At 48.3% G+C, this 137,483-nt stretch overlaps 15 protein-coding genes and 2 long non-coding RNA genes across 21 annotated transcripts; 7 read left to right on the top strand and 10 right to left on the bottom strand.

Annotated features, from left to right (window-relative positions):
• The first annotated feature begins 26,630 nt into the window (after window positions 1-26,630).
• On the top strand, window positions 26,631-30,153 carry LOC120661874 (cytochrome c oxidase subunit 6b-1-like). Its single transcript, XM_039940865.1, has 5 exons — window positions 26,631-26,834; window positions 28,301-28,582; window positions 28,651-28,733; window positions 28,814-28,895; window positions 29,753-30,153. The coding sequence occupies exons 1-5, from the start codon at window positions 26,799-26,801 to the stop codon at window positions 29,804-29,806; spliced, it is 537 nt and encodes a 178-aa protein (XP_039796799.1). The 5' UTR covers window positions 26,631-26,798; the 3' UTR covers window positions 29,807-30,153.
• A 2,414-nt stretch (window positions 30,154-32,567) lies between these two features.
• Window positions 32,568-34,276, top strand: LOC120661873. 4 transcript variants are annotated; one of them, XM_039940864.1, is made up of 3 exons: window positions 32,568-33,080; window positions 33,368-33,500; window positions 33,664-34,276. In XM_039940864.1, exons 1-2 carry the CDS (start codon window positions 32,694-32,696, stop codon window positions 33,479-33,481), a joined length of 501 nt encoding a protein of 166 aa, XP_039796798.1. In that variant the 5' UTR covers window positions 32,568-32,693; the 3' UTR covers window positions 33,482-33,500; window positions 33,664-34,276. The 4 variants fall into 4 exon arrangements, with proteins under 4 accessions (XP_039796798.1, XP_039796796.1, XP_039796795.1 ...); XM_039940862.1 differs by having other exon boundaries at window positions 33,368-33,521; XM_039940861.1 differs by having other exon boundaries at window positions 32,568-33,212.
• Window positions 34,277-37,914: 3,638 nt separating this feature from the next.
• On the bottom strand, window positions 37,915-39,978 carry LOC120661870 (GEM-like protein 1). The gene is made up of 4 exons (XM_039940859.1): window positions 39,735-39,978; window positions 39,519-39,620; window positions 38,892-39,166; window positions 37,915-38,331 (listed from the first exon to the last, which is right to left on the bottom strand). The coding sequence occupies exons 1-4, from the start codon at window positions 39,904-39,906 to the stop codon at window positions 38,149-38,151; spliced, it is 732 nt and encodes a 243-aa protein (XP_039796793.1). The 5' UTR covers window positions 39,907-39,978; the 3' UTR covers window positions 37,915-38,148.
• A 281-nt stretch (window positions 39,979-40,259) lies between these two features.
• On the top strand, window positions 40,260-46,122 carry LOC120661869. Its single transcript, XM_039940858.1, has 3 exons — window positions 40,260-41,213; window positions 45,241-45,411; window positions 45,548-46,122. The coding sequence occupies exons 1-3, from the start codon at window positions 40,302-40,304 to the stop codon at window positions 45,905-45,907; spliced, it is 1,443 nt and encodes a 480-aa protein (XP_039796792.1). The 5' UTR covers window positions 40,260-40,301; the 3' UTR covers window positions 45,908-46,122.
• LOC120661872 lies at window positions 41,117-45,253 on the bottom strand. The gene is made up of 3 exons (XR_005670110.1): window positions 45,120-45,253; window positions 42,659-42,661; window positions 41,117-41,228 (listed from the first exon to the last, which is right to left on the bottom strand). It is a non-coding gene; the product is annotated as an uncharacterized LOC120661872 (long non-coding RNA).
• Window positions 46,123-48,590: 2,468 nt separating the features above from the next.
• Window positions 48,591-51,126, bottom strand: LOC120661868 (pentatricopeptide repeat-containing protein At4g28010-like). Its single transcript, XM_039940857.1, has one exon. It carries the CDS (start codon window positions 50,904-50,906, stop codon window positions 49,053-49,055), a length of 1,854 nt encoding a protein of 617 aa, XP_039796791.1. The 5' UTR covers window positions 50,907-51,126; the 3' UTR covers window positions 48,591-49,052.
• A 7,727-nt stretch (window positions 51,127-58,853) lies between these two features.
• LOC120661867 (cyclin-D2-2-like) lies at window positions 58,854-62,468 on the bottom strand. Its single transcript, XM_039940856.1, has 6 exons — window positions 61,952-62,468; window positions 61,554-61,640; window positions 60,171-60,269; window positions 59,885-60,086; window positions 59,642-59,766; window positions 58,854-59,543 (listed from the first exon to the last, which is right to left on the bottom strand). Exons 1-6 carry the CDS (start codon window positions 62,243-62,245, stop codon window positions 59,298-59,300), a joined length of 1,053 nt encoding a protein of 350 aa, XP_039796790.1. The 5' UTR covers window positions 62,246-62,468; the 3' UTR covers window positions 58,854-59,297.
• A 5,667-nt stretch (window positions 62,469-68,135) lies between these two features.
• Window positions 68,136-70,177, bottom strand: LOC120661866 (dolichyl-diphosphooligosaccharide--protein glycosyltransferase subunit 4A). The gene is made up of 2 exons (XM_039940855.1): window positions 70,012-70,177; window positions 68,136-68,478 (listed from the first exon to the last, which is right to left on the bottom strand). Exon 2 carries the CDS (start codon window positions 68,476-68,478, stop codon window positions 68,365-68,367), a length of 114 nt encoding a protein of 37 aa, XP_039796789.1. The 5' UTR covers window positions 70,012-70,177; the 3' UTR covers window positions 68,136-68,364.
• Window positions 70,178-72,678: 2,501 nt separating this feature from the next.
• LOC120661865 (ADP-ribosylation factor-related protein 1-like) lies at window positions 72,679-76,714 on the top strand. Its single transcript, XM_039940854.1, has 7 exons — window positions 72,679-72,839; window positions 73,168-73,300; window positions 73,439-73,579; window positions 75,166-75,274; window positions 75,418-75,479; window positions 75,914-76,017; window positions 76,159-76,714. Exons 2-7 carry the CDS (start codon window positions 73,208-73,210, stop codon window positions 76,259-76,261), a joined length of 612 nt encoding a protein of 203 aa, XP_039796788.1. The 5' UTR covers window positions 72,679-72,839; window positions 73,168-73,207; the 3' UTR covers window positions 76,262-76,714.
• Window positions 76,715-76,929: 215 nt separating this feature from the next.
• Window positions 76,930-81,629, bottom strand: LOC120661864 (AP-4 complex subunit mu-like). Its single transcript, XM_039940853.1, has 13 exons — window positions 81,405-81,629; window positions 81,201-81,295; window positions 80,295-80,498; window positions 80,000-80,116; window positions 79,744-79,872; window positions 79,037-79,163; window positions 78,546-78,646; window positions 78,326-78,430; window positions 78,146-78,240; window positions 77,954-78,041; window positions 77,749-77,809; window positions 77,569-77,642; window positions 76,930-77,271 (listed from the first exon to the last, which is right to left on the bottom strand). Exons 1-13 carry the CDS (start codon window positions 81,460-81,462, stop codon window positions 77,173-77,175), a joined length of 1,353 nt encoding a protein of 450 aa, XP_039796787.1. The 5' UTR covers window positions 81,463-81,629; the 3' UTR covers window positions 76,930-77,172.
• A 791-nt stretch (window positions 81,630-82,420) lies between these two features.
• Window positions 82,421-85,830, bottom strand: LOC120661863. Its single transcript, XM_039940852.1, has 2 exons — window positions 84,009-85,830; window positions 82,421-82,848 (listed from the first exon to the last, which is right to left on the bottom strand). The coding sequence occupies exon 1, from the start codon at window positions 85,774-85,776 to the stop codon at window positions 84,400-84,402; it is 1,377 nt and encodes a 458-aa protein (XP_039796786.1). The 5' UTR covers window positions 85,777-85,830; the 3' UTR covers window positions 82,421-82,848; window positions 84,009-84,399.
• A 1,222-nt stretch (window positions 85,831-87,052) lies between these two features.
• On the bottom strand, window positions 87,053-87,928 carry LOC120662932 (plasminogen-binding group A streptococcal M-like protein PAM). Its single transcript, XM_039941980.1, has 2 exons — window positions 87,459-87,928; window positions 87,053-87,332 (listed from the first exon to the last, which is right to left on the bottom strand). Exons 1-2 carry the CDS (start codon window positions 87,926-87,928, stop codon window positions 87,053-87,055), a joined length of 750 nt encoding a protein of 249 aa, XP_039797914.1.
• A 7,573-nt stretch (window positions 87,929-95,501) lies between these two features.
• LOC120661862 lies at window positions 95,502-96,387 on the top strand. Its single transcript, XR_005670109.1, has 2 exons — window positions 95,502-95,767; window positions 96,055-96,387. It is a non-coding gene; the product is annotated as an uncharacterized LOC120661862 (long non-coding RNA).
• A 948-nt stretch (window positions 96,388-97,335) lies between these two features.
• Window positions 97,336-102,798, top strand: LOC120661861 (CDPK-related kinase 5-like). The gene is made up of 11 exons (XM_039940851.1): window positions 97,336-98,065; window positions 98,641-98,771; window positions 99,480-99,521; window positions 99,612-99,720; window positions 100,101-100,179; window positions 100,312-100,608; window positions 100,680-100,792; window positions 101,501-101,608; window positions 101,694-101,756; window positions 101,843-102,010; window positions 102,109-102,798. The coding sequence occupies exons 1-11, from the start codon at window positions 97,502-97,504 to the stop codon at window positions 102,247-102,249; spliced, it is 1,815 nt and encodes a 604-aa protein (XP_039796785.1). The 5' UTR covers window positions 97,336-97,501; the 3' UTR covers window positions 102,250-102,798.
• A 1,989-nt stretch (window positions 102,799-104,787) lies between these two features.
• On the top strand, window positions 104,788-110,782 carry LOC120661859 (zinc finger CCCH domain-containing protein 62-like). Of its 2 annotated transcripts, XM_039940849.1 has the most exons (9): window positions 104,788-105,192; window positions 105,984-106,101; window positions 106,379-106,440; window positions 106,522-106,576; window positions 106,667-106,763; window positions 107,117-107,215; window positions 109,330-109,438; window positions 109,689-110,460; window positions 110,734-110,782. In XM_039940849.1, exons 1-8 carry the CDS (start codon window positions 104,880-104,882, stop codon window positions 110,414-110,416), a joined length of 1,581 nt encoding a protein of 526 aa, XP_039796783.1. In that variant the 5' UTR covers window positions 104,788-104,879; the 3' UTR covers window positions 110,417-110,460; window positions 110,734-110,782. The 2 variants fall into 2 exon arrangements, with proteins under 2 accessions (XP_039796783.1, XP_039796784.1); XM_039940850.1 differs by lacking the exon at window positions 110,734-110,782 and having other exon boundaries at window positions 109,689-110,513.
• Window positions 110,783-115,971: 5,189 nt separating this feature from the next.
• Window positions 115,972-117,518, bottom strand: LOC120661858. The gene has a single exon (XM_039940848.1). It carries the CDS (start codon window positions 117,318-117,320, stop codon window positions 116,370-116,372), a length of 951 nt encoding a protein of 316 aa, XP_039796782.1. The 5' UTR covers window positions 117,321-117,518; the 3' UTR covers window positions 115,972-116,369.
• A 5,737-nt stretch (window positions 117,519-123,255) lies between these two features.
• Window positions 123,256-124,109, bottom strand: LOC120661857. Its single transcript, XM_039940847.1, has one exon. The coding sequence runs from the start codon at window positions 123,904-123,906 to the stop codon at window positions 123,478-123,480; it is 429 nt and encodes a 142-aa protein (XP_039796781.1). The 5' UTR covers window positions 123,907-124,109; the 3' UTR covers window positions 123,256-123,477.
• Between the last annotated feature and the right edge of the window lie 13,374 nt (window positions 124,110-137,483).

Below are 137,483 nucleotides of genomic sequence, written 5' to 3'. Positions count from 1 at the left end.
ACCTTTTGCTTGATTTCTTGTGTGAGATGGGATCGGGTCCTTTCGCTCCCTTGTGAATGGATCCCGTCTTTGGGGTCGACCTCTATGGTGGAGCTGTCGGTGGCCGTTCTTCGTGTTCTTCTGCTGCGCTTCGGTTCTTCATGGTCTGTGGAGGTGGAAGGCGGACGGAGGGCCAAATCGGTGGGATTGACGGCTGATGTTCTCTTCTCGCGGACCTCACGCAGTTTACTTTTTGTCTATCCCTCGATTTGCTTTGGTTGTGATGGTTGGCGTGGAGATCCGGAGCACGGGATGGAGGCCATGGATGCTGCTTCGAGGCTTGGTCTGGAGGTTGAAGACGATGCATCTTGTTTTCGCAAAAAAAAACCACTGCAACAAATTAACTGCTGAGCCCACTATTTTTTTGTTTTGGCAAGCCAAAAATAAGGAACTCTTGGAGATGGCAAGATTTTTCACTTGGCATATCTTTTGCCAAGTTGCTAAAACCCAACTTTTGCCAAGCTAATTTTAGCAAACACTTGGAGATGCTCGACGATTTCATGAATCGTATATATGAATCAATAGGGAGGAACGAAGATTTAGCTGCATGAACTCACGCCACGGGAGCTGGCTTGTGAAGCCCCAAGCAGATAAAAGAGGAGAAGCCAAAAAAAAAGGACTAGCAAGTGGCAAAGTCCCATATGCATGTACGTGCAAGGCACTAAGGCAGGCAGATATGAATCACGTATACAAGGGTTGTAATCCTCGGCAAGAACAAATACACTCAATTGATAAAGGTTACGGTTTAGACGACTTTTTTGTCATAGTTTACACGACTTTTTACGAAAATTGCGGTTTCCACCAGATATACTCCCTTAAATAAAACACTCAACGATGATGCATGCGGCGGCCAGAGTACACGGGGCCCATGCATGCGTACGATACGAGCGTACACATTCTTAAGCTTGCCTCTGTGGTACACGTCTACCTATGCCCGCGTGACAGCCGGCGTGTGGCCTAGAAGATTATAGAAGGATCAAGACCTCTCGAACTCTCTCGCCGTGACAACGGCGCCTTCGTGTATTGGCCGGCCCGTAACAAAATGAGAGAAGCTTACAGACTCCTCGGCGGGGACTTTAACACGCATGCACGCGTTAGCCTTAGCCTTTGTTGGCTTCTCACGCACGTGTACCAGAGGGTCTTCTGGGTCAGGCCCACGATGCAGTGAGTCTGGCCTGGGTAGCCTCGATGTTAATCTTGCTCGATCGGTTGGAATCACAGATGTGCATCGCCCCGATCCGTTTTGCACGCCGGGGAGGGGGGGGGGGGGGGGCCTTCTCAACAAACAAGGAGCCGCCGGCGCGGGTAGAAAACCTAGCGAGCCCGTCACCCTGCCCCTGCCTATATAAAGACCTGTGCCGTGCAGTGCCAGGGGGCTTCCTTTTTTCCAATCCGGTGCGGACAGGCGAAGGAGCAGGGAGCGAGGTGTGCCCCCAGCCGAGATCTCCATCGGAGATGCCGAGGCCGTGCAGCTCCTGCTCGCCTTGACGAGCGGAGGAGAGGAGCCGGAGCCGGCGCATGGAGGAATCATGAGAGACACGTGCATCCATCTTCGTTCAAGCCGTCCGGCGCCCGGCCATGAGGATTCCATCGGCGGCGACGACGTAGAGCAAGAAAGCAGCACCTCTCCTTGTCGTCGACGACTCGACCGCCAGACAGGAAGGACTAATCATGGGTGAGTACGGGTGTTAATCTTGTTTTGTTTTCCTCTCACGCAGTTGCATACATGCGTACTGGGCAGCACACGGATCTGCTGCCTGGCCATCTTAGATATATTCGCAGTGCTGCCGCTGCCGGAGCTCATGCAGACGGCATGCCCTGGACGAAGGGGGATGCTCCCACGGAGGAACCACCAAGAACCACCAGTCCGGCCACTAGGACTCCATAGATGTCTCGGCCGCCGGCAGGGCGCCGCCGTCGATGTCTCGGCCGCTGGGCAGGTCACCGCAGACCAAAGGAGATCCGACCAGGGAGAGTTACTCTCGTCTTCCTATCTACACTGGTCAAGCCTACACCACGCCAGCGGCGACCGGCGACCGGCGTCCTCATCGTCTTCATGCTCCTCGTTGACCATCGCCCAAGCCGCATGGCGTCCTTCACCTCCACCCATCATCACAGCCAGAAGCCGTGACCACATGTCGGAGTCGAGGGATCGTCGGATCGCCGGCGACATGCCTGCACACTTACAGGACTGCCGGCGCCCTCCTCGGACATCCTCGACAAGCTCGCCGTTCCGTTCATCGTTGCTTCCGAGCGCCGAAGCTGTATTGGAGCCGAGGAGATCACGTCGAGTCTCTCATCTGCATCGCGAGTCTCTGCACCATGCCGGCGTCACTCGTCGTCCTCAAGCTCGCCAACCACCGTCAAGGGAGCCGGGAGCTACATCGCGGAGTCTGCACCTCACCGGTGGCACCCGTCGTCCTCAAGATCGCCGTCGACCCTCGGGGAAAGCCGGCAACCGCATTGACGCCTGGCCGAGATCAAGATTGCACACACGCATCAATCGATGGTGCTCGCCGAACCGCCGCCCGTCTGCATCCGTGGTGCTGTACTAGCATCTCGATGAAGAAGAGGCTAAGCTGGTGAAGGAGGTGCGGCCGGCGACGAGACCCACACCCCACGACCGAGTTCGGCACACGCCGACGGCAGCGGCGACACCGAGGTGAAGGTGTTGAAGCGCGGGACGATGAGGTCGGCGCTGCACATTCAAGCGCGGCACGACGAGGTCGGCACTACACATTCAAGCCCGGCATTAACTTGACGACCACGCTACCGCGAAGACGCCGAGGTGCGGCGTGGCGAGGCCGGCGCTTCACGATCAAGCCCGGCACCAACCCGATGCCCTCGCGCCAACAACTCGAGAAGCCGTGCGAAGCAGCCGGCCGATCGATCTGCACGACTGCACCTCGGCGCCTAGACATGCGCTCACATTAAGTCCATGCACGCGTTGCCACATGCACAAAGTGCACAGGTACGAGAAGCTAGCAAGCTACAGTGCATGCATGTACGTGCGCCACACAGGAGTAAGCCACACAAAAAAGCAAATTAGTGCATCTACGTGGAGATGTCTTGCCATGGCTTGGCCCATTTACGGATCAGCTGCTACGATGTCGACGCCTCTCAATCGACTCGCCGCCATGCATCGCCGACACACCTCACCGCCCACTACGAGCGGCCGCCATCACTTACAGCCCAGTTGCGAGGCTGTTGGAGAGGCGCCAACGACCACAACGCGCTGTTGCAAGCTGCCGCAGAGGTGAGGCGACGACGCCACTTACATGAGGTCCATCCACATCAAACCTCCATCCACGTCAACATGCAAGCGTGTGCTGGGCGTCACTATGTGTTACAAGCTGCCACAAGTAATCTAGCTATCAACAAGTAATCTAGCTATCAAGATGTGAAGCCATACACACACGGGCGTGCACTGCTGTTACAAGTCCGAGCAAGCTAGCTAGCCAGGTAACCTAGTTGAAGGCTTCCACGGAGTCTTCCTCGCGGCTACGTCTCTGCAACTCGACGGCCTTCCCCGATCTACTATGTGTTCACGACTACCTCGACCACGATCAAGATGCGGCGGCATCGATCTGGTCCAGCTTCAAGTCTTCTCCAAGCATCTTCAACCTACTATCACGACAACCACGCCGTTCGTGATCGACGAGGCCGAACGACACGGGCGGGCGCTGCTGATGCTCCAGCTGTGCTACACAGGCTCATGGACACCGACGAGGCCATGGACGACGACGACACCGACGCCCCATCTACACCACCACCACCATCATGCATAGAGAATGCGAAGCGAAGACTGAAGACGACAACCACGGCAGCTTAATCGGAGGTACTCAAGCTAGACCACTGCCCACATATAAGATATGGCTGCAACAACAAGCTCATGATGGCGCATGCACGATCCAAGTTCCATGCCCGGTTCAGGTTTCGGCTCCATCGTCTACACCCTCGACAGTGGCGCCTTCGACGGCCATCAACACGCCGGCAGCTCCGACTAACATCTCCGAGGCTTCTGCTCCTCCTACCGTCGTGGCTAGCCCACTTGGCGCAGATGGCCAAGTGCTTGTTTCCAACAATGAGCCCTCAGGGAAGGGAGATGGGTTGCCTGCACGTCTGAACCACGAGATAGAAAATAGCAAAGGTTAGGAAATAATATCCAACGCCCGTTCATTGGTGCTCTGCAAATCTTTTAGCTTGCTCATGTTTTCCATCAGCCCTGCTCTAATAAGAGCACGGGTGGCTGGCCGGTTCCTCTCTCCGAGCTCGAGAGAACAAGGGAGCATGATGCGCTGAAGTTCCTGGAACGAGCTAAAGAATTCAGGATCAAAGCCGACGCACGTATCTTGGAGCTTGTCCTCAAGTGTCCACAGTGCCTCGCCGACCTTGTTCGACCTCAAGTCGAGATTGAGGAGCACCTTCCCCTTGATCTTCCCACCGGATCAGAGCGTGAACGCCGCGATGCGTGCGGCATCCACATCGAGCTGAAGGATATTCAGCGTCTCTTAAAAGAAGATCCCATCGACAAGGAGATTCACTGCACGCCGCATCCGAACGTACGTGTCCTACTGGGTACGTTCCTACAAGGGAGCGCGCCCGGAGAGCTTGAGCTGACTCATCTCGCATCTAGAGGCGTTGGCGATACACCTGGATGGTGTCTCTACTGTTGAGGCATCCGCCGTTCCGGCTGAGGAGGAGGCCTGCTCTCACTTGAAGAAGCTGGAGGCAGCTTTTGCTGAAGCCAATGATGACTTAGAGCGCGGGTTGACGGGACGCGAGGCTGTGGACTCCGCACGCTTGAAGGCTGCCACCGAGTCTCAGAAGGTTTTGGCAAAAGATGTACTACCTCTGACCCAAAATATAACAACTTTTTGACTTTTTAAAGTCAAACATCTTCATCTTTGACCAATAATATCTCAAAAAATAATAACTTTTAAATAGAAAAGATTACATGTTATGATAGTTGGTTTCATTGCGAATAACCTAATATCACTTTTATGTTGTCAATCTTTATATTTTTTTACCATATACAGTCAAAGATGAAAATATTTGATTTTGAAAAGTCAAAAAGTTGTTATATTTTGGGACGGAGGTAGTAGAACATGAACGACTGGCTAAGTCCGCACGGCTGCGCACGGCGGAACTCCTGGAGCGAGAGGAGATCTACTCTCGACACCTGACTACTTGTAATGATGCCGTCCACCAGCGTGTCAGTGCCGACAAGTTGGAGGAGCACATAGCAGAGGTGAAGGATCTGGGGGAACAAGCCGCAGAGAAGAGGAGGGATCGGGAGGGTGCAGTCGTGTCAGACATTGCCCCCATCCTGGCGTACCCTGTCAAAGATATGCCGTCCCAGGATTCGTCGTCGTTGGAGTAGGCTGGGCCATGTTGCATTGGCTCCAAATAGTTTTTATTTTTTTATGCTCTCGGTCATGTGAACATCTTGGTTAGAGTCTCACTGGTGTCTTAATAATTTAGGAGCTTAGCTAGGAAAGGGGCATTATCTGCACCCCTTTTGATTAGTATGATGTTTCATTGGGAAGTCATGGCATATTTGATACTCCCTCCATCCAAATATTCAAGGCTTATTAAGAAATCTAAAAAAAATCCAAGAATGCAAGGCCTATTCCCATTTTCCCTCGGAGTCAGACGACGCTAGACGCTTCGTTTCTCGTCACGGCAGTAAGAGCATATCCAAGAGTTTGTCATATTTTATTTGACATATCTTGTGTTTTGACAACTTCTGAAAAAATATGTCAAGTAAAAAAAGAGCTTTATCTCCAACAGTTTGGCATAATTCACTTGCCAAATCCAGATCTAACTTACATCAGGAACCCTGAGAGAGAAATAAAATTATATTTATGTCCTTCCACCTCTTGAAAACTTAAATCAAGAACCCTTCTCTGTTATTTATTTATTTTTTCACCCTCCCACCTGACTAGAAACCACGATGCCAACCGCGCGTATTTACGTGCTGGAGGCTGGTTTTTCCCAAATTGCAAAAAATTGCCAAGTCTTTTGTCAAATTATTGGAGGTGTATTTTTAACATTTTTGACAAAAATCAAAAATGGCAACTCAATTTGCCAAACGGCTGGAGATGCTCTAACTCCACCACCCGCGCGTGCACCAAGGCTTGGGAACGGATCAGATATGCCACCCGCGCGTGCACCCAAGACTTGGCAATGGATCAGATGTGCCCAAGAATGCAGAGCCGATCCCAGCTACCTGACTCATTTAAAGTGGCATTAAGCCCCGTCGTCTCAAACGAGGAGGAAATAAATACTCCTCTCTCCTTGCTAATTCATCCCCGTCCTTGCCATCAACAAATGAGTCTTAGGGCCTCTTTGGGAGGGCTCTTTCCGGCTCCGGCTTCATCACTGTAGATCACTGTTCATCACTGTAGCGCGAAGCCGGAGGAGCTAGTGAAATCTGACTTCAGCAGCTTCACCGGTTCCTCAGGCAAAACCGGTGCGTTTCGGCTCCGTGCTACAGTGCCGCACAGTGCAGCATAGTGCCGCGGCACTGTAGCACGGAGCCGGAGCCGCCCGTCTAGAGCCCTCCCAAAGGGGCCCTTAGATAGTTGGATGGAGGGAGTACTTATTATCGTCGAATACAATTTCACTAGTTATTCAACTGTATCTCTTTTTTTTCAAGATTGCACACGTATTCTTTACTGGCCATTCATCATATATTTTTTAACTGTACAACGAGGCGGCTGGTCGCCGTCTCGCGTGCGCCGCAGCTGCCATACTGCCGAGCCCAACAAGTTGTAGATGCACACGATAAGTTAGCCGACCCTTTACAGCTGCCGCCGCAAACTTGCTAGCGCAGGCTGTGATAGTGACTTGGTTTTGCGTCGTCCGTCTCCGCGCCGCTAAGGTCGTGGCCGCGAGTTTAGTTTATCACGCCGCTGTCGGTTACTTGCCTTGCGCCACCACATGGTTGTAGCTGCGAGCTCAGAGTTCGTCATATCGGTGCCGGCAATTTGTTTCACGCCGCCATGATCATGGCCGCAACCTTCGAGCTTGTCGTGCCACTGCGGCCGCCAGTTTAACGAACATGAGGAAACATGTTCATGTGTTTCTTTTTTTTTTTCTTTTACTTGAGTTGCCCATGTATCGGTGAACCCACCGAGCACCCGGCCAGATGCTTCCTTGCTACGTACGCTCAGCAGGAGGGAGCCGGCTGCTAGGTGATGATGCACTAAAACTCAAAACTGTAGCCAAGTAATTATATTTAGAAACATGCATGATCGTTCTTAATTCAGACCGCACCCCCAGACTTGACTATGCATCGAGCGTCGAGGTTGCCGTGAAGTCGCCGCGTTCTCATGATATGATGAGCAATCGCTGCCGAGGCATCGGCCGACGAGCGCCTCCGACGACAGAACTACACACGCTCGTCCATCTTATTCCTTGCTTCTCATATTGGCCACTAATGCATAGTAATATTTTAGATTATTTGTACAAAATCTCATCAAACAAATGCCCCTCACCAATTTGAGGTTGGATGCGTAGCTAATCTGATCTCGAATTGGTGAAAAGATCTCGTATCTTAACCGACGCGCCGGTGAGACACGCGCAGCCGGGGATTGGAACCAATCTTCATCGTGAGACCTGTGGGTCATATATACAGAGCCCGCGGTACTCATTGATTCTGTCGTGGAATCTTCCCCGCTTGACTTTGGTTGTGTTGAGATCCAGGTTTCCGTCGACAAGGAAACTAGGTCAAGCCTCCACCGGCATCCCATCAACAGGCAAGCTAAGACAACTCGACACTCCTCGCAACAAGCTACGGGATTTTGTTTCATCTAACCTTTGGCAATCGACTGGTTTCATTCTTGTTTGCTCTCGCAAGGTTTGCATCAAGTGATGGCTCGTGGCAATGATGACTGTGAGATGGACTGGCGTGCTAGGAGGGCTTGTTCGGGAAGATCCCGCGGAGACCGTGAAGACCAAGGCTCTTCAAGGCGGCACCATCGTGATGCTGCGATGCACCCCGAGGAGCCCGCCAGAGTTGATGTTGAACCTCTCCATCGGCAGCGTGCTCGAGAAGTTTCGGCGAGGAGGACGCGCATGCGCCTCGCCGCGAGCAGTGACGAGGATGAGCCTACTCAAGTCTTCCATGCAAGCCAGAGGAGGGCGCGCGACAGCGGAAGCGCTCCTGGTGGCCGGCGCAATGGCGATCTACCAGGCGTCATGACAATAGAAGATGAGGACATAGTCAACTATGAGTCCTCTAAAACATCATCTCCCATGGAAGCTTCTGCGAAGAAGAAGGGGAAGAACGCGAGCAGTGGTGGAGGCGCTCGCGACAATGAATCTACCGGCTTGTCGCCGGAAGGTTCGTCCAAACTGGCGCACCCAGCTAAAGCTCAGAAGGATGAGTCGGTTGTACTGCCTCGACCTCTACCAGGCATATCTATCAAGCCGAACTCTTCAGCAACTTCCGAGGGAGGTACGTCTACCCAAGCGCAGGTGGTTGTGCAGAAGGTAATTTACTTCCGAGTTAATACGATCTAAACAGAGGAGCACATCACTGTCATGCATCCGCAGGTGGTTGTGCAGAAGGTAATTTACTTCCGAGTTAATACGATCTAAACAGAGGAGCACATCACTGTCATGCATCCTTCACAATTGCTTTCTTCCATTTTTTTAGGATAAGAATACTCAGCCGACGCAGATGAACGGGTTGCCTAGCTTGGCCCATCTTCCGCTCTGCACGGACGTAAGTATTTTTCCTCATAATTTCTCTTCTTTGCTTGGTTTTGAGAGTAACTTCCTTTTATGTACTCTCGAAGTGGCCTGAGGGCACGACCGTGGATAGCCTCGTGTCCCTCCTTGAGCTACCTGAGTATTTATTTATAGATGATGGTTCATTGGATGACTTACTGTTGTACCAGGACGTTGCCCAGGAGTCACAAGCTCATGATGGCGCACGCACGATCCAAGTCCCTTGCCCGTGTTCATGCTCGTCTACATCATGCGGCAAGTTGTTGCAGCCATATCTATTGGCGGCAACGTCCTTGGTTGAAAAGTGAGCGCCACGAGGAGCAGCCGGCCAGAGATGGCCACGTGAAGATAGGAGGATGCTCAGATGATCGGATCCACGGAGACAGGCAGCCGTGCGGCGCCCTTAACTAAGCCACTCACAGCGGCAACGCCCTAATGCCGAATGAGCGCCGCCGAGCCGGAGGAGACATACAACCTATCCTCTGTGATCAGGTGCTCTCCGGTCTCCAGCAACAACGCTTCGACAAGCCAGATGTTGCCAGTCTTCCACCTTCATCCACGCTACCTCAAGCTGCCCGACACCACCCACCCCAAGGGATGCACTCCATGGCCGCTCTGGCGTCCCAAGCAGGTTGCTAGGTCCAGCCTTCACCAAGCTGTCGATGTCACCAGAGACGGCGTTGAGGTCCATATCAAGCCAACGGCTTGGTCAGCATGCTCATCACTAGGAGAAGGACCCCACTGCCCCAGTCCCAAGATGTTGCCAGTCTTCTAGCATTGTCTTCTACATCGACAATGACAACATCGGGAGCAAGACGACACTTTCCCCCAGTCTCCGACAGAAGCCATTGGTCTTTCGGCACCGCATTTTGCATCAGCACCCGGGGCTGCACCATTGTGCCATGGTCGCCTATGATGCTGGCGTTCTTCCGGCGCCGCCTTCAACATCAATCACAACTAGGGTGACACCATAGTTCCCCGGTGTCCTATGGCGCCGGCGTTCTTCCGGCATCGTCTTCTGCATCGAAAACAAAGGGAGCTGCACCTCACCTCCCCAACCGTCTACATAGCTGATGGCATCCCGACACCTTCACCGACATCTACACCACAAGGGGCAGCATCTCGCCTCCTTGGTCATCTACACTGCCGACGGCTTCTGGTGTCTTCCTATGCATCAACAACACAAGAGAAAGAGCACCATGCCTCTTCGATCATCTACACTGACGACGGCTTCCCGGCAGCATCTTGTACACTAACAGTACAAGAAGGAGCCCCACGTCTTCTTGATCGTCTATAGCACTGATGGCTTCCCGGCATCGTCATCGACATCAACACCACCTAGAGCTGCACCACCTCCTCAACTATATCGCCGATAGCATCTCAGCGTCTTCCACTACATCAACACTAGGAGCGGAGTTGCACCTCCTTGGTCATCTACGCCGCCGATGGCATCTTGGTGTCTTCATCAACATCAACACGTCAAGGGCGGAGTCTCACCTCCTCGATCATCATCACCGCCGATGGCATTCCGGTGTGATATTCTACATCAACAATGGGGGCAGCAATGTACCCCTTTTGTTCATCACTGCCGATGGCGTTCCGGGGTGATCTTCTTTGTCATCATCACCGGGGGCCGAAGTGAACCCCCTTTGTTCGTCTCCATCGCTGACGGCATTCCAGCATGATCCTCTTCATCAACAAACACCATGGGCAGTAGTGAACCCCATCGCTCATCTCCATCGCCGATGGTGTTCCGGCGTGGTGTTCTACATCAACAGCACTGGGGGCAGCAGTGTACCCCTTTGTTCATCACCGCCGATGGCATTCTGGCGTGATCTTCTTCGTCATCAACGCCAGGGGCTGCAGTGAACCTCCTTTGCTCATTACCGCGATGGCGTTCCGGCACAGTCCTCTTCATCAACATCACTAGGGACAGCAGTGAACACCCCTCGGTCGTCTCTGTAACGTCCTGCCTCCCCGAGGCCGGGCCCGCTTATATTTGGTTGCTTTCTAGGACATAGACTGTCCTCACAGACCAACACCAGTCTTTTCTGCACACTTTGTCCTCACTCGTGCGCACCTGGGAAGAACTTCCCAGTCGGTCACCCATCCCCAAATTTCTCCGGGCCAAGCACGCTTAACCTCGGAGTTCTTTGGAGACCGGCTTCCGGAAAAGAAGTTGCAACTTGTTGGTATGAGTATCCTATTAATCCTATTAAGCCCTGAGCCGGGGTGTCACATGCTCACCCCCTTAAGAGACTGACGTCCTCGTCGGTCAATCCCAAGCCAGGTTCGTCCTCTCTTGGCCACATCCCGTACGTCCAGTGCCAGCAGCCCATGTGCCACGTCCGTGTGTCCAGTGCCAACGGTCCCTGTGCCACGTCCGTGCGTCCAGTGCCAACGGCGCATCCCAGATGCCCGATCATTGACCCGCCACATGCCCGTGCACATGCCGGTGGCATCTGCGCCCCCACGCGCCCGTGCTCATGCCTCCGCACTTACGCCCGTACGTGCCCGTGAAACCACGAGAGTCGGCTCTGATACCATTCTGTAACGTCCCGCCTCCCCGAGGCCGGGCCCGCTTACATCTGGCTGCTTTCTAGGACATAGACTGTCCTCACAGATCAACACCAGTCTTTTCTGCACACTTTGTCCTCACTCGTGCGCACTCGGGAAGAACTTCCCGATCGGTCACCCATCCCCAAATTTCTCCGGGCCAAGCACGCTTAACCTCGGAGTTCTTTGGAGACCGGCTTTCGGAAAAGAAGTTGCAACTTGTTGGTATGAGTATCCTATTAATCCTATTAAACCCTAAGCCGGGGTGTCACAGTCTCCACCGCCGGCGGCGTTCCAGCGTGGTCTTCTACATCAACACAACAGCAATGGGGGCAATAGTGAACCCCCTCGCTCATCTCCACCGTCGACGGTGTTCAGGCGTGGTCTTTTACATCAACAGCACTGGGGCAGCAGTGAACTGCGTCACTTGTCTCCATCGCCGATGGTGTTTTGGCGTGGTCTTTTACATCAACAGCACTAGGGGTAGCAGCGAACTGCATACCTTGTCTCCATCGCTGATGGCGTTCCGGCGTGGTCCTCTTCATTGACAACATTGGGTTCAGTAGCGAACCCACTCGCTCATCTCCACCGCCGACGGTATTCTGGCGTGGTCTTCTACATCAACAACATTGGGGGCAGCAACGAACCCTCTCGCTCGTCACCACCGCGGACAGCGTTCCGGCGTGATCTTGTTCATTGATAGCTCTAGGAAAATGGTACGCCCCCACAACCATATGCAACGCTGATGGCATTCTGGCATAGCTTTCGATACTGGGGGGAAACAGTGTGCCTTCTTGGTCATATACACCGCCAGCGACGTTCTGGCATGACCTTCCGCGGTAGCTAAAGATGGCAACGGGTAAAATCCGCGCGGATATCAACTTCATAAACTCGTACCCGCATGCTAAAATATGTGCCCGCGCCTGCAACCCACAACGAGTAGGAAACGATACCCTTACCCGCTATCCGCGAATACCCGCATACCCGTGGGCATGCTCGTATACCCGCAAGCTTTAGAAAATCAAGCGCACAAGCTCTTGTGGACCAATTCTTCGATCACAAGTTCCAGCGGCGTAACAAGAAGAAGGCAGCCTCTACTAGTGGCTAGGATATTTATGTTTCATTTGTTGTAATTTAGATTATTAAGGTGTGTTAGTTGGTTTGTTAGGGACGGCTCTATATAAAGGAGGAGCCGGCACATTGGACAATTAAGCAGATAATAAACCTCAAAGAGTTCAGAGCCTCCCAGGGAGGACGAACTAGGGTTTGTTACCCTGCTACTGCACTATCTATCCCTAAGAGCTATCATTTGGTATAAGTTGCCTTTGATATTGCACTTCCCCTCAACCCACCACCAAAACCCTAATCACCTCCTTCCCTGCGCCAACTCCACAACCAGCCGTCGGGCAAAGCCTCCCTCACCAGCGCCACCCCTTTCACCGCTGCCATGGCTGAAGACGACGAGCAGCCAATCACCAAGGCAGTCTTCAAAGAGGCCATCGACAAGATGATCAAGATGATGGGCGATCTCGGCAAGTAGGTCGACACAGAGGTCACCGCACTTCGCCAAGATTGCACCCACCTGTGACCTCGATAAAGAACGTCCAGACTCAATTGCTGGACAAGCAAGGACGCTTAGACCAGGATGCATCTGGACCATCTGGCGGCGGCTTTGATTGCGGTCCGGCACCACCCGTCCACAAACTCCGTTTTCCCAAGTACGATGGATTGGAAGACCCCCTCACTTGGATCCACAAGGGAGAACAATTCTTCCGAGCTCATGGAACACCGGATGAACAGAAGGTTTGGACGGCCTCGTTCTACCTACAAGGCACGACCAACCAGTGGTACTACCGCTGGGAGAAGAATCATGGCGTTCTGGCGTGGAAAGTTTTCATTGACTATTGGTGTCTCTTATGCTCAATCTGAATAGGTATTATGCAAGCGCACAGAATTCACCGGTGTAGCACTTCACCTTGGAGTATTCCAGGGTATCATGAAATCCTCAGGGAAGCACTATGGTAAAGTGTATCGTAAACTGTAGTAACACCCTTTACTGAAGTTATCGACCGACTAATTCAGCGGGGGTAAGCCAGATAACTGATGAGATAAAGGGTCAAACTATGACCGCGTGACACACAGAAGATTCTATACCTTAGAGAGGTAGCAGTTGTGAGGACAACGAGCGAGAAAGGACTCCTGAAACACTTCTAAACTACTGAGCTAGCCTCACTAGTACTAATCTAAGTTTCTAACTTGATGTCAGAACCAGGAGCTTACTTCGGCGGCCTAAGCGAAGGGCGCAGACAGGGGTGAGAAGGGGCCCAACATACTTTTGGCAATCCTACTGCTATAAAAACACCCGAACGTGGTGGACTACGAGGGACGGACAAGGCTGTCACCACTTGCCGCCTACCACTGCGGTACCGTGGGGTGGAACACACTTTCTAGCTAGCACTGAGTCAGACACCACGTCTGCTCTCGGTACTAGGATTTCTCTTGAGGCCTTCAAGAGAAATACCCCTCAACCTAGTGAACTAACTTGAGTTACACTAGTACGGGCGAGAAAACCCGTAAGACTATCTCCGACAAGCAAGAAAGAGAACTTAAACTGAACTAGAGGTAAAACTTACTCTCGCAGACAAGTACCAGTACTTGGGAAGATAAATACTTGTGGAAAGTAAAGTTGACTCAAGTAAATAAAGAAGATAACTTATATTAAAAATAGTCAAAGGAAAAGAGACAAGAGATTTACCGAGCTCCGATGACGACTCCGGATCCCCGAGACAAGCTCGACTCGACTCTAACTCCCAACTACTAACCTACTCTAGACTTGAGAAGAGAGAATTGCTCCTTTGAGTGTGTGTTTAAAAGTGAGGGGGGAGTGCTATTTATAGGCTTCCAAGGTCGGTAGAAGGTCGGTAATTCTGGTAGCGTCGGGTGCACGCAACTGTAGAGGCGGTGCTTAACTTCCACGCAAAGCCGGAAGCCGAGTCTCTACAACATGGGGCCGGGCGGCCCTCCCTAGGCCGGTCGGCCTAGGGGTGTGCCATCTGGCCACCGACCTCCCGTGGATGGCTCCTGATCTCTTCTGGATGTCGGTTCTCTGGGTGGTTTCCTCGGATGCTTCCATCTTGGGCCGATCAGCCTGTGGTAGGCCGGGTGGCGTACCTCCGGAGCCCCTCGGCCCACCGCTTCGCCGACGTTGCACAACAGCACTCCACATTGCTTCTGGAATGGGTGGTTCCCCCATTTGACGATCTTGGCACTGGTATGTGGGCTTTTGAGTTGAACCTTGTGCCTTCCGGGTCCACCGACAGGATATGAAATATTCGCCTTGTTTTGGAACCTCATGAACATGTCACATTGCTCCAGTGAAAGTATTGTACCCATGTATGTGGAGGTGTCAGGCCGGTCGGCACGGAATGTGCCGGGCGGCCAGAATTTTCTCATATTTCGATCATCTTTGGATAGTGAATTCCTGCAAGTATAACTCATCCAAAACTTATGGAACTTATTAGAATTAAATAAAATATGCATGAAACATGATGCAAAACTCAATTTATTTCTGAGAAGTTGACGGTCAAAACGTGAGATAATGGCCGTCAACATCGACGGCGTCCACAAGCGCTTCGGACCTCCTCTGCGCAGCAATCCGCTCAGCAAGCTCTCCCATTGTCGTCGCACCGGATCTGTCGATGAGTACATCGACCAATTCCTCAAGCTCCTGGCCCGCCGCGAAGACGTCAGCAAGAAACAGTAGATCGATCTGTTCACGGTCGGCCTGCTGCAACCCATGAGCACCGACGTCGAGATGCATGCGCCGGCCACGCTGGAGGATGCCATGGAATTGGCGCGTTCGTACGAACATCGCCTCCAGATCACGGCTGACGCCTCTCGTACGCCGGCGCGCCCGGCCAAGTCGGCGTCCACTTCGTCGACACCTGAGGCTCGAGCAAGCAATCCGCCCAAGCCAGCCGCGAACACAACTCACCCTCGCCGCCTCTCACCAGATGAGATGGCCCAACGTGGCCTCGAGGGTTTGTGCTTCAATTGCCCGGCAAAGTTCAGTAAGGAACATCTCAAGCAATGTCCCATGCGGGGCATCTACATCATGGACATGGAAGAAGATGACGCAGGTTCCAATTTGGACGCCGACGGCTCACCAGAGGTGTCCATCCACGCCATGACCAGCATCCCCACAGGCGACACAATGCTGCTGCACACCACGGTGTCGCGGGATATGCTTGTTGCCCTCGTCGACTTGGGCTCGGCGCACTGCTTCATGTCCACCAACACCACTGAGCGCCTAGGGCTCCATCCGATGCCATGCCCTGATCTCACGGTCGGCGTCGCCAATGGCGAATGCGTGGCCTCCGTCGGAGTCTGCCCCAACACCGCGCTCTCCATCGCCGGCGAGGACTTCTGCGTTGACATTTACATCATCCCCCTAGCGGGATACGAGCTGGTCTTGGGGTGCCAACGGCTGTGAACCCTGGGACCCGTGCTGTGGGACTTCAAGCTGAAGACAATGATGTTCTGGCAAGATGCACACCGAGTTCGCTGGCACGGCATCGGCTCCACCCCATCGCCAATGTTGTCCGCGTTGGCCACGGTGGACCTTCTGGAATGCCTTCTCCAAGAATTCAGTGACCTATTCGCCGAACCGACGGGCCTACCTCCACAGCACCATCTGGACCACCGCATCCACCTCGCCCCCGACACAGTGCCGGTGGCGGTCCGCCCATACCGCTACCCACAGCTCCTGAAAGATGAGATCGAGTGGCAATGCCAAGAGATGCTACAGCAAGGCATTATCCGGCCAAGTACTTCGGCGTTCTCTTCCCCCATCCTCTAGGTGCGCAAGAAGGACGGCAGCTGGCGATTCTGCGTCGACTACAGGGCGTTGAACGCCAAGACCATCCGGGACATGTTCCCGATCCCGGTCATTGAGGAGCTTCTGGACGAGCTCCACGGCACGACATACTTCACCAAGCTGGACCTGCATAGCGGCTACTTCCAAGTCCGTATGTTCGATAATGACATCGCCATGACGGTGTTCCGCACCCACCATGGCCATTACGAGTTCCTCGAGATGCCATTCGGCATCACCAACGTGCCATCTACATTTCAAGCACTCATGAATGAGGTCCTCCGCCCCTTCATGTGCCGATGTGTTCTTGTTTTCTTTGACGACATCTTGATCTATAGCAAGACCTGGGCCGAGCATCTCCAGCACATGCGTGCGTTTTTCTCTGTCCTGCATGAACACATCCCAGTGCTCAAGCACTCCAAGTGCCTCTTCGCATAGCGCTCCGTGGCCTATCTCGGGCATGTGATCACCGGCGCCGGCGTGGCTATGGATGAGTCGACGATTGAAGCTGTCAAGGTGTGGCCGATCCCTAAGACCATCAGGGCGCTGCGAGGCTTTCTCGGCCTCACGGGCTACTACCGGTGTTTCATCCACAACTACAGGATCATTGCGGCGCCATTGACCGCCCTCCTCAAGGAGGCATTCCGCTGGTCGGATGACGCCCCGGCGGCCTTCAATGCCCTAAAGGCCACCCTGACATCCGCACCAGTGCTGCAGCTCCCGGACTTTAGCAGCGAGTTCATCGTCGACTGCAACGCCTCCGGATCCGGGTTCAGAGTGGTCCTCCACCAGGGCCCAGGGCCCATTGCCTTCTTCAGCCGCACCGTGGCGTCACAGCACGCCAAGCTGGCCGCTTACGAGCGGGAGCTCATCGGCCTCGTCCAGGCCGTCCGTCACTACAGGCCGTACCTCTGGACGCGGTCGTTCACCATCAGAACCGACCACTGCAGCTTGAAGCATCTCCTTGACCAGCTCCTCTCGACTATTCCGCAGCACACGTGGGTCAGTAAGCTTTTTGGATACACCTTCTCTGTGATCTACAGGCCTAGTCGCCAGAACGCGGCTGCAGATGCCTTGTCTCGCCGCGACGAGGACTCCGACAGTGCCTAGGCGCTAGCACTATCCGCCCCGGAGTTCGCCATCTTCGACGACATCCGCAAGGAGGCGAACACGCTCCAGGACATCATCAACAAGTGGCGCGAGATAGCAGACGATACGGCCGGTGCCGCTTTGTAACACCCGATTTATAAAAGGACATAAACCGAGCAATCATATACATGCCAGGATCAAGTCACACGTATATACAACAGAATGAACAGTATATCATAGCACATATCACGAAAAAGACATAATAAAGCGAATACGAATATATTTATTACATTAATGACAAAAATGTCTGATACAGCGGAAGCGAAGTACAAATACGATAAAAAACTCTCCGAAGCTGAGCAGGGCGCCACAGGGACGTCGACTGGGAGACGAACGCCTAGAAGTCCTCGTAGTCCTGGTAGCGCTGAGCGAACTCCCTCGCGTCGGCAGGAACTGAGCAGCAGTAGAGTGTCCAAGAGGAAAAAGTAGAGAAGAGGCAAGAGTGAGTACACAACTTGTACTCAACAAGTATAACACAAACTATGACGCTCTAAGGTTGGCTGACTCAACTGCATTAGCTTTTAAGTCTTGGCAAAATTTTATTAAAACTAATTACTACAAGTTGGTGAATTACCATAAACCCAGTTACATAATAATTAATCAAAATTAATTAAGAACTACTGAGAACCAAACCAAACCAAGCCACCCGGGGAAACCTGCCTCATCAAAGGAAGATAACCCCACTAATCAAAAGGAGGATCTGGGCCGCTCATGACCGTGAGCACGGCTAGTATACCAGTTTTACACTCTGCAGAGGTTGCACATCTTTACCCACAAGTCGTGAGCTACGCTAGTTGTTCATCACACTTCCTTAGGTGAGATGACTAGCAAACTCACTACGAGGCCGTTACAAAGGACATATTGGTAAGGTGTAACCGCTAAGGATTAAGGCTCCGCAACGATGGTAACCACCTCGAGGGGTACGCAGACCAAGCCTCGTAGCCTGGGCACCATTGAAGCTCACCACCCCTCCTGCCCCGTCAGTAAGTTACTCCCGAACCAAAATGACCTAATTAGTAAGCCAAGACCGTCCCATTTCAGTCTTGTGGTAGCGCTGTTGTCCCAGGTTGTCGCTCTATGAACCGGTCCTTATGGAGAGTGGCCAACCAGGCAGTAAGCACCGTGCAGGCCCCCTAAACCATGTTTCTAACAAAACCATTTTATAACGAGATGTGAGCCCCTCAAACGGACCACTCTCAGAATTAAGTTGCATATACCATTAATCAAATTAATTAGAAAGGACCAAGTGTGTTATATCGCGGCACCTAACATAACTAACCAAAATGCAACTCAAAGGATATATATAAAGGATATAAAGTTGCTAGGAAAGTCCTTATAGGCATACAGTATTAAAATGCAGTATGAAATTGTATTTAAAAGTCATAGGTTGTTCATGTTATACTTGCCTTCCTCGTACTGCTGCTGCTGCTGCTCAAACTGGTCGGAAGACGGCTGCTCCGGGTACTGGTACTGGGGCTCCTCAGGTGGATCAACGTCTACTCACGAACACATGGCCAAAAACAATGCACAACAATAAGCATACAAGCAAACACTAACAAAAGCTAAGAAACAGTACATCAATACATAAAAACAGCACACTAAACTAGTCTAAAACTATTCTACGCGTTACAACGATCCCGTGGATATAAAGAACGCCTAAAACGGAGCTAAAACGCAAAATCTAGGCCTAAAACAAGTTCTAGGGGCTTATCTGCGAGAAAAACTAGGTTTCATGGGGTTTTCTGCAAAAACTGAGGGTCCAAACGTAATTAAACATTAAATCTGGGGTCTAACGCGCAAAAGAACAGGGGCTGGACGGCGGGTTCTAATTTAAAGGAACTCAGGGTGCTAAGTGCTAAAAACAGGTCCTAAATCGAATTTCTTTTGAACTGGCCAGAAGCTCGGGTTGAATCAGAAAAAATCCAGGGGCTCTTTAACAAAATTGCCAGTCCGAACCGGTATCTAGCGATGAGGACCGCTGGATCTAGATCTAGTGGCTCAAAGCGGCTCGGGTGTGGATCTAATCTTGCCCGTTAGAATTGAATCGGGCGGCTCAGGAGCGATGCGGGCGCGGACGGCGACGCGGCTCGCCGGAGACATGCTCCCGCGGCGGCGCTGCGCCGGAGACATGCTCCCGCGGCGGCGCTGCGCCGGAGAAGACCGAACTCGGTCTTCCGCGGGGGCGGATTCGAACGGGTTCTGGGTCGGGAGGCATCTACGCGGCATGCGTAAAGCACTGGTGGCGATGGGGAGGTGGTTCGGGGCTCCGAGCATGACGCTCGTCGGAGATGGCGACTCGGCGGCGCAGGGCTCGCTGGTGCTGGCGTGTTCCGGCTCCTACGGTGCGCCTTGGCTACGGGAACTAGCGCAGAAGCAAGAGGGGGTCGGACGCAGCTCACCGAGGGGTCGAGGCTGCCGGGGATGTAGCGCAGGCGGTCGGCGACGAACTCCGGCGGCGGCGATGGCGTGGTGGTCGCGGACAGAGCGCTGCGGAGATCCTCCGGGCCTTCTGATCCACCACGAGGATGCTCAAAGGTTCTGCGAGCAAGGACCGGGGGTCAGTGTGGTTTGGAATCCACCGGCGGTGAGCAATTGCCACGGTGGAGCGGCTCACCTGAGACGACGTCCGGGCGCAAAACTGGCGAAACGCAGGCCGAACTTGAGGGCAAAGGGGGCACTGCGCTTCTGGACGTCGAGGCAGAGCTGTGGCGGGTGCTTTCAGGGGTGGAGGTGTAGCGGGGCGGCGGTTGCACGGCGACGCAGAGGTGCCGTGCGGCGGAGCAAGGCGGGGGGAAGGGTTTCGGGATCTGGGGCTGCGGAAAAGGGGAAAGTGCGATGCACGGGAAGCCGGGGTGGCATTTTAAGAAGGAAACTGAGGATCTCGGCGTGCGGGTCTGGCGCGGGGGCTCGCCGGGGATCTCGGCTAGAGATCGCGGCGGGGCATTACGCGCGCGCGGAGGGTGCGGGAGGAGGGAGAAGGGGCCGACAGGTGGGGTCCCGGCGTCAGCGAGGGAAGGCGCTAACGGTGAGCGTGCGGTGCGGGGGATGGCGCTGCCGCGTGGGCCCGACGTGGCAGTGAGAGAAAAGGCGCGCGCGGGGACTGAACGGCGCCGACAGGTGGGCCGGGGTGTCACTGGCGTGTGGAGCCGCTGGGTCAGTTGGGGACACTGGCGCGAGCATGTCCGCTCGGGCGCTGACGTGCTCGCTGAGAGGCTGGCAAGCAGGGCCCGGTGTCAGCGGGAGGGAAAATGTGCGCACGGGCCTGTGCGGCTGCGGGCGAGCAGGTAGAGCCGCTGACTGTGGGCCGTGCTGGGCGTGGTGGAGGGCGCGCGGAGAGGGGGAAGCCGCGGCGCTTGGGCCAAGCTGGGCCGGTGCGGCTGGGAAAAGGAGAAAGGTGAGCGGGATGGGCTGCTGGGCCGCGGGGAAAAAGAAAAAGGGAAGCTGGGCTGGGCCGATGCGGAAACAAAAGAGGTAAGGGCTGGGCTGGTTTCTGGGTTGGGCTGGATTGCTAAAGGGTTTGGGTTTCCTTTCTCTATTTCTTGTTTTCTCTCTTCTTTTCTTTTCCAAACACACTCAAAACTATTTGAATTCAAACCCTATGCACTCAACCAATTAAAAATATGCACCAGCATGAATGCACAAACATGTTGAACCTAAAATAAATTTTAGTTACTTATGGAACAAAAATTAGATTAAATGCAAGACTAAGCAAATTAAATCCTAGAAAATTAAATAAAGGCAATTAAATTTATTATTAAATACTGAAATTTAAATTAGGGTGTTACACGCTTGGTCCATGGTGGACAGTTTCATCATGCACCGCGGCAGCGTCTTCGTCCCCTCTGCGTCGTCGTTGTGGCCACAGCTGCTCGCCACAGCGCACGGCGTGGGCTATGAGGGCGCCCAGAAGATGCTCCATCGACTCCGCGCCTCCTTCTATAACCCGCACGCGAGCCGCCTCGTCCGCGACTACATCAAGGGCTGCAACGTCTGCCAACGCAACAAGACCGAACACCTACATCCAGCGGGTCTTCTACAACCCCTCGACATCCCGAGCTCGGTCTGGTCGGACGTTGCCATGGACTTCGTCGAGGGCTTCCCGCGCGTTGGCGGGAAATCGGTTGTCCTCACCGTCGTCGACCGCTTTTCCAAATACGCTCATTTCATCGCGGTCGACCACCCCTACACTGCTACGTCCATCGCCCGGGTCTTCTTCGACCAGATCGTATGGCTACACGGTCTCCCTTGCTCTATTGTGAGCGATAGAGACCCGGTCTTCACCAGCAAGCTCTGGACGGAGCTTTTCGCACTCGCCTCAAGCTCCGCCACAGCTCGGCATTCCGGCCTCAGACAGACGGCCAATCGTAGGTTACTAACCGCATTTTGGGCGTCTACCTCCGCTGTCTCACAGGTGATCGTCCTCGCAGTTCGCTGCGTTGGCTCCCATGGGCGGAATACTACTATAATTCATCGTACCAGTCCACTCTCCAGACGACACCGTTCCAGGTGGTCTACGGCCGGCCACCGCCGACCCTGCTGTCATACGAGCCTGGCGTGGCTCGGGTGGTCGCTCTGGACCGCCAGCTCCTAGAACGCGACGCGTTCTTGGCCAACATTCGGGAGTGCCTTCTCCAAGCTCAGGACTACATGACGGAGCATCACGACAAGACCCATCGCCTCGTGGAGTTTGAGGTGGGCGACTGGGTCTGGCTTCGCCTCCACCATCGTGCGGCAGCATCAGTCAAGGGCGGGTCCTCCAAGCTATCTCCACGCTACTATGGGCCGTTCCAAGTCCTGACGCGCATCGATTCGGTGGCCTATCGCCTGCAGCTACCGCCCAAATCCCACCTGCATGACATGTTCCATGTGGTGTTCCTCAAGAAGTACACTGGAGACTCGCCAACTACGATAGTGCCTCTTCCTCCTATTTTGCATGGCCGGGCTGTTCCTACACTAGATGCTGTTCTTCGCGCGAGGCCCTCCTGCACCTTGTGGGGCCTCCTCTTGAAGGGCAGTCCGATGCTGACGTCACATGGGAGCCGCTGGAACAATTCAAGGAGTCGTTCCCTGATTTCCAGCTTGAGGACAAGTTGTTTTCTTACGGGGAGGGAAGTGTTGTGGACCGATTCTTCGGTCACAAGTTCCAACATCGTAACTAGAAGAAGGCGGCCTCTACTAGTGGCTAGGATATTTATGTTTTATTTGCTGTAATTCAGATTATTAAGGTGTGTTAGTTGGTTTGTTAGGACCGGCTCTATATAAAGGAGGAGCCGGCACATTGGACAATTAAGCAGATAATAAACCTCAAAGAGTTCAGAGCGTCCAAGGGAGGGCGAACTAGGGTTTGTTACCTGCTACCGCACTATCTATCCCTAAGCGTTATCACAAGCACATTTTAATAGCATGTAAATATTATATCAATGAATGCATCTCTATATCTCAGCACTAATAAATTATAACCTAATAAGCAACATGTCAACACCATGTATTTGAGGAAACAAATAAATCTTAGCAAATAAATGAATTAGTCTCCTACATAATACATCACAAGAGTCACTGTTTGCGGGTTTGCGAGTTTGCAGATTCGGGTATCTATTTTTCAAACCCGTTTGAAGATATCCATTGAGTTTAGAGTTGTACTCGCGCCTGTGCCCGCGAGCACAAACTCTGACCCGTATTCGCGCCCGTCGGGTTTGGTCCCGCAGATGTTTCGTACCCGTTGCCATCCCTAGCGGCAGCATCACTGGGGGCAACATCTTGCATCCCCATCCATATGTGGCGCCGATGATGTTCCGGCGTAAGTTCCGACACTGGGGGTACCGGTACATCTCCTCAGTCATCTATATTGTTGACGGTATTTCCGACTACACCTACATTCATCCAAGCTTAATGAGGTTCATATTTTCTTTTTGCATAAATCATTTTGCCTCTTAGATGATCAGTGTGCATTCATTGTTGCACTACTTGGTCACCTTTTTTTCTGCCAAAAAAACAGACCTCACGCGTCCAAAATAAAGGCAAATGGCTCTCCCCATGAAATGTTCAGTTGCAATGTAGGTTTGGAACTGCCCCAGGACTTTGTCTACAAGTATTCAAGGTGGAGTTGCAGCCGACGCCCCTCCACACATTATGCGCGGCTCATGCAAAGTGTGCTCTACCGGAGGTAGTGGAAAGATGACTCGGGTTACTCCTAAGCAGCTAGGCGACCATGGCACTTGCGCTTATTGACATGGAGCAACATGTACACTCCGGGGAAGACTATAGGAGAAGAGCAAGAAAAGGACTACCTGGTGCAACACAAGTTCCATTCAGTGTGCAGCCACTTGCCATCCCTGGAATGTGTCAACAAGGGACCAAAAGAAAATAATGCCTGTGAGGATTCACTTAGATACACATAGGTGAATGGTAGTCCTCCAAATACCTTGAGATCGTGGCAAGCTTCAAGATTCAAGATCCAAGTTTCAAGAGGTCTCCAAAGAAGATGACCAAATCAAGTTAAAAAAAGAAGAAGAAATCAACAAAGATGACTCTCAAGTCCAAATGTTGAGAAGCCTCCAAAGAAGACGGCCCTGACTCAACCATCAAGCGTGTCCGATCTCGTGGAAGGCAGAAGGTTGCTGCTCACCATCCTCGGCAAAAGTAATGGCAATACCCCTCGGCCTTTACCCTATAGCCTCCTACACCAATGCAGTCGTACTTATGTCTCCATACCAAGGGGCACGAATGAGTTGTGGTATTACTCAATGTGAAGGAGACTCAAGTAATGATTCCCATCACCTCCGGCAGAGTCGTGGAAGCATGTGTCTACGCTCGCAAGTACTTAGGCGGCAAAGCTGATCCACCTCGTCATGGTCATACGACGTCAGACAGCTCAATCCTTTGGCAGTCTGGTCCTAAGTTTGTCTTATAGCTAACGCTCGAGGGAGAGCCAACATTTTTTAAAAAACCACAACAAAAAATGTGTTTCTTTAATCCAACCTTTTTACTTTGGATGCTTTATTTTCCCTGACTAACGAGCATGCACTAGCAACATGTATGCTACTTTCTTAAGCATTGCAGAATCCTTTCGCTCTGCTGTGATGGGAGCAGTGCGGCGCACTAGTGCGGGATGGCGCCAAGCTGTGAAACCCTTCAGTCCGGTCGGTTGGCACTGTAGCAGCAAAGTGGTCGCGACTGGATTGATAAAGATCTCTCCACTAAGCGGTACGACGTCTTCATCGCAAGTTGGAGGCAATGCGTTTTTGTTGGCCAATGCCGTAGCAGCTACACGGCCCCGACACAAACCCCCAACCATACCTGGGAAGCTAGCAAGAACATTCGCTAAGTATCCTTCCCAATGTACATCTTTAATTATTTTTATTTCTATCCTCTCTCTGGTTCCCCTTGCGTCCCTCTTGCGTGCTAACATTTTACAGGAAGCTTGGCAAGATGGCACGAAGGAAGATACAGATCTTGACGAGGTCAGATCGCTGTTTGTGTACATGGCTGCGCCGATCGTGCGCGCGCCCGCAGTGGAACCATCAAGAAACTGAAGAAGCATACAAGTGGAGGCTCAACTTCGACCCGGCCATGCCAATCCTGCCCCAACATGCACACGCTTTGGTCGCAGCCGAGCAGCTCCGACATGTGCAGCGTCAACGGCAACTGCGACGACAGACCAGCGATGCTCGCAGAACAAGCACGGAGGCGATGATGTGTATCGGCGCTGCTTCTACACCCGTCCGGACGCCAATCTAGAACGGCTGTGGCGGAAGGCCACGCTGTAGTGTGTGCACCACAGAAACAAATGTACAAAATTAAGTATTCAGTAAAATACATACGGAGCAGATATTATTTGCCCATAAAATTCCATTATAGATAAGAAGGTGCAGTCATGATGCCCCTTTCTCTTCTGTCGATCATGAATTAATCTCAAACTTACTAGGAACTTCACCCAGAAGAGTTCCTGGCCGGCTTGGAAACAATCAAGTTGCAAGCTCACAATGTTAACGGGAAGTAAAAGGGAAGAAAAACATGCTAAGGAAAAACATCAAAACAAAAGTACGTAACACTTGCATACCCCTGTAGCTTTCATGGTGGTTGTTGCATGTATAAAGCAGCAATAAATACTTGCGCATCATCAGTACGTGTTGTGGCAATGTTTTGGACACTTGAGCCGCAGCACTACGGCAGCCCACGCGACACCGAGTACTCTGGCAAGCTACTTACTGAGATAATTAACCAGGAGTTTTTCGAGACTCCAGAAACCAGTAGACCACATCGCCCAAGTCGGATTTATCCAACGGCAGGCTATGGAGCACAACTTGTACATGGAAACATGTATTTGTATTTTATAAAATATGAATAAAGCTTGTGTTCCCTATCTTTTGTGTATTTTCTATATACACTGGCACGCCCGCACTCTTTATTTTCCAGCAAAGAAAATCTTATATGCGATTTTTCTCTCAAAACACTTTCAAACCGCATATTTAATTTAAAATCCGATTGAATAGTAATATTTCATGGAAATAATGCTACAAAATGAGATCCGATATGATATTTTATTATTTTAGTTTACCACTTTAACAATTTAATGTACTAGTTCAACTTTCTTAACGTGTCATTCCAACATATATAATATACTATTTCAAAAAAATTTGAGCTAGCTTGTCCAAAGTGTTGAATTGTTTTCTTTCAAAATATTGAATCAGTTGATAAAATGTTGAGTAAGATATTACAATGATTAGTGTAGAAACAAATAAAATGAGATATAATAATAAAAAGGTAGATGGGGTTCGCCTTATACCTAATCATAACCCGTCCAACCTGATAAATCCGACCCAACTCATTTGAAAAAAACTGACCAACCTGTCCAAAAAAAAACTGATCCGACCCGACACGATTAATATGTAGGCCAGACTCGGGATGAAAATTTCGACTCGATGCAAAACTCGAGCCAAGTATGACTGGATTTTTTAACTTGAAACTCTGCCCAATCTCACCCATAATTTGTACAAAAATATCATGTTTGACCTAACCTAATCCGAACTTGATCCGATCCAACCACATGTCGAGTCGGGCTCGAGCTAAAAAAATCCGATCCAATGGTCGGATCTGGCTGGGTTTTAGGAGAAAAAGAACAGTTTTTTTATCCGAATCGAACCGACCTGACGCAATAAATGATCAGTGGCCTTCCTTCACGGCAACAGAGCTGCGCTTGAGCATGCTACTTGGTTTTGGGCTTTCGTTGGGCTGTGTGCTACTTGGTTTTGGGCTTTCGTTGGGCTGTGCGATTCTATAGCCCCTCGTTCCACCGGCCGCCGGGTGTCGTCTCGTTTACCTTCTCGACGCGACGCCCACCCACCCCAGTCCGCTCCGCCACTCGTGTCGTTTCTTCCACCCACGGGCTCGCATCGCAGCAGCCGCCGGGCTTCCAGAAGCTCTCTCAGCGCAGGGCGCCGCCATGGCTGCGGAAGGCAAGGCTCCGTCGCTCGCGGAGGTAGGAAATCCGTACCCCCCCCCTCCATTCTCCAGCTTGCTCTATCGTTAGATACGGCTTGTCGCTGTCGTTTCGATTCCCGGGTCTCCCCGCCGGCCGGCGGCGCACCCGAATGGCCGAATCCATAGGCGGCTCGTGGACACGGTACTAGTCGGATGAATCGGAGATAGGTTTGTGCCGGAAGGTTTAGGTTTTGATTTGTAGTTAGCTGATTAGGCTCCGGAGTTGGTCAGATTCGGGGGCTGGTGGCGGCCGGGATTCGTCAGATCCGGCGGCTCCCTTGCCGGATCTGGAGGCCCCCGCCTGATATCCAGGTGGCTCCCCACGACGTTGGTGGCTGGTGGTTGGTGACGGCGCGCGGCGGGACTTGCATACACGATTTATTCAGGCGGCCGCTCCGGCCTGGCGGCTGCATCACGCAGGCCCAGGCCCCGAGAGGTACCCTCGTCGTTCGCTCGCTGCCATGGCGAGGCCCCTCCGCCCCAATCGCTGCCGCGAAGGCTGTGCCCCCTTCTCCTGAGGCGGCCTCTCCGCTCCAACTGAGCGCCGCTATGCAGGCCATGATGTGGCTCGCAGGGCTAAGCTAATGTGCAAGCTGTGACTGGTGGCATACGGCCCCTTCGTTCAGGCCGACCTCGACAATGGCATCACCATCGCTTCATGGTGGGGCGGTGGTGCTGTCCGGCAGGAACTCCAGGCGAACCGATCTTGTGTTGGTATCGACAGCGGCGACATTTTTTTTGTGTCGTTTCCCCTCTGAGGCATTGTTGTGGTATCTCTTGCGACTGTTGGTGGATCTCTGGGTGAAAACCTAATTCTAACTCGCCGGATGAGGCTGCGATGGCATCTTTGATGTTATTTTCTTTTTGGAGCGTCACTGTGGAGGTCCTTTGGTCTAGCTTTGTTACCTCAGCGGCATCAAACGATTCGGATGTTTCTAAGAAGACGATAGATGTGATGGTTTGGTGCTGCATTAAGACTTTGCAAGAATGAATCGTGAACGAAGAAGATTGAAGCTTAGTCTTCTAGTTTTTTTCTTCTTTGTTTTAGAGTTTTCTTTCATATGTTTTTGAAATCCTCATTTGAGGTATATAGTCTAAGAGCTCTTGTAACTCTGGCTATATATATCCACATGTGTATCCTTTGTCTAAAAAAAAGGCTCCGGAGTTGGTGTGATGATATCTTTTACTTCAAGCAGTGTTTCAGCTTAAAATCAAGTAAAATGAACTGGGAGTCATTTATACTAGCTCTGCAGCTTCCTTGACATAGTTTCTAGTCAGAAGCATTCGGCACGTAAAACAGTTCTGTTTACTCCTAATTATGTGTCACTTGCAAAAGAAAAACTGAACTTGAGAGGATGCATATTACACATGTATGAACCCAATTAAATTCTTTGTTGCGTGTTGTTTCTTCTGAAATTCATCTTCCTTGATCACAACCATTGTTAAACTCCACGTTATGTGCAGGAGTATTCACTCCCACCCCAGGAGGTCCAGTTGCAAAATCCATCTGAAGAGAAATCTGCTGCTAGCACTGTGGCTGAAGTTGTTCCCGAGAAAAGTGCTGAAACCCCACCAGCTAATGAGGCTACTGTTGCTGTTGAAGAAACAAGTGAAACTTCAGAGGTGAAGGAAGCCTCTGAGGAGCCAGAAGCTGAGGCAAGCCCTGCTGCTGAAGAAAGTGGTGAGGTTGCTGAAGAAAGCAGTGATGCTGCTGAGGAAACAGCTGATGAAAAACCAGAAATTAAGGTTAGATATACCAACTAGCTGTGAATAGTTACATTCTACAAATTGCTACTGAATATTTATAAATGCAGATCGAGACAGCTCCAGCAGATTTTCGTTTCCCAACAACAAATCAAACAAGACATTGCTTCACGCGCTATGTTGAATATCATAGGTATGACTGGCACTGCACTATTCATAAATCATTTGGGGTTCTTTCAGCATTGATTGTAACTGACTATAATTTCGTAACAGGTGTGTAGCTGCAAAAGGGGAGGGTGCTCCTGAGTGTGAAAAGTTTGCTAAGTACTACAGATCACTCTGCCCAAGTGAATGGGTATGTATTCTTTCTCTAGTCACTATTTTCTATTGGTGTTGTTTCTTCAGTTTTACTCTGTGATAGTGAGTTGGTGATTTCAACGCATATGGAGTTATGGACTAAGTTTGACTGATCTGCCTACTACCCATAAATAATCTCAAGAGTTCAAAACATCCATAAGATAATGAACTCTTCCTGCGTTGCAATATATAATTGTTACCACTTGAATGCCTGAATTTTTTTAAGGGCTTTTGAACGACTGAATTCAGGTGTTCTGAAATTACTGTCTTATATGCTATTTTGGCCATGGACATTGGAGTAGGCGAGTAGCCAAAACATTCCTGTGGTTAGAGTGAAATCCATGGCATTGGGTCACTTCAAGCAATTCGTCACTTGAGTTGGATGGGCTTGACTTCAGAGTTCATTCAGGGAGGACTGGGCCTTTCTGGAAAGAGTTCTGTTGAATGCACTGGATATTCATATTGCAGTGTTTTATGTTGACTCACAGTTTTGTTTTTTGCTTTGGTATATGTTTTTTTGCCTGGGCTTTTATAAGCCCAATAATTTGATATTCAAGAACAAAATTTCTCCTATTCCATTAATTTGACTTGTATTGCTACCATAAGAATTTATGGCCTGGTCAAGATATGTGGCATGTTTTATATAATGCTTGTTTAGACTTCGAGCTTGGGTATTTTTGCTGCTGCCTTTGTGGTTAACTTTTGGGGGTTGGTGGCCTTTATCAAACATATTTGATCCTTTTTCTTCAGCTTCTGTCGTACTAATGTTTTTTTCTTCTTGCAACAAAACTGGCTATTCTCAATTGTGCTACTGTTTCTTGCTCAATTTGATGACACGGCTGTGATGTTTTGCAGGTTGAGCGTTGGAATGAGCAACGTGAAAATGGCACATTCCCCGGACCCTTATAATGCCGCTCAGTGGCGAGAAAGCCATGCTTGTTCTGGCACCCTACCTTCGTCGATAACTACAGGAGGCTTCCTTTCCTTTTGGGAGACTAATAAAGTGTTGGATTGATGTGCAAGGATTCACTTTTGAATTCTTTCCTGAACTTGGATCGTTCGAGGATTCAGGTCCCCAATTTTGATGTACGTGTTACCACCAAGAGCTCTTTCCGGATTATAATATCTTGTCACTCGCTTGTTGCGGAGGGACAGCATATGGAATAAACGACAGCTTGTTCCTGCAGTGTAATCTTTCAAAGTGCTGTTAGTAGCATCACACTTTTTTACCCATAAGGTAATCTGCACGTTTCCAATTAAAAGAGCAGAGAAGAGCTTACAAGCCCTTGCATGGAGGGAAAAGTTTAGAGAGATATTGCACGTTTTTCTCACATAGTAGAGGAGGAAAATTGCTGCTAGCACTGACTCATTGGCTCATCGCACGCTGCTGTACTGGCATCGTGTAAATTTGATGAAACGGTCTGCGCAGTCCAGGCAGCTTCCACAGGCCAGCAGCGGTGCAGCCTGTAGGGGCGCGTAGCAGTTGACGCCACCAATAATCGTTCAGAAGCCTGCATGTGGCTCGCAGCGCCACAATTGAAAATCTGGAATGGATGGACGTTGCGCGCAGGAGTGAGAGGATCGGCCTGCTGATGATGCTGTTGGAATTCAGAGATTGATGGATCGGCGTGCCAGAAAGCTCAGATTAGCAGCAACGGTGAGCGACATCGTGGGCAGATGCTTCAGACATTCTTCTCTGAGGATACACCGGACGAAAATTATTAGAAGAAATATTTATCGCTACAAAATTTGGCACATGTTTTTAACTGAAGCTCAGTCTCCCCAGAAAAGAACAGAAGCCAGGGAGGTCACACACACACAGAAGTCGGGGAGGTCTCTCACACACAGTGGCGGATCCAAGAATTGAATGTTGGGGGGTTTATTTCTTCTTCCTCCTCCCTCCCCTCTTTTTCTTCTTCTTCCTCATCCTTTTCTTCTTCCCCTACTTCATCCATAGCTAAAAAATACTGGGAGGCTTAGGGGGGGTTTCATGGGATGCATGCGGGTAGGGGGGCTCCAGCCGCTCTGCCCCCACGTTGGATCCACCCCTGCACACACACACTTGCAAAACAAGCAGACGGGCGGGCGGCATCCTCTACAAACTAGCATCCTATCTGTGATGTGGTCACCTTTTTATACCAGTCTCTAATTGGTGGCACTACATCAGATCAAATACAAATTTATGGCGGCTCTCCTGACGAACTGCTTTACTAGAACAAGGATACAACATGGTTCTGCTCTCACATAGTAGCATGGTCTCTTCATCAGCATTTGTCTTGATGCCCTGTTTCCATCTACATATAGAGGCGCTGGTGCAGCAATCTAGCATTCTAGCTCCATTGCATGAAATGGACAAACTAGTAACAATCGTGGGCGACTTTGTTTATCACTGAAATGGATATGCAAAACAAGCAGATGGAGATGGGTGCCAGTGCCATCCTCTGTAAACTTACGCACAGTCTGTTGTCGCTTCTCGATTAGGCTCTAATTGTTGGCATCAAATCCTATCAGCACTAATCTATGGCAGCTTTCAATACATTGAAAAAACCGTTTCACTCTATGATCTTCCTGTCACCCTGTCGTCAGAACGAACGTAGAGAACTGCCATTGGCGTAATATCAAATTCGTGGCTTGCAAGGACTGTGTTGAGATTGATGGCATCGATCTCAAATTCAATTAGCATCACACCAGCGTCCGAAGCAAAAGAAAAGGGCTTGCAAGCACGCATCAGCTTCCGCATGTATGACTTGTGAAATGTGGTGTCCCTGATGCAACCAACCACCTATGATAATCCCGAATCCCCATGCCCCAGAACATGTATGCGCTCAAAAGAACTATAAGCGTGGATCTTCAGAATCGCCACATTATTTGGTCTAGCCTAATTGACTAAATGTCTAAGGTCAATTTCAATGGGAGGGTCATGTGAGTGTCATGAGCATAAAATTTACCGATGTGACAAAAGAGAGAAGGCACTCCTCCAGTTCGGTTACCTAGTTCACAGTCTAGGTAACTGTGGGATGACACTTCCCATTGAGACTGGCCTAATATTCAGGTTCGTATTTGTATCCTAGTTATGCAACTTTTACCCGAATAGTATGCTAGATTAGCTTAGCTCCATGTTTCTTTGGTTGAATACTCCCCCCAAAGAATGCGAAATGTATTATACCAGTACATTAATCCATTGCCTAATGATGTATTCAACACGAGATCCTGAACCTGAACCTGATTCTGAATGCAGAGCATTTACTCCACCACCCAACCGTCCACCAAGTTCCAACAGGCAGAGCATACGGAGTACTACTCCACAGCAGCCAATCCCCTCTTCACCTCCCCTCGTCGACGTCTTCCACTCCTACTCCCTCAAGTTCGGGTTCCGATCATTTGAGCCATGGAGTCGCGATTAGGCGGCCGCTGCCGCCCCGGCGCGCAGCCGCCGCGTGGGCCTCACCGCCGCTGCGGGGGCGGCGGTGATGGAGACGGAGTGGATCGCATTAGCGGGCTCAACGACGACCTGCTAATCCAGGTCCTCGTCCGCCTCCGCTCCGCCGCCGCCGCCGCCCGCACCAGCGTCCTCTCCCGCCGGTGGCGCGGCCTCTGGAGGCACCTCCCCGAGCTCTCCTTCCGCAGAGTCGCGCCCGACGCTCTCCAGGTCGCCCTCGCCCAGGTCGCCATCCCAAAGCTAAACCTCCTCCACATCGATTACCCCTTCCATAGGAGCAGGTTATCCGCCGAAGCAGTCGCCTCGCTGCTCCGCCCCGCCGCGCGTCTTGACCCGGTCGATCTCAGCATCGTAGCTATGGCGGACGGGACGGATGAACCCATCGCCGTCGAGGTGCCTTCCTTTGCCCGCGCAACATCGATCAGGCTGCATGTTCTCAACCTCCACCTGACACCACCGGCGCAAGGCGGTGATTTCCCGGTGCTAGAGATGCTTTCAATTGTTGCTAGCGGCTTCGATATCGGCCCCCTGATCTCACGATGCTCATGCCTGCGGGTGCTAGAGGTGGTGGCTTATGATCGGGTTGTCCACACCATCACGGTCCACTCGGTGACCATCGAGGAGCTTCTTGTGACCGGTGATGGGTGGCTCCGTGGTCTTGACATCGTGGCACCAATGCTGAAGAAATTCACCTTGCGTGAGTCCGTGGACAAGGATTTCGTCATGTCATTGTTCGCACCTAAGGTGGAGAATCTTTCGTGGAGTTGTTCGGTTTGCTTTTATCCTGAAACTGTAGTGATTGATGCGTCTGGGATGTGGAGGCTGGATATACTGAAGTTAGAGACTCAGGAGAGCGGCTTTGTGCTAAGTTTGCATGTAGGAAGACCGGTGCATTTCCATTCTTTCGATATACTTTTACTCTTTTATGTTCAAACTTCAAAGTCCTGGAAATTCCGACGAATTGTTTAACTGTTACTACGAGTTATCCTTTGGAGTGCTTCATTTGACATGTGATTTTCATGCACTTACAGAATTCTGCAACACATACGCGAAACTTGCAAGAAATGTTCCAGCTTCCTAACATTTCTGTTTTGGAGCTAAAAGTCAAAACAAGCAATGGTGTTGAATCTACTGAGGATTTGTAATGCTACACGAAAGCTTAAGGTGGCCATTGATCATCGTGCGGTAATTCTTCACTTAATATTCCTAATACATAGATTTTCTAGAAATATGCTTAACTACATTATGTGATCTTGGAATATATAGTTGCTTAGTATGATGTGTGTTTTGGTTATGGAAGATTAAACATGCTTAACTTCTCTTTCAGATTTTGAAGAGGAATGGTGATGAAACATGCCCTCCAGACTGCCTTTGCAATGAACCACAAAATTGGAGAAGTCAGAATGTCTCCTTGAGCCTTCAAGAAGTAGAAATAGTAAATTTCAAAGGAAGCAGCTATGAAGTTGATTTCTTGAAGATTTTGTTCAGATGTGCTCCCCTGATGAATGTGACCTTGAGACTGGCCTCCAAGGTTTCACCAAGCAGCCAAGGATGCGAGGAAACCTACAAGATTTTCAAGGCGAATCCAACTGCAGAATGTCATGTTTATTGCATAGGTGGCAAGGAGGTTATCTACGCATGACTGCCATATGCTTCTAGACGATGCAGCTGGGGATGATTTCCTTGCTTTTGTCTTACCATCAGAACTAAGTGTGTTATCCGTTGTCATTGATAACGTAGCCGTCATGTTTTGCTGAGGATTCGTGTCAACTCCGAAGACTTGTTTCCTGTCGTGGCCACCGGAATGAATCGCCAGATTGTTGGTCTAGCCTAAATGCCTAATCGTTTACCTGAATATGCTAGATTAACTCTATCTGAACCTGTATGCTTCTTTGGTTGAATATTACCTAGATGCTACCGATGGCACATATTATGGATTATAGAATGTTGCAGATATATGCTGGTGGCATCTTTCCGGCACTGTCAAACTATCAGGTGTGGTAATCACTTCCTGTTCTACTCTTAGCGCGTCAGGGCCCTATCGCGGCAAGAGGTAGTTCGTAACGCGTAGGTCAAGCCGTTTCTGCTGCTCGTGCAATGCTGATGGTCTGATGGACTCAGACGAGAGTACAAGATCGGCAAAGCCTTGGCCAATTTCAGGTTGATATATGTGAGTAAATAGACATTTGGGTGTGTTTAGTTTCTCCGTTTTGAAATTATTTGGAGTATTAAACATAGACTAATTATAAAACTAATTACAGATCTCGTCTGTAAACTACGAGACGAATCTAATAAGCCTAATTAATCTGTCATTAGCATATATTTATTGTAGCTTTACTGTAGCAATTTTGTGTGTGGTCACAGTCAAATTAAGTTCGTTAGATTCGTCTCGCGATTTACAGTCCATTTGTGTAATGCGATTTTTTTCGACTATATTTATTACACCATGCAGGCGATTTACAAATCTATGGTTGTTTCACATGTAACACTTCTATACAGTAGCGAGCAAAGAGAGTAACAAAGAAAATATTGGCTTCAGACAGCTTCATGGGAAGCTTACAATGTGTAAACTTGTCCAGAAAACTCTGAGACCAAAATTTCATATTGGAGATTGAAGAACAAAAAGACAGAGCGCTTAAATGTATTCACTATCTAAGAGATGCTACATAAAGGACGTTCTCCCTACATACTGAGTTAGCTTTTCTAGGATTACCTCTCCAATGATTTGACAACCAAGTTTGCCCAGACTTCATAATTACAACAGTTTCTTTCACATACCACTGGCGGCAGCTTGACTAAATGATATAGCCAGCATCTGTACACTAAAAAATTAATGTGCAATAAGCAATTTTTTTGGGACCCAACATTACCATTAACAACAAATCTAGGGTCATTGCTACCTCAACTTCACACAGATAAATCTCTTCTCTACTTCTACTAATACATATATCTCTATCTCTCCTCTACTATGTAACTGCCCCCACCAATACGACACGCCTCTCCTTATCATCAAAAGTTGAGAGCCAATTCCCCACATATTTGCATTTTAGAAGCAAATGTCCACCATCATCATCATATTTCCACACAGTGGGCATCTAGTATCAATCTCCTTTTTTTTTTGAAGAACTAATCTCCATTCCTCTAGCCTGAATTTTCCTTTGCATTGGCAAGCCACGATGCCCAAAAGCCAATTGGTTCAAATTTGTCGATCAAACCATGTACTAGTTTCCCCTGGCCCAAGATGCAAGAGGGGTTTTTTTTTTCTGACTGAAGCCCATTAGAAGGGGGAAAAAATAAACCGAAGCTCTCACCCTTCCCAGAAAAGAAACGAAACGACATAAACCTGCATCATCAGTTTCAGGCTTCCCAGAAAAACTGTCTTTACTCTAAGATCGTGTGTCGAGAAAACGATACAAAGTCGTTCTGCTCTCCAGAAACTGTTTGTTTTCGAGTTCCAAATTGGTGAACCATATCGGCGCCGGTGCAACTGTCTGGGTCACAACTTGGCTTTAACAGGTTGCACACACAGACTAAATTGCATATAGGAAACGTTCCTGAGCATCAGGCTGCTGTTGATGGAATAAAGAGCTCAGACGCTAATGAAGTAAAATGGCGTTGATGTAAAAAGAACTCTGAATGGTATTGGAGCAGCAAGACGCCTCAGCCAGGGATAGACAATTAGGCATACAAGTTGATCCTACTGAATGAAACACTGACTGGTCAGATGAATGTCAGTCCTGTTGAAAGGTTGCTGCTGGATCTTCAGAGCATCTACTCTGTTTCGGCGGCCCGCGAGTTGTCTTCAACGTGTGGCGTCCTCCTTGTCGATGCGCATGTGCGAGCCGGCGACGAGCTGACGACTCCGCCCAGATGAAAACGGATGCGCTGTTCAGACGGCTGACGGCTGGGATCGGTCCGCCTCTCTCAGGCGGGGTACGGGATGCCGGGATTGAGTGAAGCAAAGAAGCGAACGTCTGGACTGAGCTCGGTGCGCACGCCATGGTTTCCATGCCGTCCCGCCGCGCCGAGCACCCGCCTTGGCGCCCCCAGTCCTCTACAGGCCAGCTTTCACACCGGCCGTAGAAGCGAGGAGCTGGCTAGATGCCACAGGCGTTGCTCCGAGGTGCCCGCGTCCGCGTGTTAGGGGAAGGAAGCGAGGGGCGGCCAGAGCGCGGCGGCGCTCCGGCGAGCCGCGGAATGAAGCCGCGCCTGCAGTTTTCGCAGCCCACATGCACAGGGTGGACGGTATTTGAAATACCGTCCACCCCTTGGGTACTTGGCAGCCGTCCGATCGGTCCTGTACGGCCCAAATTAGCCGCATCGCAGGAGCGTCTTCCTCGTCAGGCTCGGATTCTAGAGCCCCCCTGCTCCCGCCGCGCCCATCCCAGCCTCCGACGAGGCTTGTACTGGCGCCTCACACGCCGGATGCGCCGTTCGTGATCCGTCTGGACCGGAGGCAATCAGAAGCTGCTCGGACGTGGAATCGACGCGCGAGAGGCAAAGGCAAGACCACAATTCCGCAAAAACCCAACATGGCGCATTGCGGCACCGTCGACGAACAGGTTTGGCGGTGCGGCGGCGGCGCTCCTGCGAGCCAGGACGTTCTGGGAGAACCAATCGCCGGCACACTTTTAAGTCCCTGCCTTACTGGGTGAACTGGTCGCTGGTGCACTGGCGTTTGTTCGTCATGGATTCTTCGTCTGGGTTCGGAGCTCTGAAGACGGATGACATGATGATCCCGCAAGACCTTGCCGGTGCTCCGTCCCTAGCAGAAACCTGCGGCACCTGACACGAAAGAAGGCCGCTGTTCAGATTCAACCTGGCACCCGGGACACTGTAATTCTTCTTCACCTGGCAAATCGTCGAGCTCACTAAACTGGTTTCAATTTCTAGTTTGTCAAAGCCTGAAAGCTCTAACAGCAGATCTTTCAACTAATAATCAAGAGTAAAATGGTGCACCGCCGCTGACTGCAGCCACGATGCTAGTATGCCCTCTACTAGGCAATGCAAGTTCTGATTTGCGAAAGATAGCTGAAACTATTGGACAGGTTGTATATATGGTACCATATTTTTGGAGAAGCAGCTGGTGTCATCATGAACAGACATCAAGAAAAGTGCTGGATTCTGTTAAGAATGTAGTTTGTCTGAGTTAAAGGCCGCTAAAAATGGTGGAAACATCATTGTAGAAGTACCTCTGGTAAGGTCTACAAGGTACTCGATATGTTTGGGATTAAATTTATCTACAAATTTTCTTGTAGATAAAATTAGAATACCAAGCATATCTAACGAAAACATTATTTTGAAGCCTTGAAGTGTATTCGCCGATTAGGCATGCTGCACGTAGTTTCCCTTGAAAAATAAAGTGAGCGCCACCGGTCAGGAGGGTACAAAACTAGCAGGTGTTGGCATCAGGAGATGATACGGCAAGAGGTAGTCAGCCTTCGGAACACTGTCGATGCGTTCTGCTGCGCGTGCAGTGGCAAAGCCTTGGTCGATTTCCAATTCCAGGTGATGTATCATGTATGCCAGGACATAGGGTGGGTGTTTCACTCGTAGCACAAGCTAGCGAAGAGAGTAGTAATTAACAACACTGGCTTCAAATTTCAATCAACTTCATTCCGTATTTGCATACACTTCTCCAGCAGTATCAACATGCTACAGATACATGGATGCACTGCATAATGATGTCCAATGGCACACATCTCAACACGAGATTCACAACTATACAAGCACCATGCATAAACACATTTACAGCCTTACAGGGGGCATACGGCATACCACATAGACAAGTGTTTAAATACCCGGGCGATCTTCAGGCGCCATGAACACCACGAACAGCCTCCTGGAGATTCTTCACAGCACTATCGTAGTTCACGAAACCCATGAACCAGAACTCATGGTTATCAACAGAGACAACCTGAATATACCTCTCTGCAGGGTTTTGTGGACTTGCCGTGGGGTTAACTGATCTCAAGTGGGGAATGGGTAAAACAACCTGTTCATGCGCATATAAATGATAAGGCATAGTTGGAACTAGGAATTAACCACAAGAATGGACCGAAATTCAAAGGAACTCAACAAAGCGATATGTACATGCTTATATACAAATTCATGTTGTCCATTTGGTAAATATACTAAGTAGCAAATTAGTAGGACACACAATCTGTATACATAAAACTGAAGATAACTAATGTGAAATCAAGTACTCACTAATCAGGAAACCAATTACAGGTTGTGTACTCCAAAAGTTAGCAGTTTCATATATTTGTCTATACAGGTGACTTTCATCATAGATGAATTTCAACTTTGTAATTTCAATATCTGCAGATTTTAATATGAATTCATGTAATTGCTAATCAAGAACCAGTTACAGGCCATAGACTATAAATGTCACACCTAGTCTTATGCCTGTGGTAGGAGTATTCCTTTAGCATCAAAACAGACTAACAGAGTACCCAAAAAACTAGAGAATGTAAACTGATAATCTATACACCATGAAGAGGGAACTCTATCGCACATACTGAAGAAAAGGAACTAAAAATGCGGGCACCATACCTTGTAAAAGGATGACTCGGCTTTGTTGTCCTCAGTTACATATTTCACAGGGCTGTCACTACCAAATGCAATCTTGACAGTCGAGAGATACAGGACGCCCATGATCGGCCCATGAGATGTCGATAGGTAGCACACATACACCTTCTTGAGCTTCTCATCAGGCAAGCACTCGAAAGTCTGACGAAATATCTTGTCGTAACCACCCTCAGATATGACCTTTGATATCTGAGCAATCCTCCCCATTGCAGTATCCGTCATGCTAGATCCAGTTTTGACTGCAAAGATGCACACCACAAACAGTATAGACAGCTATTTGCATTGCTAATCGCATTGTGAAACAGGCATAAGCATGGAGTTTTGAACCATTCCTGAACATGGCAAAGTCGATGCGTCATCATGTGATGTGTGTGCCGCTGCATACTGTGCCACAAAACTGCTTCTGATTGAAGATCCACTGCATCCAATCAGAAGCACGCCACTAGCAGTTTTGTGGCACAGTATGCAGCTGGCCATCGGCACACTCAAATTTGTCTCTACTTTCTTAACACATGAACGGCTGTCTGTTCTCTTTCAAAAATAAAATGTACTCAAATTTGTAGTCGTGCCAAGGAATCTCGGGACACTCACGGTGCTGCCAGACGTCGCCGGCGATGCCCTCGGTCTTGCGCGCGGCCTCGTTGAACTTCTTCCCCACCATACCGAACATCTCCCTCAGATTGTTCGTAGCGCCTGCGGCGATCCACCCCCAAATTCAGAGCGATCAGACCACCCGCAAAGCAGCCAAAACCGATGACCAGAAGGACCTGAGCAGCGAAGAGCATGAGACAACGGGCAGGAGCTCACTCTTGGCGGGCGGGTTGGGCGACGGGGCGGAGAGCACGTAGGGGTTGGCGCCGGCCGGCGGCACGACGGGCGGCGGCGGCGGCGCCATCTCCTCCGGGGACAGGCGCGGGTACGCCGCGTGCTCCGCCGGCGCCGAGGCCGCGGGCGCGTTGGCGTCGGGCTTGGGATCCATGGGTGATTGGGGATCGGCGTCGGATGGGGGAGCTGGAGGAGGAGGAGACTGCCAGACTGGGGCGAGCTGGCTGGGGTCGGGGAGGTCGGCGTCGCTGGGGGAAGGTGTTGACTGCTCCCGGGGACGACGGGCGCGACACGTCAGTGCGAAGAACGCGTGAGCACGGAGAGCATCTGTACCGTCCAGGTGGCGGAACAGACGGTTCAGATTTCGCACCGACCTCCCGTTGACCGTGGGGCTTGTGGTAGGTTTTTCTTTTTCTCCCGTGGGCCGAAATAATTCCGAAATAATCCCGCGCAATTTACCCTCAGCGACGCGCGTTTTTTTTTCCCCGCCTGAGCAGGATAAATTCGCGCCATCTGCCGTGGGCTCCAGCCTCCAGCCATCTGCCTGCCATGGAAACTCGATCCGCCCGCCGCCGCCGCCTCAGCGCCCAGGGGGGCGCTGGCGGTGGACTGGACCGCATCGGCGGGCTCCACGACGACCTGCTCATCCAGATCCTCGGCCGACTCCGCTGCGCCGCCGCCGCCGCCCGCACCAGCGCCCTCTGCCGCCGGTGGCGGGGGAGCGGCCTGTGGAAGCACCTCCCCGAGCTCTCCTTCCGCGACATCGCGCACGGCGCAATCGAAGCCGCCCTCGCCCAGGTAGCCCTCTCGAAGCTGTCCCTCCTCGACATCGAGATCACCGACAGGGTCCCCGCCGAAGCCGTCGCCTCGCTGCTTCGCGCCGCCGCGCGTCTGGACCCGGCGGACCTGAGCTTCGTGGTATCCTGGGTGGTCCAAACTGATGAAATGGTCCCCATCGAGGTGCCTTCCTTTCCCCGCGCAACATCGATCACGCTGCGCCTTCACAAGCTCCACCTAGCGCTACCGGCGCAAGGCGGTGAGTTCCCGGCGCTGGAGAGGCTCTCCATCACAAGCGGCCGCTTCGATACCGGTGTTCTGGTCTCACGATGCCCACACCTGCGCGTTCTAGAGTTGATTCACTGTTGGGGTATCGAGACCATGACTGTCCACTCGGCGACCATAGAGGAGCTCCTTGTGATCAGCGGTAAGCTTCGAGGTGTTGACATCATGACACCCATGCTGAAGAAATTCACCTTGCATAGCGACGTGTCTGTGGATTTCGGCATGTCACTGTTAGCGCCTGAGGTGGAGAATCTCTCGTGGAAGTGCTGGTCCCATGGCGAGTTTCTCCTTCCAGGTGAGGCATTAGCAGTAGGGATCGACGGGATTTGGCGCCTTGTTCGTCTGGAGTTGGGGACAGGACGAAGCGGCTTCACCCTCAGCTTGGACATAGGAAGATCGGTGCGTCTCTTTTTTCTTTAACATCTGTCGGTACCCCAGTACTGGGGTACTCTCTCTTGCTGTGTCTAGGCAAGGGCTTTGTAATTATCCTTGGCTACGACCAAGTAGGCGGATCCCTGTGGTCCGGAGTCCTGATTCTCTTGACAACGGCCCCGGACCTGTCTCACGACTGGGAAAGATCCGGGAACGCCGCGTGTCCCGGGAGAGGCGGGCGCTCAGCCCAAATAGCCGGGGCTCCGGACCTCTCGTGGAGCCCGGACCCCCGCGGAAGTCCCGGACCCCTGATGGGGTCCCGGACCACCTGTATAGTAACCGGACCCCTCGCTAAGGGAAGAAGTCGACGCCCTGCATCAGGGTGGTCCGGAGCCGACACGTGTCTACAAGCACGGACACGTATACAAGGCCGCTTGGTCTCCATACAAGGCCCCACCCACCACTGCATTCATTGTGGTAGGTGGACGTCCGCATTGATGTAGCAGAAGCCAAGGCGATTCTTTGACCAGGGGGCACTATTGATCGCGTATTACCAAGATAGTGGAGCTGCTGGCGCCGCGCCTGACAGTCTGCCGTAACAAATGGATACGACGGCTCGGCTTCGCCCATTATGACGCCTACATAATAGCCTCAACAGGTCACGCCGCAAGCTACGTTCCCCCAACGGACACCTTGCTGACGGGACAAGAGAAGACCTCGTCAGAGAGTCAGCAGGGCATGGAAGCATATCGGAAGAAAGATTCGCAGCCACTGTAGCTATTTGAGTACTCTGCGCAGTATGCTGCACAGTACGTTGGGCCCACTTGTCGGGGCCCCAACGTCCTATGTATCCGCACCCCTTGGTCTATAAAAGGGGGGCGACCGCTAGAAGAAAACTCAGGCGGGGTGAGAGCCAAGACCCGGCAGAGGATAGGTTCATACACAACCAAGAACAATACTTCTCCCAGTGGATGTAGGGTATTACGCTCCGGCGGCCTGAACCACTCTAAATCGTGTGTTCTTGTGTGCTTGTCTCAAAGCTAGATCAGCCCAATCGCCAAGGTACTTCCCCGAGTCCTCCCTCACTGGGAATTGGCGGGTGCGTTCCGCCACCCGGCGGTGGGTAGCCTAAAAATCCCGCGACATTTTGGCACCGTCCGTGGGGAGGTCAGGCGCTGGTTGGATCTTCAGGCTTCTGGGGCCGTGTTCATCCTCTGCAACGACGGACGAGAAGATGGAGGAAGGCAGGGCGTCACCCACGCCACAAGCCGTGGCACCAGGGCACCAACGCCCACGGTGCGGCGGCGCACGGCAGCGGCGTCTGTTGTGCGTCGCCACTGCGACGCCTCAGAGCCGGCGCAGCAACTCGCAGCAGAGGCGCCGCTGGGCGATGCTGCCTCTACGTCGACTCAAGGTTTTCTCTCAAGCAGCGGTCATGCTTCCTCTGCGGCGGTATGGCGTCGGCTCAAGACTTTCTCTCAACATGGAGCCTAGAGCCGACGGCCATCCCGGAGGAAGTTGACCGTGTCGTCGAGTCGTCTCCGGCACCGCCCCAGGCTCTTGGTGCTGCTGCAGACAAGACCCCGCCACCAGGCGCGAGCACCAAGGACAAGCCGGCGAACGACCGCCCTTCTCCACACTCCGTGCTCGCCCACACGAGCACACATTTTCCCGCTGCGTCAGGGCGGAAAGCCAGCTCCTGCCGCAGTGGGGGGCGGGCGGATGGCTCCCGGTGGCGGACGGCGGCGGCAGGGGGCCTCTTCCATTCAAAGCCAAAGAATTTGTCTCATGCTACCTAAGCATATGACAGCTCTTAGGCAAGGAGTGGCCCCCCGAGCTCCCAAGGTGGTGCTAGATGATGCAGTTCAGGCGCATCTAGGGCGCCTTCGCCTCCGACGACTATGAAGAATTCATGAGTGGTCATGCCACTTCCAACCGGAGAAGGACACGCTGTATAGCATGCAGCCGTAGGTTACTCCTAAGAAAAGATTAAGAGAGTTCCTCCTTTGTAATAACGTGGCGCCTACGTGTGTGTCCAGAGCGGTCAAGGCCTGACCTTGTAAACCCGACCTCTGGCCCTATCACACAAACAGGCAAAAAGCGGTCCGGAGCGGTGGAGGTCCGACCTCGTAATCCCGACCTCTGATGTATACCGTGATAACCACAATAATAAATAAGAGTTATTTTCTTAGCCTTGTCTCGACTCCACTCTGATTACATTCATTCGTTCTGGTTGGCTAATTCTTGGTTAATCGTCTCTTCCCCCCAATCAGAGTCTTTTCCTTTGTTGTTAGCGATCCAAGTTGCCGGCTTGAAGTCAGGTGAGGACGCCCCTTCTAGCTAGAAGGCAGTCCGAACCCCTAAAGACCTGCTCTGGAAAAGTGGTACTCATATCCTGGGGTGGAGGAGCTCCGCGTAGCTTAGCCTGGTAATGTACCCTAAGTTCACGTACTTCACTACCCTGTTACGAGTACTCTAGTATCCGAGATTGCTGTCTTTAGAGGTTCTGGGCTCTCTTCTAGTATAAGGCTTGGTTTCTTACACCTTACAGTAAGGTCTGGTTACATTTTTCTTTGGTTCGCCAGCAATAATCCAAGTCCACTCCGGTGGCCCGCTCCGGCGGAGACCGCTCGCCACGGTCGACTCAAGTCCACTCCGGTGGCCCGCTCCGGCGGAGACCGCTCGCCACGGTCGACTCAAGTCCACTCCGGTGGCCCGCTCCGGCGGAGACCGCTCGCCACGGTCGACTCAAGTCCACTCCGGTGGCCCGCTCCGGCGGAGACCGCTCGCCACGGTCGACTCAAGTCCACTCCGGTGGCCCGCTCCGGCGGAGACCGCTCGGTACCCCAGGACTGGGGTACCCTCTCTTGCTGTGTCTAGGCAAGGGCTTTGTAATTATCCTTGGCTACGACCAAGTAGCCGGATCCCTGTGGTCCGGAGTCCTGATTCTCTTGACAACGGCCCCGGACCTGTCTCACGACTGGGAAAGATCCGGGAACGCCGCGTGTCCCGGGAGAGGCGGGCGCTCAGCCCAAATAGCCGGGGCTCCGGACCTCTCGTGGAGCCCGGACCCCCGCGGAAGTCCCGGACCCCTGATGGGGTCCCGGACCACCTGTATAGTAACCGGACCCCTCGCTAAGGGAAGAAGTCGACGCCCTGCCTCAGGGTGGTCCGGAGCCGACACGTGTCTACAAGCACGGACACGTATACAAGGCCGCTTGGTCTCCATACAAGGCCCCACCCACCACTGCATTCATTGTGGTAGGTGGACGTCCGCATTGATGTAGCAGAAGCCAAGGCGATTCTTTGACCAGGGGGCACTATTGATCGCGTATTACCAAGATAGTGGAGCTGCTGGCGTCGCGCCTGACAGTCTGCCGTAACAAATGGATACGACGGCTCGGCTTCGCCCATTATGACGCCTACATAATAGCCTCAACAGGTCACGCCGCAAGCTACGTTCCCCCAACGGACACCTTGCTGACGGGACAAGAGAAGACCTCCTTTCGTCAGAGAGTCAGCAGGGCATGAAAGCATATCGGAGGAAAGATTCGCAGCCACTGTAGCTATTTGAGTACTCTGCGCAGTATGCTGCACAGTACGTTGGGCCCACTTGTCGGGGCCCCAACATCTTATGTATCCGCACCCCTTGGTCTATAAAAGGGGGGCGACCGCTAGAAAAAAACTCAGGCGGGGTGAGAGCCAAGAGCCGGCAGAGGATAGGTTCATACACAACCAAGAACAATACTTCTCCCAGTGGATGTAGGGTATTACGCTCCGGCGGCCTGAACCACTCTAAATCGTGTGTTCTTGTGTGCTTGTCCCAAAGCTAGATCAGCCCAATCGCCAAGGTACTTCCCCGAGTCCTCCCTCACTGGGAATTGGCGGGTGCGTTCCGCCACCCGGCGGTGGGTAGCCTAAAAATCCCGCGACAACATCCTTTTACTCTTTGACAAACATAGTTTCGGTAATTTGAGCAAATTGTTTTACTGCTTTTATTATAAGTTATCTTGTGGAATGCTTCATTTGACGAATGATTTTCATGCATTTACAGTATTGTGTATTACAAGAGCGAAACTTGCAAGAAATGTTCCCGTTTCCTAAAATTTCTATTTTGGAGCTAAATCTCGATACACGTGGTCATGTGTATGGAGGAGTGGTGTTGAATCTACTGAGTATTTGGAATGGTATACAAAGGCTTAAGCTGGTCATCGATCGTGATATGGTAATTCTCGAGTATATCTGCCTAATATATAGAATTCGAGAAATATATTTAATTACATTCTTAGATGCCAGAATAGTTGTTTCGTATGATGTTCTTGTGGCTATGGAGAATTAACCATGCTTTGCTTCTCTTTCAGTTAAAGGATGAAGCTTGCCCGCCAAACTGTCCTTGTGATCAACCACAAAACTGGAGAAGTCAGAATATCTCCTTGATGGGTCTTGAAGTATTAGAAATAAAAAACTTCAAAGGAAGTGGCCATGAAGTTGATTTCTTGAAGCTTCTGTTCAGATGCGCACCGCTGACGAAAGTCACTGTGAAACTGGCCCCCAATGTTGTAACATATAGCAGAGGATGCAAGGATGTCCTCAAAGTTTTCAGGGCGAATCCATCTGCAGACTGCCATGTTTACAATAGACGTGGCACTGAGGTTATCTTACTTTCCTCAAACAAAAATGTTATCTACGGATGTGCTTCTACTAGATGCAGCCGGACATAATATCCTCAATCTTTTGTCTTACCATCAGGATTAGTGAATTCTTTCTCTGCTGTTGTTAACCTTGGCGTAATGTTTAGCTGAGGATTTGTGGTAATTCTGGGAATGAATTGCCACTTTGTTGGTCTAGTCTACTAAATGCCTAATGAATTCAGGTTCATATTTGTATCCTAGTTCTGCAACTTTTGCCTGAATATACTAGATTAACTCCACCTGAACCTGCATGTTTCTTCGGTTGAATATTATCTACTCCCTCCATTCCAAATTATAAGTCATTCCAAGAATCTTGGAGAGTCAAAGTTTTTCAAGTTTGACTAAATTTATATAACAAGTTAATAACATTTATGATACCAATTAAGTATCATTAGATTCTTTGTTAGTTATATTTTTATAGTATAGCTATTTAATGTAATAAATTTTTATGTTTCTCTCTATAATTTTGGTCAAACTTTGAGATGGTTTGACTCTCCAAGATTCTTGGAATGACTTATAATTTGGAACGGAGGGAGTAGATGTTACTGGTTTGTACCAGAAAAAAAAAGAATGTTGCAGATACTTGCTGTTGACATCTTTCCAGCACTGTCAAACGAACTATCAGGTGTAGCATCAGCTCCTGTTCTGTTCTAACGCTTCAGTGCCGGGTCGGCAAGAGGTGGTCAGCCTTGAGAACGCGTATGCCAAGCCGTTCTGGACAGGTGTGCGGTGTGCCATCACTTCCTGTTCTACTCTAACGCGTGCAGGGCTCGATAGCGGGAAGAGGTAGTTTGTAACGCGTTGTTCAAGCTGTTTCTGCTGCTTGTGCTGTGCTGAACTGCTGATGGACACAGACGATACCGGCAAAGTCTTGGCCAATTTCAGGTTGATGTACCGATGCACGCCAGTACATAGAATGGTTGTACAGGCAGAGATAACTCGGTGTGTGCTCGTGGCCGCCGCAAGGAAAAAATTTGGTTATCTACTCATGGTTACCTAGGTTTTCCTCTTGTCGTGGGCTTTAGGGGTACCAACAGCCGGGTGGCGGAACACACCCGCCTATTCCCCGAGGGGGAGTACTCGGGAAAGTGCTAAGCTATTAGGCCGATCTAGCTTGGGGGCAAGAACGCAAGAACACATGGATTTAGAGTGGTTCGGGCCGCCGGAGCGTAATACCCTACATCCACTGTGTGGTGTATTGCACTTAGAATGAATCTATCCTCTGCCCAGCGGTGCTCCCTCTGGACCTGAGTCCTTCTCTAACGGGCGTCTCCCTTTTATAGAACAAAGGATGACGCGTACACAGGCGTTGGACCCCGACAGGTGGGCCCAACAAGGAGGTATACTATACTGGAAAGATGCTAATGGTGCTACAGTGGTTGGTGATCTCTTCTCGGACACGCTTCCTCGTCCTGTAGACTCTCTGACCGAGGGGAGTCTTTATTTGTCCCATCGGCGAGGCGCCCGTTGGAGCAATGTAGCTTGCGGCGTAGTCTGTCGAGGCTACCGTGTAGGTGCTTTAATGGGTGAAGCCGAGCTGTCGTATCCAACTAGCATAATAGGCTGACATACGCGGAGTAGGCGACGCCAGCGACTGCTCTGTGCTCCTTGGTAACATGCAACCAACAGTGCAACCTGGCCAAAGCCGCCTCGGGCTTTGCTATGGCAGTGCGCACTTCCGCCTACCGCATTGAATGCGGTAGGTAGGCGACTCTTCCAGTGGAAGCCTCGTGGCCCCGCGCGCGTGCCCGCACCTGCGTGCGGCCACGTGACACATGGCGGTTCCGGACCAGCCCCAGGAGGGGTGTAAGTTCTACTCCGCTGAGGGATCCGGATAGTGTATGAGGGTCCGGGTCCGGGACCCGGCAGGGGTCCGGTACTCCTGGGAGGTTCGGGACTCTGCGGGAGGTCCGGGGCCCCCAGCTGTTTTGGCTGAGGGCTACCCCCGAGATACGTGGCGCCACCGGACCCTTTCCAAGCGGGGAGCGGGTCCGGGGCCGTTTGCCGGGAGAGTATGGCTCTGGACCACAGGAGTCCGGCTGCTCGGTTGTTAGGGCATAGTTAACAATAACTAGGAGGCTCTTGGCTAGACTCAGCAAGGGGTACCCCGGTCCTGGGTACCAACACCTGTCTTGTTTTTATCGGTAGTTAACGTTGAGCAAACAGGAGTAATTTTCTAAAGTTCGGATCTTTTGATAGTAGAGATCCAACGCTCCCCTTTTCTTTTGGGATTTTCTTTTTTATGCTGTTTTACCTATGGATGAAGAGGAGTTCAGGGTCAGACTTCCTGTCGATCTTGCAAGCCTGACGCCGGTTCTTGCACTTGCACAAGCTCTGCTGGAAAAAACACTCCGCGCGGCCACCCGCCATCCTGCTCTCCGGACAAGGCACAAGGCCGTCGCCCTCGGCTGCCAGTGCCGCAATGCCAACCACTGCCTCAAATCACAGATAATTAGCGTTGCTCTCGTGTCGAGTTTGTGCAAGCAATGAAACTAAGAAGATGAGCTACAGAATTAGTCAGAAATTACAGACATAATGGGACCGAAACACCCACAGAGTTTCTTAATCTTGTAGGCTGTGCCGTGCTCCAGATCTATATTGACAAATCAGTCCCCAAGCAATGTTATCCACATTAATATGCAAGTACCTGCACAATGGCATGCTAGAGCGACATGAGAAGCTTGCAATGTGTAAACTTATCCAGAAAACTCTGTGAGATCAAAATTTCATATTGGAGATTGAAGAACAAAAAGACAGAGCTTAAAATGTATCCGCCATCAAAGAGATGCTACAGAAATGAGTTCTCCCAACTGAACTAGCTTTTATAGGATTACCTCTCTAATGGTTTGACAACCAAGTTAGCCCAGACTTCAAAATTACAACAGTTTCTCTCACATACCACTGGCGGCAGCCTGACTAAATGATACAGCCAGCATCTGTACACTAAAAAACGAATGTGCGATAAGCAATTTTTTGAGACCCACCAGTACCACTAACAACAAATCTAGGGTCATTGCCACCTCAACTTCACACAGATAAATCATGTAAAGTGAACTGAACAGAACATCAAACATAGGCACACATACATTAGCCTTCAAATATGCAGGCTATCTGTACACAAGAACATGGATTCGGGTTCATCCAGAGACACCAGGTTCAAAGTGCAGGGCATCATTTACATAGTGAGTTCATGAACTCCTGGGGCGGTGTTGCCTTGCAACAGTTCTTTAGAGAAATCGGGTAGCACCTCCAGTAGCATTTTTTTATGTTCATCTGTCAGAGAAGTGGCAATAGTAGATATAATTTTAGAATCAAGAGCTACATTCTTGGCTCTCATTTCACTAATTAATTCCAGAACCTTGTTTATCTGGCCTTCAGCACTGTAACCTTTGATCAGTGAATCAAAAACAGCAACGTCAGGTCCAAAGCCACTCGCAGTCATCTGTCTAAGAACCTTCTCGGCTTCTTCTAGGTCACTAAATTTTGCAAACATGTTGATTATAATAGAATATGTCACGGCATCAGGAGTCAGACCCTCACCAAGCATATCTTTAATCAATTGTTTAACCATTTTTTTATCCCCAGATTTGCAAGCACCATGGATCATTGTGCTATATGCGACAACATCAAGCCTGCAGTTCTTATCCATTTCATTGAACAAAATGGTAGCCCGCTCCATCATTCCCTGTTGACACATAGCTGCAAGCAAAGGAATATAGTGAGCTAGCTCAGGTTCTAAGCCATTTTCTCTCATTGTACACAAGAACTTTTCCGCACGGTCAACTTCCCACATCTTGCTGAAGCCATTTATCAGAATGCTATAGGTGAATGAATCAGGATTCAATCCAGAACTAGCCAGCTCATTCATTAGCATCATAGCCATCTTAACTTTGTGGACCCTAAGGAATCCACCAATCAGACAATTGTAGGTCGCCAAGTCACACAGACACCCCCTCTCAGCCATCATCTCACGAACTTTGACTGCTTGGAACATCCGACCAATCTTACATAGTCCATGTATAACCGAGTTGTACGTGAACACATCAGGCTCAACCACAATATCACCTTGGATCATCTCCTCAAGCAATCCCATTGCCTCATCCATCTCGAGCACGCCAGAAAGACCAGCAATCAGGGTGTTGTATGTCACAGCATCCGGCGCCACCCCTTTTTGTACCATCTCCTTCTTTAGTGTCATTGCCTCCCTCACCGATCCTTCCTTGCACAGGGAATTGATTAGCACATTGTATGTCACTGCATTTGGCTCCAAGCCCCGCTCCACCATCATGTCCTTCACCTTTGCGGCCTTTCCTGTCTTCCCCTCTTTACACAGGCTGTCGATTAAACCAGTGAACATGATAACATCCGGCTGAATCCCCCGCCGGGACATTTCCTCAAACACCTTGCCTACGTCCTGCCACCGGCCGGACTTGCAGTACCCCCGCAGCAAGCAGCTGTACACAACCACGTTCGGCTCGATACCACTGCCGCACATCTCATTCAGCAGCTCCACGGCCCCGTCGACCTCCGCGGCGTCGCACAGCCCCTGGATGAGCGTGCCGTACGTGACGACGTCGGGACGGACGCCGCGGGCCTGCATGGTCCGGAGCAAGCCGACGGCCTCGTCCGCGCGCCGCGCCGCGCAGAGCCCGCGCATGACCGCGGTGTAGGAGACGGCGGTGGGGCGGGCGCCCGGCTGGGGCTCCCGCGACATGTCGCCGAGGAGGGAGAGCGCCGCGGGGAGGTCGCCCCCGCGGCGGCAGAGCGCGGCAAGGACGGTGTTGTAGGACACGGCGTCGCGGACGGACGGGAGCGCGGAGAGCAGGGCGCGGGCCTCCGGGGCGGGCGCCGCGCGGAGGCGGCGGTTGAGGAGCGACGCGGCGACCGCGCGGCCCCGGCGCAGGAGCACGGCGAGGAACGGCGCGGCGGGGCGGGGCGGCTTCGAGGCCGGGGGCGGGGTTGGCGCGGCGGGTGAGGTGGAGGCAGTGGCGAGGGACCGGACGAGACGGGGATCTGGGCGCCTCCTCATCGCGGCGGCTTTGGTTGCGGCAGGGGTTGCACGAGTTTTGCTTGGCTCTTTGCCTCCGTATTTCCCCACGAGGTCGGGCGAACACGGCGCCGCGCGCGCTAGCCCGGCCGGCCGGCCGGCGTTGGCCACTCGGCGGTGCGGGATGCGGAGTCGCGCCGCCGCCAAATCGACGCGCGAGCGCGAAACGGGCGACGGCGAGGGGTTCTGCCGGTGCGGATGGCTCTTCTGGCCGCCATCCCTGCAAAAACTACCAGTACCAGCACGCGGGCCGTGTACGTGGGCCGGCCGGTCCGCTTCCGCGTGGGCAAATGTCGGGCTGGACGGTGGGCTTTGATCATGGGCCGATCGAATTGTGCTCACTTTCGGCCTGCTGTATGATCGCGCCGCGGCATGGCCCAACCCAACAACGATGTTTGGCTGTCTTATTGTCGGCAAAATGATTTTTGGGCGGCACTATGAACGAAGTGGCATATTCTCTGTTAAATCTTCTTATAGAATGCTTGCTTGTACTAGGAGTCGACGACAAGATTGGCTTGATTCTAGAGCCGAGAACTCAGATGTTGAAGGAACTATGAGGAGATGGAAAATATTCTGGAAGGTCAAGGTACCATAAAAAATTTGGATCTTTGCTTGGAGACTAGCCCATAATTCCTTACCGACTGGGGAAGTTCTAAAAAAAAGGGCTATAAGTGAGCAAAGTGGAGGCAAATTTTGTGGTGTCGAAATCGACTCATGGCAACATGCTCTTTTTAATTGTACAATGTCAAGGTGTGTGTGGCATTGGTAGATGAGGACATCACTGAACACATTGCTGCAACACAAATCCATAATCCAAAGCAGTGGTCGTTCTATATGCAAGAAACATTATCTGCAAGTGAGTTACAAAAACTTCTAGTCATATGTTGGGCAATTTGGGAGGCACGAAGAAAGACTTCGAAGGAAAATATATTTCAAAGCCCTCTGTCAACCTTTGGTTTTATTTCAAAATTTCTTGATGATATGACATTAACTAGTTTTTGTGATGACAATCAATCAAAATAGAACACAAAGAGCAGGCAACTTGCTCCCAAATGGATTCCCCCTCCTGAAGCTTTCTTTAAGGTTAATGTTGATGGTGCGCTAGCACGATCTGGAGATAAGGGAGTTGTTGGTGTAATTCGCAGAGACAGAAAAGGGAACTATGTTGCTGCTAGTGTTGTGGTTATTAATGGTCTTTTGATCCACCTTCTTTGGAAGCATTGGCGTGCAATGAAGCAACTTCCTTGGCTATTGATATGGGTGTGGGCAAATGTGTAATAGCTTCAGATTGTTTGGAGGTGATCATGAATATTCAAAAGCAAAATTTGTGTGCTTATGCTGCCATTCTGAATGAAATCAAAGCTAAAACCACTTTATTTCAGAAAGTAGTTTTCAAGCATAAGCATGAGGGTAGAGACTCTAATAATGAGGCTCATGTTCTTGCTAAAAGTGTTTGTAACTTGGCACTTCGGCGATATGTGTGGTTCCTTGGTTGTCCAGAAATGTTGCATGTACCTCAAAACATTGTGAATAATTAGAAGTCTACCTTCCTCTCAGAAAAAAAAATCCCGACACGGGAGATCAGTTTGCATGGCACCTGACCTGCAGCAGGGTGCAGAACCGCGCAGATGCTGCTGCTCACGTGCAGAAGGGTACCGTATCCGACTATCCGTATCCGTAATACATGCAGCCCGTCTCCATGCACGGTTGGCTCGGCTTAGGGGGACCAGAGGAACACGCCGGACGTACGCGAGGCCGGCACCGTCACGCCGGCCGATCACTAACTAGGTCAGCGTCAGCGGCGGAGCTGCCCTTTAGCATTGGGGTCGTCAGACCCCGACGAATTTCAGCATATCCTATAGAAAATTATTGTACACTATGGTAAATGACCCCATTATCCAACACTGCAGACCCTTTGAGATTTTCGGCTGGCTTCGCCCCTGGTCAGCGTGCTGCTGCCCCGGCCAGGGCGGCCGGCATGCAGGACACTGGGTAGGGTCCCAAAATGCTCAAAATCCAAGCAGCTCCATCATATCGGTGGTGGTGGCTGCGACACATTACCACCCCTCACGAGCACTAAATGTGGTGGTGACCCCGTCCCCAGTTCTTTGCTCCTGGGTAGGGTAGTACACACCGTATTACGCTCCTTCACGGTGTCACGGGCGCCATGATCGACTTGGTTCGGTGGCGGCCCGAGCTCCTTGCAAAGCCGCACATGCCAAATCGGGCTGCTTGGCAATGGACCCAACACAGGACAGCTGCATCGCCACCAGCATTGCTAGCTATCGCCCCCAGTTCGTTCAGCTAGAAAAATGCCTCGTCCCACCAAGCATTGCAATGCCAGCCGAGCCATAGATGGTGGTTGCGTGGCATTACCCTCCTCACGAGCGCCAGCTCTCAGCCGATCCCGATCGCTCGACCTCGGCTACGACCAGCAGATGGCTGATCTCGGCACGCGCCGGCCGCCGGCGCATGGCCGCTGCGCCGCATTAACCGCGCCACGAGCAATAATGAGGAATGAGCAGTACTCACTCCTGGCTGTGATGAGTGAATTGTCAACCGTGCGGTGTGATCGTGTGCTTGGTCTTTGGTTGCAGGTACACGGGCGTCAAGTGTCGACGGAGAGCTGCCGTGGTGGTGCTGTGGCCAATGGACTGTGCGGTGGACGGCGTTGAAGGGCAGCCATGACCGGAGCTCAGGCCGGGCGGCAGCTGTGGCATCCACTCCTGGATTAAGGGCGCAAGCGCCGACGGAAGGCGGGTTTCTTGGTTTGCGCCACAAAACGAAGCTGGCGTACGGCGGTTGAAGACGCCAAGTCGTGGAGGCACAGGCGTTGGTCTCGGGACTGGCGGAGGAACGGGCGTCGACGGCGTCTAGGGCCTCACTGCGGACGAGGAGGTGACGGGCGTCGGGAGGCGTCTAGGGCCGTCAGAAGGCCGAGGCGGGAACGGTGTCCAGGACCACGACGTGGAGGCGAGAATCTTCCCGCGCGTGGAGTTTTGGCGGTTTTCTCAAAACCGGCCACCTACCCGGGTTTCGCGGACCCTCCAAAACCGCGGACCGGATCTTCATCTACGTGGCGGCATCGCGGAGAAGACTTCGATTCGAAGAAAGAACCTCGGCCGTCGGATGAGTCCTTGTATCTTTTCTGGTTTTGCCCCTACGGGCCTTCTAGTTTAATTTCAGCTCTAGGGGTAATTTAGTCCTTTCGCGTTTAGAGTTAGTGGGAGATATTTAGGGAGTGGGCAGCCCTCCCTCTCTCTCTCCCTCTCTTCTTCTGGCGCCCAGAGGAGCACGCCCTCTTCCCCGTCGCCTCTCTCCCTTCCTCTCTTCTTCCTCCCTCTCCTCTCTTAGGGATGGATTTTTGAGACCTTGTATTGAATTTGATTGGGAAAGGAGGCCCTACCATCCTTGTGCCCTCTAGGGTTTTGATCTTGTGTCAAATTCATGGGTCGTATTCCTCTCGTGTGATGATTTTCGTTTTTGGTTTGACGAGTTTTGATACACGAGATTTTGGTGGCTTTACGAGCTCTTTGTGATGGATCCAAACCGCTTCTATTAGTGCAAGATCACTAGGATTCACAAGCTCCCTCGAATTGACGTTCTTGCGTTCTTGAGAAAACCCCGTTCTGGCTCGGGAATTCCTCGATTCCTCCTGCATCATGGAGTGATTCATCAATTCCTTCCGTAGATATGTTCACAAGGTCTTTGTGATCGTGCCTACAAATTTTAAGCTTCTTTGGATTTGATTTGATCCTCCAATCACCGAGTTTTTCAAAAGGTCGCGGGCTGAAAAATCTGTTTCTGTGCTCGGACAGAATTCACCCTATCACCGGATGAACCGACGTGTTTAAACATATACACGTCGGATCAACCGGTGAGTAGGGGTTTCAGCTATTAGGATTTTTTGACGAATTGATCCGACGCTCCTCTGTTGCACCGATGCAATAACGCCAGATCATTCGGTGTATTTGTTTGCGTGACAGCTTCTCCGGGTGTTGAACCATTGCACCGACGAGTTATTTTTGTCCCTCATCGATTTAACCGGTGAGTGGAACTGGGTTCTGTCCTATTCTGGGCATCGGTTTAACCAACGAGGTGTTCACTGTGCATGTCGGTTTAACCGGTGTTCACTACGTTGTTTTGCTGCTTCTCTGGACAACTGCACCGGTGTAAATTGTCGATTTTGTCGGTTTAACCGGTGCACTGTTTTATCGTGTTGCAGGCTCTGTATCATCAGTTAAACCAATGTGCTCAAGTCTTGTACGTCGGATCAACCGGTGATATATACCGTGCTGAATCTTGCGCCGTTTTTCGCGTTTGCTTCCGCGATTGTTTTCGCTGTTCCCTAGGGCTGTCGTGTGCTAGTGTAGCTCCTCCATAGCTACTCCACACTTTACCTAGGACGATAGCGTTAGGTGCATACTTTGGATCTTAAACCGAGTTTTCGATTGTAATAATTTTTAATTAGCTACCATTCATCCCCTCTCGTCGCTTTTTTTCGGTCCCTCGAATAACCCGGGCGCCGCACCCAACTGGTGGCCACCGCGGCGCCGGCGCCCCGCCCGGCGAACGCCATGCTCTCCTTTGTGGCCGCTGGGTCCTGCTGCCTGCCCTGCTCGCCCACAAGGGCAGCGCAATGATTGCTTGCCGCGCGCGCGTCGTCGCCCTGATCTATCTCCTCGTGCAGAGCGCGCGCGCGCTGCCGCCGCGGCGTGCGCTCGGCGGCAGGCGGCAGCTGCATCAAAAGGCGACGAGCGGCGTATGGTTTGGGCACGTCGACACCTACCGACCTCCTCTCCCTCCCTTCCTTTCACCGGTCTCCGAGGCGCGGCGCAACGCAAAAAGGCAACCCCCAACGCGACCAAACCCCTGCGCCGCCTCGCGACTCGTGCAGTAAATGTAAATATGTGCCGCACGGTAGTTTACTGTCTGAGCTGTGCAGCGTGCGCACCCGGCGCGGTCTACTCTTGTCCGTTGCGAAAGGAAAAGGGTTGCGAGGCCACGCACGGCGTGGCGCGAGCGCGACGCACGGGGACAGAGAGGCGCTAGGAACTCTGCTTGCTCTCGGCTCGGCGGTAGCCTCTGCGTGAGCTGTGATGCCAGGGGAACACACAGGCTTTTCCGGGTTGGAGGCTTGTGCGTTGGCCTCGCCCTCCTCCTCCTGTCCTGCTGGGCACGTACGCGACACGTCCCCGTCGACACATATCCGTCGCGGCGAGCGCGGCCAAACGCCGTCTTTGCTGGCCAGCCAGAGCCGCCGTGCCGGCCGGCTTTTTACCTTTAGCCTGCTTAACGCCCATTCTCATGATCGAATCCTTGCGGCATCTGGAACTTACTATTTGGCAACGTATCTGGTGCAAACCGCAATTTCGTGAAAACTCGTGTAAACCACGGCAAAAAAGTCGTTTAAATTCATCGAAAAAATCACACATGTAGATGATATGATAATACACAACTTTGTAAAATATCTTGTCCAAACTAGACTTCGTTTGCGAGATATAAAAATAACAAATTTCTAACAAATCATCTGGAGCATTCAATCCTATTTAGTTCAAAATTTTGTATTACTTTTTCTAAAATCATATCTCATTTTGAAAATTTAGTATAAAATTTTAAATTAAAGAGGGTTGGAGGTGCATCTAAGGATCACCAATTTGCATTCCCCTATACGTGACATTGAGGCTAATTTAATTTTACTCTGGTTCAAATGGGTACAATGGCATGTGAAGATCATTTCTTCGGGGAGATAATAATGGGCAGAAGAAACAGAAAGGATGTACGTGGCTGCTCCTTGAAAGCCACATAGAGCTAGCTTATTGGCTACATGTTCTGAATCTTGGAGCCCGGAGCCATTCAGATTTCAGAGAGGACCACCCGGCCCCTGCAAGCAAGAAAAGAAAAGGTCCGCGAGACAAGAGGATACGCCGATACGCCTCTTGTTCTCTTTCTGCCTTGTTGTATCTGTACGTGTAAGAGAATCCTAGGGTCTTTGTCCAGTGCATTGACTAAGCCGATCAGTTATAACTCACTTGTGGATGCATCAATGGTTTTGTTTGGATGCGCGCTAGAAGAGCTTTCCCGCATGAAGGATTGAATGTAGTCTATTTGCAAAAAAAAAATTAGGGATGGGTGTAACTTTTCGCGACGAATCTAATGACGGTAATTAATCGATGATTTGCTACATGATGCTACAGTATCATCCTCTAATCGCGCGGTCAAAGACCTCATTAGATTCTTCAGGGTCACTAGCGCGGGGTTCTGGAGTTGTTTTTGTAAACTGATTTTGTTTGACACCGTAATAAACGGTCAAAGTGTCACTATTTACTAGCGCGCTACAAAATCAAACGGAGCCAATACCCCGATCACCGGCCTGGCAACATGCTAATGATGATGAGGATGTGCTAAACAAAATGCAAAACCCACTCAGCTTGCTAGTGTGTGCAGTTAGCTCACAAGTCCGTACAAACTGCCGAACACGATCCGGCGTAAGGTTTCGACGATTTGGTTGGTGTTGGTCGATGTTGCCGTGAGTATATCACCAGGGGCATGTTGCCAGCAGAAAAGATGCGTTTGATTCAAAGATGCCTACTGCCTTTGGTCCTCTTCAACGTCATGTTTTGGGACTCTTTAGAAGAAGAAAAAAAACTTTCTACATTCAAAAAATGTGCAAAAAAAACTTTCTACATTCAAAAAATGTGCCAACAAGGAACACGAACCTAACGAAAACATTCCGTCATCGCGTGTTTGTCTGATTGTAATACACACAAGTATATAAACATAGTACAAGATTCCAGAAGTACAGGCGCCGTTAATTGTCGATAAGCACCTGCCACTGTTTAGAGATTCCTCTTTAACTAGCACTTTCCATGGCTTGCTCACTGCACTGCAATGTGCAATGTGCAATGTGCTGTACTGCAATGTGCAAAAGCATGTCTGAATGGAAGTACAAATCATCAACTTATTTGTATTAGTGAGGTACTTGTAGCCATTCCATTCTTATTTCAGTTCTATTAGTCTATTAGTCTCTGTACCTGGCCAGTGTCAGGACTAACACCTTCATGAGAAACATGCAGCCATTTTAATCGCTGGCCCGCAGCACCGAGACCATTGCAGGTGTAAGGCTGAGGAACCCCACAGAACCTTGCATGTAAAAGCAGTGGAGTAGCCATGGCTGCAGCTGCAGTCTGCCGCCTGCCGGCCAGCGGCCTCCTCAACGGCCAGCTCTACTACTCGACCCATCCACTTCCTTGAACAGCTCGCTCCCAGTCCAGGGGTTGGCTCCAGACACTGTCCTCCCCATATGAAAAAAGAGCTACAGGCTCCAATTAATTTCCAATGCAGGCTTTTCACCAACCTTTTGAGGTGAATTTATTGAGTCAATCTAGCTACCCCCAGCACTTTTGTTAGCAAATGTGACGACAAGATATCAGTGTTCTAGACTGAACAATGATGTTTTCAGTTTCATATGGAGATGAATCAACACATACGATGTACTCCAATATTGATCCCTTCAGCATTTATTTAATTAGTATTGAGAATGACATAACTGATTTTGATATTTGCCAAGACTCCAGGTGTAATCCTGGAAGTTCATCACATGATAATGCTTTTCTATTGTATGTTTGCAATGTTGTTCAGAGGAAAGGGACAAAAACCTCAGATAAGAACATGGTTGGGCATGATTTGATCATTTGTTCTAGGTACAAGTCAACATTGCTGTTCATAGCCATGACCGACCGCTAATGACTTCTTTCTCTGTGGAGAAGGGGGGCATTTGCTTTGTCCCTTGTTCTCCATCTCACTATCAAACAGAAGCTTGTCTTTCTTTGTGAAAAATCATGCCAAGATTTGTACTTCATAAAAATACGATGCACGGACAAGTACCACAGACAAGCACTCGTACAAACCCAGACACAAGAGACTGCATTGAAGAATCAACACAATTTTTCTAGAATGGCAGCAGTTCTCAAAAGTTACTTCAAATATATATTAGCAAAGAACATAGGAACAACAAAAATTAAAATATTTTTTTGTTGATTTCTCTCTCTCATCCTCACATCTCCAATCTCATATCCACAAAGATCTTCCCGCAAATGCCTTCGGATGGTGAAAAAAATTTGAATAAAACAAAGAGGAAGGTGAGGTAGGGAATTACAAAATTGCTAGAGGAAGAAGCTTCCTCCTCACCTCTTTCTTCTCATAGATCAAGAAGTCGGTACTAACTTATTAATGCCAGAGGCTTGTTACAATGCTTCACTGGATCCTTCTGCACCAGTACTTCCTACCCTGATGGGCTCTGAGGTTAAAATGATCACAGCTTAAATAAGCCCCCAATGCGATGCTGAAAACGGATATATGTACGGTATATGATCAGGTTGGTGAACTGCTTAGCCTTCTCCTCTTGGAAGCTGGAGTAGAAGCCTGATTGTTGTTGTTACTACTGATGTTTGACTGTGACGATCCTAGTATTGCATCATCTTCGCACCTAAAGCTGAAGCATGCTGCATCCAGCACACCAATCGGGCTCTGTGGCACTGAAGGGCTTCCATTAATGTGAACTCTCTCCTTCACCAATACCCGCTCTTGCATTAGCTCATAGCATATAGCAATCATCTCCTGGAATGAAATAGAAGATGCAAGCTTTGCACTTTGAGAAACGGTGTAAATGGCAATGTTGCATTGATTGGTCTTTGCACATGGTAAGAGAAACTCACCTTATTTACAGGGATTTCAGATGCTGAAAGAACACTCCCAAAGCCAACAACCTGATTTGAAGAAACCGCTGCTAGCGCCGCCGCTGCAGCAATCTCAGATGGTCTGAATGACAAGAATGTAGAGCCTGCAAACCCATATACCACACAGATATTCTAGTCAGAACACCGAAACATCCTGTCAATGGAAATGCAGGAAAACGAATCCATCAGATGATCAAGTAACATGGCTAAGGTCAATCAAACCTTTGAGAGTGCCAACTATGATCTTGGCGCACTGTGAGGCCAGTGCAAAACTCGGCGGCTTCCCTTCACTGAACTTATCCAGGAAGTAGCTGATGTAAGTGAACGGGGTCACAGCTTGCATTCTCCATTTTAGGGTGGTCAGGACATGGAGCTCCATCCTCCCAATAGTCCTTGCTTCAAACTCAAACTTCTCAACGCAGACCTATGGTACAGCAATCACATTTTAACAATTTCATCAACCGACCACTGAACAATTATTTGTTAGCACAATGCTGTAATTTCTCACTTGCAGGTCCAGAGGAAGAGGGACCACGGTCTCCTCCATCTTGACAGCAAGAGATAGGCAAGCAACTGACAGCAACTGTTTCATCCAAGGCTGGTCATGCTACAACAACAAGCACAAACAAAATAGAAACACCGCATCCATCAGCGAGAGATTAACTGGGGGTATTTACATTTTTACCATTATAATGGATGGCACTCATCAGATTATCACTCTTAAAATGGCACCTACAACTATACCAGCAGAGAGAGGTTTGAGTTACAATTTTACCACATTTGCTGATGTGGCACGCCACACTAGTCTCACACGCAGGCGCCCTGTCAGCAGGCTCAGGTGAAATGTCCTCTTTGTCCCTGATCTGATCATCTCTCCCCCTCTGACGGATGGGTCCCGCAGCTCATCTCACTTCCATGTGGACCGCACATGTAAGTTCTGTCTCCTACCTTTGGCGCATGAAGACCGAGGGCCAATGGCCGCCTGAAGCCCGGGCCGGCGAGCTTCATCAGGTGGTGCAGGTGGCCGTGCGATGTCCGAGATGGCCTTGTCCTCTACTGCAAGCGCTTTGTCACTATTAGGGAGCAGGGGGCAGGGGCGCTTGTCCTCGGACCTCGCGGTGTGCGACCCCTTGTCCTGGGGGTATTTGTTGCCGCCACACATGACCGACGACTTGCTTGCCTCCGTAGGCTGCGGTCCGTGCCGGGCGCGGTCGCGAGCGGGGCCTCGACGCGGGACGCCGCGGCGGCGATGGCGCGCGACACCGGCAGCGGCGGGACGTGCTAGAGGCGTGCGGGATCCTGTACGGGGTGGCGTTGGTGCCCGCGCTGCGGCTGGTGCACGGGTACGCGGCGGCACAGACAGGTCGGGATCGGGGGCGACGCCGCGCTTGCGGGCGCGGGATCCGCGACGGCCGCAGCCGGGATGGCCGGAGCCAATCGCGATTTGCGAGTTCGACGAGCTCTCCACCATGCCGGTGTTGGGACTCGCTCTCCGAAGTTCGTTGGCCCAGGCTTCAAGCGGCCATTGGTCGTCGGTCTTCAGGTGCTGGAGGTAGGAGACGGAACTTCCATGTGGGGCCCACATGGAAGTGAGTTGAGCTACGGTACCCAGCTGTCAGAGAAGGGAGAGAGAGGAGCAGATCAGGGGGCAACGAGGACATTTCACCCGAGTTTGCTGACAAGGCGCCAGTGCGTGGGGCTGGCGTGGCGTGCCACGTCAGCAAATGTGGTAAAAATGTAACTCAAACTTTCCTCCACTGGTATAGTTGTAGGTGCCATTATAAGAGTGATAATTTGATGAGTGTCATCCGTTATAATGGTAAAAATGTAAAAACCCCGATTAACTGGACTCAGTAAGGAACCAACCAAATGTATAGCTTCAGATTCTTACTGGGAGATTATACGAGGAGAGGAATCTATCCAGGTAATTCACAGCGAGGTAAAGACTGAGTGGTCCAAAGTTGTAGTAGGAATGGACCTGCAGCCCACATGTGAGAAGACAAGATCAACAGCTCGTCAGTTTCTACTTAAAACAAAAATTTCTAGATAAAAGGGCCAAGGGGGTGGCAGGCTCATTGCTATCTCGTGGTGGTCGATTCGGCAGTAGACCACAGGATGCAGGATACGCAGCCAAAAATGAGGTTCGCGCAAAGTCAAAAGAGATAATGCAAGCATGCAACCACCTTCCTAAAATCAATCAATTTGTCCACCGGAGAAAAGGGAACGAAATGCAAGAACTAGTGATATACTAATAAACTCTGAGATTTTGTGTTTCTTATTTTATTTCACCTTGCAAATCCAATCCATGGCGTCTCTCCTCCAAGATGACTCCAATCCGGCGTGCTCCAGCCTCTCCGCATAGCCCTCCAGAGGCATGTGGTCCGTCTCCTTCTCCATCAGCGCCCGCACGGCCTCATCGCTGTCCACCGGGAACACGGCGCCGGCGTCGTCAAAGAAATCGAGGCCACTCCCCTCCTCCACAAGCTCGTCGTCGCCGCCGTCGCAGGAGCCCAGGCCGAGGATGCTGCTCCTGTCCTCCCCGCAGAGCAGGGCGGAGGAAGCGCCGAAGCAGAGGATGCCCATCTCAATCAATCAATCAATCAAGATCGCAGCAAACAGCGACCTCCTCCTGCTCGAGTAGTACTAGTAGTACTTGGTACAGCAAGAACTGGTCTCCTTGGATAAAGAAGAGGAAGGCCCCTCTCTCTCTCTCTCCCTCCCTTCCCTCGGCGTGTGTCTTGGGAAATGGCAAAGGGAAAGGGAAAGGCAAAGAGAGAGAGAGAGGACGAGAGATCCCCTGGGGAAGAAGAGAAGGGGAAGGGGGGTTTGGGTCATTTTATAGCGGTGTGGTTTTAATGGCTGAGAGAAATCTCCGTAACACGAAAGCGCATCCGGGCACGGTCAATTCCCTGTCACCAGAACGTGCCACATCACCCGAAAAAAAGACGTCCGTCAGATCAAGCCATCGAACGGCCACCATGCGCCGCCGGACCGCCACGCCTCCCGCCGGCCACCATGCGCCGGCCACCGCCGCACACCCCGCGAGCGGGCCGCCGCCGCCCGTGCGCCGCGAGACCCCGCCCGCTGCCGGTCCGAGCTCCAACTCGCTGGCACCGGATCCACCGCGGCACCGCGGAGAGAGAGTGCGCAAGGACCGAGGGAGGGGAGGGGCGCAAGGCAGACGAGGCCAGCCCCCGCCGGCTCCTCGCCGCCGCTGGACGGCGCCACAGCTCGCTGCGCCCGCGCCGCGCTCCGCCGCCGCCCGAGCCGCAACGCCAGAGCTCCAACTGCAAGGGAAAAGGGGAGGGAAAGAGGGGAAGGCTCGCCGCCGCCGTGTGCGGAAGGGCGGAGGTCGACGCCGCCCGTGCTCAGCGGAGAGCCAATGGAGCTACAGCTCACCGCCGCGGAGGGAGGCCGCCAAGCTCGGAGACCGTTCGCCAAGCAGGCGGCGCTCGCGACCGCAGCACCTCCCGGGGAGCTCCTGCGCACGGTTGTCGGCGCGTGGCTGCCAACGCGAGCTCCAGCGAGCTCCTGTGCTCGGCCGCCGGCGCGAGGTCTGGCAAGCTCCGGCGCGCGGCCGTCGGTGCGAGCTCCGGCGAGCTCCTACGCACTCGGCCCCACCGTGGCAGCCACCGGCACTAGCCCCGCGCACGGCGGCCGCCGGCCAGCAGCGTCACTGCGCCTAGGCATTTGGCCGCCTCACGGCCCCTCCATGAATATCTAGCTGCTCAACTTGCTGTGGAGGGGAGGAGGAAGACGAAGACAACATAAAGCAAAGAAAATAAGAGAGCATGACACGGAGAAACAAATCGACAATGCATCATCTATTGGTCCTACCTTGGATCACAAGCAAATTGAATCATCCCATCCTTTTGTAACACAACCAAGAAGGGGATGAAATGAGAGAGAGAAGCGGCGTCAGAAGCTATGGGAGTCTACTTGAATCGTATTTGCTCTAGATCTTTCGGAAGCAGAGGTGACAATGCCTACTTATTTATAAAAAAAATTACTAACATTCGTGTCTCCGAATTGATATAGTATATAAATATATTATATGGTTAATCTTAAGATACTTATATTGTAATATATATATATATATATTAGTACTATTTTATATAAATTCGATCAAAGTTGAAATTATTTGATTTCTCGAAAAATGAGATTTACATTCTTTTTGGGACGGAGAGAGTACTAATTTGATATAATAAATTGAATGTCCTTTTCCGAATCTTGGAACCAACGCTCCCGTTTGTATACACGGGGCACCCGTACCCGGGGGCTAATTTGATTTTCTGGTGCTTTGATACACAATTTATGAAACAGTACTTTCACAGTACTACTCCTGAATTAAGTGAATTCAGTGTGATCAACATGAAGCAGCAAGTCCTTCGCAAAAAAAATTGAGGCAGCACGTTTTGGCCAGCTAACTTGCAAAAAACGTGCATTAGTTGAAGTATCTTGCAGCTGGTTCAAAGAGCTACAACTGATGTGCAAATCTGAAATCAATTGACGATGCAAGTAAAAAGTATTAAGAACATTTAAACATGCATCATTAATACAAATGTTACTGTTTACGGATGATTAGCTCCCAATCCACAAAATTAACACCAGAGATATTACCGCAAGCAAGCCATTGGAGGTCCCCACCATGGTTCTTCCAAATTTTATGTATCCGCAAGATTAATTTTTGGTTTCGATATGCAGAAGCAAACCATTTTTATTGGAAACAATTCTATAATGAGTTCCGTACGAACCTTCATAATAAATGGAATATACCTAATCGTCTCGCATATGTCGGACTTAAAAAATAAAAAATATAACAACCTAAGTGCATTTTTCTTCCATGTATCACATAAAGGGGGTGTTTAATTGGTGAAAAAATTTGAGTTTGGATATTGTAGCACGTTTTGTTGTTACTTGACAATTAATATTCAATCATAGATTAATTAACATCATTAGATTCATCTCGTAGGAATCAGTTAGACTGTGTAATTAGTTATTTTTTCCAACTATATTTAATGCTCCATGCATGTGTTCGAAAATTTGATGTGACGGGTACTGTAGAGAAAAATTTAGAAACTAAACACACCCAAAGTTTCATATAATACAATTAAAAGGTAAAAATCAGGTCTCGCGCAGCGCGGCCTTTCTAGTGAAAATGATTAGGCAATAATCCGCACCCTGTGTTTAGCTGCAGATTGTGAGCTTGACTATTTGCTTCGCACCCCCCCCCCCCCCCCCCCCCCCCCCCACAGCCCGTGTCCACAGACCACAGATTTGCACAAGGTGCACGCAAAACCCTCCGCCATATCCGTAGTAAACCATAGGATGCCGATCTTTGTATAAAGCTAATTTTAATGAGAGTGTTATGAGTATTAAATTTACTGACACGATAAAAGAGTGAGAAATGTTATGATAATAACACTCATTTAGCTCGGTTATCTATACGATGGCACTTCTACTCAGATTGATCTAACTTGGAATCAGATTTTTAATTTTTAGTCAAACAAATGCCGATGAAAATATGTGAAGCCGATATGACATCCAGTATAGTCTCCTTTAAATGAATAGCATAACATACGGTTCAACAGAATTGTTGTTGGACGTTGAGCGTATATCTTTATAAGGAGAAATCGATCACGATAGACAAAACAAAACATCTTTTTTTTGTGGACGTACGGTATGAGACTATGCGTCAACGTTACGTGTGACTACGTTTCTTCCTTTTTTTTCCCCCTCAAAAAGTAACGTGGCATTAAATCATCAACAACAAAGCATTTTTCTAGGACTAGAATCCAATGCTAGAGAAGGCAATAATATGGACCGTATAGTAGTTTTGTTCATTAAAAAAACATGTTCGAAAACTACATTTGGTTGGGAGATCACAATGACTACTCACAACAATGAGTGCAATGCCCTCTTCTAGATTTTGTTCCATTTCCCACATGCCACAACAGAAAAAAAAAAACAGCAAAACGAAAATCAAGAGCTAATAGTAGTACGACAGATGGATGACTGAATTGCTGACTTCCCCAAAACCATCAATGCCATTGCCCAGTAAAGCCAAGACGCCGAGCAATGTAGAGCAGCAGGAACGCCGTGCCTAGCTAGGTAGGATCCTTAGGGCATGTACAACGCCATTAATTACGTCGTCTATATACGGTTTTTCACGATTAACGAGACGGTTTAGCGAGGAGACGGCCGATGCCGTCGTCTCGTGCGACGACGGCACGGGCTCGTGCTCCGAGAGATTAGCAACGGCGCGTCGCGCGTTGTAATGGGCTGCTGCGAGTGGGCGACGACGGCTTCGATCCGGTGCTCCACCCACGCTGTGCCGAGCTGCGCCGCCTGCGCCCGCCCGCCAGAGCGCCGCCGCCATTGCCAAGGCGAGCTCTAGCCTCCTGCCAAATTCGCCGAGGGCCGACCGTCTCGGTACAATTCCTCAGGCGTGGAGGACCATCACGATCTCACGTACCTTACTAGCCTCCCGCCTCTCGACCCGCCATTCACCGGAGAAGCCATCCCTGGCCGCCCGAGCCAAGCCTGCCGCCCGCACGGTCGCTAGATGCTGCATCTCACCGGCCACTAGACGTCGTGACACTCAAGCCGATCCGCCGAACGTCTGTCCCCCGTGCCTTGCTGCCGGCCACCGTGCCCAGATCGAGAGCAGATACGAGAAAGAGAGAAAGGAGAGAGTCAACGGGAGCCCCTGGCGGGGCGGCTGGTGACGAGCAGAGAGCCGCTGGAGAGAAAAAACAGTGGTCGAGAGAGACCCGAGCAAAGCAAGCCAGGTGAGATATTTCCATGTATTTTTACAATTGAGTCCCTAGCTATTTTTACAATTCAGCCTGTGTCAATGTGGTCAGTTAGTGAATATAAACAGGTTGCACAAATAATTTATTTACATCCACAAATGATTCTTTCTTCTTGTATGCCACAAAATAATACACAAAGATCCATTTCACATGTTTGATCGCCACATTTCATATATCTAGGCATGTATTTAATAACTTGTAGACAGCCACACAGACACACCATTGTACAAGTTATCTGTTTTGTCGTCTGCGTACGGTATTCTAGACACATGCAGACGGTAGCCGTCTAGCCATTGTGCTTGCCCTTAAAGCTCAGCTCCTAGAGAAGTGCACGGAGGAATAACTCCCCCCGGCAAAGGTGGCCACCGCGACGGGCACGAAGTGCCTACGGCCCGTAGACGCGCGAGGCTCTGTCTCCTTTCCCTTCCTTTCCCGCATGCGTGCCAAAGCGCACCTTGTTCCTCTTTTTTTTCTTCCCCCCGTTGTGGAAGGAAAAAAAATGCTGGGTCGGTTGGTCGCGAAAGCGACGCACGGCGGGGCGTCGCCATGGCATTCACTTGGGCAGTTGGGCTCTGGCGGGGCGGATCGTCGTGGCATTCACCTGCGGCGCATGATCACAAGATGTGTGCCTGGTTGACGGTTGATACTTGATTTTGCCATCAATCTTGGCCCGGCCTTCGTTCCTCCACCTCCACGCGCTGCTACGGCCGTCCGGCCATGGCGCTGGCAATGGCAACCGACGTGGCCGAGGCCGAGCTCTTGCTGCTGCCTCGCTGTCACGAGAACCACGCACGACACGACACACCAGCTGCGCACGCGCACCCAGTCGCTAACCGGCTGGCGACCACCACCTCCGTCGGGTACTCGTCCCCCACCCCCGGTTCCCGGCGTGGCGGCGTGTCGCGCGACACCGGCTGTGGATCGCGTTCCGGTCGCCGTACATGGTACATGGCCTGGCTCTGTTGGGCTGGGCCTACTCTTTCGACTCATGGGTTGGGCTCGCAAAGCTGCATGCCTGCATGTACGCCACACATTTTTCTCTTGAAAATTTCTACTCCGGATGGCTGAACTCTTTGCCTCTGAACCCGAATGAACTTCAGCTCCCGTATCTCTCTCTCGTGGTGCTCGGCGACGCCCTGATCACGGGTCGTCCGTAAAAGGGTCGGGCATTGCCAGTAGGGTCGCCGGCCCGAATCGCCGGCGGTGCCGTCGTCACCCTCCCCAGAAGAGCTCGTCGACGCGGTGCACGACGGCGGCGCCCTGCCGGAGCATCTCCTCCGCCGCTTCCACGCCGGTCTTCACCACCACGTACGGCGCGTCGCCAAGACGGGATAGCCAGCGATGCCGTGCTATTACTGTTCAACCCGTGCTGATTTGCTGCTTGCGCAGAGAAAACTCCAAGGTACCTGCAAAACTTGCATTCAGCTGTAAAACCTTGCATAAAATGACCAGTAGACAGCCACTATATCAGTCCCTACATTTAGTGCCTGAAAATCCCTTGTGCAAACGATTGAGATCTGTTTCCAGTGCAGTCTTATGTTTCTCCAGTATCCTAACATGCTAACAAGATACTAAACAGCCTAATAAACAGGAAAGCAAAGGAAAATCTGATAGCAATCTGGCAAGCATGAACCAAGCGGCATAAAAGCACGACAAAATACCCACAAACAAGAAGCCAACGGTAGGCCTCAGAATAATCTTTTGAAAATTTCAGGATTTACTAGTTCATAAGATTAAGACACGGGTAACATCAAAATGCCAGGGGCTGCATATCCAGCTTCCACAATATGCACTCAACAAATGTCAAAAGCTCGCTATCATTAACTAAATAGTATGGCCCTATTTGGATCTGCAGAACATAAGATTTCCTTGCGCAACAAACGGGCATCAGTTTCCTTCGTACTTCGGGTCTGCCATCACGAAGTGGTATGCAATAACCAAGACAAAGATGAAGATGCCCAGGAAATTGGCAAAGAAGCCCAGGTCTTGGTCGTCAAACATCTGCAATAAACATGGCGAACAAATTTTGGTTAATATCTGAGGACAGGTAATTCACGCATTTTTTGAGAAGTTATGCACAGTCAGAATTATCACTTGACAGAAGCATATTGCAAAGTAATGTGATGAACACAAGATACAGACAGAGGTTATAAACGAGCTGCGCACGATTCCTAAAAGGAGTGACATACTGGCTACTCATTGATTTTCATAAAAGAAGTCATCAAAATTAAACATATCAAGTCCACTGCTTAATTAACCATCCCCTGAACCGAACAACTCGAACGAGCTGTGAAGGCTCAAACATATCTAACTACATCTAAATAGATGAGGAATTGAGGTACATCAAGCTAGCATCACAGTAACATGGAGCTTTGTAATGATATGTATTGCTTGAGGAATGCAATCGAATTAATATATGAACTGGTTCATCCATGTAAGGCAAGGTCAAAAAAACGTTATTAAACATCATTTAATCGAGATGAAATGATGAACGGACGCCTAACGTCTATGTTTAATCTATGTTTAACCTTCATAGGCGCTAGTCAATAGGCTAGCGCCTAGTGTTTTCTTGAACATTTTTAAGGAGATGACAAAGGTGTCCCCAGCTTCTAGTAGTTCAGCGCCGGGATAGCATAACACAACAGATAGATGAATACTCCGTACACCCTAACCTTCTAGTGGTAGACCATGATTAAGAAAAGGATGGCCATGATATAGACTGTGCAGAGCATACTGCAACTAAACTAGCATATTACTCACCATGGTGTTAATCAATATATGCTACTATGGATTATGATATCAGGAGTATGAAGAGTGAGTAATACCCAGAGAAACTTTCAGCACTACCACAGGACTAGTGAGCTCAGCATTCATGATCAATGAAACATGTATTTTTCAATCACATCTCACTACAGCCTACTACTACTAGTCATAAGCATTGTAGAATTACTAGGATCTAACACGTCAACTGGATTTCGAAATCAATATTGTAGGGGACTTGCACAACGTTTTGTTAATGTAAATTGGATAATCACATAAATCTTTATCTCCAAAACCTACTCGTGCACACGGCAACTGGCTAAGCAACAATCATGACCGCGCGCAAACTTAGCCTCCGTCAGGGACTTGTACAGCATTCCACACAAAATTATACTAATCAAGCATACATCAATGAAAACCCCAACGATCTAACCTAAATGAACCCCCACCGGTTGCTTTTACTGCGACAAAAAACAGATTCCTGAACCATATCGCACTAGATCTCACGATTCCTCTGCACAAGCGAAAGTACCGGTCGCGAGATCTCATCAACGCGACGCGTTGTCCTTCGCGATTCGGCGGAACCCACAACACCGATCCAACGAAATTCGAGTAAATCTACTGAATGACGAGCGTTAAATCACACAGGTGGCAATCGAGCAGGAACTGAAAAGCCAGAAGTACTCGGGTTCCCTGTTCCCCGCACGAACAGAACAGATCGGTCTAGCCCCCCTAGGCCGTCTGGGTGGAGAGGAGAGAGACAAAGAGGCTCACCTTGACCGCCGCGCAGATCTCCTGGGTCGCTCGCCGCGCCGCCTTGCCTCTCCCACTCGCCTGCTGTGTCGCAGCCGCTCCTTGCCGAGAGCGTGGTGTGGCGAGACGAGAAGACCAGCGAGGCAGCGAAGACAGACTCGGGGGAGTCTCGTGCGAGGAAGAAGAGCCAAAGAAAGGAAGCGTTAGGCCCACTGGGCTAGACAGGGTTTATTGGGCCTGATCTATCATATCATCGAGTCGTATGGGCCAGAAGAGTATCATGGAATTCTCGGCGTCCGAAGATTTATTGTGATATATTTGCAGAAGGATTTGGAAATCGAGTTCGAATTATCATGAAATTTACGAAAGGTGTCGGATGTCAATTTTGGTGGGCGATGCGGCCTCTAAAGAATGACACTAGAGAAACTACTTTTCATGTGATTTCGAACTATAAACTTTTTTGTCAGCGCGGATGTCTGGTAGATGCAGATTTCACAAATCTATAATGATTAGAAACTAAAAACAAGATCTCGAAGCAATTCGGACGATTTCGATTATCATTTATTTGTACTTATTAGTTACTTCTACCAATAGAGTTTAGAAGTTCGAAGTAATAATTTCTTGGTTGATTTTATCCTTAACCATTTCTTTTTTTTTGACACGAGGAACTCAACATGAATCCACTAATTGCTGCTGCTTCCGTTATTGCTTAAACCCTGGCCACCATTCGCCGCCATTCCCTTTGTCATTTGAGACTAAAAATTCAGAAAAAAAAAAGAGGGGTGACGAGAAGTAATAATGTGAACCACCAAATTTTACATCATAATACAACGATAATGAAACACACATCACACATGCAGTGGCATGTCAGAACCCGTTGCAAACTACGGTAAACAGATTCCGGACTAACCTAACATGCCTTAGGTAATTTAAAAAAAACAGAATAAACACAATGATGCAGCATGTCACTAGCACTAGGGTAGTCCTAGTAGCCGTACCCCCACGTAGCAAACTGTGTTGAGCCTTCTCCGCAGTATCCACCCATTGCAGGTGGTGCAGGCGGTGGTGCCGGAGGCGCATTGCCCTTCTTCTTGTGATAATGGCAGTTGCAGTAAGGAATAGTGCATGGTTCATCCTGTGAACCGGCTGCATTGCTGGTATCATCAACTTCGTCGTCTTTGTTAGCCTCGCTCACTTCCTCATAATGGTTCACCTTACATTCCAGATCAAAGATCTTTATCTGGAGGTACTCGATGAACTCCTAAACAGAATCAATTGGTGCAGGATCTACCCACCTAGTAAAACCACAGTTTTCTGGAGCATCGGAAGACTGCAAAACAAATTCCAGGTAAGGTGTCTCCTTGAAGATAAAGAAATGAAACAACCAAGTATTACCCATGCGTGTGGACATTTAAAGAAACGCCGACCGTCATCCATCCCGTCGGTGCACATCTGCACTAAGCAGTCCTCACCATGTCTGCATTTTGGCCACGGTTCTCTACGGTTATCGTATTGTCGAAGAGGAGTTTCATTGGTAAATTCACTCTTGTGCTGTGGCGGAAACTCAAACACTGGTTCCGGAAAGGAATCAGGTCCAAGAGGCCCCTCCCATATTATGGGGTCTCCCTTTCTTCCCCCTTTTCCTTTCCCAAAACCATAGTAATTCTTCCCGCTAGACCCACCTCCAGACATTGGGTATACAATAAACTTTGGTGTTTGAGTGGTGCTGGGAGTTCACAAACTGGTGAGTATTTATAGGCGCACAAAGGTCTGATAACCGGAGTGTGGAGTGTAAATGAACATGAAAAGCCTATCGTATTCGCACGCTCCACAGCGCTCACTCGTACCACTTTAAACACGGACACGACCTCTCGTTGCTCTTGATTTGTACCCTCGCACGCTCAACACCGCTCACTCCTCCCACTTTAAACAACGACACGACGTCTCACTGCTCATGACTTCAGCACTTGCACGCTCTACAGCGCTCACTCGTGATTATTGCACTGCCCCGACATATCCCATCGCCCGGAACACTGCAGGGCACCGGCCTAATCGTCATAATTTCACTACTTGATGCATCTCTGTGCATGCAGACTCACAGCACTGTATTACTGCCGCTCGGTCGATCGCAAGTGCGGAATTTGCCGCTTCCCTTCTTCTCACCCCTCTCTTTTTTCTGGATTTTTTTGGATTTTTTGAGGTCAAATGAGAGGAGGAAATGAGGGGAGGAAATGAGGGGGCCTTATATGGGAGGCTGACCCGGTCGCCCGTGGGGGGGGGGGACAGGCCCCCCCTGTCGCCCGCAGGAGGGGCGACCGGCCCCCCTGGTGGGCCCACTGGCCTGTCGCCCCTGCCTGTCGCCCCCCCCCACGGGCGACAGGCCCCTTTTTTTTTTCTCCAGGGACTTCGTTGCAAATTTGAAGAAAAAAAAATACATTTGAGCTCTGTCGCCCCCATAGGGCGACCGGGGTATATTTTTGAAATTTTCCAAAACCGACATATATTTTTGAAATTTTAATTTTTTTAAATATAAAAAAGAAAAAACCGCGAATTCTCGAGTGTCATCATCCCATCAAGTTACCTGGGCCCACACGCAGCGTGCTTGGTTCGACTCCTGACCGGCAGACCGGGTCCATTCGCCAGCCACACCGACCGGGTCCACCCTCTCTCTGCGAGCCACCGGGAAGGAACCGGCTCCCGTTGGCACGGCTCGGCTCGCCACCGCCCTCCGTCCCCGCGAACACGGCGCGACCTCGATCCAGATCCCATCCACCTTGCCCGCGTCGGCGAAAACCCCCCCTCCCCTGGACGCCACTACCTTGGAATCGGGTCGATCGCTTCGTTCCTGGGTAAGCAATCCCTAGTTCCTCGGACCGATCGCTTGGTCTGTTGCTGTGGAATTCTTCTTTGCCGTGACCCTCGAATCCAAAATTTTCTTTCTGGGATGTGGGTGGGTGGGTGGGTGGGGGTTGAGCTGATCCGTGCACCCACTTTGTCGTCAATTTTTGTGCGAGTATGGGAGGGAAATGTGTTGGATATTCTGAGCGGGCATAGTGCTCGCCGCTTTGGTGGCGCCGGCACCTGGCCTGCACATGATCAATTGCAGAGTTGATTTAGGAGAAGGCGTCTGTGGATCGATGGTTGGGACTCATGTGTGACCCGATGTTGATTTTGCAGGCGGTGGGCAGCTGATTGAGGAGGACAGAACCATAAAGCGATGTTCTCCTTGTTCTATGGCCTATGGAATCATGTCTTCAGCAAGACAGAGTTCCATGTGCTTATCCTTGGAGTTCATAAGGCTGGGAAGACGGTAATACTTTTGTGTATCGCAACTGTGTTTCTTTAAATCCCTGCATTTGCTGTGTGCTGGCTGCTGGAACTATAAGGTCGAGTTCATTTCGTATTTATCTGTGTCAAACTTGATTGTGGTTAAAACATGACTATGCAGACCTTGCTAGAAAAGTTGAAGTCGATCTACCTGAAGGGAGAAGGTCTTCCGCATGATCGTATTGTTCCAACAGTTGGGCTTAATATTGGGCGTATTGAAGATGCGAATGTAAAGCTTGTCTTCTGGGACCTGGGAGGTCAGGTATGGTTTCTCGTGCAGAGTTACATACCAAAAAGTTCATCACCGACAATCTCGTCATTGAAACCTCTCCATTCAGCATCTGTTGCAGTTGATTACTTTAGGGTTCAGTCAATAAGTTGTCAGTTAATTTGAGTTAGCATTACAATGTCTGGTGATAGAACTTGTTGCAATTCTCAAACAGAAACGCCTGGATCATGTACTTAGCAAGTGAAGTCCAGCTTTTACCATATAATCAGTATGCTCAAACATGTGGTTTTTCAGTGGGCTGGTACAGTTCTAGAATATTGAAGCATGTGCTTAAGATCCAAGGAATGTAGTGATCATGTTTTTATGCTACTCCACATACAAAAAAGGAAAAAAAATCAACAAGGGCCTGTAGTGATCGTATTATTTATGTTGCTCCACATAGATAAACTCCGCGTATCTTAATGTAGTGTATTAAAAGCTTGCACCTCAATGCTGCAGAGATTTTCATCTGCATTTGTTGCTTGGTGCCAATTGGTTGCGCAAAATCATCTTCATTGACTTGTCATCATCATTAAAAGCATGAGCATTGATCTTTACCAACACCTCACCATTGGTGTTGTTTCTGATTACCCAAGGATATGTTGTCAATAAGTGCTGACCTAACCTTCACTATCTAACAAGAAGCAGAAATCGAGTTCATGTGATAATTTCAGAAGCATGGGTCAGACAATGTTATCTTTAGAGCATCTCCAACAGTCTAGCCATTTTTTACTCTCTATTTAACTCTCAATTTGACTCTCTAAAAAGATTCGTGTCTAAATTGAGTTCCCTACTCCAACAAACTCTCTATTTCTCACTCTTCAAATCCCAATAGCTCCTTCAACTCTCTTCTTCCACACACAATGACACGTTGGTCCCACCCGTCATCCCCTTCCTTTCCACTTCTTTCTCTCGTCTCCGCTCCGGCCCCTCATGCTCCGCAGCCGAGAATGGCGCCTCCGCAGCCGCCGATCAGCCCGAGGATCCTACCTCACCTGCACCTTCTGCACCAACCGTTGTTGAGCTCAATGGACGGCTGGACGCCGCGGTGGCGGAGCCGGTGCGCATGCTAGAGAGGATGCAAACAACTAAGCTGAATGCCCTCGTCGGAGTTGCCAAGAGATGAAGAGAAATTAGAGGAAAAATACATGCCCCCATGTACGTGCATGCCTAATCGTGAGGGACAGGGCCAAAAAGAGAAGAAATCGTGGATCTCGGCAAGCAGGAAAGGGAGGGCGGCCCCGCCGGCGTGGCGGCGGCTCGCGAACCGCGCGAGCGCGTCGGCGACGTGTGGGAGAGATTGAGGGTGACGGCGGCAAGGCGCGGGAGCGCGAGGGAGGCGTCGGAACTGGGCTGCTGCGTGCGCGACAGGCTGATGGCGAGCCTGAGCAGCTTTGTATACATGGCTAGAGGAAGATGGGGAATAGCGACCCGGATAGAGAAGCGAGGCGGATAGATAGCCTGTTGGAACTCTGTTTTAAGAGAATTTTTTCAATTTTACAGAACAAAACGAGTTTACATAGACTGTTGGAGTTGCTCTTAGTCATTTCAAATTCTTACACAAATACATATTTTGACAGCCTGGCCTACGAACAATATGGGAGAAATATTATGAGGAGGCACATGCTGTAATATATGTTATCGACTCTTCTGCTGCTGCATCATTTGAGGATGCCAAATCCTCTCTTGGTAAGTTGCTTCCATTTGTTTATTCAGCAAATAACTGTGTACATGTACTTAGTATTCTGGTACATAGTTACTAGCACATGCTTCAATATTCTTGATCAAGAGTCTATTACTTTAGGTAACAGTAACCTGGACTTTTATTTCAGAGAAAGTTCTCCGCCATGAAGATCTGCAAGGAGCGCCAATACTCATATTTGCAAATAAGCAGGTTGGTTTACCCGCAGTTATCTTGAATGCTTTGTATACTACATAGCAATTACCTTTTAAAACCCATCCTTTTATTTGTAGTTGATAACTACATTTTGTTATGTGAAATGAGAAGTTCTAGGAAACTAGTTATCATCCACATCCACATGTAGTTTGCGTAAACTAGATTTTCAATGCAGATGTATATAGCCTGGCCAATCAGTATATCTGAAACTGTGGTTATAGACTGAGAAACATAAAGTAATCATATCCTTTTTGTAACTTCTGGTTACAAGACTTCCAGTTACAGCATGAGAAAGATAAAGAGCTGACAGCATTAGTCCTAGTCTCCTGGAATCCTACCCAGTTCTTTTTGGGATATATAAATTCGTGTGGCAAATTATATGTTTACCTCATGAATCTTATATTCTGATATTTATGTGGATCTGTCAACAGGATTCACCAGCAGCTGTCTCGGAGGAAGAATTGGCGAGACATCTGCATGTTAAAGAGTTAGATGAGAGGCCATGCATGTTCCAGGCTGGTTCTGCTTTTGATGGGTGAGCAGAGCATTTCCATGTCATTTTCAAATTTATTTATCAGTTGACTCATCTTTTTTATAAGATGGATATTGAGGATATCATCAAACTTGCCACTTTAAGCATATCGTGTGTGATTTAAAGCTTGCTCTTCCATTGCAGGACAGGGATCAAACATGGTGTTGACTGGCTGGTAGAAGAAATGGAGAGGAGTAAACGCACTGAATTGCTGAGGATGCGTACAGAAGCAGCTGGGAAGATTTAACAGACTCAGGCTATTACACATGATTTTCTAGAGTTCAAAGCATTTGAGGAGGATGGCTCATATGAATTCCATGAATTACGCTTGCTCTTTTCTCCATGGTCAATTGAGCCACATCCTCTCAAGTCAGACCCCAGAGTGACCCCAGAAAAGATTTCTTGGTTGTGCTGCTCTCGCAGTTTTGGAGTTATAGGATGGCAGAGGTGACTCTTGAGTTTCTTGATCTGCATAGCACATAAAAATGCGTATCAAAAGTCGTAGGGATTCATGTTCATATGATTGTTGGTTTGGATCTATTGAAAGTGACAGAATGGAGCATAAAGAAGATTTGTACATTCGTCATGTTCTTCAAAAGAAAGATGCATCGTGATTTCGATCACGAGATGTGTTTCCTTGTACAAAATTCTGTCATTTTCATTGTACATTTTTATATGAATCCTAAAGTTTCCTGCGAAATGCTACTTTTACAAAATCCTCGGATGTTTCTAAATTCTAGGTGACATTTTAAAATCTTTGTTAAAAGTAGTTTGAAACGATAATGTTGAGATAAAAATCTTCGAAAGTTTCTAAATAGCAGGTAACTAAAATTCGTGAAGAAAAGCTGCAAGGCTGTTTTACACTCTGCGTGATATTATGAGCACCACGGAACCTTACAGAAATTTCTTAGATGATGGATCCCAGAAGTGCCATGAAGGCATGAAGAACTTCATTCATTTTGCAGTATTAAAACATGATCATGAATCTTCTGGACATTGTACAAGGGGAAAAATTGTGACCCTACAATGTATTCGACTGCAGGAGCAGAGTGATATTGTTCCACTATAAAGTTACAAATGCATGCCACTCTGTCCAAGATAAACCTCAAATAATACACCAAAAAATGGACCAGAAACAAGTGTACAAACTCGGGTTCCTCATAGACGAGCTACGTAGGAGTTAGCTTGTGTTACATATCGCACCCATCTGTATGGATTGTATGTCTTTGATTTCTTCGCTATCTGAAGATACCTGACCTGCAGTAGAGGAAACATAAAATTCAGAGTTGTTGATCAGAAACATTCCACAACGAATTATGCATTTCAATGTTTTTGAGCAGTGAAGGCCTTGAAGAATATGTAAACCACATAAGAGCTAAGAGTGTATAGCACCATGTAGAGACAAGTTTCAAAAAGCACATGGCTAACTTTAAAATGCACTCAAAAGATGGTCAATCGTGAACCAGTAATTTTGCTAGTGGAACCAGCACGCTTCCAAGCTCTACAGTGCGAATGGATACATTTCACAAAGAAACATACAGCAGATGGCCTCACCTGCAACTTTGACGCATTGTACATAGGTATAGTGAAATTCATGTTCACCGGACCAGCTTCCTTTGTGATATTTCCTGCATTTCACAAAGGAGGATGTCACAACAAGTTGCCTAACAGGCAAGTTAAACGACCCTGCCAAGTTAGGGCATAATCATGAGATGCTTTAAACAAAACATGTACCATGCGACTCCTGGGAAAATGTCAGCTTTGCACGAAGGGTGTGCTCAGAACCACCAACAATCTGTAGTGTCAAAAGTGAAAATAATTTAGCAAAGTTAACAGTTCCAGTGCATATATATATATATATATATATATATATATATATATATATATATATATATATATATATATATATGTACATATGATGATTCTTGTTGGCACTTGCCTTCTTTAGATTCCACTCAAGTCTCCTGGATCCCTCCTTAAAATCTGTTGTTTGCCCAACTGCTCCAGCTTCTAACTCAAAACTTGCTCTGCAATGTAATCCATGACGTTAAACTTTAGCTAACATTAAAAATAGAAGTCAGTTTCTGCCATTTTTCTAACTTATTACGAACAAGATACAGCTACAGTTAACCTCATTGTGTAGGAGGGCACTGGCATTTGTATTGTGATTGTGTTAGCTGTGACATTTGCAGAGAAGTCTGCTCTTATCTTCAGTAGAACTTCAGCCTGTGTAGATAATAAAAGAAATAGGTTTTACCAAATTGAAAACATAATAGCATCAATGCCTAATAGCAAGATAAGAATTCCATACCCTCGATGGTCCAGCTTCTTCAATCAGTGCAGTTACACGGAATGGTGGCTTAAATTCTTGGGTCATCCGGTAGTTCATTACAGCAAATTCTCCATCATGTGGTATCTATGCAATGTTAAATGTAAATTATCTAACAGTTAACACATTGTAAATATAGAGCTTGAAGTTCTACTCGAAGAAATGACATAGCTAGAAATAAAAGTCTATTAAGAGAACTTACTAAAGTCAAAGTTCTGTCAATGTCAAAGCTGTCCAGATGCACTGACTCATGGAAGTTACAATCATCAAGAATGACTGCTCCTCCTCCAGAACTTCTGTAATCTGGCATTAAATATTTGTAATATTGTCTGTGATCAATATTCAGAAATAGCCATAACAAAGCATGCTAATAAACACAGTGCAGTTCAAATGTCAAATATTTACTGTAGTACATATTCAAATGGTGAAGACAGCACTCTGTGAAATTTTTTTCAGAATGAACATAAGTGATCCATGCTCAAAGTGACTAGTATATAGTAATTAAATATATGCATCGAATAACTCCTTCATTCTGAAAAAAGAAATTATCCATTCAACACAACCCAGTTTTCAGGTTACAGGGATAGAGGATCAGGAACAATGTACAAAGAAGATAAACTTCTTATGTCATGCATATAATACATCAATGAGAGTAGAGAACGTACATGTCAAAGGAAAAGCAAACGGTCATACCATAGGAAGAAGATCCGGTTCTTCCAATGCTCAAATCCTCATTGAGAGCAAGACGAATTTCTGGGTTTCCAGTGAGGTAACTTTTCATTTGAATTGTTCCATCAATCTCAGATGTAAGTATGTAACCCTGTTTAACGAAAATGAGATATAAGACATGAAAAAAAGTCCCAGTACTGCTCCATGAAAAAAAAATGCTATGTGATATCATATAGCTACAGAGAAATAAATGAGACAACAAAATAAAGTGCCCTTTGGTAATTGAAGAAAAATTAACAGATCTGCCACAAAATTAAGTGCAAGAAAAATCACAAGATTGAGAACTATTAGGCCATCACTTGTCACAACAAGAACCTGTCCCATGGAGTTGGAATTCCATAGTAAAAAATAGGAACAGGATAGTGACTGGCCTGTTTATTTGTCTCCAGTCTCAAATAGTAAGCACAGCATCACTTTAACAGTAACTCAGTAATGGAATAAGGAACAAGATGGCAAAATGTAGGCATTAGCAGTAAAGGCGATAACAAATAACACTAAATGATGGTATATAAAATGAAAAGTAACATTGCAATGGGCATCATCACCATCTGACATTTAAAGCAACAAACTTGATAGAATGATTTCAGGAATGAAAACAAAATTGCTCAACATATTCAAATATTGAGGAGAAAAAAATTAGTAATTAACACGTGGCTTAAAGTGGTACTTACACTAGAGCTGAATGTCACACTTATTCTCTCAATTATATCAACAAAAATTTCCTCCCTCTTCTTCCCCCTAGGCTCATTAGCAACAACAGATTTTGTAACAGCTGTACCAGGCATACGCTTTGTGCCTTGCTGCAAAAGGTAAGGGTATCAATTTTGAAACTATGCCACTGCCACAATAGTATGGAGAAAGCACGTTTATTTCTTAGTCAAGTAACCCTAATCTTATATTTCTTGCATTAATATGCATAAGTGTTACCATGAACATAGCAGCAGGACCAAGCGGTGGTAGTCGTCCAGCATCAACCATGATAGGTTCATTAAATATGTATGACTTCAGAACCTCAGTAGAGGTTGTTTGTGGGTATCCAAAGTCCTAGTTGCACAATAGATGACAGTAAGCATTGCCGTAAACAGATGAGAAATCATACTAATCACTGCAGAACAACGCCACTTCTTTGTTAAAATCACACTAGAGTTTGGTAGCGACCTAAAAACTAGGTCAGAAAGGATAGGAGTTGATACTGGTGTAAGCTGTGGTGTACAGCACTTACAATGACTTCGTCGAGCAATTCATACACCAAAATAAAATTCTTCCGCAGTGAATCTTCATTCAGAACACCAAGATAATCTTTTGTGACACGTGCAATCCTTTGCAGAAGTTCCAAGAGAAGGGATGGAGAAACATTAACCATTGTAGTTACTACAAAAAATAGCCCTGCGACCTTGACGTGAATATAGTTAACCCCATCAACATTCTGTCATCACAAAAGGTAGGTGTCAGATCAAGTATAGTAAAGAAATGCACCAATAAGCAGAACGCAGATGGACTCTCTATCTTGTCATCCACAAACTGACATTTACTCTTTCAGTTTAATCTAGGATCAAATATTCTAATATGCTAAAATACTGTTTTACCTCAAGATTAATTTTCCTAAAAAAGGGTCCACTGATATGGAGACAACTGCATATCACACGCATGTATCTTAATGAGCACAGGTCTTGCTAATTTAAACGGTCGCAAAGTAGCTGGAATAAATAACAAAATTATTACGCTCAGTTATTTCAGTTCATCCTAAAACCTTCATCCTAGTCATATATTCATGCAATATGTATCCTACCGATGGAAACAGAACAAGGAGTTGGCTAGACAAATATGAAACAAATCAAATAATGATCCCAGAAACAACTGAATTCCTGCGTCATAGTCACCCTGATTTCTAAGGTAATGCTCCTCTATCAACAATTCGCCGCTGCTCGTCAGTCTCAATGCACACGTTTTCAGAGAATCATAGTGCGAGTCCCGATCGACCGACAAGCTTGCTAGCACAGCAGTTCACGTTAACACATCGCAAGCTAAGGCATCGCAATTACAGCTTAAAAAAACTTGAAGTTTCCTACCAATTTCGGAAAAATTTGCAGTCTGAGTAAGAGCGCAGGAGTAAGGAATAGATGCGTACGAAGACTGGGGGCGCCTCCTCTGCCTCGTCGTCGTTCCAGAACTTCACCTTCCGGAAGAAGATCTCCGCGCTGCCCTTAGGCACCTCGCCGCGATCTGCACCCTCCCGCACGAAGTTTCCAATCGAATCAGCACCGGATCACAACGAATAAGCGAAATTTTGCCGCCCAGATCGGGCGGGGACGCGACGGGATCCGGATCTTACAGTCGCGGAAGACGATGTGGTCGCCGCGCTGCGACAGCACGAAGAACTGCGAGATCATCTCTCCCCGCCGCCGCTTCCCGCTACCACGCTTCTCCTCGGGGCCGGGCCCTGCGGCTGAAACGTGACGCGACGGCGACCGGAGGAACGGAGGAAGTAGGATGCAAGGTGAGGAAGACGACGACGAGGTGAAGAGGGTGGATGGCGTGTGAGTGGCAGTCTGCAACGCCGACTTCCGGGTCCCACACAAGTTAAGCGATCGCAGCCGTTGGTTCTCGATCGCACGGCTTGTAGGATAACGTGCGGGCTTCTACGGGAGCGAAGCTGCATCATGAGACTACTGCAATTGTTGAATCAATTTTGAAAGGAAAAAGTCCAAACTTCAACTATAGCCAAAGTTTGAATAACTTCACAAATTATAACTTAGTTCAATTTATCCTCTAAACTATACAATTTAGTTCATTTTACCTCCATATACAATTTCACTTTTTTATTTCTCTATACACAAGTTGAATTTTAATTTCAAATTTTGCAAGGTAATAGTCGACATCACAATGTATATTAAAAAAAATTGCTATAATTTTTTCATCATAACTTTTTATATAATTTTGTACTACAATGATTAATTTATTATTAAATTTCCTAATCTGTCAAAATAATATAAAAAATTATGATATGTTTTTCTAAGATGTGTACTGTCATCTTGTAAAATTTCAGCTTAAATCTCCACCTATGCATGAAGAAATGAAAAAAACAAATTGTATTAGGGGATAATTTGAACCAAAAGGCATAGTTTGGGGTGTAAAATGAACTAAAAGATAGTTTAAGGGGTTATCCAAACTTTGTCTATAGTTCAGGAGAGTAATTTAGACTTTTTCCATTTTGAAAGCACCAGTATGTCCATCTCAGTGAATTTGGTTCAATGGCATTGATAGAAAAGAAGGTAGGGTACCAATAAGAGGCAAAACAAGAAATTAATAAATTATCAATCTGGGTCTTTCAAAAAAAGGGAAGAGACATGATCAAATTTTCCATCATTTTTTTTCTCACTCCTGGTGCAAATGGCCAAGTAAAAATAAGATATGAAGCACACATATCGAACAAAATTGGTACCTAATAATCTCTCGATACATATGAATAAAGCTCATGAAAATTCGAGTTATTTAGATGCTAAAACCACACAATTCATGTGACGCTGGATCAAGATAAAATGGGCAAACATCAGCCTTCCTTTCCTCCTACTTCCCCCAACCTGCCACTCCGCCGCAGCCAACAGCAGATAACTCCCGTTATTTCAGGCAAGCTTGGCAAAAAATCAAAGAAAGAATCATAGGTTACAAGCCACTGACGTGCCCTAAACTGAACCATGCCACTTCTGTTATTCAGCTCTTTTGATGACTGGTGAAGGCAATCAACTGACCGCGTAGAACTTTTCTGATGGGAATATCTGAAACAAAAGAACTTGAAACATCAGTATAAATCAAATATTCAGTTGAGAAGTCATTATACCTTGAAGTTTGTGGATAGATATTATCACACAGAAAAGGAAAAATCTGTTATTGAATTTTCTACAAAATTTACAACTAAGATAATGTACTATAAATCATCTACAGATATTTGACGCAATTCTCCTGGTAGAAAATCTTTTTTTAAGATCTGGTAGAAAATCTTTAGTACTCATGTTGTCTAAGAGCGCACATAGCTGCTGAGCAGACTCTTCATAATTAAAAAAAAAAGGTGTACCCAGTGTCATAGGCTTCCTGCACTGCCCTGGGGTCTGGGGAGAAGACAATGGTTGGAATCCCAGAGAAACTACTCTGGCAGTCTGGCTGATACCTTGGCCTTAGGCTTGCGCTGAAATCAGGACAGCACAGGGCGGCTATGCCTGCACCTAAGGTTGGCTGCAATTTCAATCAATTTCTAAATAATGTATTACGAGAAGGTTTTGTCAAATTTCTAAACTTAGATGCAAGAAAGAGCACAGCTTGCAGTAAACTTGATTTTATTTATTTTTGGTTCAACACAGATCGCTGACTGATGATATAATATTAACATACAAACAGGGCAAGATAGTCGGTTTGGTACAAAGCATACCCCAATTTTGCTGGTGTTACAACTTACAAGTTATGCTACATAGTAACACATAGCCACAGCATGCCAGGATGCAAGCATCTATTGTTACTGTGTTACAGCCCGCTGTGACCATTCTATTAGAAGTAACACGACAACATGTTTGCAATAAAATCCTTGTCACGTGTAAATACTGACCAACGAGGTAAAATATTAGATTTTGTGAAACATTTGTGCCAGTCCTTTTTTTCTGTCCCAGTGAACACGTAAAAATTGGAAATTTGGTAAGATGAATGAATAATAAGAAAAACACGATGATTATGAGTTATGACGATCACAATACAGGTGATTTATTAAGTAGAGGTCACTGCTTTATATCCAGAGGTCTGCATCAAAAAATCAAAAGCAATACACAACCTACTTCTTTGATATTGAAAGATGCAAATCAAGTCAAATAACTTATGAGAAGTCACAAAGATATGTCATGTGCCTTCTAAATAGGGAGAGATCTGTGAACTCAAAGAAGAATATACTTACTATTTTCATCAGCATATATCTGCCAGCACTCCATGTGGCCTCTGTTGCATTATAAACCCTTAACTTAATTGCCTCACCAATCAACCATGCAGAAAGCATTATTTGCTCGACCAGTTACATCCTTAAGTCAATCTGCAGGTAGCAAATATTACACATCCCCCAACTAATTTGGGATAATCTAGTCTATAGATTTGTAAAGAGTACTGATCCAGATGCTACAAGTGATCACCAGCTAGCTGAACCAAGGTAGATAACTACGGAACACAGAATAAATATAAGAAATAGTTGGAATGACAGAAGGGCAGCATTGAAGGATCGGCCTATGCAGGATTTCCTTCAACAGCACGATATACACCAAATCTACGAATACCTACACTGAGCACATCGACAACTAAAACATCCTTCTGGTATTGTCATCCTCCCTCAAGAATGGCAGGTGCTGTAAATTTCCCAATATGGCATCCGTTGCATCAACATCCAAATCAAACCCAATGTCCTCATCCCCACCAAAATTCAGCATTGTGGCGCCATCAGTTGGCTTTGCCACCTCATTTATGTTGATCTCTCTAGTACCCGCTGTCTGCGCACTGCCACTACCTGCATTCCCATTCCATGAATCCGACCCAAGCATAGATGGCTCAATGCCACTTTCCAACCCACTGGAAGCGTGCTTCTTAAACACGGTACCAACCTTCTTGCGTGCTGTTGTCTTCTTCGTCCTACCTCTAGATGGCCCTGCTGGACTGCCACGGACACCACTCTTATTTGCTGGCTGCACATTTGCAGGTGTTGAATTGGCATTAAAAGGTATGCCATTATTCTCAATATTTGGTACATCAATATTGGCAACCCCTGCAGATGCTGGCTGTGGCGTAGATTGAAAATTCCTGGAATCAACATTGGCAGTCCCAGCAGTTCCTGTCTGCAGCGGAGATTGAAAATTCCTGGGATCAATATTGGCAGTTCCTGCAGATGCTGGCTGCTGTGGAGATTGAACATTCATGGGATCGACATTGGCAGTCCCTGCAGATGCTGACTGCGGTGGAGCTTGAAGATTCCCAGGATACATGGGGCAAAATGGCTTCCAGTTGGTGCTCAAATCAGCTGCCTTAGGAAAGCCCATGGGGAAAAACCCCCACGCGCAGTAGTACATGTCGGTGCCCGGCACAATAGGCGGCACGGTCGGGATCTCGGTGGCCACGAACGCGCGCCGGCATCCGGCGCTCTGGCACCTGAGCGCGCGCCCCACCAGCGCGCGCTGGTACTGGTAGACGTGGCAGCAGTAGGGGCACGACGTCCAGAACGCATCGGCATCGGCAGCGGCTGCCGAGGCACCCCCTGAAGCAGGAGTAGAAGCAGCAGCAGGAGCCGTATCGCTGGAGGCGTTCTTGGAGAGATCAGCGAAGGCTTGTTGGACGAAGTGGAGGGCGGTGTCCGCGGCGGGACGGGGGTTACGCGGGGCGGACACGAGCTGGGAGAGGCGGCCGAAGGCGCGCTTGACCGCGGCGGGGTCGGGGCCGGGCTGAAGCTGGAGCACGGCGACCGGATCGGGGCGGCCGGAGGGGAGCTGGCGCTGGGAGGCGAGGAGGACGTCGGCGACGGCGAGGAGCTCGTCGGCACCCGGGAGGTTCGGGTCCGCCTCCACCGCGCGCTCCGCCAGGCGCTTGCAGCCGACCAGGTCCCGCGCGGCGAGGAGCTTCCCGGCAATCTCCAGCCATCGGGCCGGCTCGCCGCGGCCGCCCCCGCCGCCGCCGGCGGAGGAATCCATGTGGGTGAGAGGGTGGAGGTAGGCAGCGAGCGCTTGATGTGGGGCTCAGATGTCAGGTAGAGCCTCTTTCTGCTGCGAGAGTGATTAACGGTGGTGATTACGTCAGGGTTGATCGCGTTTGCGTCAGCTCAAACCCCATCTGGTCATTTTTGGTTGACTACTTGACTTCACGAAAAACAAGTTATATTTTTTTTTAGAAACCGGGTTTTTTATTTCACATATAGTTTTTAAAATTTACATTCCAGTCCTTACAAAGACACCCTTGAAAGAAAAGAAAAATACAACTCAGTCCTTGCAAAGTCTTCCCGGTGGTCTTCGTCATCGGCGTTCGGGGCAGCCACCCGACGAGCTCCCATCGCACCAGAAGTTGGAGGGGAAACACATCAAGCTTGCAACTTGAAGCCGAACTCCATCTCGACGAAGAAACTTCATACTTTTCCGTTGCCATCAAAAGTAGCACATCGAAGTTGTCGATGTGCACTGGAATCGTTGAACGCTCTGCCTGAAGAAGATGGACAGTGGCCATCACATCGCTAGGAGACATGGGGTCAGCCGCCTCAAGGTTCGCAGGTGACCCCGAATCACCAGACGACGAGTAAACCCAAAGGGAAGATAAACCACCAAAACATGTGACTCCAACCCGATTTCTCAAGGTATGAGTAAACATACCTCACAGCTACATCTCCAAAAAAAACCCGCCACCAACGCCGCAGTCGCCGGAGATGCTCTGGAGGGACAAAAGCACCGGTCGCCTGAACCCCAGGCCACCGAGGTGAACTCGCCTTCGCGTCGCCATCATCGAAGCGAAGGACCCAAACCCTAACCAAGCTAGATGTATTCTAATAGAAGGGGATATATACACCACCCACCAGATCCCTGCCTCTCCAAGCTCACCGGCGACACAGAGGCCACTGGCGGCAAGAAGAGCCAGCGAATCCGGCGGTGGGATCGAGAATCGCCTGTAAGTCTGTAGCAGGGGACGAGACGCTTCCGGCCAGAAGGAGCGCTGTGAAAAACAAGTTATATAGGGGGCACTCTGTCAAAAGCCCATTTGATGGAGCCAATGCGGCCCAGGAAAAAAGCCCTGACGATTCCACGAACTCGGCACGGTGCATGGCAGCACACTTCAGAGACGGGACTCGAACCAAAATGTTGAGAAATTCCAGATTTATATCATACAAGATCTCGTCGAGAAATGGAGCATCAGAGCGATGCATGCGTCCATTGTTACCGGCTCGATCACCAAAGCTCCATCTCAGCATGTGGCGCATCCGCCTCAAGCTTTGGCCGTGGCGCACAAGCATCTGCGTAGCTTCTTCACCGAGAAGCAAGACCTCCGGCTGCGGCTCCTCGCCGGCGGTGCGCTCCTCGCCCGCTTGCCGTCGTTGTCGGCACCGTCAAGGCGGCGAACCTCGGCGGCGGCGGCTTCCCGCCTCTTGGCGCGCGCGGCGTCCAGCCTCGCCACGGAGGCCGCCCTGCGCGCCTTCGCCGCGCGCCGCAGGGCCTCGGCCTCATCGACGCGCGCGGCGGCCTTCCGCTCCTCGACCTCCACGCGCCTGCGCAACTCCTCGAGCTTCCGAGCCGGCAGCGCCACGACGTCGTGGTGGGCGTCCTCGACGTCGCCGTCGCCGCCCCCAACAGGCGCGCGCGCGGCCAGCTCGGCGGCCGCGGCCGCCGCCCACGCCAGCGCGTGGGTCTCCGCCGCGATGGCGCGCTCGGCCAGCTGCAGCGCGCGCGCGGCCTGGCGCCGGATGAGCACCCGCTGCTCCAGCGAGTCCTTGGCGTCCCTCGACGCGGCGATCTCCGCCCGCAGCCGCCGGAGCTCGGCTCGTGCACCGTCGACGCGCCGCCGGAGATCCTCCTCAGCGGCCTGCTTCTTCGCCGCCTCCGCCTGCCTCTCGGCAACTGCAGCGTTCGTGGACTCGATCAGCGACTTGAGCGGCGGTATCTCGGACGCCGTCGCGGCGAGGCGGCTCTTGGCCGCGGCCAGCTCGGCGCGGAGCCGCTCGAGCTCCTCGGCGAGCGGCAGGGACGCGAGCCACGCCTGCACCGCGGCCTCGCGGGCGCGCTCCACCTCCTGCCTGGTCCCCGACAGCTCCTTGAGGACACTGGCAGTTGTGCTCAGGGGCTCGTCTGCATCGTTGCCTTCCATCGCCGCGCCGCCAGTCGATGAGTTCGAGCTGCTTAGGATCCTCTTCAGTTGGACTTATGCATTCAGCGTTGTCATAAGCAAGGGCCCTCTTCTTGGTATGTCCTCTGAGGTGTTGTTTTATTGTTTTGCAATGCTCTCTTTCTTGTAAATCTCTACCTCTGAGGTAAAACCCGTCTGTGACTGGCTCTTGTTTCTTGTTTTCTATCGAAACAAGTGAACTGTTCATCTTTTTTCCCCCTCTCACCAATCTAGTTGATTGGTATCAACTGGGAGTACACTCATTGCCGCCTAGCTTACCAGTATTCAATTCACCGTTGCCTTCCATCCTGAACTCGACCTCTTTGTAATTTACCATTATTTTCTAAACAAATAAATAGATAGATTTACAATGGAATATGGACATAACTAAGGCCCTGTTTAGTTCCAAAAATTTTTGCACAGTATCCGTCACATCAAATCTTCGGACACATGCATGGAGCATTAAATACAGTTAAAAAAATAACTAATTACATAGTTTAACTGATTAGCACGAACTAAATCTTTTAAACCTAATTAGTTCATAATTAGATATTATTTATCAAGTAACAACAAAATGTGCTACAATGTTAAAACCCAAACTTTTTCACCAACTAAACACACCCTAAGTCGATCATACCATCATGGAAGTATATCTTCGCAATATATAATTCCGGATGAGTCACGTACATAAATTCTATTTGGTGCCTATGAAACCAAACGATGAAATTATGTATTGGACAGATAGTTTTTTCAAAAGGACAGCAAGAGCAAAAGATGGTTTTTTAATAATGTGGGGATGTCCCCCCACAGTTTTTCCTTTAAAAAAAAGAGCAAAAGATGGTTCATATTCCGTCAGCCACTGTTATTGGTGAATTCATCTGTCAGAAAAACCACTGTTTACCGGTGGATCCATCTGTCAGCCAAACGAACCAAACGAAATAACAACGTCCCTACCACACACCACCGCTGGCCTGCGTTCCTGACCGCCCCCGGCCACCATCCCACAAGCCACTAATGATTTGGGTGCAAACCGGCTGCAACGGTTTGGATTTTTACACTAGTGCTACTTCAGTTTGGTGGAAATTTTTTTCTTTCATTCAATCTGATTTGATTTGGTTTCACAAGAGAAACAGTTTGGTTTAACTTGTGATACTAATAGTGCTGAACGGCTGTTATGCACATCCTCCTACTTTCTTGACTAGTCGTGCTCATCATCTTAGCCATCAGTAGCACGTAGCGATTAAAAATGCCACCAAAAGCATGCTTCTGCACTACTTCAGGGTCTCCACCTTCCTCCCCAATTTTGATGAGGTGGTGTGGTTTGGTTTTCACATTCTATAGGGTGGTTTGTAATGGTTTTTATCAGCATATTTAATAAAAATAGTTTGGTGGAATTTAGTTTGAATCTCAAATCATTAGCAGCTTAACCTGTCCCGGGCACGGCCCCTAAGTGGCGGGGGACCAAGGCTGACATGCTCACCCGCTTCGCCGAAAAGCTCTCCCAGGCAGTCCCGGGCAAGAAAAACCAAGAACCGAGGACCGACCCGAAAAAACCGAGAACCGAAGCCGAACCGAACCGAAACCGAGAATTTCGGTTCCATTTCGGTTCCTGATTCTCAAGAAACGAAGTTCTCGGTTCGGTTCCCAAGCCGGTTAACCGAAAAAGAACCGAACTAATACATTGCAACTCATTAAGTGTATGCCCAATAGAAGACCGGCCCATGTAAGCCAACCCTAGCAGTCACCCCGTCACCCACGCACCTTCCTCCCCCTCCCAGAGTCCAAGCGCCCCCTCCCCATTCCCCCATCGCACCGCTTGCGCCCTGCCCCTATCCACCCCGCTGCCCCTGGCCCCCTGCCCCCTCCGCCCCTCGGGCTCTCGGCAGCTCGCCAGCTCTCACCGCCGGCCAGCGCACGACCGCTCGCCGCTGTCCAGCTCCCGGCGCGCGCGAGGCCGCAGAGGCACTAGCAAGGCGGCGGCGGCAGAGCATGGCCGCGGAGGCAGCATGATGGCGGCGACGCGCGGCCCTAGTCCTAGCTCCCATCTCTCCCCGGCGGCACAGCGCTCCCTCCTCCCCGGCGCTCGAGATCCAGACATGGTGAGGGGCAGCGGTGGCAGCGTGTGCGCGGCGGCGGCGGCGGCCACTCCGCCGGCTAGCGCGTGCGCGGCGGCGGCGACGGCCCCCCGCCGTCGGCCACCTCGGCAAGGGCGCGGATCCGCGCGTGCGTGGCTGCGGCGGCCACCCCAGGCCCCCGCAGGCGCCGTGGCTCGCCGGCGCCGCGAGCCACGGCGGCCGGCAGCTCCCTCCGCCCAATTTTTTTTTATTCTGTGAGCATTCGGTTTTTTCGGTTAGAACCGGAACTGAACCGAAACAACCGAAACCGAAATTTGTCGGTTCCTATATCTAAAAAGAACCGATCGGTTCTTATTTTCTTGGAACCAAATTTTTCAAAAAAACCGAGGAACCGAACCGATCGGTTCGGTTAGAACCGAACGCCCAGCCTGACTCCCAGGAAAGGAAGGCGAGGATGTTGTCTTCAGTTCTTCGCCGTGATCAAGGATCTCAGATCACGCTCATGCTACTTAGTTACCTGTGGCTAATACCAAATTGCACCCATATATATATATTCATGTCTAGTGTGTGGGTGACTGGGTGAGAGCTAGATTCAGGCATTCAGCTGGTCGGAATAAGATCGCCTGCTAGTTGGCTATGATGGTATTGTTTGTCTGTAATGTAGTATTGCTTTGTTCAGGTTTTGAATGTTTTTTCAGACTTTGAGGTTGTGTGTATTAATTGTTGATCCATCAATGGAGTTAATGTTAATTTTGCTAAGCTGATCAGCATTCAGCTGGTCGGAATAAGATCGCCTGCTAGTTGGCTATGATGGTATTGTTTGTTTGTAATGTAGTATTGCTTTGTTCAGGTTTTGAATGTTTTTTCAGACTTTGAGGTTGTCGTGGTGCTGCAAACCACAGCCGGGTGGCGGAAGGCATCCGCCCTAACCCAGAGGGTGTGTACTCGGGGGTTAGCTAGTCCTAGTTCGATCTCTCTCAAGAACACGATGAACACAGCGGGATTAGAGTGGTTCGGGCCACCGGAGCGTAATACCCTACGTCCACTGTGTGTTGTATTGCTTTCCCTTGAGAGAGAGGGAGTTCGCGAGAGCTAGTGTGTCCTTCGAGAGCCCCTGTGCACAGCGAGCACCTCCCTTTTATATCTCAAGGGAGGCACGTACATGGCTGTTGGGTCCCCGACAGGTGGGCCCAACGATGTAGTATAAAATATCGTACTGTTCACACATTATGGCGTCGCAGGCAAAGGAGATCTCTCCTGAATTCCTTTGCCTGCTCCTGGAGTCCCTCGTTCATCATGTCCTGGCGCTGTCTTGTCGGGACGATGCCTGCCGACGCCTGCCACGTAGCTTAAGCGGGCTGTGTAGCTTGCGGCGTAGGCGGCATGATGGAAAAGTGCCGCGCCGTCGTATCCATTTAATGCTGCAGACGGGCTCTGCGCGGGTGCGGCACAGGCGGCTGCACTGTGCACCTTGGTAATACGCGGTGCACAGTGAGGCCTGACAAAGGCTGTCTCGCGTGCCGCGTCGGCAGAGTATGCCTTGTCCATCTGCATTAAATGCAGTGGGCGCGCGAGTCTTCCAGCAGAAGGCTCGCGCTCGAGCCCGTGCCTCCGGGCCACGTGGCGGCTCCGGACCCCCACGCAGTGCGGGAGGTTCGGATGGACGCAGGAGGTCCCGGACCCCTACGGGGGGTCCGAGGCCTCGGCTGTCGACATGGAGCTTCCCTTCCTTAGAGACACGTGGCGTCTCCGGACCCATCCCCAGGCGGGGAACGGGTCCGGGGCCGTTGGCCTGGTGAGGGAAGAGCCTGACCCGTGGGGGCTGGCTACTCCGTCCTTTCCGCGCAGTTACGGATAACTACACGGGTCCTGCCTTGCTGCAGTAAAAGTGGGTATCCCTGCTACAGGTACCGACAGAGGTTGTGTGTATTAATTGTTGATCCATCAATGGGGTTAATATTAATTTTGCTAAGCTGATCACGGTGATTAACTGAATGTTGCGCCATGCCCGTGCCATGTGCCAAGTACGCCAACGGGTGAGGCAAAAGCTGGTCTGGAGGCAAGGGAACCATTAGATTTTCTTTTAAACTAGCAAAATTGTCCTTAAGTTGCGATGGCACAAGACATCATAAAACTGCATTTGCATACATAGCTCATGTGATGTTAGAGGGAATGGAAATGGTAAAACATCCAGAGACCGCTATGCGCACATGAAATAAGATTGTGGGTAATTACACTAGAGCCTTGGCCGCTTGGGGTAAGTGTTTTTTTTTAGCATTGGTGGGGTAAGATACATTATGCCCTCTCGATAGTTCGGCCCAAACATCAATAGTTCGTCGAGCCCAGTAAACACGCCTGTCTATGCTCGTGCGGGCCGGTGCTGAAGGCCCGCCCAATCCGGGCCATCCACAATAGGGCCTCCCCTAGCGTCGCCCGCGATTTTCTCGCCTGCTCTGTTGTTGATCAGTGCGCGCTCGCACGGACGTACCCGCTCAGCTAAACCCGAGCGATCTCCGTGTTGCCCCCCACCCCTGACCCGCGAACCGTCCTGGCGCGGCATTCAACGCCGGCTCCCGGCCGGCGACCGGCGGCCTCCCACCCGCACGTCCCAAAATCGTCAAAGGCGGCGTAAATGCAACGAGACCCACGGCGAGCTGCTTGGGCCCGTTACTCCATTGGCACAAACTTTTACTAATAATTAGAGGTACTAAATAAAGACAATTTGTAAAACTAACTCCATAATTCCTGCGCTACTTCGCGAGACGAATATAATGAGGCTTTTAACTGCACGATTAGAGGTTGGTTACTGTAGCATTACTGTAGCCAATCATTGATTAATTATCGTTATTAGATTCGTCGCGGAAAGTTACATCCATCTGTAAAAAAAATTTACAAACAAATTTCGTTTAGTGCTTTATGCATGCAAGATTTCTTTTTGTGCTAGTTGTGCTAGTGTCATCCACACGGGGTCTTGCTCTCCCTACTTGCTGGCGCAATCGTCCTGCTCTATTGGGCCGCGCAACGAGCCGAGGCGTCGGCGGCTCTCCCCACCGCCGCCGCCGATCTGTGGGCGGGTGGGTGGACGGGCGGCGGCGGCGAGCTCTGCCGGCTCGATTAATTGCCCGCGACAGCGACGGTCGAGCGGCTTGCGTTAACGCCGGGCCTCCCGGCCGGTGGAGCAGCAGCGCGAACGGATGCGTCGCCCAGCGGCCGGCCGGCAGGCGTGCAGGTAGCGCGAGCGAACTGCAGGAGCGGAGCGGGGTCCTTGCTCCTGGCGGTTCGCCATCAAGTCTGGCCGACGGACGGATCACTGAATTGATGCAGCTGCAATGAAAGCTACCACTACTGCTGTGCTGCCATGCATGATCCCGGCCTGTGCTCTCATCAAAGCTTTGTGGTCCGCGCGCGTCCGTCCTCCTCCTCCCCCCGGCATTTTCCATTCTCCGTTTTTTCTAACAACAAAATGTTATGCCGTTTTAGAAACAGAATGTTGCATGGAAATAGAGTTCCCTGAGGATGGATGAACATCCTGCAGCCGTTTGCCCGGACAGGACGCTGTACTTGGCTGACGCATTGGTCGGGCTCTTGAATCTCTGTCCGTGGATGCTGTTTCAGTGATGTCCTCAGTCCTCACCCTCTCCCCTGTTTCAGACTTTCAGTAATGCCCATGCTGGTGGCATGCTGTGCACCCGCGGTACAGACGGGTCTACGCGTCTTTGGATGACCAAACCTGTTTTTGGCAGCCGATTAGGCTGACATCGCCGAAGCGAGCATCACTGCCAGTTCCGTTGACGGTCGCTGGTAGCCACCGGCAGAGCATCGACGAACTCCACTGCCGGCTCTGCACACAGTGCCGACAGGCCGTGCATGCATGGCAGTACACGTGAGCCCAGTGCGCAGCCATTACTTTTTTTAGTTTTTTTTTCCTGGCCTCCTACTCGCACATCATTCTCGCCCTGGTTGGATTCATCTGGTAGGAGTGTTCTGCCTGCGTGTGGACCTTCCTCGGCGACGGCGATGAATGAGGTTGACGTCTTGCTGGCTTCAGGGTGTGATTAGATCACTTTTTATTTTGTATTTTTACATTTTTAGAAGAGAATTTTTAATATTTAAAGTATTAAATGTAGACTAATCACAAAATTAATTACAGATTTCGTCTGTAACTACGAGACGAATCTAATGAGTCTAATTAATCCATCATCAGAGTATATTTATCGTGGTATTACTGTAGCAATTTAGTGTCTAATCACGTCATAATTAGACTCATTAGATTCGTCTCGCGATTTACAGTCTATTTGTGTAATGCGATTTATTTTTTGATAACATTTAGTACACCATGCAAGCGATTTAAAAAAATTATATTTTGGAATTAAATAAGGCCCCAATTCGATGCCCTGCCCTCGATAAAGGTGATATTCCGTTCGTCTTTTAAGGCTGTCTGCTGCTGCTGCTGCTCTGCACTCTGCTGCAATGGTAGCTTCCTTTTGCCAATGCTGATTAGTGCTGACCACTAGCCTAATCTAGGCTTGCGTCTCTTCGGCCTTGCTCACATCATGTACCCTGATGCCGGTCTCTGTGTGTTAGCAAGAAATGCCGGTCTAGTAACTTGCCCGCATGATTATGCAGCAGCCACTTCAGGTTCAGGAATTGACAAAAAAGAATAATGCACTTTGGGCTTGTTTAGATCAGATTGCATTTTATATTTTTGCATTTTTGGACGAGAATATTCAATATGTAAAATATTAAATGTAGACTAATTACAAAACTAATTACAGATCTCGTCTGTAAACTACGAGACGAATCTAATGAGTCTAATTAATCCATTATTAGAGCATATTTACTGTAGCAATTTAGTGTCTAATCATGTCCTAATTATGCTCATTAGATTCGTCTCGCGATTTACAATCCATTTGTGTAATGCGATTTATTTTTCACCTACATTTAGTACACTATGTAATGATTTATAAAAATTTTACATTTTGCGTTTTGGGATCAAAACATGCCTTTGTGTATTCCTTAATGCCGTCTTGTTCTCCAGGTGTGGATGAGATCAGGCGCTCATGATGCCAAAATCCGACCACAAACTGCGCGAGATTTGGGCCCCTTTATTTCCCTTCAGTTTTAAAATGGACACCGGAGCTGCTAAATTTCTTGGCACCACAGACCTGCCCAGCTGAATGAGCCATTAGAAGCCACTCCTATCTATCATTGGCAGTACCACCATGACCGATCGGCGATGGTCATGAGAACTCCACCAACTTCATCCCATGCATGCATATGGACCTCGTTCTCGATCTTTGTTATTCTTTCTGCACTCGTCGGAACTCGGATTGCAGGCGGGGCGGGCTGTTAAACGAGCCCGGGTAGCCGCCCCGCAAAAAAACCTTTCGTGGCCAATGCGGCCCAGCTGCAAAACTCTAGTGGCCCAATACTTGCTACCCTACCTAAGCCCGCGGACAAAACGAGTAACCCTCAAGCAAACGAATCTCATAGCCTCTCAACTCTCCTGTATCTAGCGGCGGCGGCGGCCGCCTCCCCCACCATCGACGCCTCCGCTCCACAGCAACCGCTCCTACGCACTGGCATCTGCTCCTCGGAATCATCGGCTTCAGCTCCCTCGGGTGCAAAACGAAGCGGCAGCACAAGGGCGGCACGGCGGCATTGACGCGGCGGCGACAGTTGCACATGAGCAGGTCACCTCCGCTCCCCTGGTCGTCGCTCCCTCAGCGCAGGGCACACCGTGCAGGTTGTCTCCATCCCTCCTCATCAGCACTCCGCCCCTCCTCACTGGAATATGAGGAATCTAGATCAGGCACGTACTCTTCTACCCCCAAGTTCAGGCACCGTCAGTGGTGATTGTTGAATCTTCTTTGATCTTTATCTTCTGAGCACTTAGTGTTTTGGGCGCATGTGCTCTTAGCACAGACCACCTGCCTGTGTGCAGAATGGATGGAACTGCATCAATAGCAGTTTTGAAATTTGGTAGGTTATTAATCCCGTTCTGATAAAAACTTCTCTGTTTGAACATTTCAGATTTGAAGAAACAAGGTGTTCAGTGGGGAAGAATACTTCTATCAAGATTATCATAGTACTGTATTAGGTATTTTAGTTAGTATTCAGAAAATCTTATGAGATGTCGAGTTGAACTGCTGCATGAAGGAACCTGAGATCAGGTTACTGCCCTTATCCAGTTTTTGTTTTATCCGGAGCTATCTCTACGATTTTGACTGACTCACGTCTTCATGGGATCAAGCACTTGTAGCTGTTAGTTAGCTTTTCTGTTGCAGTGACATCTAAAAGTAAGTATATGAGATTGTATTAATACAACTTGCGTTGAGCAATTCTAATCTCCTTTGCTGCGGAGCATGTTGAGCGAATGTTTTTAGAAGCAGTAGGCAATGTTTTTCCTAATGGGCATACCAGCGAGGCTTTGTCTGGAAAAAAACTAACTATGCTTTAGATTGCGGATCAAGCGGGTTAAGTATATTTGCCACATTGTCCACCAGAGACTAGCTACCGCAACAGCAACATTTGTGGACGGCCACCAACCCACTTAATTTATTTGCGGCGAGCGTGGTGGCCTTGCGGCCGTCCGCAACCCGCCCCGCCTGCACTTTGAGTCGGAAAAAATTCGAGGGGAACAAACAAATCGAGAAGAATCTTAATGATCAGAGTGATAAAGCGCAAACGGACACTTGGCGCGTCTAACAGCTGGGTCCCATTTTGACCCCGCCACGGAATTCTCGAGCGAGACATATTGGTACCCATTTGCTTTTTCCCCTTGAAAAGAACATGATCACATGTATGTATGTATCTCTTTTCTCCAATAATCACATGCCCACATCCAACGAAAAGGCCCAACCAACAGCAAGCAATGACAAGGACTAATCATAACTCCTCACATATGCTAGTGAAAAAATGATTTTTTTTTGAGAAACACAACAATAACACAAGCACACGTTCAAAATGGAAATTTAGACTGGAATTAAATCCAGAGAAAAACGAGTTTGTGTTTCGTACATTTTCCATCGAAATTGATAGAAATTCCGGTGCTCCACCCTATCACAACTTAATCATAATAATTTTGACTAGAAAAGCTAATCACAATCATCAACACGCAAAAAAAAAGTAGTACTACTAGTACTCAAACTCGAGCATCAAAGCCAAAAAAAAAACAAAAAGAGAAAAAGGAGAAAAGAATTAAAAGCACAAAACGTCCCCACTAGCCAGGCAGCTCTCTCTCTCTCTCTCTCCGACCCCGCGTCGTCTTTAACTTTCTCTCCCACCTTCCCCGTTTCAATTCGCATCACTCCTCCCCGCACGGCAGTCCACTCCCCAGTCCCCACTCGCCACTGCCCCCAAAGCTCCTCTCTCTTTCTCTCTCCGCCATGGCCTCTCCCTCCACCGCCTCCTCCTAGCTCCCTCCCCGACCCCTCCCAGATCCCGCACGCAGCGCGCCAACCCCCGGCGCAGGCACAACATGGGAGGGTGCCACGCGAAGCCGCTCACCCACGACGCCGACGCCTCGCCGCCGCGCGCCGCGCCGGCGACCCCGCCCCCGGGCTGCGCCACCCCAGCCACCCCGGGGAAGAAGCATTGGGCGGTCTCCCCCTTCTTCTCGTTCTCCACCCCGAGCCCGAGCCCCGCGCACCACCTCTTCGGCGGCTCCGCGGCGTCCCCGCGCAAGTCCTCCCCCGCGCACCCGGGCGCGGCGGCCGGCTCCGCGCCCACCACCCCGGCCAGGCGCCTGCTGCGGCTTCCCTTCCCGCCGCCGTCGCCTGCCAAGCACATCAGGGCGGCGCTCGCCAGGCGGCACGGCCCGCCGCGGCCCTCCATCCCCGAGGAAGTCGGCGGCGAGGGGGAGGGCTGCGGCGGCGGCAGGGGGCTGGACAAGGGGTTTGGGTTCAACAAGGGGTTCGCTGCCAAGTACGATATGGGGGATGAAGTCGGGAGGGGACACTTCGGCTACACCTGCGCCGCCACGGTTAAGAAAGGCGCGCGCAAGGGGGAGGCCGTCGCCGTCAAGGTTATCCCCAAGGCAAAGGTGATGTCAAGCATTCGCATTGCCCTAGTCTGGCCTTTTGTTTTGATATGTTCTCTGTGAATTTGAAGGTACCACGTTCACATTGCTACTTCTCTGGAAAAAATGACCATCTGGAAATTTGAGGTGGCTTAGATTTGCAACTAATCTCGAACAAAATATTTACAGAAATTTGTGGTGACCTGTTCTGCAATCTGCATTGTGAACACCTTATTGCATGCCCTTGAGAATGATTTTCTGTTCTGTGCATTGTGCCCTTCTGGATATTGGGTAACCTATAAGATTTTGTGCTGTGATGCTCCTACTCTAATGATGACTGGATCGATTGGACATTGTTTCTTGTGAAACTTGCATTTGGTGTTCGGCAACTTCTATGCATTATTTTTTTCCCAATCCACAAAGTTTTAGCCACTTGGCATTATTGTTCTATGATATCTTTTTGTGCAAACCGATTTAAGATCCTTATAGTTCTATATAATCTTGTATCTTCATACCTTCAGTTGGTCATCGTCTGAACTCGGTTTCTTATCTGAACACCTTTTTGACATCAGCTACTGCTTCCTGTTTTGTTTTGTCAGATGACTACATCCATTGCTATAGAGGATGTCCGAAGGGAGGTTAAAATCTTGAAAGCTTTGGCAGGAAACAAGAACTTGGTTCAATTTTATGATGCCTATGAGGACAATGAGAATGTATATATAGTAATGGAGTAAGCTTCCATGGCCTGAGAAGTCATTTTCATTTACTTCATGATTCATATTTTTTGAGGATGTCCTCCACAGTATAATTAGTGTGCTGTTATTCCTTATAGTTGTAACTGACAATGATAAAGATGAACAAAAAATGGTAATCATGAAAAAAGCGCAACCTCCTGCTTTCTAATTAGTTTGTGTAGTTTTACAGTCCTTTTTTTTATTCTTTTGTTCACTTATTGCTGGTGTGGTAGTAACAAACTTATTGAAGCATTCAAAATGCTGTACCTAAGATGTTAAAATCATTTTATGCCAATTTCTTGAAATAATTAGTTACCTTTCCCTTTCCTGTGTCCATTCTTCTTCTAAGTAACACCCATAATGCTGGATCAAGTTTAGCATTGATAATGTGACAACTGTACATAATATGGTAGTAGTTGCGCTTGCTACTTAATGATGAAAATGAAGTTAACATTTACTGTGAGAGGCAGTTCTTGATACACTTAACTTTTCCCGCCAAACCTTAAATCATTTCTGGAAAATGTAAGTTTCCATAATGTTTACGTACTGCCAATTTGATCACTAAGGTAGTGGACCTTGAAAAATTTATTCTATTATAACTATTTGTTTCACATTTATATTTTCCTTTTATACACTGCTGCTGCTGACCCTAAGGTACTTGATTGTCTTTATTTAACATGCAAATCCATGCGTCTATTGTGTAGGTTGTGCGAGGGCGGAGAGCTACTTGATAGAATACTTTCCAGGTGGGTTAATGAACATAAATTTTTGAATAACACTATAGTTCACATTAAAATAGTTGCTTCAATAGAACTGTTGTTTTGCATTTGACTTAGAGGTGGGAAGTACTCCGAGGATGATGCAAAAGCTGTCCTGGTGCAAATATTAAATGCTGTTGCTTTTTGTCACATTCAAGGAGTGGTTCATCGGGATCTCAAGCCGGAGGTGATGTGTTTCTCTGCATCTCTACAATTAGTGCAAATATCATGATTTAAAGAGGTTTAGAATTTGCTAAGTTTCTACTTTCCGTAGTTGGGAACCTTGCGATTTCCATGGCACTTGTAAACTAAGCATGTTTTGCCATCAAATCTCCATTGAAATTGGCAATAACTCTACTTTTTTTTTTAATTTCTCATACCTTTATGCACTACACCCATCAATCTGGTGCATTGTACTATTGCACTGGACTATTGCTTGTTAGAGACAGTCCATGCATTATTTTATATTATTTTCTCCCATTTCCTTTCTCTATGAATATTTTCTAATTTAGCGTTTTCTTGTTAAAGTTATCATGTCTTCTAAAATATAATACCTTTTTTTTCCAGAATTTTCTTTTCACTTCAAAAGATGAGAATGCCCATCTTAAGGCAATTGACTTCGGCTTATCAGATTTTGTAAAACCAGGTATACTTCTTACCGGTCAATCTATATTTTGTTAATTTACTTGCTCTAATTGCCTTTACCAAAAAGAATTGTAGTATTCACACTTTCACTGGCAAAAAGTTCTTAAGTATGTGGTTCTAATATTTTATGCAGATGAGAGGCTAAATGACATTGTTGGAAGTGCTTATTATGTTGCTCCAGAAGTTCTGCATAGATGCTATAGCACAGAAGCTGATGTATGGAGTATAGGTGTAATTGCATATATTCTTCTTTGCGGCAGTCGTCCTTTTTGGGCGCGCACTGAATCTGGCATATTCCGTTCTGTTCTCAAAGCTGACCCTAGCTATAATGAGGCACCGTGGCCTTCTCTAACTCCAGAAGCAATGGATTTTGTTAAGCGATTGCTGTGCAAGGATCCACGTAGAAGGATGACTGCAGCTCAAGCTTTAAGTGAGTTTCATTTTATCCATACATATTCTAATGAATATTAGATTGTCATGAGTATTCATGTTTTTTTCCAGGTCATCCATGGATCAGAAATTATAATGACATTAAACTGCCATTGGACATTCTTATATTCCGACTTATCAAAGCTTATATTCGTTCCTCATCGTTACGGAAAGCTGCTCTGAGGGTCAGTAATTCAAACTTTTCTTCTGATTTTTATCCGTTTGTTCTACATGCATATGCGATGTTCCTTCTTCAGTTTGGCAATTCACACTCACTTTATGTCACTGTAAATTTGTTCTCCTGAAAGGTAAGGCTGTGCTTTAAACTGTTTTGTTTGGTAGTGGCTAAGGGCCTTGCAGCCTTGGACCCGGGAAGGTTGGTAGAACCAGTGTAGGGTGATAAGTGTGAGATGGTCAGGTCCTAGTGTCTTTCTTTTTTGTAACAGCTCTAGCATGTTTCTGCAGCCCTCTCTCTAGTCCAAGGAGAGGAGCTGGACTCTGTAATTTGGACCGACCCCTTTTTCTCCTCTTAATATAAAGATACGCAGCTCTCCTGCGTGTTCGAGAAAAAAAAAACTTCTCCTATTAAACCTTGTTGATCGATACACACAACAGTTTTGTGGTAGCCATTGTCTGAACTTTTTGCTTGCGTGTGAGGTGTAAGCTGGTGGGGGCAGCATTTTATGGTAGATATGCTCCTTGCTATGGATTCTCTTAACACAAACTTATGTTGCCAATACTTCCGCTTCAAATTCTATATGGTGCTTACATGCTTTACTTGATTTTTTTTTGCGACAATACAAGCTTTACTTGTTAAGTATATCATTATTGTTCTTTCTTTAATATCTGCAATCGGCAGTGATTGATTATGGGTCTTTCTTGATCTGCTGCAGGCTCTATCAAAGACTTTAACTGTTGATGAGCTTTTCTATCTGAAGACGCAGTTTTCTTTATTGGAACCTGACAGAAATGGATGCATCACTCTTGACAATATCAGAATGGTTAGTTCATCATACAGCTCTGATATAGTCTCTCCTATTTAGTTATTGGGTAATCTGGTGAGTCCTTTTGCTTCATGTTGTTTAGGCCTTAACAAGAGAAGCTACAGATGCAATGAAGGAATCACGAGTTCAGGAGATTCTTGTTTCGGTACCCTTTTTTCTTTTAATCTGATGATAGCAATTTTTGCACTCACCCTCAAACTGCTGCTCACTGTATAACCATATTCGTTTCAGTTGAGTGCCCTTCAGTACAGAAGAATGGACTTTCAAGAGTTCTGTGCTGCAGCAGTTAGTGTGCACCAGCTCGAAGCATTGGATAGATGGGAGCAACATGCACGATCTGCTTATGAACATTTTGAGAAGGATGGCAATCGTGCTATTGTAATCGATGAACTAGCATCTGTATGTAACCTTCCATTCTCCCCTCCTGTGTTTGTTCTAGTTGATCAATCTGGTGTCCTCCCATATTTCCTGATTTGTTACTTGTTTGGTTCTCTCAGGAATTGGGCCTCAGCCCTTCAGTACCACTGCATGTCGTTCTGCAAGATTGGATCAGGCATACGGATGGGAAATTGAGCTTTCTCGGATTTGTCAAGCTATTGCATGGCATGTCCAGCAGGTCTCTGTCAAAGATGAGATAGCTGTTGATAATCTCTGACGACAGCACAAGTTTACACCACCCTAGCCCCTGCCTTCACAGGCAAATTAACAGGGCTTAAAGAACAGCCAACTGGAGCTTGCAGACCGTGGGCGTCTGAGTTCTAGCACTGCCTGATCTGCCACTAATTTTAGTATAGAGACATAGAGTTATGTTTGTCGACTGTCGTAGCCTGCCTACTGATCATTTAGTCGATAGGAAAAAGGAAAATCTCACCCATGTCTACAACATGTGATGTTTCTAACAGTCTTAGAATAGGTGCCATGTTCTGTTGTGATTTTGGGAACAAACTTTAATGCTGTTCCTGGAACTGGAGCAAGTTAGCTGCGGTCACCAGGGTGGCGTCTGAAGCAGTGAAGCGTGGACATATTCACTTTACTGCCATTGTCATTGTCATTGTGTCATTGTACTGACAGATGAAAGTGAGTGATCGTCATGTTCATCAGGTTCTCCTTCGTGTATATATTGCTGAGATGAAAATGTACCATGTTTTTAGTTTCAGAGGATATTAACATGCCATTACGTTCAAAAATATTAACATGCCAATCGGCAAGCTCTAATTGTTCAATGTTCAACTTCCTACTCCTAACAATAAACTAGAATATATTCATTATCTAAAAAAAAGTGAATATGCTTTATAAATTTGTATTGCTCTGTACAGATACATGGAAATGATTTCAGTCTGTTACCTATAAATTATTTCATAGCCTTCCAATTTATTATGCCTCACCCTTATACGGCACTAGAAATTGGTGCCGTGTGTCCTACAACCATGCTAGTGACAGAATTCAAACTTATTTGTAACTGCAAATGCAAATGAGCGAAGTTTTAGTCCTCAAAGATACATTCTTATTCATTTTGTTTTCTTTCTAAAAGCATTAGCGGTACGAGCTATTATTCCTCTCATCTGAGCCGTCCATATGCGTCGAGCATGCCCATCCAAATGCACTGGCCTTTGAAATTTGGATTTTGAAATTTGAAAGCAGAGTAGCGACAGGGAACGTTGGAAGGAAAGGAAGCGACCGACTCGCGACGCGATAGGGAGGCAAACGTTTTCTCCACACGGCAATCTAGTCCGGGGTTTTTACATATTTACCATTATTAGGAGAGGCACTCGCTCGTTTAGCACTTTTAAAATGACTCTTACATATTTAGCACTACTGTAGCTGCAGCTCCTACATTTTTACCACTTTGGCTGACGTGGCACGCCACAGAGGCATGACACGTTGGCGCACAGTCAGCAGGGTCACGCGAAATGTCCTTTCTACCCCTGACCAGTTCCTCTCTTTCCCCTCTCCGACAGCTGGGTCCCACAGATCCTCTCACTGTCAGGTGGGGTCCACTTGTCAGTTTCATCTCCTACCTCCGATTCCTGCCCCCTTCCATTCACCCGCGCCTACTAGGGCCTCCTCGACTCCGCCGCGGGCCCGGCCGCCGCCGCCCAAGCCTACCAGGGCCTCCACCTCGGCGCCGGCGCCGGCGGGCGTCAGGTTGATTGGAGGAACCGCCGCTTGCCTCACCTGCTCCACGACGCCCCGCCCCGACGCGATGCGATGTGGCGCCACCCGCCCGCTGGCGGGCGTGCGTTGCGGCCAGCCCCGCAACCGGCTCACTGCGTCGCTCCGCGACTGCGCTGCTGCTAGGGCCGCCGGAGCCGAGCGCCAGGCACCGTTCCCCCTCATCTTCCTAATCGCGCTGCGCGCATGGTTAGTTGGCTGATGCTAGTAGGAGGACTCGGTGGGTGGTGCTCCTCCCGAGCCCCAAAAGCCAAATTCCTCGCGTCGCTGCTCCGGGCTGCGGGCGCTCTAGTCCCTGCTCCTCTTCCACGTCCTCCCCGCCCGCGTCCACCTCGCCCCCTCCTCCCTTCTCTCCCACCAGACGCTCGCCGGCGAGACGCTCGAGCTTACCGTTGCGGGGTCCAGTCGCGGCCGTCACGTCCCTTGCTACCGAGATGGGGCAGCTCGTCTCCGGTGCCGAGAGGATGGCGTCGTCCGGGGCGTCCGCCGCGCGGAGGCGCGTGAGCCCGACGAGGACCTTGTCGGGCAGGGTGCCCACGGGGAAGCTCGTCCATGGAGCTTGTGGATATGGTGGGGATTGGTTCATGGAGTTTTTTTTTTGACTGGAGACTAGATTGGTTCATGGAGTTGGTGTTTGGGTGGAGACCGAAGGCCGTAGCTGAGATACTGCTCCGAATTCTTGAATCGAGCACCCAGCCCAGCTCAGGTTCTCGCCCTCCATCACGGTGCTTACCAAAGGTAGAAGATGAAGCTGACGAGTGGGACCCACTTGGCAGTGAGAGGATCTGTGGGACCCAGCTGTCAGAGGGGGGAAGAGAGGACTGGTCAGGGGTAGGAAGGACGTTTCGCGTGACCCTGCTGACTGTGCGCCAACGTGTCATGCCTCTATGGCGTGCCACGTCAGCCAAAGTGGTAAAAATGTAGGAGCTGCAGCTACAGTAGTGCTAAATATGTAAGAGTCATTTTAAGAGTGCTAAACGAGCGAGTGACTCTCCTAATAGTGGTAAATATGTAAAAAACCCATCTAGTCCCCATTCCATTTCGAGGCGAAGCGAAAGGGGAAGGCGGGGGCGGGAGGCAATCGGAGGGCGACGGGATGCCGGTAACGCGGAGGCGTGCCGCCGCCGCGGCCACGGCTGCGCGGGTGGTGGTGCAGGACCGCGATGCGGCGATCGAAATCTCATCGGACTCCGAGGTGGGGTCAGAGTCGAGGTCGGAGTCGGAGGAGGATTCAGAATCGGGGGAAGAGGTGGACACGAGCGACGAGGACTTCGTCGACATCAGCGACAGCGAGGCGGGTGACGGGGAAGGCAGTGGCGAGGAGGAATCAGGGGCGGAGGTGGAGGCTGAGCAATTGGGTTCGGATCGGAGCGAGGCCGCCTGCAACAAAATCGCCGGTCTACTCCGCAGTAATCTCCGCGAGCACCCCCTCCCCCCCCCCCCTCCTTTTTTCTTTTCGTTTTTGTCAGTTGCTGTTCGGATGGTTAATCGTATATTCATCAGAAGTAAGTAGGTGTAGGTGTCTACTGACAATCTCGAATGGTGGAAGCTATCATTCATAAAAAAATGAATGATGGAAGCTTGGAACGGGGATTAGACGCATGTAGAGAGCTGGGAACCATGGTCCAATGCAGCGGCAGTGTGCCAATCTTATCATGACTTGCGAAATTTACACATAGTTAATCTAGCTAATGGTTTGAAGCATATGTTTCCATTCTAATGATGCTAGACACTACCCGCAAAAAAAATGATGCTAGACACTTTGAGGAACAAGGACCCCAAAATTCTTTAGACATTGTGTGCAATAGAAACTAGCAGGAACGTGCTAAATGTTTGTTTGGCTTTGCTTCTAGGACTATGTGCATAGCTCTAGCTGCTTGGTAGGATGCAGGTTATTCCTATAATCCTACTACTGTAAGCTTACGTCAGTCCTTTTTTCCCCTCTATCTTGGCTTCTATGGTTTGTATCTTCTGTTGTATTGAACCATTGTTTACTTCTTCTTATGGACAACTCCAAAAAGACATACTGGTTTTCAAATGGAGCTAGATGCAATACCTATCATGTTTGAGATTATGTTGAGCATGAAATACACCTGCTTTTTAATTCACCTCGCTGTGTTTCAGGAGTGAACAGACTTGAATCATTTTGTTCTATGCTATTATACTGTACTTCCCCCCTGTAAGCAATATTTCCTTGTAGGTGGGAGGAGTCTAGAGGGGATTAAGTTGGTGGAGTGCAAGGCGTATTTAAAGAAGAATGGTCTTAGCCAAACTGGGGACATAGCTGCTTGTGTAGACAGAATAGTGCTTCATTGGAGGTTGATTCCATAGCTCTTTCACACTCCTGAGTTTATTCAGTCATTTGATGTTCATCTACTCAGTCTCTTAACCGCCAGAATTCAATTTAAGAGCACCAATTCCTGTGTCATTTGTTTGTTCTCAATATTTTGTTTTACTTTTTACCTGGCATTGTTATGCACAGGAGGGTTCACCTAGGCGACCATATTCCTGATTCATTTGACTTGCCTAGATATAGAGATGCCACATTTTCAGAAAAACATGGCGCGCATGTAATCTTTTTGCCCTTTTTGATAGGTTTAAGGATGGTGATCCAGAGAGAATTTATCCACGGTCATCCTTCTCTATAAACTGTAAAGGTGTGTTCCTACATGGAAATAAACTTTCATTTAACTGCATGGCGAATTATCCAGGGCACTGATCGTACCCTTTCAATGCAGGAGATGTCTGTAGGGGTGATGCTGTCCTATTCAAACAAAAGGTGTATGAGAAGAGGTAGTCATCTTCATTTGTGTAGTCTAGTCTAGTAGCCTTTTTGAATTTTTGAAATGGTAACACGAACTTTTCTTTGGATAACCTGCACAGTGGAAAAAGATATGCAAAATGTATAGGGAAGCGTATAGTAGCTGGCAAAGTCACCAAGGAAAGTTATGGTAGAGAAAAGCAGCAACATACTTTTACGGTAAGGTTTGATACAACAGTTTGTACTACTGTACCACTTGATACTTACTCCCTCCTTCCCCGTTTATAAGGCATGGTGGAACATGACACGGTCTTCTAAACAACACTTTGACCATTTATTTATCATATATTATATTACTTTTGATTATAAACTTATAATCATTGTAAAATATATTTGATTATGAATCCAATCATATGAAATTTGCATTATAAAAATAAAAATTTAATAGTCAAATTATTGGTCAAAGATGACAAGGTTTGAATCTTGATATACGTGTATGCCTTATAAACAGGGAAGGAGGGAGTATGTTTATTCACAGAACTCAAGATTACATTACTTGTTTAATTCAATAGATTCAAGTATTTTGGAGCAACGGAGCCGGAAAATTACCACCTTTGCATTTGTTGCTTGTCAAAGGGCGCAACCTATACAGAATGATGACTTTTCGTCAGGTAGCAAGAGCTGTCCGCTTAAATTATTACTCATATTTTTTGTCCCTTTTAGGTTGTTGCTTCTAGCCATTTCCTCCTGCTGTCCATCTATATTTCCATCCTGGCGTGTTTAACGTATGTACACGAATATAAGTATTCCTGTGTACCCCTTCCAAATCCAGCTGCATTGACTTTGTATTGCCCAATACTTTCTGCTCTACCCTTGCTTTTGATTCTTTGCCGCTAAGCAATAATTGCTTGGCTAGCTGAAACACCATCTTGGACGACGTGAATCTGTTAATGACTCTACCTGTCCTAAAAATATCAAGAGTGCTAATATACATGGACGGAGGGGGTAGATCATAAGTAACACTCAGATTGCCTTCCGGTGTTCAAGCCAATGTGGTGATATAATTCTCAAGTTTTATAGGGTAATGGAACTGGTTAGCAGGGTCAGTGATTACGAGAACTTTTATTGTCTCTAGCAGTTCGTGTGTTAAAGCTTTGTATACAGTAATGTAACTGCAGGAAACTCTGTTTCTCTAAAGAAAAGAAACATTTTCTTTTTGTGAATATGAATGCATCCTGTCAGATATCCATATTGTTATCTGCGCATTTCTCAAACTTTGTTTTTTTACCTCATATCATATCTCGATAGAAATGGGATGTGTGGAATTTATTTCTTACAAGATGCCGGAAGAATGGAGGAGAAATATGTTAGTACCTATCTTCAAAAACAAGTGCGATGTTCAAAGTTGTACTAACTACCGTGGGATTAAGTTGATGAGCCATACGATGAAGCTTTGGGAGAGTGTTATCGAGCATCGCCTAAGAAGAGTGACAAGTGTGACCCAAAATCAATTTGGGTTCATGCCTGGAAGGTCAACCATGGAGCCGATTTTCTTAATACGACAATTGATGGAGAGATATAGGGAGCAGAAGAAGGACTTGCACATGGTCTTCATTGACCTTGAGAAGGCATATGACAAAGTACCGAGAAATGTCATGTGGTGGGCCTTGGAGAAGCACAAAGTCCCAACTAAATACATTACCCTCATTAAGGATATGTACAAGGATGCGACGATGTTTGTCCGGACATGTGATGGCAACACCACTGACTTTCCTATTAACATAGGCCTACACCAGGGGTCAGCATTGAGCCCTTATTTATTTGCTTTAGTGATAGATGAGGTCACAAGGGATATACAAGGTGAGATCCCTTGTTGTATGCTCTTTGCTGATGATGTGGTGCTAGTTGACGAGAGTAGGGCATGGGTTAATAGGAAGTTAGCGCTGTGGAGACGCATGTTAGAGTCGAAAGGGTTCAGACTTAGTAGGACCAAGACCGAGTACATGATGTGCGATTTCAGCGCGACTAGGCATGAGAGGGGAGACGTTAGTCTAGATGGGCAAGTGGTGGTCCAGAAGGATACTTTTCGGTATTTATGATCGGTACTACAAAAGGATGACGACATTGATGAAGATGTTAGACATAGAATTTCAGCTGGTTGGTTGAAATGGCGGCAAGCTTCTGACATCCTTTGTGACAAGAGGGTGCCACAAATGCTAAAAGTCAAATTCTATAGGACAGCAATTCGTCCGGCGATGTTATACGGTGCTGAATGTTGGCCTACAAAAAGACGACGTGTCCAGCAACTGAGTGTAGCAGAGATGCGGATGTTGCGGTGGTTTTGCGGGCACACAAGGAGGGATAGAGTCCGGAACGAAGTTATTCGGGATAGGGTCGGGGTGGCACCAATTGAGGAGAAACTTACCAAGCATCGACTGAGATGGTTTGGACATGTCCAACGAAGGCCTCCTGAGGCGCCGGTGCGTAATGGGGTTCTTGAGCTGGTCGATAATGTAAAGAGGGGTAGAGGTAGACCTAAACTGACGTGGGATGAGTCGGTTAAGAGAGACCTTAAGGATTGAAATATTTCTAAAGATATAGCTTTGGATAGGAGTGCTTGGAGACTAGCTATCAATGTGCCTGAACTTTGAATTTATTTCTTTCGGGTTTCATCTCTAGCCTACCCCAACTTGCTTGGGAAAAAAATGCTATGTTGTTGTTGTTCTGCATTTCTCATCGGATGATATTTACACATTTTCAAATGGTGTTTTTATCATATATCTAGCCTTGGGCCAATGAAGCAGAAAGGCTGAAGGTTCTAGAAGAGAAGCACAGCAGAGGAGATGATGCAAGGCGTGTTCGTGCTTTCAGTAGACCAAAGTCTGCGGCAAACAGTAATTTCCATTCTCAAGATTGTTTTTTCACAAATATCTGTATTAGTTAATCTTGCCCTTGGTCTTCTTGTCTGCACCTACTTGAGACCTCAAATCACTGTTGCTAATCTTGCTGTGTGATTATATTGCATATTTAGATATATATCTAAACTGCAACTTTTAACGATAATTTCAGATTTCAAGCCCATAATCTTTAGTTTTGTCTGTTCAAACTTAACTAATTATATTCCATCTTATCTATCTTTCCTAGCTCTTAAGGGCAAGAAAAAATTGGAAAAAGTAAAGAACAAGTCTCGATCTGGAAGGCCTGACTGTCGATCTAATATCACTGATGTGGATAAAAGCAAAAAACGTCCGGCCCAACCCTCCAAGTTTGATCTGCCTAATAAAAGGTCAAAGAAAGAAGAGTCCCACGTGCCTTATGGAAAAAAATGCAGTGGTGGTAGGAAGGCAAAGAAAAATCGTAGTCACCTGAATAAGAGTGTCGGTCATAGCAGCTCTGTATGCATTGATAACATGGATAAGAATCATGCTACCTTACAGAAAAATAGTCACATTGTGCGCCTCAACAAGGGTCCATCTAGCACTGGCGGATACGCTCAATTTGAAGGAAGATGCATGACTCCAGTTGCTCATGTCGACGAAAGTCATGGGAATTTTGCTGTTGTACAGCATCCTTCCATTGAGAGGCCCTATCTGCTTCCTCCATTGCGCGAAGTTGCTAACATCTTTTTTCCTCACCCTGGTGGCAGCCATCCAGATGCTCTATTCAACACAACAGTGGGTTTCCGACATCAAAATGGAGCAATTGCTGGACCACATGCACCTGCATATGTTAGGGGGATTCGACCCAATCAACAGAGGGTTGCATTTTCTTCACCCAACATCTCACAAACTGTGTACAGTTCTGTTCCAGAAGCAGCAAATGTTGTTCCACACTTCAGATATCCTAATGGGAGTACTGGATTTCGTCGATGAGATGTTTGGTTGCTGCCAGCTGTATTTTTATAGTTGCATCTGTGGTAAACACTTGTGGTCATGCTTTATTTTCATTAATGCCATTTCTTTGCATTTGCCAAGTTAATTCTGTGCCTTTGTCATGCAAACCGTACTCGCTGTGTTCGCTTGGCTTATCAGCCAACCAACCAGCAGTACTGTTCTCTCATACTAAATCAGCATCAGCCACCAGCTACCAGCCAGTCAGCAGTATTGTTCTCTCATAACAAATCAGCGCCAGCCATCAGCCACAGCCAAGCGAACACACTGATGGACTTGGTTTCCTCGTGTTTCTGCAAGGTGTGGTGGAAATAGAGTCTGCCACTGATTCGCCCCATTGACTACTGTGATTACAGTATAAGGGTCTTCCATTACAGGCATAATGGTTCATCAGCTACACCATGGTGGTGGGGCTGGTGACGCCGGCCGTCTCTTTTCATCGCAGTATTGATGCGGTTGAAAACCCATTCCTTCTTGGGACGGCATCGATGGCGTCATTGGTGTCATTTCCTTCCTGAAGGCGATGTCGAGCATCTCTGGCTCTGACCTAACTCATGTCCGGCATGGAGGCTTCCTCGGCGTGGGCGGCTTCCGAGAGGGCTTTCTTCTCTTTTTTTCCTTTCTCTGTTCTTTAGGGTTGTGGTGGCTTGTGTTGATGTCCCAATCCGACTGGGTAGAGTTCGTGGTGGCTCAGGTCGATGTCCCAATCCGACCGGGCGGAGTGTAGGTTGTGGTGGCTCGTGTCGATGTCCCAATCCGACCGGGCGGAGTGTAGGTTGTGGTGGCTCGGGTCGAGGTCCCAATCTGACCAGCCAGAGTTGAGTGAGTTCCGGTTGATGTCCCAATCCAACCGGCCGGTATTATAGTGGTAGGTTTTGTAGCTACGTTTATGCGGTTTTTGGGCCCAGTCTATCTATAAACAGGGTCAATTCCCTTCTCCTTATTAATATACGCCGAACCACAAGGTTTAGGATCTTTCAAAAAAAAATTACAGGCATATTATGGCTAAGAAAACAATATCAGTGCTTCGAACGGGAATGTTGAAGGTAAACGAGAATGCTTTAGAGATACCACTTGTAGTTGTTGATTGAGTTTGTAGCTTGAATTTTAAGCTGTACACGATGGTTTCTGAAAATTGACCTGATAATCTTAATAAAATCCAAAATGGATATAAGTTTCTGTTAGTCTGTACACCGATGGTCGCGTAGCGAAGTGTCCCGGCGAAGCACGCGAGCGAAGCACCGAAGACCCGAACGGCAGGACTCGTCACAAGGCAAGTCGGACGAAGATCGGACGGCGAAGGACCGCGGACGAAGGTGTACTTCTAAGGAGGCCCAGCCCGAGAGGCGAGGGACGGAGGAACCCGCGGAGAGGCCCACTTGTCAGTCCAGCTGTAACACATTACCGGTGTCTTTTGTGTAATGTTACTTTAGTGCCCACGGTATATTCCAGAAATGTAGCCGTTAGGGAGCATTACGGAGAATTCACGACGGCGGGTAGTTGAGCCGCCGGCTATGAATATCCATGTAACTGCGTGTGATGGGACATTGAATACTGAGAGTTATTGCTCGTGCTTTGATTTTCTTGCCATTGTTCTGGACGTCATTTCTCCTCCGAGGCTTCGCCCTCGTTGAATAGGGCTGTTGTGATATCTCTTCACTCCGAAGGGTATCTTACACCAACAATGTGCTTCAAACGGGGAAGGTCGAAGGTAAACGAGAATGCTTTAGAGATACCACCTTGTAGTTGTTGATTGAGTTTGTAGCTTGAATTTTAAGCTGTACACGATGGTTTTTGAAAAATGAGCTGATAATCTTAATGAAATCCAAAATGGATATAAGTTTCTTATGTCTGTACACCGATGGTCTCTGAAATTTGAGCTGATAATCTGAACGAAACCCAAAATTTGCTTACTCTAGGATATACAGCAGTCAGGTAAATTCAAACACTGCAGACTACTTTCAGTTCTGCAAGTCCATCACTGCCAATTCATAGCTTAAAATTGGATGATCAGTTGACCTTCAGACCTGGGTAGGAGATCCTTTTTTTCTTTGTTCACATAAGAAGAGTATCTACCCATGAAACCATGAGTTTGAAAAACTCGAAATCCAAACCAGCCTTTACGGTCTGAAACTCTTACCTTGTTGATCGGGGTAACTTTGATCTAAGTAAACCCCAAAAGTTTTGTGAGATCCCCATCCAAACACCCAATGGCAAGGCGACTAACATTTCCATGTGCCGTGCATGTGCGTCTGCCGAGGGAAGAAGAAACCAACAAGGGAAATGGTCGGCGGCGTTTAGCTGGGCGCCGTAGCCATGTATCTACCTCGAACGGCATCGGGCATCAGGTTTCCCTTCAGATTTCCATTTGCATCTCTCACTCATTTGACACGCCGCTGTTATTGTATAAACATGGCGTCGCGTATCCGACATTTTGACACTCCACTGTATCTTTTGGACAGAACAGACCATTGATTTGAACAACCCACGATCTTCTTACATAAGCCTATCTGGAATTTCGGATGAGAGACCAGTTTTTTGGAATTCAAATCGTGGAATGCATGATCATCCCAAGTTCCGCTAAAAAAACGGGACCATCCCAAATTCGTCGACGGCGCGACCGCACCAGTCGAGCCAGCTGCTCGCCGGGACAAAAATTCCAAGCCAGGCCCGGGGCACTCCCTCGCCGTCACAGTCACAGCAGTTGAGGAGAGGTACAACCCCGTCAAGTCGGAGCCATCACTGACACATCCCATTCCGGCATGTTTTTTTGTGAAGCACGACGACCCGCGGCGCGCCGGCCGGTCGCCGGGCTTGCTTCGTGGCCTCGGGGCCCGTGGAGGCCCCAGCAGGCCGGCATGCATGCCGTGGACGAGTCGTCGGTCAGCCGGACGCCGCTGACCGCTGACTGGCCCGCACGCACTCGTGTCAGTTGGCTTGCTCCGAGCAGGGTCAATGTTTCCGCTGACTGTTCGATCCGTGGTTGAGCATGGTATTCTATTTAGTACTTTTTAGAAAGAAAATTGCGATGGTTTCATTGAAAATCAGGATGCGAGGACACTCTTTCTACCGACCGCTAAGGTGCATGCGCCCCCAGCTCCTCATCTCAAGTCATCTGCTGCCCTGTACGTTTCCTAGTGTTCTTGCCGTCTCATGTGCAACACCAACAACAATGTGTGCGCTGTGGCCCCGTGGTGACTTTGCCAAGGTACCTCCATCATAACTGATGAGATCTACTAGCAAGCTAGATGGATACAGTAGCATGGAGTAGCCATGTAGGCAATCTGTCGCGGGGCCACTCCTTTGGTTTTCCTGTCCGGTACGCCACCCAACAGGAGGAATCCACGGCACAGTAACAGTAGGTGGTGCTGTAAAGCTAGCTCTGGAACAGGGAATGAGCTGCTGCTCTTGGATGGAAATGGAACTGGTAGGAGAGGGAGGGAGGGCATGTGCGAGCATATCGTGCTGTAGGCCAACAAGGGTTTGGCACCAGCTGATCACGTCAAACTGTGGGAGCCTAGCCCGACCGGATTGGACATTTGGCCCTGAAAGCCTACTTGACGGATCCATGCATCGGCTAGGGATTTGGGGGTTTTGGTTTTGGGTGTTCATGTTTGTGGGTCGCCCGGCCTCTTGGTTCCGATTTCTATGCGTAGCTTTAATTTGAAATGCAAACAGGAGCGAGGAATGGCACATAGCTTCTGATTTGCATATATATATAATCAAGATGAAGCTAGCCGGGATGAATAATTTTGGAACGGGAATGATCGGGTGAGTCATGTCAATTTCTTGTCGATCATAGTTTCAGTGTTTTTCGTTCTTTTTTTTTAATGTTGGAGTTGGGTTAATCAGGTGGTATTTGGTAACTGGTAAGCTATGTGCCATTCAACGATTTGGCTTACACGTGGTTCTACAAATGATGGCTGTCTAAGTTGTTTGGAACTGCCCTAGTAGTAGAGGGCTATCATGGCGCTGACCAACTAGGGAAGAGTAATTCCGCTTAACAACCCGGGTTTGTACCCTCACTCTCTATAATCTCTTAAGACTCTAACCACTTTCCGTGGTCTCTCGCTCTTTTAATACTAAACCTAGCTAGTGCAAGGCGGGTACAATAGTTGTTACGGCTAATCCACATATCATCCCCTCAAAAGTTGTCATGTCATATATATGGTTGAGAAGCCTGTGCAAGTTTAAGGATCCGATAAACAAACGTTCAAGAATTAATATATTGGACCTAATAAGCAAATTATTAAGCTACTACAATATGTACAACAGTACAAGAATAAGAGATACAATAATTCTATATGGACTGTATCCAAAGTTCCAAACAAGGTACCGAGTTGAACATGTACATCCGGGGGAGATCATGCCAATTGTATCCAAACATGCTACCATTTTGAAGACATGTATGTAGTATTAAATATAGTTAAAAAATAAAACTAATTGCACAGTTTGAATGTACATGACGAGACGAATCTTTTGAGCATAATTAGTACATAATTAGCCATAAGTGCTACAGTAACCCACATGCTGCTAATGATGCGGTCAAAGGCCTCAAAAGATTCGTCTCACGGTTTCCAGGTGAGTTCTGAAATTAGTTTTTTAATTAGTATCCGAAAAACCATCCCGACATCTGGTCAAACAGTCAATTTGACATCCAAAAATTTTCATTTTGGGAACTAAACAGCTCCGTATTAGCTTATATTATGTGGCACATGGTTGGAGGCCCTGAGGGGGGACCCGTTGTTCCTGACTGTTCCTAGCACAAGTTGCCAATTGATAACAGTATACCACTCACAATTGTAAAAAAGTTGGTTGGTGTTGACCTGGAGAACAATCACAGCTGGCGGCAGGCAACCTAGGGTTCTTACTAGTAACAGGCGCAGGCATCATCAGTGCTTGCATGTCTGCCTTCCTCACGCATGTTAAGAATCAAGATGCACGATGTGATGTCCACTCATGATGTAACCTTGAAATTTTACTGAAGCTCTTTTAGTTCTCAAAATTTTTCCTACAGTACCAATCATATTAAATCTTCGGATATATGCATGGAGCACTAAATGTAGTTGAAAAAATAATTAATTACCTGGTATAATTGTAAATGATGAGATGAATCTTTTAAGCCTAATTTGTTCATGATTGTACATTAATTACTAAATAACAACGAAAATATTGCAGTACCAAAATTCAAAAATTTCCACAAAGGTGATCAATTGTTGGTCATTTAGAGATAATAAAACCTTTTGAAGCGTGCCAAGAGGAAATTCAGATGAGAATCCAAGAAGGGGTAAATGGGTGATGCAGCTGCTTGCATCACATATACAAGGAGCAGTACAATAACAATACTAAACATTTGCACTTGCTGATCACGTCAGTGGCTCTCATCCAGGCACTTTTTTTAGTCTGGGAATGTCAGATCGCCCAGCTTATCTTAGCGCAGATTATTCCGTCCCTGCAGTAACCTAATGAAACAGTTGTGACAGTTTGCAGCGTAGAAAAAAAGCATTTTTAGTACGGCAGGCACAGCACAGCTCAGCTCAGGGACATGGGCAATTTGCCACAAATTAAAACCGATCTCGCGGCATCTGAAAATGCAACTCCGATGGAATCTCGTAACAGTGCTCCCATGTTGATGAGCTGCGTCTCCCCGATTTAATACGCCAACCGAGGCGGGGTTTGGTTGGCTAATCCGGACACGTGTCGCGATCCGGCGCGCACGCAGACGCGGGATTAGCTAGACCGCCATTGGGGATCAACTGATGGAATTAAGTCCTTTTCTCTGATAGAGATTTTAGAGGGGATCAAAAAGAAAAATGGACAAGTAAAACGGCGACGCTTCTCCGGCGGCCATTTCAGGCAGGTCTGCATCGTCGTCAAGGTTTCAGGACGGCGGCGCCAGGCCAGCGCATGCATACTGCGACCCGGTGCGTGGGGATCATGTCGGCCTGCCGCGATTGGAGGAGTGGTTGCCCAGCTTCCTGCTGATGCTGTGGATCGCCGGGTTGGAGAGCAGGTAGCCGAAGAGGCTGTTCCGGTGGAACGGCAGCGGCGTCGTGGTCCGCCGCCGCATGTCCTCGGCGGACGCCCGGTTCATGGGGTACGGCATGTCACTCGCGGACGCCGTCGACCCTCTCCCCTTCCGCATGGACGCGCTGCCGTCGCCGCTCTTGAGCTTCTGAGGGTGCGAGAACGACGTGGAGGGCGAGAGCATGGTGTACTTGAAGAGCGGGTCCTTGCTCCCGCCGCCGGTGGCGCGGCCCTCCGACGCGCTCCGGAAGAGGAACAAGTCCTTGAGCCTCCACTTCTTGCTCCCGCTGCCGCAGCCCCGCATCATGGAGGTTCGGGGGGACGGCAGGGAGGAAGGGTACTCGTCGTCCTCGATGCCGCCGCCGCCCCTGAACGGGGAGAGAGACCGCGTGGCTCTCCTGCTGCGCGACGAAGCGGCGGAGGCAGGCGCGGCGGTGGGCCTTCCCGGCCTGCCCCTCCCCAACGCCTCCGCTTGATCCCCGCCGTGCGCCCCGGCTCTCCTAGGGGACCGAGGGCCGGTGGAGGAGTAGGAAGTGGAGGAGGTGTCGTCGATCAACAGAATGCTCGGGTGCGGCATGTTCAGCGGCCGGATCCTGCCGCCCTCGAAGAGCTCGTCGGCGTCGGCGAGGATCGGCGTGGCCTCCTGCAGCTGGCCGCTGAAGCCGAGCGTGAAGTCAAACGTGGCCTCGTCGCCGCTGACGCCCGGCGAGGCGTCCCCGGCGTAGCTCGCCCTGGACGGGCTCGTCGGTGCGCTGGAGAAGAAGTAGCAGTAGCCCGGGAGGTGGTCGCCGCCGGCCATGGCCGCGGTTCTTGGGCTGCACGGTGCGCTTGGCGCCATGACAGGCACCACCACCTCCATCTCGCCCCTCTTCCCTTGCTATGTTCTTGCTCTCCCTCCACTTCCAAATGTCTTTGCTTCCTCCTTTAAAAGGCCTTGGGATTTTGTTAATGTAGAGTCAAGTTTTTGCTTGGGAGGTAGACTGGTAGAGAGAGAAAGCAACTGAGGAAGGCGGCAGGAAGTTATGCCCAGAGAGAGAGAGAGAGAGAGCCGTCTCCAAGACATGAACCATGTGGCCGTATACGCAACTTGTCTTAGTTTAATACGCTTGATGTGAACAGTTCGTTATGAGATTAGTTTGCCAAGTACACACACACACTCTTTGTTGTCACACATGCAGCCTCGCTGCTTGCAGATTAGGACTGTAGGAGACGGTAGGTAAATGCACCATGAGAAGACGATCTTTCTTTAAAAAAAAACCATGGAAGAGATGACTTGTGTTCAAGAAATAGAACAGTGATTTGAAAACTTGAAAACTATATTAGTGACAATCAACGAAGTTAAGAACATAAGAAATCTAGGGAAGGTACAATTCGTTTCATTTTTTTCATGAATCTGATTAGAAAAAAAAGGTCAAATTCACAAAATGATCGAGCTCGAGATTATTCGCCTCTGACAATTACAGATGAGCCATGCTATTATGCCATCAGAGCATGCACTGACGATGAAACAAGGAAGATCAATCACATCTCTTCATCGCTGCTCCTTTTGCTTTTTTAGATTAAGAAAAATTCCAGCCTTAAACATTCGCAAGTGAATGTCAACAGCCAATCACTGCTCTTTTGCTAGAGACTGCAGGACTACCATCGGTTTGCAGGTCACACAGGCTGATCCTTGGTCTGCTTTTGACTCCCAGCTAGGGGTACCTTTCTTTATTGATATTATATATCATCACTTTATTGATTTATTGTATTTAGATGCAAAGGAATCATTTATTTTCAGGGGAATACAACCGCACCCTGATGCATGTAGGAGGCATTCTAGAAATGAGTTTGCTCCGGTTATTCTTCGAGCAAAGGTGAAACACAAGGAAGCAATATCAAAGCGTTGTTGTAATCTATAATTTTATTTATTTGTTTCATGAAACTCCTTTTGTATTGAAGTTTTGGTTCCCTTTAATATATATATTCAGTAGGGGAAACCCCTCCTGTTCCATAAAAAAAAGGAAGACTGCTGACCTTGTTGAGCTGAGCCGATCAAAATGGTGGAAATCAAGAAATAGTATAGAACAGTGATTCGAAAACTTGAAATTGTATCGGTGAAAATCAACGAAGTTAAGAACATAAGAAATCAAGGGAATCTAGCTAGGGAAGGCCCAATTCGTTTCAGTTGTTCTTTTTTCATGAATCTGATTAGAAAAGAAAAGTCAAATTTCACAAAACGATCGAGCTCGAGACCTATTCGCCTCTGACAATTCAAGATGAGCCATGCTATCATGCCATCAGATAGAGCATGCACTGACGATTGATTAGACAAGGAAGACTGCTGACCTTGTTGAGCTGACAGCAGAGCCGATCAAAAATGGTGAAATTAATATAAATCACGTGGACTGGAGGGATTGTTAAGTTCCAGGAGCAACCAGCTGAAAAGTACGTGTTGCTTGCCGCCGGCCGGTCGTTGCGTTTTGTTATTCGGCAAGTGACGTCCAGGGATCGATCCGCAAGGGTGGTAGCTTGGATTTATTGTGACGGCGATGGGTAGAAAAATTCAGAAAAGAACACACCTTTCGTTCTAGAATGCGTTGAATGGTTGGCCCTTGCATTGTCCGCCCAACACACATGCATATGCTGCCGTTTTGAGAAGAGCACAAGGATAAGGGTCTCTTTCAAACGTTTTCAGAGGTTGCTTGGGCGGCAGGTGTCCGGATAGGCTCGTTGTTTCTTTTTTATTCATTTGTTGATGGCTCAAATGTGTTTATACTGACTACTAATTAATTTAAAAGATCGAATTAGTGTGACATCCATTTAATTTGCTAGTTGAGTAAGAATGGAGCTAACTTATAAGCTATTGTCCTCCAGCCATAGCATCTTTAGGTTGATCCTTTTACACGAAGTGAGAACGAAAGTGTAAATGGGGTAAGTGAGGACGGAATGGACAATTAGCATGGGAGATGAGCTGTATATATACACAATACTTGCTTACAACAGCCAATTTGTCATGTTGCTTGAGAAATTTCCCATCTCAATCTCCTGACGTACTAGGATAATTTTTTCACTGCCATTTTTTTCCTTCCGCGAGGGAGATCACTGTGTATTTCTAGAAGAACTAACGTTAATTTGTTCAATGCAAGGGCCCACATCTGCTCAAAAAGTCCGAAACTTGTCACCGGTGATTTATTTATTTTTATAAATCATTCCATGCCTAATTGCCTATAGTAGTAACAGGTAGCTCAACTACGGCGATCTAGCTGCCCAGCTAGCAAGCTGCCCTCGTGCATCCACCTACCCCCGAGCACGAACCCGACGGCGCCTCGAGCCGTCGCGTAGTAGGGGCGCCAGCGCGAGCGAGCGCCCGAGCGCGACGGGACAAGGGGCGGTAACGGATAGCGTCAGGGGTCTCTTCTTTTTTTTCTTAAACTTAGCTAGAAATCTCTTCACAATACAACTTAATTTTTTATATAATTTTAATTCGGAATTGTATAAAATTAGAAATCAATTCTTAAATTTTCTAAATTAAAATTTGAGACATTTTACCACCGACGGAGCGAAGCCGGCTGGCGGCGCTCGTGGCGCGACGCCGGAGGGGTCTGCCGGTCTAGTGGGCGTTTGTTGTCTGGTCTCGCGCGCGCCGCTGCACGCCTCCGACTTTCGGGCACGGGGTGGCTCGGCGCCGCGCCCGCCGTACGCAAGGGAACGCACGCATGGCTGGATGCTGTCGAGGGCGGGCCGGAGAAGTCAGGTCGCACGGCACCGATCAGATCAGGCAAGTGCCCCGATCTCCTCACGAGGCTGGAATTCCGGCAGCGCACGTCTCGTGGAGAAAAGCGCAGGGCGTTGCGGGCGCACGGCCAAGCTAGCTAGGAATCCCGTACCCAGATCTAGCGTGTGCTTCAACTTAGACGGTCTCAATCTCAACTGGAAAAAAACGAAAGGCATCGTACGGACGGGGGGGGGGGGGGGTAATGGCTATAGCTCTAATATTCTCTTTACAATCCAACTTGATTTTTATTTTTTTAGTTTAAAATTACATAGAATTTTAATCTAGTTTTTTAACATTAATTCTTAAATTATCCATAGATTAAAAATTAAAACTTTTTACCATCCCTACTGGCGTGGCCGGCACGTGGCCCCAACTCAGCGAGACGAAAAACATCCCCATCCCGCCATGCGGCGGCGATGGACGACGACTCGACGAACCCGGCCAACGGACGGCGGCCAACTCGTGGTGCCCCGCCGCGAGGCAAGGCAGCAGACCCTGGATGAGCGGGCCCATGTTGGCTCAACAGTTTGATGCGGCCCGTGATCTCATCTCGTACCCCCATCTTCTTGGCCCATTTGATTGTGGGCCGCAGTTCGTACGTAGATGCGTCACGTACTAGCGTGCATGAAGGTTTTTTTTTTTGAGAATCTAGCGTGCATGAAGCTAGACCAGTCACAAGTGCCCAGAGGAACGACGAATATGTACACGGTGTACGGTGTAGAGGGGCTAACTCTGGCAGATGTCACACAGTTATATTTTTGAAAACTTTATATCCTAATTAAAATCCGACTGGACCGCTACAAAATAAGATTATATTGAACTTTTTGGGTGGAATATTTTTTTTGAATGTGGCCGGAATAATTTTTTAAGCTAGAGCAATTATTACAACAATAAAAGAAAATATCCCACCTTATATGGTGATTTGATTGACAGTTACATGTGATTTTTAATATTTTTCTGGTGCAAGCTGCTAGCTAGATGTGTCGATTGCCTCGCCCGTGGTGGACGACACGCCGGGGTGCGCTAGGCCACTACTACGGCTAGCTAGCTACTCTGCGATGGTGCCCTGTTCACCTGCAGGTTCCAGTGACGCACCAGGCCGGCCATATCCTCGGGGACGTACGTGTCAGGTAGTCTTTCGGCTGTTTGTCTCTGGTGATCGAGAGAGGGAGGACGGCCGGCATCTGTCTTTCTGATGTGGAGGCCTGCAATTATTTGATTCTGGCTTGTGCCTCCCCCTCCAGGCAGCAGTGCTATCTATCCATCCAGATCATGGAGGGCAAGGGGACATTTCATCTACAAGCAAGCAACGACGACAGGAAGTTGTTCCTGTGGCTCCAAAACGGAATCCATCCTCCGAAAGTTTGGGCACAATGCTTGCCTGGATGAAGCACCCCAAATGTTTTTTTTTTGAAATAAAGGCAGGAGCACTGCCATGTCATTTAAGAAGGTAGCAAGTTTACATCACGCGCCGAAACGAAACACCACCACCGCCACCACACAAACAACGCACACAAACAACACACACAACATAACGCTACACCACCACAAACTGGGAGAGAAGCCAAAAGAAGCCACTGTTAGCTGCGCCGTCGTCACCAACACTGTACCGCACCAACGCGGCCCGCTGCAAACCATAGCGGCAACTCGAAACTCCTCCACCATGGGCAAATCGCCCTCAAGCCACACACACGATCGTCGATCCCCTAGTCCCAGTCGATCTTCAGAAAAACACTCCCGTCGTAGCGACGATGGAAAACACTGATCCTGGCCACTCTGCGTGGGGGCCTCGCCTCTCCCACCACCTCGCACTCCTCTGTCAGTGACTCAGATATTTAAAACCGCTATGAGAGCGACACCTCCGTCCAGCCGACACCGGAGTCACCACAGCACCATGCACGGCTCAAAAAGCTGCCGTGTGCCGTGAGACCGTGAGGAAACTCCCTCGCCAGTAGTATTATATTTTTTTTTGTGTTGCCATATGTCTTACCGCACGTGTCATCACACGTGCATGAACCAGTATATGATGCCTATTATCCCGCCTCTGCTCACTCTGATCACTATCTGAAAATTAAAATGCCATATGCTATAGCATTGCACTGCACTGCATGTATATGTTCCACGAGTGCTATGCTGGCGTACACCTCTATTTTTCTTACATGCAAAGGAAACATTATGGTTTCTGCATTTTTTTTTGAAAAAAACAGCAAAGAGTTTAGTTTTGAAAACCATGGTTTTGCTAACGGCTAAGAAAAGTGAGTATTTGTATATGCATGCTATGCCTTTCCAGAAAGAATTTAGGTATTTTCTATCGATATTTAACAACCGAATCAAAGTATTTTAAAATAAGCTCAGGTATGCCAAAGGAGTTTCACACTCGAATTGTCATTTAGACCAGATCTACTTGAAAGGAAATTATTCACTATAACTCTAATACTATAACTTAAGCATCAACCCGATACAAAACAGATTGTAAGGAAATACTCCATCCTTTTCCAAAAAAATGTCATCCTAAGAATTTTAGAACAAATTAACAAGAAGATAAATGACTATGTTTGCCCATATTTATTATCCATATTTGGTACTAATTAGTTTTTCATGCACATGCACTTTCTAAAAATGGTAAGATAACATGTTTTCTGGAACAGTTTTTAAATCCTAGAATAACTTGTTTTTTTGGAATGGAGGAAATAGAGGCCTTAAAAACAATTAATTTTTGCCACCCCACCTCTGGAGGGAGTTGCCTTGGCAGTTAGCATACCACGAGGACGGCTAGTTGCACTTGCACACATAAAAAAATTTGACCTGCAAGGGAAAAGATCGGCCTCCACCGTATTGTATTAAGAAGAGACGTTCTCACAAACATCAAGAGAAAACCCCCAAAATCCTGCCCCCACTCATACATATAGTGGTCATCATCTTGTGAGTTAGGCCTGATCCGATAAAAGAAGTGATGCATGGTTAGTAGCTTGACGACGCTAACTATTGCTAGATATACTATGCTCTAAGGCCATGCATGAAGGTTGTACGTATTATATACACGTACGACAGCTAGATAGAGAAGCTGATCGATCGAATCCATAATAACACACATGGGACGGATGGATTATTACAAGTCAATATACAGTACATGATATAGCATCATCACACTTCACCACGCGGTACAAACTACCCAAACAAGCTGCTACGTACCTGCAGAGTTGGTGCTTCCTAGCTCCTGCTTCCACACAAATTATTCAGAGGAGAGGAGAGATCTAAGCTACATAGAGCAAAAAATCCCATGTGTGCTGAAATATCCTTCTTCCTTGTACGTGATTGACCTGTCCGCCGGCGGCGAGCCCATGACGACGCGGCGGCCGAGAGGCGGGCCGTCGGCGGCCACGTCCGTGGTGATCCTGAAGCCCAGCTCCCTCTCGGCGAACTGGATGAGGCCCTCGATCTCGGAGTCGTCCACGAAGCCGTTGCGGTTCCGGTCGGCGCGCCGGATGGCGAACCGCGCCCGCAGGCCGGAGAACCACGCGCCGCGGCGGCGGATGGCCTCCCGGAGCTCCTTCTGGCTGATGCGCCCGTCGCCGTCGGTGTCGAACTGCTTCAGCCAGAGCTTGAACTCCGGCACCGTGATCGCGTTCCGGTGCTCCTTGCCCGGGAACAGGCACCTCGCGGTCGGGGGCACGGTTTCCATGGCCATGGCTGCCTGCCGCCGCCTCTTGGCCGGGTGGAGCTTGCTCTCTAGCTTATGCTACTAGGAAGCTAGCAGTAGTAGTCCTGCACGTCGGAGCTTGCATTGCCACCAGTTGCTGCTCTTTTATAGGTGCACGGGGCTCTGTCTCTGATCCATGTCTCATTCTCGTAGCTTTACAGATTCGCCTCTATCTGCAGGCAAGATTTGCGCTCTCTGTTGTCTCACTCGTAGAGGAAGACGAAGACGAAGACGAAGACTACCCGCTACTCTAGTGCCGCAGGGCAGTGTGCATGAGCAAGCTACGGTGACGTGTGGTTGCCTGCATTATGTCCATTTGTCCATGGGTTTGTGCTCCTCGCGTGTCACGTTGGGTTCTTTCGGTTTATTCGGTTCTGCAGGTTGATCGAGAGGGAGAATAATGGGGATGGCATCTCTTTTCTTCTTTTTGTGTGTGTGTGTGTGTGATGTGTGGAGGGGCCTCCAATTATTGGATTCCTACGCCTGCAGCTGCAGGTAGCTATATGAAAGGTCACGGTTGTTATTCTGATGCAGCGTATTTAGTACTGAACCTACGAGCTAGCTAGCTACAAGCTCCTGTTGAACCTGAAGTCCTGAACCAGTGAACCGTGAAGGTTATCAGTCTCGATCTGGGTCAAGAATATAATCTGTGGAAGTTAGGTAAAAACGCAATGCCTTGATGAATCGTGGGCGTGCTCTTCCGTTGACGGACCAATCCGACCCCTATGTTGATTATTCTGATCTAATCTTCTCCCACACTGGCGAGAGAAGAATCCATTCAAGTTCTATCTCTACTCAATTCTTTAATTTTACGCTGTATAAGCTACTTTATTTCTCTGATAAAATACAGGTACATCTAGTTTGTCCTAATTAAAATTTTGAATTGGCTGGTAATGTCTAAGAAAATGTATTATCACACACACACACACACACACACACACACACACACACACACACACACACACGAAAAGAGTTATATATTGCAAAAATACTTTTTTTATAATAAATCTAGTAATGCAACCCACATAACAACATTTAAATACGTATTGCCAAACTTGAAAAGGTTTTGACTTATGAGGACAAACCTAGGTGGACTTATATTCGCTACCGAGGAAGCAATTGTTATGCCAAGCATGTTTATATGCTCCACAATAATAAGGGCATGTTTTGACTTATTTTAAGTCTATAAGCCTCTCACATGGAGAGACTTATATAAACCTAAATAGGTGTTTGGTTGTATGGGCTTATAATACAATAATGTAGTCAGGGGCAGGTCCAGAATTTGAGAGGTGGGTATTCAAAATTTCAAAAGGTATAAAAATTTTTTGACAGCCCAAATTTCATAAATTACAACAATAATTTCAAAATAAAGATTGAATTTATCTCTAGTCAGCTCCCCTTGAGCTCAGATTTGATTTCGCTCAGGCATGTTTCTGCTTGCTCGCCCACGCCTCAAAGGGCACGGACTGCAAAGCAATGGAGCTATGGAGGCCTTGCCGCCCTGGCAAAGCGCACGCCCACGCCATGCACGCCCGAGCCCTGCACCCCTGCCTAGCTGCGATGCTAGCCTGGCCGCTACCCGAGTTTCGTAGCCCGCCCGACTACCAAGCCTGTGACGCCAGCCCTCTGCCCGACCGTGGAGGCCCTACTGCCGTTCATCCTCGCGACTGATAAACTCCTGCCTCTGTATGTCCGTCTGGACTCGTCGCGCCCTCACCGCCGGTATCGTCGATTCGAGAAGATAGGGTCTTGCAGTTGGGGATTGGGAATCGAGGGATCGAGAGGGCACACGAGCGCTTGGCCTATCGGTCAGGCTGGCTCATTGGCTACCTGACCGCTAATGGACCTGTGGGCCGTCAGGTGGGAAGGGGTGAGACATGAGCTGCTATAATTTTTCAGCAAGAAGCAGAAACTAGAAGTTTGGAAGCCTATTATTTTGTGTAATATTCATATTTTTGCTCCATATACATACATATATATAATACATACATATATAAATTTTTTTGCCACAAATAATGGGTATTCAGTTGAATACCCTTGAAATAGCGTAGGCCCACCCTGAATGTAGTAGGATGATCTTTATGCCCCTCTTTAATATCCTTGTAGGGGCTAAATGGGTAGGGTTGTGGAGGAGTAGGGGTTGAAAAGTGTTGTTTTTTCTGGTGGGGGTGTGGGGTTCATAAAAAATAAGTCTCATAAGCATTCCTTAAAGAGGCTTATGGGCTTATGGAAATGCTTATAAGTCTAGGTGTTTGGATGGAATATAACTTATTTGAAGCTTATTGGATGGGGTTATAACCAAACACCCTAATAATCACCGAATACGCTCTACTAGTCGTACAACTATGCGAGGTGAAATGCACCACATCGTTGGTTTTAGTGTAGTTATGTATAGACGTTTATCGCAATCGGTAATGCTTGCGCCCGATCGTCAGGACGGTCGAACGGCCCACCAGGCTCACCACTCCCAGTCGCAATATTCCAGCAGCTAAGGGCAAGTACAACAGTTTAGACAGCTGCTTTCTTTTTGTCACATATAGACAACTAAATAGACAGTTTGTACAACAGTTTAGACAACTGCTGTCTATTTGTCTGTCTACATGATATTTAATTCATCATTGGACATGTAAATCATAGTGGTCTGGTATAATTTGATCTTTGTAGCCGTTTTGATGCTTACTACATGATAAGAGTGAACAACATATTCAAATAATTTGCAAATGCGAAGTAGCTTTTCATTTCAAAGAGAAACCATTCAAAAAGGATGGTTCTTTCATAGTTCATAGTTCAGAAGGCACATTCTTCCTTTTTAAAGGATCATATACATAACGTGCCTCACATAATCAACAAGTTACTAGCAATTCTTCACCAAGCAGCACATGATCATTATCAGGCAGACATGTTCGTCACCATCGCTTAGACCAGATTCAGTTCACCAGCCATCATTGAGGATTTGGTTTTGGTCCTTTAGGGATAAGTCATTGGTACGTCGTGCAGTTGTGAGTGATCTTATTCTGTCCATCCATTTTTACTTCAAGCGCTCAGATGTTGTACCAATCCTTCATATATCAGTTGTATTCTATCTTTCTTTGAACCATGTCGTGAGATGCTCCCTGCACTCCTACTCAGAGACACTCAGAGACAGGACATAAAGTTACCTCGTGGACCGCACTAGACCCATGGTAAAAGAGAAAAACTACACATGGTAAAAGGGAAATAAAAAACAATATCAAGAGAAATAAAAAAATGCTATATACCAGCTTGCTAAACTGAACATATTAGATCTATGTACATTTATCCTGGATCATGTACATACTGTACACGAGTTCTGGCTTTGACCTTATCTACCAATGCCTTCTAGCATTCACCTTGCCAACAACAAAACAAGAGGTGGTGGTCGTCGTCCGCGCGGCCGGCCAAGTTGCCCTCTGAGCTGGTGCGGCGCATGCCGGCGGAGAGCCTGCGCGAGTGCTCGTGGTCGCATCCGGAGCCCATGAGGTGGCAGGAGATGGACGGCGGGTGGTAGGCCGCGGCCGGCGACTCGGCGAAGTGGACGATCAGGGAGGTGACCACCGGTGACTGGGAGCCCGGTGAGAGGAGCGCGCCGAGGACCGGCGTGGAGGCGCTCCTCCCCGTGTGCTGCGTCGAGGACATAGTAGCGCGGGTCGGTGTCCTCCTAGTGGACCGAGTGCAGGCCTGGGCGGTCGATGATGACCCGCCGCGACGGGGTGGCAAGGATGGCCGAGAGGAGGAGCAGGCCCGAGCGGTCCGCGGCGAGCACGAACGGGAAGCTCTGCGGCTTGATATTGTTTTTCATGAGCAAAATCTATGGTCACTTGTTCTTCATATGGTGTATCTTGATTTCATATGGTGTACCACGTGCAAAGAGGGGAGTGACCAGTGTATAAGAGAGGAGTGATTAGTGGTACTTGATTTGATTAGTGTTTATAATTTGTTTTTATGTACATGGTATTTTATTATGCAAGAACCCTGTGGTACCTCCTTTTTGCGATTAGTGTGGTTATGATTTGACAAGGTTTATTTTATTTATTGTACCATAGAACAGAGAAGATAAATTCAGAAGAATATTAGTTTATTTTATTAATATGTGGCTGTGGAGAACTTTTCCTCATTCATTAGCTTGTTACTGAGGTTATCGTAGTATTTTAGGGGTTGTTTGGTTCCAGGGACTTTTTTTAAAGTCCCTGGAACTTTTTAGTTTTTAGAAGTATTAAATAAAAGTTAATTATAAAACTAACTGCAGAACCCTAGGGCTAAATTGCGAGACGAATCTAATGAGGTATATTAATCTATGATTAGCGGATGGTCACTGTAGCATCACTGTAGCAAATTATGAATTAATTAGGCTCATTAGATTCGTCTCGCGAAAAAGCACTCAGCTGTCAAAAAACATTTATAAACAGATTTTATTTAATGTTATAAAATAGTAAGATTCCTTTTGATGTGATATGGACTTCTGAAAAAAGTTTGGTTCCAAACAGGGCCTTATTCCTTCCATGTTGAACCCTCCAATCAGTTTTCCATCTGCATGCAAGTCATCATTCATCATTTCATCAACTAGAGGCTGCGATCAATCTATGTTTTTCTTTCATCTAGATCGGCTCTGTTAGAACTGCATTAGTGTTTGCTGCATATCAAAGTACAAGTTTTCACTAGAACGGCAGATTCTTTGCCCATTTGAGTTGCAGATGGACAACAGCGAGGAATCATCGATCAACGACTCGGTATACATGGAGCAGCAAGGATACATGACTCAAAATTTATATTTGTGTTTTGTTGATGTTGATATGTTATATCCTAGCACATAAAATTTTGGGTGTTTTATATAGCATGTATATGAATTATATATGTTGTACTTTAGTGAATTTCAAGCGAGTTAATTTAAAACTCTTTGGTACCTCTGAATAAATATGTGGTGAAACTCTTTAGTACCTCTGAATGAATGTGTGTTACTGTGTGGTACCGTAGTTTATATTAAACCAAATGCATGAACCGGAGCACCTATGAATGAATATGTGGTACTGTGTGGTACCATAGTGTATATTAAAATAAAGGCATGTGCAGGTGGCCTGACCGTTGGCAACCTTTGATCATCGTAATTTTTTTGGATGCTAGACTTGTATGTATAGGGGAATTAGATATTTGATCATACTCTTTGGTGTTGAAGTACCACGATGTTTAGCATAGAGTATTGGTATAGCTGAGTACCTAGTGGTACTTGGATCTGATTATCCTAATTTGATTTTAGATATTATTTTATTTTATTGCGCATGAAAGATAAGATGATTATAGATAATAGTACTATATAGATGAGTACACAGTGGTACCTGATTTTTGAATAGTACTATATAGATAATTGTGTATGAATATTATTTTATTTTATTAGTGTGTTATCATGAAGAACATTGTTTTTTTTTTTGAAATTTGAATGAGTGGCTCACATCAAGCACAGAGTCCAAGAGGTGCATGTCCATTAGTTTACCCTTTTATCATGTGCAGCTTTTGTAGCAGCACCGCCTAAATTAAACCGGTTTAAGTGCACTAACCATCATCTTAATACTTAATCAAGTTACTATGCACTTAAAACGGTATAATCTGACAGGCTGTCGGGTAAATCCCGATTAAACTACTGTACTTTAGGATCATAATTGCACTAGCAGACTCGTACGAAGACGAGCACAGGTGATACAAGCATACAACAAAATCAAAATAATTTACAACACTAAGTTTTACAGATAAGTTCGATATATCAAAAACAGAACTTCAAAAGCACAGCGGAAGTTTAAAGCTGGGTTTCAAAATACAATACGGTAGATGCAACGTCGAAACAAGGTGAACTCCACATCCTGCCCACCGATGTGATGCCGACTTGCCCAACCTTCATGAAGAAGACGGGACCCACTCGATAGTCCACCCAGGAGGAAGTGGTTGTCCAATCTAGGACGCACAGACCTCCTCGAAGTCAGCGGGCACACAACCTGCTCAAAGGGGTTACAAAACCACTCTGAGTATACTAATACTCAGCAAGTCTTACCCGACTATGGTATATACTTAGCCGACTCCTAATCATGCAAAGCTTTTTGGCTCTCGAGTTATTTTGCTGAAAAGCTACTATTAGTGTATCCTTACTTTCAATATTTTAGCTCAAGTTTATTATACAAATACCAACTAAATTTGCATGAACATCTAGAGCACGCATGGTTGATCACATTATCTTTTCAGAGTACCACAACCAAACATTCTCAGTTCAATCTCATTCCACTTCTTTACTACGATGTGACGAAGTGACCAAGGTTCTCTTAACCGAGAGAGACGGCGAATCGATTCGATTTAACCTTGCAAGGTGAACCTAACCAACACAACACATGAAAGCCACGCCGGACCGCACATGTCAACTGTTCTCATCATTACCATGACATTTGAACCTCGCCTGCCAAAACCCGGGTGAAGGCCCCCTCACTGCGAACTCCCAGAGAACCTGGAGGTGACATATAATCCAACACCTGCCATCATACCACGCCCAGAGTAGCATGTCGTATTTCAAGGTATCGTCGTAAATCAGGTCTACAGCTTACTGGTTTCAACTACCTCCTACTCCTGGCAGCCAACAACGGTACAGTCCTCAAACGACACAGGCGGAGGCTACTTTCCATCCATTCATATCCAGAACCAACTTATCTTCGCCCGGTCTCCATTTCTCTTTCCTCGTTGATTCATTCTCAAGCCACATTGCCATAAGTAACAAGGACCTATAACTCGCGAGTGACAGGAATCACTCGACTTCTACCGAATTCTAATTAAGCATTGCAGTACTAACTACCTGTACACTAGTAGAGTGACTGAGAAAATCTAGGGATCATGCATCTAAGGTTCCAATCAACTCCTAGAAACTTAAATGCACAATAATTTAAGTAATAAACATGGAATATACTAAAATTAAGGGTTATGCTCCGGGGCTTGCCTTACAGGTCAGCAGGGTTAGCGACTCCTCTTGGAACTGGCTCGACGGCTTCTTTGGCCTGTTGTTCTCCTGCTTGCTGCTCCTGGACCGGCTCAACAACAAGCTCGTAGGCTACTTCGTTTGCGGCGTCTACACGTAGGAAAAAGATGCCATGCAAGAGTTTAAACAACAGTGCGATGGTGAAAATGCATAGGTGCTCATGATGCGATACAATGCACAGAGAGGCACAATCAAGATCGACAAGCATTAATTTAGTAACCAAAACAACAAGGCTAAACTGAAAAGGTGTGGGTTCTGACGATTGGTTTCAAACTTCAAATTATTTTAGCCTGAAGTGTGTTTCCTTTAAAGGAAAGCAACTAAACTCACTTTGGAAGATTACACAAACCTAGAGCAAACGGAAGCAAACTATGGACTTAAAATTAACTAACAAGCAAACCTGAGCAAAGCACCTAAAACCAACAACACTCTGGTCCTAGTATGTCTAGCAGGATTGGCTCCAGAAACATACTTTAAAGATTACACAAGTGCAAAGGAAATAACTAGCAACAAGAATAAAGGGAAAAGACTATAGCTAGGAACTAAACAAAATCAAAAGCATAACTTGCTGACATGATATAGCAACGAAATTTTACCAGATTAACATGATAAAGGTAAAGCATGCCACAGAATTTTTCCAGCATTTACTGAAGATAGAAAATATTTATTTTAGCCCTAGCAACATAAACTGAACACAAATAGATATACACAAAAGTGTACAGCAATAGGTCATGAAAATTTTAAAGTGGGCTACACATGAAAAGATGAAGTTGCTGCACGAATTTCATAATTTTTAGATCAATAGAACTACATATATTAAATAAATAAGCTCAAGCACAAAATAAATTCTAGCAGCGATAAAACGGGCATTTTAACATGCATGAGTATTTGTCCTCTGAAGTTCTAGATCTAAGAAAACTAACAAAATTTACCTTGCATTTTTAGCATTTTTTTCTTTTTTCTATGAATTTTACAATGTTTCAGCCAAATTAAAAAATATTGGAAAACCCTAAACCCTAAACCGGGCTGACAGCGGGGCCCCACGGGTCAGTGAGAGCCCCAGCCCAGCCTCGTGCTCGCCACGCCGTGGCCAGCTCCGCTCGGACCGGCACGGCGGCGGCGTAGCGCTCCCGTCGGCGGCGAGGCTGGCCGACGGAGGGACGGGGCAGGACTGCGGCCCGCGCACACGTGCGGATCAGGGGCGCTCAGCAGCGCTACGAGGACCGGTGCAGGGGCAGCCCGCGGCGGCGCGGCGGCGGAGGCAGAGCAACTGTGGCGGTGCGGCGGCGTTCCGGCGGCAGCAAGGCCAGAACCGTGTGGGGAAAGGGACGGGGAGCATGAGTAGGTCGCGGGGAAGCTCACCACGTGCTTGATTTGGACGGAGGAGGGCCAGGAGAGGGAGCTCGATGGAGAGGGTGGAGCTTCGGTGGACAGTAATGGCGGCCGCGGCGACGCAGGGCCGATTCGGCCGTGGTGTGGCTCGATCGAGCTCATGGAGGGGCGGCGTGGGTGCGGGGTGAGTCGGCGGGGGTTGTGGCGCGAAGAAGCGAGGCGGGAGAGGCGGGGTTTGGCCGGAGGGGCGCCGTCGCCGAGCTCTGCTCGGGCTCGGCTCGGCACGAGCTCGAGGTAGAAGAGGAAAAGGAGGGGAAAATGGATATGGCACTGGGACGAGATAAGCTCGAGCGGGCGGTGGACGATCATCGCGATGGCCGACGCGTGGAGGGCTCGCCAGCGGCCACAGTCGCCGTTATGGGCGGCGTGTGAGCACAGTGAAGAACAGGGCAACACAGTGCACAAGTTTGAATAATTGGACCCAATTTAGATGATCCAAAACTCAAAATTTTATATGGGAATTTGGAATTTGGCCAAAATAGAAGTTGTAGAGGAAGAGAAAATCTACAACTTTGGTTTTGGGCGAAAGTTGATTTGGAGCTTGGATTCGGGAGAAAAACATGCTCAAACTCAGTTAAAGTTAAGTATACTATGCATGCTTACTTAACACTAATGATAAGATTAAACCTATACTTAGCAATTTAAACTCATGATTAGCACTCTTATTAACACTGGGGTGTTACAACTTTCCCCTTTACCATGTGCAGCTTTGTCACACCCTGAAATTTTTGAATTTCAGGATGTGATTAAAATTAAAAATAAAACAACAATTTTCTCAAAATTTTAAAATTTTCTCAACATTTATTTTTCTTCACAGAGAATTTAGTGTAAAAGAAAATAAATATTGGTTGTTTTTCAAATTAAATGATGTTGTTCTTCTGGTGATGCATTCATGTCACATGCATAGTGTTGTTGAGTGTGAAAACCTTTCAAAACGTGTTCTATCATCAAAATTTCTTCCCGGGAATTTTCCGGATTTTTCTGGATTCTTTTCCCATTTTCCCTTGAGAAAACTCTAATTTTTAGAGGCTCTTCCAAATCTTCTCATGAGCTCCAAATATTTTATTTGAGTTCGTTAGGTCCCAATATATTTCTAGGATTTTTCCTAGAATTTTCGGGCCATTTGGAATATTTTTCGGACTTTAAATATGAATTCTAGATTTTTCTAGAATTATTTTAATTCCGAAAATAATTAATTCCGAAATTTTAAATGGGCTAAGTCTATCAAAAGTGCATAAATCCCTAATGGACCTCAAGTGCCCATTCATGTATTCCCTAATGGGCTAAAGGCACGTAAAGCACATTAGCATGGGAGGGAGGTTTAGTACCACATTGCTAGTTGATGTGGGATGGCGAGACTTTTCTCTCTATATATTAAACCAACCTCTCATGGCAACTCCACACAAAAATATAGACTACCCGTAGGGAGCCTCCTTGTTTGGGAATCCCTAAAATAATATTTTCCCCAGAATCCCACCATCCTCCGCATCCGTGCATCTCCGGTGAAATCCGACGCCACCCCAGTGCTTAGCTCGTTGTCCTCTTCGTCGTGGTGTCTTCCTTCTCGTGAGTCGTCGCCATTTCGCCATCGACCCCATGCCTTCTTCCTCGACTCCGACGATTTCCTTCTTCTCCGGTGAGCAACTTCCTCCGTCTTTTCTTCCCTCTCTCTCGCTCTGCTCCGCTCGGTCTTGTTCGCCGTCGCCGCCATCCGCCATGTGCTGCCGCGAGCTCCGCTCCGCCCGCTCTAGCTCTGCGCCGCCGCCAGCCCAACCCAATCTACTCCCGCTGTCCGATTTAGATCCAGCGGCCCAGATCTAATATGACCCGAGTCAACTAAACCGAATACCGTTCAACCGTGGTCATTTTTGCAAATAAACCCCTCTGTTTTTCCAAAATCAATCCTCCGTCCATCGCAGTTCAAAACTATTTCTGTTTTAGTCCAAATATTTACGGAAAACACCCTGAGCTTTTCCAAAATAGAACCCACCATCCTTAGTGCGTTGTTTTGCAAGTTAGCCCCTGTATCTTAGGTTAAATCTCGTTTTAGTCCCTAGTTTCTTTAGAGCTAGCCCCTGAAAGTTTAAATCTATTGCAAACAAGTCCCTAGAACCTTGTTTTAGCCATATCTTTCACGTTTCAACTCCGTTTTCAGCGATTCTTGCGCTCACGTGATCCTTGTGACGTGTGCAATAGCTTTGTAACCTTTTTATCCTCTGTGAGCACACTTTGTTGTGTCTTACAAATCTTTTCTGTTAGCTCTTAACTCTATAGTTAATCGCGACTAGATCCCTGAAGCATCGTTTATCCCATAGAATCGCCATTTTAGTTCCGTTTTCCGCATTTCTTGCGCTCCCATAACCATAGCAGTGAGCCCTATCCGTTAGTACGCTCTTTTAAAGCTTTTCTTTTGTTTTGGTGTATTGTTCTTAGTTGTATCTTGTTGTTTGCTTTGTATGTTTGCCCGATGATTGTTCCGAGTAGAAGGATCGTTGTTCGAAGATTGAAGATCAAGAATTACAAGTGAGCAAAAGCTGAAGAGCAGTAAGAGTAGCTTTTCGTTGGAGAAAGGCAAGTGACCCTAACCATCTTTCTGTCTATGCTTATTTACAAGAGTATTATGATGATTTAATTGGAACATGGAGAACCACCCAAGAAAACCGTACAACCACAATACTATATGGCTCTGGTCTTGGCTTATTAATTAGAGACTCTAGCTTGTGACAATCTTACCGAAAGGGCAAGAGGGGATGCATCGACGGGGTATAGCTCGGTCCTCTTGGGGCAATTGGTATTGTTTAATGGTCCTTTGGCAAGGTACCACCTCATTAGGACAGTGTTATGACTGCTTTGGCTTGAAACCTTAGCAGATTGTCATGGGTTAGGGAATCTTTGTAAAGGCCTCGTAGCGTCCCTATGCAATCACACCTCGGAAGTGTGGTATTGTGCCTAGCTAGCACATTGCGTGGTTGGGTTCAAAGTTCTTCGGAACTTTTACGCGAATTGTGGTGAAAGTGTACAACCTCTGCAGAGTTAAAACTAACCGGTTAGCCGTGCTCACGGTCAAGAGCGGCTTGGACCCTCACATGATTAATAAACTTAAAGATGGATTTAAATCACATTCTGGTTATTTCTTGTGGCCTTGCTGAGTACCAACCATAAGTGTACTCACCCTTGCTAACTGCTGCTCAGAAGGAGAAAGTTATGGTGGAGTCTATTGAAGTTGTTGCTGAGTTCTAGGCGTACGCAACCCCCAGTCGATTGCCTGTGAAGTTTGGAGTCTTCGTTTCCAGGATAACCTGTAAACTCTGATAGTCTTTTAATTATTTTAGTTTTTCTTTTTCGTGATATTGTACTGATTATTCACTTATGATGTCTCTATATGTATGAAACTTGATCCTGGCATACATATAGCTATGCATTCGGTTTTGTCCTTAAAACCGGGTGTGACAGAAGTGGTATCAGAGCTGTATAGACTGTAGGACGTAAGCCTAGGTAGCAATGGTCGTTTTCTAAGGTTTGTTTTGATATAAAATCCATTCATACTTAGTCCTTGATCCCCTCCATTGAATACTCTCACTCCTTAGCTTTTTCTTCTCTCAATCCGCTTTGATAACTAACCTTTCTCGTCTGACCCCTTCTCATTTGCACTTTATTATTTCGCAAATGTTAGACCCTCAATTCTGGTCGGTCTAATTTCCCCTTCTGGATCACTCCTTGATTTTAATTCCTCCTTGATGTATGATTATACAAATTCCATCCTTAAATTTCTTTTAACTTATCTTTCTTGAGCCTATTTTTCTTTAATTTTTTTTTACAATGTGCTCAGTTTTCACATTGTGCCTCTTCTTTCCAAAATAATAATAATAACAACAATACCGCTCTGGAATCATCCCTTGATTTTTGATGCTAGTTCATCATAAGGAGTCAAGTTGAATTGGAAATAATACCACCTGCTCACCTTCCTGCTCATGTTGGATGGAAAATTCAAAGCACTACCAAAGAATCAAGCTTAAGCCACATGGTGACACTATCACTACTACTGCAATCACGATGGTGAAGCCAACGCTGGACAAGTTGAAGGAGGCACGTGTCATCCATGATGAAGCTGGAAGATATAATCAAGTTTAGGAGTACCCCTTCTAACTCTATTAACAACGTTTAGCATCGTTTTGACTATGTTGACTGGTGGAATTCAGTGTTTGCATGATGATGTTGTCTTTATGACCTTGTCTGTTTCGTTTCTTTGTAATGATTGTCGGTGTATTGTGGGTCTTCTACCTACAATAACATCGGTTGCCTAGATGGGTTCTTATGTACCTCCCACCTCCTTGTTACCTTCTATCTTTCTACCTAATCATTTAAAGGATGTCAAGAAAGAAGTTCATGGCAACACTCGTCTACAATGATCAACAAATGAAAGAAACTGAAGACAAGAATGCTCTCTTTCCCTTTTTGTTACCCCCATGTCTTTCCCCCCTCTACCTTGATTTATTTAAGTTGCGACCACCAAGAGTTGGTGAAAAGGAGGATGATGATCAACCCAAGAACCGAAGCTCCAATAGCCATACACTCGGTCAGACATCATCAGTTGATCCCCTTGCCAAGACGGATGATCAGGATATCTCTGCCAAATGAGAATGTCGTCAGTCTCCAATTCTCATGCCACCACGAGTCGCCAAGATACTAAACCAAGAAAATCATGTTTCTACAACGCAGTGGCTGCCTGAGGATGTATGAAAAGATCTGAACTGTATGGTTGGCTTATCTTCGTCACTTTACTTGAAGGTTATGAGATGTGTTTGTGGACTTGAGAAGTGATACCATATACTCAAGCCAGAAAGAAGCAATCAAGCTCTATTCAAATCACTTTATCAAGGTGCGAAGGAACCTCTTCGACAGATGGGTCAACGAAGTCGAGAAAAGAATGGGTAGTTACAAATGGAGTTAGACTGAGTATCCATAAAGTGATTTGTGAGTTACCATGAATCCAGGATTATGTTTGAGGAGACATTGTAAGAATGAATGACCAGGAAGACAGTTAATGTGTGTTGGATGCTACCCACCTAAACCTTTGTCTCTTGCTAACTTTGTGAATCTCGGGACGAGATTCCTTTTAAGGGGGGTAGTTCTGTCACACCCTGAAATTTTT

Source organism: Panicum virgatum, chromosome 2N, assembly GCF_016808335.1.
Source record: "Panicum virgatum strain AP13 chromosome 2N, P.virgatum_v5, whole genome shotgun sequence".
Classification (NCBI taxonomy): Eukaryota; Viridiplantae; Streptophyta; class Magnoliopsida; order Poales; family Poaceae; genus Panicum; species Panicum virgatum.
This window is presented reverse-complemented; position numbering and strand designations above follow the sequence as displayed.

Excerpts from the sequence above, each read along its gene's own strand:
- LOC120661874 (XM_039940865.1), top strand. The coding sequence starts at position 26,799 with ATGGCTGCGGAAGGCAAGGCTCCGTCGCTCGCGGAG. Across the intron at positions 28,583-28,650 it reads ATGAAAAACCAGAAATTAAG|ATCGAGACAGCTCCAGCAGA; the intron begins GTTAGATATACC and ends TTATAAATGCAG. Across the intron at positions 28,734-28,813 it reads CGCTATGTTGAATATCATAG|GTGTGTAGCTGCAAAAGGGG; the intron begins GTATGACTGGCA and ends ATTTCGTAACAG.
- LOC120661873 (XM_039940861.1), top strand. The coding sequence starts at position 32,694 with ATGGCGGACGGGACGGATGAACCCATCGCCGTCGAGGTGCCTTCCTTT. Across the intron at positions 33,213-33,367 it reads GCTTTGTGCTAAGTTTGCAT|AATTCTGCAACACATACGCG; the intron begins GTAGGAAGACCG and ends ATGCACTTACAG.
- LOC120661870 (XM_039940859.1), bottom strand. The coding sequence starts at position 39,906 with ATGGATCCCAAGCCCGACGCCAACGCGCCCGCGGCCTCGGCGCCGGCG. Across the intron at positions 39,621-39,734 it reads GCCCAACCCGCCCGCCAAGA|GCGCTACGAACAATCTGAGG; the intron begins GTGAGCTCCTGC and ends GGATCGCCGCAG. Across the intron at positions 38,332-38,891 it reads CCGAGTCATCCTTTTACAAG|GTTGTTTTACCCATTCCCCA; the intron begins GTATGGTGCCCG and ends GCGCATGAACAG.
- LOC120661869 (XM_039940858.1), top strand. The coding sequence starts at position 40,302 with ATGGAAACTCGATCCGCCCGCCGCCGCCGCCTCAGCGCCCAGGGGGGC. Across the intron at positions 41,214-45,240 it reads GCTTGGACATAGGAAGATCG|TATTGTGTATTACAAGAGCG; the intron begins GTGCGTCTCTTT and ends ATGCATTTACAG. Across the intron at positions 45,412-45,547 it reads TGGTCATCGATCGTGATATG|TTAAAGGATGAAGCTTGCCC; the intron begins GTAATTCTCGAG and ends CTTCTCTTTCAG.
- LOC120661868 (XM_039940857.1), bottom strand. The coding sequence starts at position 50,906 with ATGAGGAGGCGCCCAGATCCCCGTCTCGTCCGGTCCCTCGCCACTGCC.
- LOC120661867 (XM_039940856.1), bottom strand. The coding sequence starts at position 62,245 with ATGGGCATCCTCTGCTTCGGCGCTTCCTCCGCCCTGCTCTGCGGGGAG. Across the intron at positions 60,270-61,553 it reads TCTCCTCGTATAATCTCCCA|CATGACCAGCCTTGGATGAA; the intron begins GTAAGAATCTGA and ends TTGTTGTTGTAG. Across the intron at positions 60,087-60,170 it reads CTCTTCCTCTGGACCTGCAA|GTCTGCGTTGAGAAGTTTGA; the intron begins GTGAGAAATTAC and ends GCTGTACCATAG.
- LOC120661866 (XM_039940855.1), bottom strand. The coding sequence starts at position 68,478 with ATGTTTGACGACCAAGACCTGGGCTTCTTTGCCAATTTCCTGGGCATC.
- LOC120661865 (XM_039940854.1), top strand. The coding sequence starts at position 73,208 with ATGTTCTCCTTGTTCTATGGCCTATGGAATCATGTCTTCAGCAAGACA. Across the intron at positions 75,275-75,417 it reads GGATGCCAAATCCTCTCTTG|AGAAAGTTCTCCGCCATGAA; the intron begins GTAAGTTGCTTC and ends CTTTTATTTCAG. Across the intron at positions 75,480-75,913 it reads TCATATTTGCAAATAAGCAG|GATTCACCAGCAGCTGTCTC; the intron begins GTTGGTTTACCC and ends ATCTGTCAACAG.
- LOC120661864 (XM_039940853.1), bottom strand. The coding sequence starts at position 81,462 with ATGATCTCGCAGTTCTTCGTGCTGTCGCAGCGCGGCGACCACATCGTC. Across the intron at positions 80,117-80,294 it reads AATTGCTCGACGAAGTCATT|GACTTTGGATACCCACAAAC; the intron begins GTAAGTGCTGTA and ends TTGTGCAACTAG. Across the intron at positions 77,643-77,748 it reads ATTTTCCCAGGAGTCGCATG|GAAATATCACAAAGGAAGCT; the intron begins GTACATGTTTTG and ends TGTGAAATGCAG.
- LOC120661863 (XM_039940852.1), bottom strand. The coding sequence starts at position 85,776 with ATGGATTCCTCCGCCGGCGGCGGCGGGGGCGGCCGCGGCGAGCCGGCC.
- LOC120662932 (XM_039941980.1), bottom strand. The coding sequence starts at position 87,928 with ATGGAAGGCAACGATGCAGACGAGCCCCTGAGCACAACTGCCAGTGTC. Across the intron at positions 87,333-87,458 it reads GCGGAGACCCACGCGCTGGC|GCGCGTGGAGGTCGAGGAGC; the intron begins GTGGGCGGCGGC and ends GGAGTTGCGCAG.
- LOC120661861 (XM_039940851.1), top strand. The coding sequence starts at position 97,502 with ATGGGAGGGTGCCACGCGAAGCCGCTCACCCACGACGCCGACGCCTCG. Across the intron at positions 100,609-100,679 it reads GACTGCAGCTCAAGCTTTAA|GTCATCCATGGATCAGAAAT; the intron begins GTGAGTTTCATT and ends GTTTTTTTCCAG. Across the intron at positions 102,011-102,108 it reads TAATCGATGAACTAGCATCT|GAATTGGGCCTCAGCCCTTC; the intron begins GTATGTAACCTT and ends TGGTTCTCTCAG.
- LOC120661859 (XM_039940849.1), top strand. The coding sequence starts at position 104,880 with ATGCCGGTAACGCGGAGGCGTGCCGCCGCCGCGGCCACGGCTGCGCGG. Across the intron at positions 107,216-109,329 it reads GAATGATGACTTTTCGTCAG|CCTTGGGCCAATGAAGCAGA; the intron begins GTAGCAAGAGCT and ends TCATATATCTAG. Across the intron at positions 109,439-109,688 it reads ACCAAAGTCTGCGGCAAACA|CTCTTAAGGGCAAGAAAAAA; the intron begins GTAATTTCCATT and ends TATCTTTCCTAG.
- LOC120661858 (XM_039940848.1), bottom strand. The coding sequence starts at position 117,320 with ATGGAGGTGGTGGTGCCTGTCATGGCGCCAAGCGCACCGTGCAGCCCA.
- LOC120661857 (XM_039940847.1), bottom strand. The coding sequence starts at position 123,906 with ATGGCCATGGAAACCGTGCCCCCGACCGCGAGGTGCCTGTTCCCGGGC.